Source organism: Anopheles nili, chromosome 3 (genome assembly GCF_943737925.1).
Source record: "Anopheles nili chromosome 3, idAnoNiliSN_F5_01, whole genome shotgun sequence".
In the NCBI taxonomy this organism is placed as follows: domain Eukaryota; kingdom Metazoa; phylum Arthropoda; class Insecta; order Diptera; family Culicidae; genus Anopheles; species Anopheles nili.
The window spans coordinates 37289973-37433045 of NC_071292.1; the positions used below are offsets into that span (position 1 = coordinate 37289973).

A 143073-nucleotide genomic window follows, 5' to 3' on the forward strand; every position below is an offset into this window, starting at 1 on the left:
CATAGCTGAAATGGAATTTTCTTTGAAATGTACGCCGATTTGTTGACAGCTTAAAGATGCACTCTCTACTTTACTGTCCTCGCAATGGGAAAAATCTTGTGAGAATGATATAAACTGCATGTTTAATGATGTGTTGAGAATTTGATCGTTTTCATATTTTGAATCATTTGTGGGATTTGTGGCAACAATACCATTTTGTTCACATAGATACCCACTAAGCACTCACTCAATTTACTGAGTTGTGTTGTAACAAGCTTATTGTTATAATCGAGCATAGAAGTAGGGATCAATAACTACTTATTCTTAATAACGAAAGGCTTTCCAATGTTTGCGATTTTTTAGCTTAGTTAATTTGTTTTTTTTAATGGCCAGTAGAAACTTAACCATGCATATTTAAAACCATCAATCGCACAATGCTTGCGTCTCTGATTTTTGATATGAATCGAACTCAGTTAACTATTAGTTTGTTAGCGGTGGATTGTGCGTTGCGCAACGTTACTATAGTTTACATAAGCAATCACATTTGGATGGAAAGCACACAAATGAAAGTAGTGTGTATGGCATGAGATGTAAAGGTTTGCCAATTCAGGTTTTAGCTTACAAAATTTGCTGATAGTTTCTCGTGCTGTTGCCTCTTCTCAGCTTATTATTTTGCCATGTAAAATGTTGTATCTAAATGAAGAAAAACATCATACAATTTTGTACATAAAAGTATTTGATAACGTATTGTTTTATGTTGTGCAGAGTGTAAGTGTATGTGTATGTGCTTGAAATTGTGCTATTTTCCATGTCAATTGTTCCGAACATGTATTGCTGTCTCGTATCGACAAGGCTCAAACATATCAGAACAAAACAATGCTTGTTTTCCAGTGTAAAAATGCATTTGTTTGAACTTTGTTGGTTTGCATATAGGAGCTATACTTATTTGCTGTTCTAATCTAATTCAAGATGAAAACAACGTTTAACGAATAATGTTGATAAATGAATGATAAATGAAAATGTTTGCTCGATAAGAACCTGGTGATCGCCCGTTTAAGAGAACATCTGCCAGTTACTTCCGTCACCCTTGCTGGCGTTATCATTTGGCCAGCTTGATAAGCATTAGAATTCAAATAAAAACCCGTTGAATGAATGGGGAACCACATTTATCGATCCAAGAATATCAGTGACTATTAGATTGAAAAACATCTGGAGCATACGTCAAAAGACAGTTTTGATTTAGATTACATTCTCGTTGGATGTTCAAAAAGTATTCTCTAATGTTTACATGAGAACAATGGATTTTAATTTCAAAACTTGTAATAGTAAAAGAAGTGTTTTTGTTTTGCCTTAATCTTAACACAACGTGTTGGAACAACATTTAAAATTAAATTGTATGGAATAGATCCCTTATATTTGTCAGCTTTTAGATTTGATACCAAAGCAGGAAGAGTTTATTCCAATTCATGTTACAGGATTCTCATCTTATTTGACTCAATTTTCAATTGCCCGACTTTAAAATTTTTATAATCTAACTCTAGCTACGAATGTATCTTAATTGTTGGCCAATAATACGAAAACGATGTTTCGATATTATCGACTTCACCATAATCACTGATCAGTTTAAGACATGTTCAAAAATACAGAAAGTAAAGCAAACGGATCTTGGGAATTGAATTTGCTGTAGCAATTATGGCATCATAATCATCAGCATCGTTTGCTAATGTTTCAACAATGTGCTGGTTTCTACTCAAAGCTCTAAGTTTATGGCATTCGACCAAGTGTAAAAGCAACAGGTGGATAACAGAATACCCCCACATTGTACTTTTCGTGCCGATAATGTGATATTGGATAGTGGACAGGAAAAGTTGGATTAAATTTAGCTACGTTAGCTGGATAATAATCTTAAACATAAAATAATAAGCCGTTTGTCAGTAAAAGATGAAAGTGATTTCATCGTTTTTGATGATGTAAAAAAGTCATACGCAGCAAAAATCACTAGAACAATAACTAAGTCAATTATGAAACGAGTGACAGCATCATCAATCGACATGAGCACCTACAGGATATGGAATGGGATGAATAAAAAGAATGAAAATCAATGCCTAATCCAATCCATACAGAGTATGCCAACTAAAAAAACTAAATCTACATTTATTAAAGAGAACGAAATGACTGAACTAAACTTGTACATTTACTGTAGTGTTTATTAGTGTAGCAAACATAAGGATGATGAAAGTGTTATTAATTATTTTGTAAGTCGTATTCGCTGTACTGTTTACACTTATTGAAACGTAAATTATATACAATCGTAATATTTTTTCGATGTGAACTTTTTTACGCATATCCTATTTAACTGCGTATCAAAATTCGTAAGACTACATATCTTTTCTTATATATATGTATATATATATATATATATATATATATATATATATATATATATATATATATATATATATATATATATATATATATATATATATATATATATACATATATACATATACATATACACCATACTATAGGAAGGAGAGGAATTTGGTCGATCAAATTGTATATTAAAGTACAATTACAAAAATGTACTAAAATTATATGCATAACAGAAAATGTGAAAAGCACATCCTAGAATCGAAAAAGGCATTTTCGTGGAATGCTTTCTTTATTTATTTTGAATATTCACTTACCCAAACCCTTCATGTACAGTATTGAAAATAGGAAACAGATGATATCGGACTGTGTAAGCAAATGGTTTGTACATACAATGGATAGAACCAAAATAGTCAATAGAATTGAGCTGTTTATTCAATCCTCAATCGACATATAGCTAATGTCCTAAGCGGACAGTGTTAGTGTACAGTCATGATTATCTTATATTTTGAAAAGTAAGCTATTTTGCAAAAGAGCAAAGTAAATTGTAAAATGTAAGTATGAGTGGTTTATAAATCGTAATGAAAAGCTCGATGTCATGATCTTTATATTGATATTTTGAAGATCTTATTATGAATAAAAACTTACAAGCGACTCAAAGCAAAACATATAGAAAATTAATGTTCATTTTTCATTATTTCCAAAGTGGTTCACTGTAAGTTTATTTTTGTTTCTTAAATATTTACATGTATAATGCATGCCTCAACGGGCAATTTTCCGAAATCACCCAAGAAAGCAGTTTAATTGTTTAATAATAATAATAATAATAATCATAGAAAGAATTCTTTAACTTAATAAGCCAAGAAAGGATTATTTCAAAGTAGAATAATTAAGTCATGGTTAAATTTTCTAGTTTGGATGATAATTCTCTGTCAAACTACATAAACTTGCCTATTTAAGTTCTGTGTTGTATATGGTCAAGTGAGAAAAGAACGGGCTTTTCAGAAAACACTACTTTCTTAAGGATTTACACTTCACATACATCTATCTAAAGGATTTTTGGCCCCGTATGTGTGGAAGGACAATGGAGGAGCCGATACAATGACGAGCTCTACGAACTGTACGATAGCCTCACTGTCGTGCAGCGAATTAGACTCGCCAGGCTCCGGTGGGCTGGTCATGTCATTAGAATGGCACCGGACGACCCAGCCCGTAAAGTCCTTTTAGGCTGCCCACATCGACAGAGGAGGCGTGGTAGGCCCAAACTGAGATGGAGTGATGGCGTGGATGCGTCCGCCAAAAAGGCCGGGATCAACGATTGGCAGACGACGGCGCTCGACCGCGAGCGGTTCCGGTTTCTCCTGGAGCAGGCCAAGACCGCCAAGCGGTTGTAGCGCCTGATAAGTAAGTAAGTAAGTACATCTATCTAAAGTGGGGAAAAATGTAGGGAGGAACAATATAGGGAGGAATAGCCTTGCAAAATGAAGTAATTTTACTTATTGCTGATAAAGATGAATGGAGAAAACATGAAAGTGGCAGTTCTGTGTTTGATGTTTAACTAATTATCATTAGGAAAAATGTTAGATGTTTTACAAATTATCAGGAACATTCCCTTGTACAACTTCATTTTCTCTTTTGTCCCGTTCATAGTTGACCACGTCAAGTGCTCAAAAGGCCAGATCACCAAAAGATTTCCAGGTTGTTTCCACTCTGCTATCGCCTGTCCCACCCAATATCCTGCAGGTACTGCTCCACTTAATCCACCCATCGGGCTTGCTGCGTTCTCCTACATCTAGAGCCGAACGGATCGCTGCCGAATACCTCCGTAGTTTTGCAGAACTGAGTCAGCATCCTCATTATATGCATCAACCATTGTACCCTTTCGGCCTTTACAACATTAGCTGTTTTCACTGTTGATCACATTAGATAAAAATAGATAAAATCAGTCAATGAGCCGGATGATAGATATCGCTCCTCCAACCGATGAGGATCATAGCACTGTTTTAAATGAAGCGCTATAATAAACATACGGAGGTGGAGGCCATCAAGGAAGGATTAGCATAAGCAAGTCATCTCGCGTAAACAAAGGTCAGACAGAATCCTAAATCGCTTGCATCAAGAGCATTAAGTGAAAAGACCTTATTTTTGTACGCTAAGAGTGGCAGTTGCCAGAAAGTCGAACCTATTGGCAGCGTTGCCGGTGTTATTATATAAAACCGATTTGTGCGAAGAAATCATGCGCTCAGTAAGAATATGCGGTCCGCTCACTGTTCATTCTTCTCCGCTTAGACAGCAAAAGGTTGTCTGCTAGATCTCACGAGTTTGTTTCATCTCTATTAGCCACAATTTCCTAGAACAGTGCACCCTCAATTATTCCTCCATACGTCATTATCCGACTTCACGATTCGTCACGAAAAACTCGTCGCCGTTTACGTCAATCCAATCCGTAAGGATTTGCGTTTTAGTTGAATATACGCCTTGCACAACGCCGCAAGGTACGTCCTATTTTGTCGATGATATCCACAAGCCCAGGAGTAGACCAAGAGCCGGCGCATGTAATGAAACCCTCTATAACAGTTTTGAACAACAGCTAGTCACAGTCCCCGGAGAGATTCGAACAGTTCCAACAGCATGCTTGTTATTCTCACCTTATCGTGACCCTAAACAGCCGAGCCAAATCGCACTGCAGGCAAACCATACTGGGGCCATAGTTCACCTCGATCCATGGTATCATAGGCGGCCATGAATTCGAAGAAGTCTGTTTTGGAGGATCTGTCTGAGTGGAAAGATCGATCGGTCGGTGTTCTACATCCCTCCTATGTAACCACCTTGATAACTACCGACAAAATCAGTATAAAAGAGCGCAAGTCTGCATAACAGTATTCTGGAAAGGTAGTTGTAAGTGGCATTGAAAACTGTGATGGCATGATACGAGTATGAGCTGTCCAGCATCACAGCTGGAGCTCTCTTTGTATAATAAATTTATTAAGCCTGGCTTCTACTTTTCCGGTAGTTGTTCCTGGTTCCAAATGTTTGCAATCAAGAGGTGGTAATAATGGTCACGTTGAAGAATTTGCCACGTATCCTCATTTTGTACATCCGTTCGTTAATCGGTCACCATCCGATCACTGGTTTCCGCATCTCATCTGTAACTCCATTCCAAGTTCATGTCAGGTTCATCACTCCCCCCTCCCTCCCACACTGGTAGATGCCATCCAGTGTACCTCTTGAAGTCCAACTACCCCAAAACCACGTGTTTCCAAGATTCAGGTCCTTTAAGAAGCAGTTCCATGTTCGACGTTTTCATTTATTTGTTATTTTCCGTTCCATGATTGTATCGGTTCGGTATATTTCCTTGTTGATTCTCTATTATGTTTATATTGGGAGTGGTCAATGATCTTGGTCTAAAATGGCATTGAAAAAAGGCAAACTATTCTCCTTCTCAATTTAGCCAAACTTTTCGTTACCCCTAATTCAAGTTACCGTTCGTACTAAGCGAGTTATTACCGAAAATCTACATTATCCTGCTTGACAGTTAATTATTTTTTCGTTGATTAAGTGCCTACCTGGAGCATCATCATTAATTACCGCTTGCACTACAACACATTTACAGTACAATTTGTATAGTACCTCCTCATTTGGTCCGAGTTCCATATCACACGTCATACAGTTTCTATGCCACCACTAAGATGCTGGCAATATGCTGATGAGTCTTCTCTAATTCATCTCACCCATCCTTCTCTTCCGATCTACAAACTAACTAAACTATACTTTACTTTACATCAGTGCAGAGGAATTAATAAATCGGGTGTATAGGAATAAACACCGTACTGATAGCGAGAGAAGAACCAGAAAAGGTAAAAATTTATAGCTAAAAACATGTTGACGAAAGACGAAAAGAGTAATGTGCAGCAATGTGTTGTGCGAATCGGCGAGGGAAATTACAGATTAGCAAAATTCCAAAAATATGTAAATGCCAATAATGTTCTTTAAATACCCTAAAACGCTTTAAAATTGTGTAAGATATATGAAGAAGTTCATTTGTTTCTAGAGAAAAAATCCAAAAAAGGAAAAATTATTGGTAAGAACTTACTTACTTATCCGCACTATATCGCCATCCGCGCTTATCGCGCTGCAACCGCTTAACCGGTCTCGGCCAGCACAAAGAGAAACAGTTTGGGCCTAGCACGTCTCCTCCGTTCATATGGACAGCCTACAGCTTTACGGGCTGGGTCGGCTGGACCACCATTGTAAAGAATTGGTTGATCGAAAGATGGATATAGTATTTGGGTTGCATGGAAAATACAAGGGAAAAAAGGGTTTGATAACAAAATCTAACGACATAATAGGAAATAACAATTAGGTAGTGGGAGTGATATAGTAGACAGGAAAAGAGATGGATTAGGTAAGGAAGATGGTATCAGACTTTTTGAGATAAACCGTTTTCATGACTATTGAAGGAACTATACATGAATTCGCTATAAATATATATATATATATATATATATATATATATATATATATATATATATATATATATATATATATATATATATATATATATATAACTGTCTGCATTCCAATGGACAGTTTATAAACATTCCAGCAGTCGACTTCCAGTGCAATGTGCGCATGACCGATTGGAAGCAAAATAGAATTGACAGCTGATTCCACAACCAACAGAAAAGTATGAAGATTGATGAAGGTTAGAGATTCATTTTTATCGAAGTAGTTTTGCGGAGGCTGGGCGGTTATTAAACAAAATATGTGTGTGTCAGAATTGCTCTACGACAAACGCGAAACATTGTGTAACTACTAAAGACTGTGGTTTTTACTGTAATGTGGCAGAGCGTTTATAAAACAGTAACCGTTTGTGAATAATGATTGGCAAAAGTTTCTCCGATATTGATCTTTCGAGTGTAGCAAAGATGTGACATGAGAAAAAGTGTAGTTTGGTATCCAGATGAAAATTTAACTTTTTACTTTAGCGCCCTAAAAATGATTCACTTCGAGCTGTACAACGCTTAAATTAAATCAATTTTGTGTGTTTATAAATCTGTGAAGAGTTTGACTAAGAGTCTATTTAGTAGTGGAGATTAGCAAAAATCTATCCTAATGACGGGCAGCTTTAGGATTCAACTAATCAATATGGGTACCAGAGGAGCAGCATGTAAGTGTATTTCAAATTATGCAAAATCATACAGAGAGCGAGTGAGGGCTAGAAAGAGAGTCAGATAATGAGAGCTAAATAATCAGATGGGTAGGATGAGATGGAAAGTAAAAGTGTATATAGGAAAGGAAAAGTATTCTGTGTGCGCGTGTGTATGTTAGAATGAGAAATATAGAGAGAGGTTTTGTTTGTGAGAAAGAGAGAAGGAAACGAAAAAATTACAATATTTGTTGCCATGTTGCTAAATGTTGTTTTTTTTTTAACTTTATTTTGGCTGGTTTATCAATTTATCCATGAAATAGTTCAAGCGAAATTGCGATGCCTGCATGAATACCATGTGCGCTTGCTAAGCAATCAAGTTCCGGCACCTACCGGATCGGACGTAGCTAACACCATCAAATACTTCTCGCAAACATTATTGAGTAAGTAATTTATAGAAAACAATGTGCGCTATATCAAATTGACACAATGGCTATAAGACGTAATGATTTTTATGCCCATATATGCTTTATACCGTGTTTGGTAATGTAGTTTTATTGCATTTATTCATTATGTATAATTTAATTGTAAATATTACCTCACTGCAGCTGTTTTGAAGGATGTTCCCTGTTCGCCGTTGGAAATGATCAAAGATCCATCTCTAGATCAGATACGAATGTCAAGTTACCCCAATTTAGAGTATCAGAATCTATACAACGCATTAACAATGCTGTTGGATGTGGCATCTAACATCCAGTCTGGGTTGTACCTTTTCGGGAAAGCGTTTCTTCAGTGTTTGGGATGTATACTACCGTTTTTGGATCGTGATCTCATAGACAATCTTCCTTATCTTACTGCGTCAAGTATATCAGTTCTGCCACCATCATTGCACCAGGATATCATAAACTATCTCTGCTACTATATTCTTCCTTTTACCATCAGTAAGTAGAAACCCCTTGATAAACCTAATAGTTTGTGAAAGTTATTGTTTGCTGATGGCTCATTACACATTGCTTCGGATTTATTTTCTACACACTACATTGGGAGTATAAGTTCTGCATGTGTTCAAGTATTAGACTATTAATATATCATATTTTTCATGTGTCATATAGATAGGTCGTATTTTTCATATGTCATAATTTATAAATTTTATCAATGTTTGATTTTTTAATATTTATAATTTATCGATTGTATTATAATACTTTAGTTAAGGTACATCTTGGTAACTGAAAAGGCCATTATTAGTTTAAAAACGTATTGATAGGGTGTTTTGCAAGCAAAACAATATTTTGTAAAATTAAGCAAATTATTTTAATTTCTTGAACGATTTTTTAATCAAATTGAAATTTATTTTTTATGAAGCATATTTAAAACATAATTATGTTTATTTATTTTCGTTTGGGTATTGCTATGTTAACATTTTTAGTCTTCGCAAATCATTTGATAGTGTGCATTATAACACTTTCGTATAAACAAATACGCTATCTTATATCATTAGAAAGCTAAACAAGTTGATGAAATGCAATGAAAATCAAATTTGATTTTAATTATTCGTTTGTGGTTGTTCCTATATAATCCACCACACCTTTAAACCAACATATATTCGGACTATAATATAGCGCGACAAAGTGACGACGATCAGGAATGTCACGCGTGCCAGTCGGTATCAGCCGTCATTATGCTGGTGTTTCAATACTCCACTAACCCGGCCCACCATTGCCAATTACTCGAATGTTTAATGCGCTTGAAACACAACGTCGCCAAGGATCTACTCTGCGTTATCGGCTACGGGACAGCGATGTCCCGTGCCTCCGCTGCCAAGCTGCTCTTCTACTACTGGCCTGCATTCGATCCGAACCTTTTCGATCGTAAAGGATTGTTGTGCAAGTTTACCAACGATCTGGTGCCGTTCGTATGCCAGCGAGAATCGTGCCCTAATGCAGGCAATGCAGAAGCTGTCAAAGTCTGCTACGATCACTGCATTAGCATTCTATATGCATCTGACGCACCGCCACCGCTTTATTTGTGCATCGAGTGTGCTAACGAGATCCATCGCGATCACCGGAATCTAACCTTTGGCGATATTTTACACCCAATGCAGCAAGTTTCTATGGTGTGCGAGAACAAAGTAAGTAGTCCATACATGACAAGATACAAGGATTTCTTTTCCTCTGTTGTAGTATATCGTTTATTGTAATTTGATACATTCGCGCCATTATAAAATGTTCATTAATATCAGATAACACTTTTGAAACAAACTATCATCTTGCTCTATAAAAGGCGTAACCAGGGCAATTGAAGCACCAATTCCTACGGGAAAATGATTCCTAAGTATGTTGCACATAAGTCGTTTACGGTGCATTACAAAATTACCTTATTCAGATCGATTGATTATTGATCGATTTTATTCACTTTGTTGAGAAGAATAGATAAATTCATATGGAAAAAATCATATTGCTCTTCATATTCAGTAAATAGTTAATAAAAATCATATCATTACTTCAGATATAGAGTATGAACAAGTTATGCAAAAGCTAAATATATTATCAACTTAAGGAATTTGCAAACTTAATTTATCCGGATATAAATAACCATTCGCTTTATTGTACGAATAACATTCACAATATTTCCAATTTCCTACATCAATGTGTTTACTCACTACCCGTTCTTACTACACACTTCTAATTTGTTTACTCTTGCATATTTTAGAATTGTCGTTCACATGAAAAATCGGCAGTATCCATTTGTTTTTCAAACGAATGTGCCAGTTACAATGGCAACCATCCGATTCGTTACTGTCTACAGTGCCATGGGAATCGTCACAACAGCCGTCGAGGTATTGATCACATCGTTCATCGAAGTTTGCCCCCGATGATGATGATGGATGCCGAAATGCAAACGTATCTAGTAGAATCAGTGATCAGCCTCCTGCGCGAGGCAAAGCCACTAAACGCTGATTTTCGTAAGGATTCGGCAAGCTTAGAGGCTAAGGCTAATGCATCAACAAGCAACGGAGGAGAGCTGGCCGTGGACATATTGACGCTTGAAGAACGGCAACTGCTAGGTCGCTACGGCATATGGTTGCTGGTTGGCCGTTGCTCTCCAACAGTTGACACACCAGTAGAAATTCTCGGCCGCTTACTTTCGATGCTTTTTCACTGGTTCCACGTGACCGCCTACTCATACGATGGACAGACGGAAAGTACACTGGAGAAACTGAAGCAAGATCATATTTGCAGCTGGTTAAAGGAAGTTCGAATTAGTCACTATAAAGAGTTCATCGATTGTCTTCTACCGCATCCTCCCGAGTATTCTCGCGTGGGAGGCCATTGGGACTCGTTAGCGTCGCGTACGTCCCATCTGAAGGAGGGCTTGCAACGCCTAATATGTCTGATACCGTACGAGATTATTACGCAGGAAATCTGGGACACGGTAATGCCCCACTGGATGGAAGCAATTACGAACGATGTACCAGAGAAGGAGTTAAGCGAGCTAAAGATCGTACTGAACAAAATTTTGGACGCAGAAATGTCCCCACTGGGCTTCGACGCTAGAGCCATGTATAACTTCGTTGCAATTCGCTTCGAAAAGACAACGGCAAAAGTACAACAGCAGGCATTGTATTGGTTGCAGAATTTGACAAAATTGGAAATTGTCATACCGTTATCACAACTATTTGCTATGTTCGGAGATGGCGTGCGGATCATGAAACACGGAGTTCAAGCCGAAATCAACAAAATAAAGGACCTTACTCGCGGTAGTTCCGGTGGCGGGAGCGGAATAAAATATTCGAAAGAGAGAGACTTGCAACCCCCCAGACGGAGCTCTATTTGTATGCCTTAGACGTCATTGATTTCATTCGACGTGATACTAGACAGATTTTCGTTTATTCTCTCCTAATACAGCTCCAGTGGTGGAAGACGAATCGGGCAATACATCTGCCATTTCAGACGATGAGGTGCCTATGAGCAAGTGTATGGAATTTTCGACCGATGCCGAACATAACCTAACTTGTTGTGTATTAATGTTGGATATATTACTACGACAGGTAATCGATTTTATATTGAGACTAGTTGACGTTAAACCAATCGCTTAAAAATCGGCCGTTTTTCACACGCTAGATGGAACTGCAGGAAATAGAGACGCATTCAGGCACCTACACCACTGTCGCAGAAAATGTGTGCCGACTGTTGAAATGTATGGTAACTGCCGCTAATGTCGGAATGGGAAATCATAGCTGCAGGCTGATGGTAAGGTTGATGACGAGCTTGAGCGCCGAGAGCAATATAAATTAGAACTATTGTTCCCACAGGATTGTGCATATTGCGAAACGTCCGTTATGTGGCATCAGCTATCGACTAAATTGGTTCAATATCTTGCCCCAATTCATCCCGTCAATCCACCCGATGTGAGTTTTAAATGTTAGCCGTGGTTCTTCCGTGTCAGTTGACACTCTGGGTTATTATTTAATGTAACTTAACAGTAATTGCTGTTGTTTAAGGATTATTTTGAAACTGATTTACAATCCTCGTACGGAACATGATGACCATGTCTTTTTTTTCATTTTTTCATAAATGTTCTATTCACTAGCCCCCGTTGCAAACGGTCATTGACGACGAAAAGTCTCGCAAAAGTCCACCTGAGCTGGAAAAGGAAGTAAAATCAAACGAACGCGACATGTCACTCTCGATGGCACCAATGCACATACCGCTTGGACCATTAGGTAAGAATTTCATAGTAATAATTTATAAATATATATATATATATATATATATATATATATATATATATATATATATATATATATATATATATATATATATATATATATATATATATATATATATATATATATATATATATATATATATATATATATATATATATATATATATATATATATATAATTTTTTTTAAACACTATTTCAGTTCGTTTCATTCTATTTTGTCATTTGATATATGAGATGATACGAGAAAAAGGGTAGACCTTACGAAATTTGGCTGAAAAAGTGGGTTGGCTCACTGCAACGATGCGCATAGATATCACAAAACCTCGCGTTTTATCTTTCGCACTTGAGCAAATATTATGTTATGTTGTAGGAAATCTCTTCTGATAAACCCTTATTATGCTGGAATTTATTAAATAGATTCGTAAATTGCCTTTAACCCGCCCTGGAACAGTGGTAGTGTTTTAGGGTAGTGATTAGCTTTGCAGAGTAGAGTATGTATTATGGTTATGGAAACTTTTTTTTTTTGATGAGCTGAGGCGCTGTTAATCAGTTGTACTTAGACATCAGTCATATTAAGAATATACTTTTGGGCAATGTAATTGATCCTCTGAGTTGTGCGCTGCAAATTTGGAAACGAAATTAAATTAACGTTGTGTTTGTAACGATATGCGTTTCAGTTTTAAGTGTATTTCAACATGTTTTAAAAACTCTGGTACATCAATGTGCGTCAATTCTTTTGAAATAAATGTAAACTTTAACAAAAAAAAGCCAGTGAATAGATATTATGTTGGTTGTGCTTAGATAAAATAACTCGCGATTATCGATCATCCATTCCTAATATACATGTGTATATGTCTCTCTTTCGTTTTTATATATCTACTGGTACACATCAACATACCATACCAATACACTACTAAATTCATCACAAAATATCGTCTTATGAACATGTACACGCTACATTGTTAATAATGATATACATACGAACGAACAATATACAAAAACAAAAAAATATAAGTCATGCCTTCTATTCTTGATGATGCCGGAAAAGTCATTATTATGGCAGGTGAATGTTACTCTATAGCCTTGCAATTTGATATGCGTTTTATCTGTTACTTAAGGCCGTCGCAATTTAATGATTAAATTATTTAATAGGATATTTCATTAGTGCAACCGCATCGACAGAAAAACTTTTGTAGTTGCTTTAGTTACCACTAGCACACGTTTTGAATTGTTTTCTGGTATAGTCAGTTGCGTTTGAAGCTTGAACTTGTCAATGGAGTTGAACCGCAGCGTTGTTAACTTTATCAGTAGTCTCAACACGTACATGTAGTTATATCGTTTGTAGCATTGAATAATGGGATAATATCTCAATCAGCATAGCACATTGGTTCGATCATTAGTTGGTTTGTTCAATTTGATACAGTTTTGAACAGGTCACATAGAGATTAGCTCTTTCTTTCATTGCTGACTAAATACATAATCTCACACGTACCCACACTCAGTTGAGCATATTTTTTTTTAATTTTACGAACCATTCGTACGATACTTAGTGGATGTTGGATAGAATAGATTTGTTAAGTGTAGTGCATGTACAGTTATCGTTGTGAGGTTACGTGATATGATTTCTTGTTGGTTCCGCTGCTGACAGCATTCCGCTTCATGCATTCTATCTGCACTGATAACGAAAATATTATTTGCAGGAAACATAAAGATAATAATTGAATCGGTAATAATATAATTGTTGTTATTTTTCTTCTTCTTCTTTTTCTTCTTATTCATGTTTGAACACATGACATCGAAACATTTTTTCCGTTTAGGTCCAGTTCCGGTAGCAGTTCCACAGCCGGAACCTCACTCGGTTGGTGGTGTATTAGTACATATGCCGCATGTTTGTTCTGTATGTATTAACTGTCTTCTATCTCCTAATGCAAATATTACTGTGTCGAAGAGTCAAAAACACCAGCACATATTTAAATGGTCTATCAACTACAAACCGCTACAATTACCATAGCGTATACTGCTGATGATTGATTTTGCACAATGTTTTTTTTTACATTTTGTTTATAACGTATTCTCGTTTGTGTGTATCAATGTTTTATTCCACGTATATACAATCTTTGAGAATGGTTTTGGACAGAAGAAAATGGGTTAACAATAAAGGCATTTCTGTGGGGTTTTTTTTTGCAATTGAGTTGATAAATAATAACTTGTACGATGATGTTTCTATTAAACTTCTTGAAAAATGATTTTCGTCATGAGCTAAGATCTCCACATGCCACTACTTTTTCGCTTTATTAAATCGTACAAATAAGCAAATCTTCAATTATACTAAAAACATAGCCTGTAATAATAGCAAACTATGGCGACGTGATTGTTTATTCGACTATTCTGTTTTTTTTTAACAAATATTTATAGTCTTACTGGCAAATAATGAAGTGTTTGAAGAAGTGTTCAAACTATGAAACATCGTAGAAAGTCTTGTGCAATCACTGCTCTTTTTTATATTTTGAACTTTTACTAGGATGTACGATTCAGCATAGAATGGTATGTTTCTATTTATACTGTTTCGTATCATGTGTTACAATGCTACGATGTTCTGTTGCACATTGTTAATTTTGTGTAATTTTCTACTACTGAACCGGATACAATACACATTTTTCGTACTCAGTGCTGCTCCTGTAAAGATCCGTTACCAATTTTGTTGTACATTTTGGTTGTTTTATAATACTGTTTGTATAGACTCAATTATCTTTTTACTGCCTTTTTCCTTTTGTACGCCAGCTATTTATTAGATAGCATCTCCATCGCTGTTTCACTAAGGTTAACTGTGTGCCATTTAGTCAACATATCTCTTCTTTGTACAGGTTAACTTAACAAAAGTCAACTGTGTTTCCTTTTAGTTAATTTTTCTTATGTTGTGATTACATGGTACTACCTGGTACTTTAAGATTTAAACGTGCATCGGGAAAAATCCTTTTGAACGAGGTGTAAAACGTCCTGAATTGAATAGTTAAGAGTTTTAATGCATGGTAATGGTGTTGTTCAATCAATATGTACTTCATTTGTTTAGATCATGACCGCTACAGTAGAAACAGTATCTGAGCAATTAGACCTGGCAGCAATAATGCCTTCGGAAAAAGTAGTACCAGCCGTAGCCAGATCGGTCACTCTATCGGAAGCCGATGTAGGTAAGTAAAATGTGCATCTGGGAAATAGTCACGTGCCAATTTTTTGTTATGCGCAATTCCAAATAAACGTTCGTACGAATTTTATGATTTATCGGGGTAGCAACTGCAACAGTGCAGATTGCCAAGCCAACCGTTATTGGTGAGAGTAGCTCCGAAGGAGGCGGTCTGGATTCGGAAAACCTCGACGGTTCTCATCCGTTTGATGGAGACGAAGAGTTTTGGCATACATCGGTGGGAAAATTCAAGTTCACGATCGATACGCTTCCCCAGTCGCTTCAGTTTATCTATCAGCTACTAAAGGAAATTCCAAACATCGACAAGGCGGACATACTATACTATGTGCTGCAATGCTTAAACGTAATGGTACTCCACGGGGATGCATTCGTGAAGGCGGCCCGAGATAATCGTGGGTTCTTCATTTGGTGCCAGGAAAACATGCTTATCAAAAAGTGCGTATTAGGGGTTCGCACAAAAGGCGTAAGGGGTCGAGATTTATAACACAATTTTACCGTGCTCATTACAGCTTATGGGAACTATGCACCGCCGCACAGTCTCACATATGTCAAGTGACGGTGCCAACTTTGCTACACTGCATCACGCTTCCAATGGGGTCAGATGTGTTCTGGAAAGTAGTACAAGAAGCCTTCCATGATGCGGACTGGAGAGTTCGATTCGAAGCAGTGGAAAGAGTAACTGGTACTGTTGAATTGCTAAAAGGTCGCAACAGAGGAAAACAAATACTTTACTGAATTGCCATTTGTTTTTTTCCGTTTTAGTCATAACCCGTTTCATGGACAGTACCCCGCTGAGAGCGGAGGTCAGCCTGCAAACGTCATTAGCTACCGCCTTCTGCCATCTAATAGCGGCATGCGATGATCTCAATGTGCACGTGGCGCAGCGTGCTACTTTGTACCTCGGAACAATCCACGATTACGCGATTCAAGCGCTGCTGTATTGCCTCGAGAGCCAGTTTGATAAATTCATCATCGATCGGCCTGTCGTGTTGCAGTCAATATACCAACTACACAACTCGCTGTCCGATCGCAAAGTGCTCTCATGGGATTTCTTCCTCAATCGCTTTGACACGTTGTTCGTGGAGGCGCAGGTCAATCTGGAGCGTGCCGGAGATATTTCCTACTTACGCGACTTGCGGAACAGTGAGAACGGTAGTGAGATTCTTTCCACGAAGATAAACAAAGCGCGCGAAGCCTTAAGTCAGTCGGATACCACCGGAAGCATGTCGAAAACGTTAAGCGCATCCTTCGGCACCAAGTGGCCGTACAAGCGTACGATGTCCGCCCCCGCAACAATCATACCGCGTCAGGAATCAAAAATGGGTAATGCTATACGGCACACTGCTGTGTGTGTCCGGTGCATTTTAGTGCAGCCAGCAAAAATCCGTCATTTAAATCGTGTTATTGACTTTCCTTTCACGTCCACTTTGGGTCGGTATAATTTCAGAAAAAGAAAAAGTCTACAGCCGCCAAGTGTCCGCGCCAATATTGAAGCGTAAAAGCTCTCGGTTTGGGTTAGGTGAGCGAATGTACCATACGGGAGTAGTGCGGTGCAAAATGAAATAACGATGATTTTTTTTCGTATTTTTGCTTTTTAATATTTTTGCTTTTTTTCTGTATATTTTGTCCCGTTTAATTCATTCACGTGCGACGGCTTTGGTTGTGGTTTCCAGATGGACACGTTCATTCGATCAGCGGACCAAATGATGATTTTCACATGGGTAGTCTGTACCGGGTGATCGATCTCGAAGAAGCGGACAAGGAAACGATCCACCTGCTTGTTTTTCTACTGATGCAGTTCATGTCTCGGCCCGACTTGGTGAGATTGTGTGCCCGGCTTGATCATGCTGAAGCAACTTAGCTCATTTTGATTCTTTTCTTTAACGTTCTCTTTCTTTTCCTGTGTTTTCCTTCGTATGCTCCCGTTTTCGTTTTTCGTGAATGCCCTTACTGGTGTCTTTCCTTTTTCCCTGCCCGTAATCCTCGGGTCCACGAATTTTTTACGATCACGATGCACTTGGCCGTACATATGCGGTCGCGTGTGTTCGCAGGCTTATCCGACGGATGAGAAACCACTGTTCAAAATTCAGTCCATCGTGCTGCGGCACCTGTATCTGCTGTTAGGGTACAATCAGGGGGAAAAGTTCTTCCACGTGACGCCGGCCCGCCTGCGCTGCTCATCCGTATTCAACGCGTTTATGGCCAATCTTCCGCAGGTGCTTGATCAAAACCATCAAATGGGCTGGCTGCTACTGCCGACCGTCATTCAGCTGCTACTGTTCGCACCGAACCAAGCAAACGGTGGCTTCTTCCAATCGGGGACAAGCGGTGGGGCCGATCAAAATCACCACAGCAATGTGGTAACGTACAACTTTTCCATCTGGTACCTGGAGCCCCACGTACGTCGAAACTGGTTGATGTCGCTGCTGGTTATTTTATACAAGTACCAGTACAATCAAGCTGCGATGGCAGATCAGGTGCAGAATTTGATACGGCTTGTCATTAACTCACTAGACGCACAGTTTCACAAGTGTCGCCGTATACCAACCACCATTATTATGGATTATTCGACAACTCGTTTAAGAAACCAAAGTCAACCGTCTCTTGGTGCTACCTCAGAGCTAGCGGATGACAAACGCACGATCATCGATGCCAGTCCACCCTACAGCCCCCTTCAGGTGGCCTCGCTCTCGCAGTACGTTTGTGAAGAGGCTTCGAAGGGGCGTACTCCCAGAGGAAAGGTTACCAGCAAGAATCGCAAACTTCTTGACGGCGATGGAGACGATACCGAATCAGAACTTGTCGTCATCCCAGAAAGCGATGTTAGCGACAGCACAATCCAGGAGAGTAGCGTGCAGGTATTTTGCTATGCCAGTAAACATCCGCTAGCGAACGCTCGTTCCGTAACTTTACATTTTTACTCATTACAGGGATCGCTCGAAGACACAGCAAGCAATGATGACGATTCGAATGCATTAAAACCAGACGCGGGGTGCAAAGTCAAGGAAGGATTAGCTAGTCTTAGTCGAACGAACTTAACCATACTATGTGGCGCCCCTAAATTGACAATGGGTGTACATCAGCAGCATCAGCAGGGAAAATCTAAAAAATCATCGCGATCCACCAGCGAGCCTACGGACTCTGTTGGCAGCATTATTGATAAAAGCAAGTGCGATCCGGAAAAGGTCCTCACTAGCGATAAGACCGAAAAGCCAGAAAAAACTGGTAGTAACATTTTCCGAATACCGGCAGCATTTCAAATGGGATCACAAAAATGTTCGGTACAAGAAGGCGTTCGTATGATGGTTACGTCATCGATGCTTGGTCAGCCGAAAGCACAAGCAGTGCTGAATCCGTTTGCCAATGTTCAGAAAGCCATCGTCGTTACGCAAAACACCAGCAGCGGCTGTAGTGTTTCTAATGAACCCAAAGAAGCAGCACCAAAAGGTAACCAACTATGCGATGGTCGAGGTAAGCATTGAGCAATTTTGGAAAAAGTTAGTTAGTTATTTATTTAAAGAACGGCCTGGCCGTATTTAGAATTTTGTGTGCCACGTATGTGCCAGATACAATGACAATCCTGATAATACACAATCGTATTGTTCGATTTTTATGGATTAATATTCGTGATAGCCTATGGCAGTGATCGGCATAGTCCGGCCCGAGAGAAAATGTTTGTAGGTTTTATGAAGAATATAAAAACTAATTATAACGATATCAGATTTTTTTTTGACCTTCGAATCCAAAATCAACACCAACGTAATCGTATCTATCTACATTTTTTTTCGAAACAATCGTATTTCATCCCACATTTTGGTGAAATAGAAACTAGTCAAAGTGTTAATTTGCAGTTGTGCTGTATTATTAATTCAGCCTCGTCTTATTCACATGTTTAAAGATTTGTTTCATAAGTCCCGCGCAGTTTCTGGCTAATTTTTACTGTCTGGCCGCCACAGTAAAAACTGTGCCGACCTCTGGCCTATGTTATCAGTTTCGAGATTTAAAAATCTACCTTTGTCTATTGGATTGTATCATAAGAGCTTCTTCTTCTTCTTTACTGACCCCCGCTCACAATTGAGCACGTCGTAATGACATGACATGGCCTACCTTGCTATACTTAGTCAAGGCTTTAATGACTTTTAATTACTCGTAGCTGAATAGTCAGTCCTGCGTACGGGGGAGGCTCAGACGAGATTCGATCTCGATACTATATAGTGTGTTTGTGCCGCACGCTAAAGTTTCGGCTATCGAGCTCCCACTAGAGCTTAGAGAAAGTAATTTAAGGAATTAAAAAAAAACCCTGGGAGAAAGTGAACATATTAAAAAAAGGTAGATAAAGAATGATAATGAAACAGAAAGGAAAGAGCCCTGGGTACGGAGGAGGCTTGGCTCAGCCGAGATTTAAACCATGGTATATTTGTACCATATTCTAACGCTTTTGGCTGTAGAACTTCCCGACAACAAACAAATATGTAAAGAAATAGAAAATGAATGATATATGGTATAAAAAAAACGAATAATGCAAAACTTTTGTCACAGGATATTATTTACATTGGATTAACTGATTATACAACCATTATTGAAAAGTTAAATAATATCTTAAAGCCAATATCTTTAAGCTAGTTTTTTTTAACAAACATTTTCTTCTTTGCATTTTTCAAAAAGAGCCGACAGTATTCAAGAAACAAGCAACTATAACTGATTGCAAAAGTTTCACTGAACCACCGAACGACGATTCTGCATGTGGTTCGCAAAGATCAAAACCATACTGCGATCCCTCCAGAGTCCATGATCCCACGAATGTTTCAGTCGCTGCAGATCCTTATGAGCGAAAAGATAAGTTGTTTGAACAGCAAGTCGAATCATTGAAAACATCTAGCCATTGCAAGGCTAACATACCAGCTATGGTAACCAAATCCTATATTCAGCAATTACCAATACCAACGCCAGAGCGTCTATTGCCAATCGGCCAGTTTGGTTCGGAAGGAGTTAGTACTCTTGTGGAACGACTACGCGACGGATTAGCCTTAACAGAGGCAACTAGTTCAAACGTCACAACCGATGATGGATCTGATGTAGGTAGCCATTAAATTGTAAAAATCTGCTTTCAACGTATGGTTAATTAACGGAGTTTACTTCTCCGGATATTGAATTTCGCCAGAGCGCTAACAGTTGCTGCCATCTACGAGATGTATCATCTTCGTCGCCAAGGAAGCTAATGAAACAAAGTGCCCTGGAATCTCCGCCGCAAGCATTGGATAATGGCAACAGTTCCGGTGATCTCGGTGGCGTTGTCGTTAGTAATGTTATTGCGCGACATGATGAAGAAAGTGAGCCGATCAACGGTAGCACCAGCCGTGTCGGCAATCAGTCTGCACAAAAGTATACTAAACGGACGAAACTGTTCAGCGACAGCCAGAAGGATACACGAGTGAAATACGCTGGCTCGTGGGCGCCAGAAACTAGGGATGATGCATCGGAATTCGAAGATCCAGAAAGCTCTTCATGTCCCGAGAAGTCGGTATGCATAATCATCGCAGATATTTTAAAAACCCTCGTTTTACTTTTCAAGCAAATCTTCATTTTTAAATTGGTTTTCTTTCATGAAACGTTAAAGGAAACTGAGTTTCTGTGAGTTGCGAGTTTGTTTTTTTACGCTTTCCATTAGAAAGTGTTCTTAAAATAATTTTTTAAACAATTGCTAAGTCTATAACATTGTTTTAGGATACCACTTACAGGTGTTTGAAAAATTGTAAAAGGAAATCGACATTATTGACCGTATTTTTTTAATATAACCTACAGAGCAGTCTTCGAATAGGTGATGAATGCATTTGTGACCGTTGCTCCGAATGTGGGGCTATCAAGGAGGAGTACACTGATGAAGAAATGGGTATCATGTTGATAGCCCTTGGAACGTTCATTCACCGAGAACCGTCTCTCGGGGCGCCGTTCTTACCAGAGATTTTGACCATCGTTTCAAGGTAGTTCGGAATGTTGTACAATATTTGCAACTTATAATTGAAAATAGTGCTGATAACTATTTACTCCGTTCGTGTATTGCAGAATTTCGTTGCATCCTACTTTTCCGTGGCGCTGCGAAAGCCTCACTCATTTGCCAGGCGGGTCACAATCGGTAGCTCATCAATTTATACGGTGTGTCTTGCACCAACTGGCTCCAAATGGTGTTTTTTATCAAGTATTTCTGTCTCAAAAAGATGGTAAGTGAACATGTGTTGTACACGGTTTAGTAATAATGATACATGGCATGATCATCACGATTGGCATACGGTGTAAAAAGAAACCGAATGTGGGTCAAGTTAGCTAATGTTTTGTTTTCACTACGCTGCAGAAACAACCCGCAAGCGGTTTTACCGCAGTGTGTCAAACAGTTTGAATGATTTTTCCGAGCTGAACCCAACCAGCCCCATCCAAATGCTCGCGGAAACTCTGAACGCCAAGAAAACGCTCCCGATCGATCTACTGCCTGTTATCTTTCGAAACCTAGCCGAGTATCTGCAGTGTGTTCCGATAGACTGCATAGCTGGCAGTGTATGGTCACCAGTAATTCAAGCAGTGGACAGTTTACTACGTCGCGTAATACTGATATTGGGAAGCATAAGCGGTTCGGAGCATTTACTTGATATCATGGTGGCCCTGTTGAAGGTGCCGCAACTATCGAAGGTAAGCCGGTACAGCCTTTGGTAACATCTACTGGTCAATCGACGGACTTGCATGTTTTTTTTTTCCACAGAATATATTGGAACCCTTTTCGAAAATAATCAGCTACGCCATACAAAACCTACATTTGACACAAAAAGTGTTAGTCGAAATATGCAGTTTAAGCGGACGAGCCTTTGCGAAGGAACGCGACAAGCTGTACCTAGGACGTCAGATAGTGTTTGACCTCGTGCAGGCATTGAAATTCAAAACCAACGTACCGGATAGCAACTTGCTACTTCTGGTAGGATTCCTGCTGCAAGACGCTGGAGGTATTTTGCCACCGGGCATCATTGGAGACATCTCCTGCGGGGACTCGCTCGTACACATAAACTGCAACATTTCAGAGTGTATGCGGCAGCCCTACCTGAATGATATACTCGAATTTTTGGCCGATTTTCATACACTAAGTAAAATAAAGGTAGGTAAAAAAAGAAACGGCTAGTGCCTTAACTGTATGATTGTTTTGTAATGACTTTAAATACACCCCAATTGCAGAACTTGAAGGCATCTAGTACCACACCTGGATTATGCGAAGATACTATCGGCGGAGTACTGAAAGGAGCGATCGCGCAGTATCTCGCACTAGAAATGTCTCGTGGGAATTCAAAGGATAGTCGAACAGTTTCAAAGTATTTACCTTGGTTGAACAATGCTCCATCATCACTGCAACAAGGGTGAGTGGTTTCAGATAGAAAGAAAAGCGTATTATTCGTAATAATCGATAACCTCTAATTTATTGGTCTCTTTTCTTCTATCAACCAGGCCAAAGGAATTTACCGAATGCGTTGGCCATATGCGATTACTATCCTGGTTGTTAATGGGTTCGCTCATGCACACGGCACTGGTCGTACGTCGTATAGGCACCGGTACGGCGGCACCGCATCAAACTCATTTACGGAACAGTATCCTCATCATACAACCCGTGCCACAAGAAGCCAGCTGTCACATTGCTGATCATGTACAAGTGATTTTTGCTGGGTTTGCCGAACAGTCAAAGACCTCGGTTCTACACATGTCGTCCTTATTTCACGCATTCACTCTGTGCCAATTATGGACGGTTTATCTGGAACAAGTGGCTAGTTTGGCTGCAATTTCATCCGAAGCGTACAACACGACGCTAAGTGTGCTGTTCGAGTTTTGGGCTAAGGTAACACCGTGCATCTTGCAGCTGATATCCCACTCAAAGGTAATTTTTTTGGCTGAACAGCTTTTTATAACATTAGGCGTAATATATTTTTAACATTTTATAATCTCATTGTTTTTTATCATGTTTGTGAGCGCAGCTTTCCGAGAGTGTAAACTTACACTTTTTGGGTTTACTTGAGTCGCTGAAGGAAACCAGATCTACCATTTTGGCCAAATTATTGCCTCTTTGGACGCCCGTATTGTCCTCGAATACACAACTATCAGGAACGCTTCACGTTCGTCTGCAAAACTGCCGTGATGCTGTGCCAAATGTTGAGGAGCAAGATTTTCATGCGTCAGAAGCACTGTTGAAGTGGTTGCAGCGCCTTCAATTTAAAATGGGACAGATAGAGCTGCAATCTTCTACGGCGACACAATTTTACTCCATTTAAAAACAAACGTTGACGTTACATTTTATATCTGTTATAACGTTGCAACATACACGATATAACAATATTTGTTATCTATAGAGAAGCATCAATGATATAGCAGATGCATATCATCAATGATATAACTTTCCCTGCTGAAAGTTTAGCACGAAGAACAACGTTTTAATGTTAAACAGTGAATTTGCAGCAGTTCGGCGTAATGTGTAGGCTGCGTATAATTAGAAAATAATAACAGATAACAACAATAAACACTCAAATACATATGAGGCATGAAACATTGTGAATTATACCTAATAAATTTAGAATCTTTCAAAGTTATTGGAGTAGGGAGGTTTAAGAGAACATTTAGTAAAAAAATGTTGATGTGTGTATTGATACAGTGTTTAAAATAAAAAAAAAACAAAAATTATTCTAACGACCTGATTTTATCTACTCTTATCCGCATTGTTATAACAATTTACAATGTATTTATTTGGCGAAAAGGGTTACCTTAATTGTCACAATTGATATGGGCAAAAATTACTTCGATTAACCTTATTCTCGATTACTCTTCCATAGTTCAATGAGCTTCTTACCCGTACGATCATCTTTATCGTCTCCCGTTTCACTAATTATAATATCATTCTTTATCATCCCATTCAATACATACTATTACACGTTTTCAATCAAGCCTGCATCTTCTTATTATCTATATTACTCTTCATCTTCCCAAATTATTCAACCAACTTCCTTGATGTTGATCATGCGCATTTTCATAGTATAGACTTTTCAAGCTTTTTTTCCTAGTTTATACCTCAGGAAAAATAAATACTTTGATGAAAAAATATACTTTTGCAAATCATAAATGCTCATATTTTGCTACTATAATTAGTAGCCGCAAAACCAGTAGTACTTTTCAGATCATTCTCTGATTACTTTATCAACCATCCTGGACAACGGTTATCCTCTCATGGAGCGTGCGCACACTGCACTGAGCCAGAACATTGAGAAACTTAAGCAAGCCACTTTGAGCAAGGTAAGAGGAGGTGGCTAAATTTGAGTCGAGGATGGGTTGGTCTGATCAAACAAGCGACCCTCTTGTCCTGGTTTACTATGGGACATTGAACAGGTAAGACGCGTTGGTCTGCCGACGAGACAGGTGACAAAGAGAAGGCTTATCTCTTCGTAACACTGCAACGAAAGGAAACCTATATGGAACAATGGCAGGACCTGGTGATACGTGATTGGGTTCCTGGTGAACAGAGTGATTGGGTAGTAACCATATACCAACTCCTAAGCACGACGTAAAGATTGCCATCGAAGACTTTAACACTCAGGTCGGACATTGAGAAGAGTATAAACCAATATGCAAGTTCAACTTCCACTAGCTGACGAACGACGACGGATAGCGCCTTGCCAACTAAGCTTCCCAAAATCGGATGATCATCCGCTGCGCCTACTTTCAGCATAAACCTCCTTTCAGCTAAACTTGATCGCCACGAAATACCTATACCTAGACACAGACCACGTTCTGTTCCACGAACGACTTTTCTCGGACATGATGGATATCAAAACCTTTAGGAGCGCAAACGTTGACTCGTACCACTTCGCATGCTGCAGCGGGAAACCAGTTTATGATTTTCACCCGATCTGCCAAATAGCCTTGATTTCGCGGATTACATCCACATCTCAGGAAGAACGACTAGGACGGTGTGCGAGGCTTACACCCGACTGAAACTGAAGCCTTGAGAATTGGGCTGATGATCAGTACGATAAAACAATACGATTGTACGATTGCTGAGGGCTCTGCTCTTGATAAAGCTAGACTGAGCAGCTGTTTATCGATCGACGACGACGACGACTTCAAGGTGGTAGAGGAGTTCTGCTATCTCGGTACGATTGTTACTGAAGACAACAACGTTAGTCGGGAAATACGGAGGCGCATTTCAGGGGTTCGTGCCTACTACGGACAAAAATCGATAGGGATCCAATGTACCCCCAGGATTGCAAGAAATCTGGTTGCGGGAAGTAAAAACTTAGCTCGTCAGGATATCCAGAAAGCCACCTGGACGTCCCAGTATGAGGCCACTTGCAACCAGATCGTACACGTGCGAAAATCGGAGCGTGTGACGGACTACAAAAAAAATTACCGGCAAATATCAGGTCAACGATACAATTTCATACCAAAATAACCTGCTGTCGAACTAAGGATGGGAATCCCGTCAGCTACCCCCGAGAGGTGCTCTCATGTTAGGTTCAGTACTACGATAAATTTCTAAACGGTCGGCTCAATGAGCAAGTAGAGGATTCACTTGCACATGATCTTGTCCGACATCCTGGACTGGAGACTTGTGCCCCTTGCCACTGATTTCATCGGGCGCTACCAAGCTGGGATTTTTGGAGAAAGCTTTACCACTAACAAAGAAGACTAATCTAAGACAAATCTACCACATGTTCGTTGACGTTAAGGCGGTTTACGATACCATAGATCGGCAGAAAGTCGGTGAAAATGCGCGAGACTTACACCCGATTCAAACGCGAATGGTAAACGAGTAACATGAAGATACGATTGGTAAACGAGTGGTTAATGAATTAAGCATGGAGCTACGGACAATACTTGGTTAAACACATACAATTATGTACAACGATTTGGCCAAGTGTATTATCCAATAAAAAAAACATTGCTATAATTGTCTGAACTCGGGTATATTTCCAGTTTCGCTTGCACTTTGAAGTCCGTATGAGCCTGTGACGTTCGATTGCATTAATTTATTTTACTTGTATCCTCTTTTAGAGTAACGGTACGGTTAAAAACGAGCTGACCAACGGTACTGTCTGGGTCTACGGAGAAAAAACCCACGCGCTCAAACTGGTACTTGTCGTACACCTTGCTGTTGGCCATATATGTATCAACATATCCACAAACTGATCGGATTGTATCCGTGGCGCAATCGCTTAAAAATCCATTAGGAACATCGTTAGTGTCCTCCGGATTTTTGTGCATAAATAATTTTTCATACAAGCGAACCTCAACTACCAACGGTTTGGCCACCCAATGGATGTAAGCTTTGGGTTTTTCTGTTCCTGAACAAGTTTCAACACGACAGATAAGTTCCTCAATAATGTCCTGTTTTTTCACCACGTTCTCGAGTCGTAGCATAAATCCGGTGTATTTTAGGCCAACCGTTTGTCCCGGAGTCAAACGACGGAACGACTTATCCGCATTTTCCAGAAAATCTGAACGTTCGATATAAACGACCTGATCGAACCAGACCTCGTGTGCACCTTTTTCCGGTTGATTAGGATAATCTGGTACTGACAATTTAATTGGACCATCATGAGGATAACCCACCAATTTGATTTTAAGAGGGTCCAAAACTACCATCGTCCGGGGAGCAGTCAAATTCAGCACATCTCTGACAGAAGCTTCGAGGGCGGCGGGATCGATGGTAGTTTGTGCTCCTGTTAAACCCATCTGTGCACAGAAATTATTTATTGCTTCGGCTGGGTAGCCTTTGCGGCGCAAAGCAGACAAAGTGAACAGCCTTGGATCATCCCAATCGCTAACAATATCTGCAAATAATATGTTCAAATTAGTCCAATACAGTTTCATTCGTTTTATCCAGGCACAACGCTAGACGCATCTTACTTTCCGTGATGAGATTATTGATTTTTCGCTTTGATACGACCGTGTAGTTCACGTTGAGTCGGGCATACTCCCACTGGACAGGACAGTAGATACCGAGCGCATTGCACAGCCAGTAGTACGAAGAACGTCTTGATTGGAATTCCTTCGTACACAGTGAGTGTGTTATATCCTCTAAACTGTCACACAAACAGTGCGTGTAATCATACGTCGGATAGATGCACCATTGAGTCCCAGTACGATGGTGAGGAATGAACTTGATCCTATAGGCCACCGGATCCATCTTTCCTTCTTCGAGGGTGATCTTCATTCGCAACGTGGCAGCGCCTTCGTCGATTTTACCATTTTTCATATCTTCAAACAGTTGAAGACTTTCCTCAACCGGACGGTCACGCCATTTGGACGGTTCCGTAGTGAAACCCTTCATTTGTTCCGCCGTTTGATGGCATACATATGCCATATTGTTCTTGATTAGTTGCACAGCAAATTCAAAGAGTTGTTGGAAATAATCCGATGAGTAGGTGATCTTGTAAGGATTATATCCGAGCCAACTGACAATGTCTCGAATGCCCTGAACAAATTTCTCCTCCTCCTTTTCCGGATTAGTGTCGTCGTATCGCAGGAAACAGACTCCGTCATTTGCTGCCGCGTATGCAAAATTTATATTGATAGCTTTCGCGTGACCAATATGCAAGATACCATTTGGCTCTGGTGGGAATCGAGTTCGAACCTTGCCGCCGGTTCGCTTCAGGTGCTCTTTCAATAAGCGTTCAGTATTTGGCGTGACAAAATAACCGTCAGTTTTATAGTTTTCTCCGGGTCGATGGAAGTCGACGTTTCGCATTAGATCTACCATCGTTCGTGGACCCTCGAATCGATCATTAATCGATTGTAACGTAACAGCTGCCTTTGCAGCACCATTCGGATCGGGTAGTGGTTTAACAGCACGTTTTTTAGAGGTTTGCCCTGCATCAGCTTCTGTTTTAGGGCCCAGTAAATCAAATATTTGCACATCAACTTCACTTTTGAGCGCCTTTCCATCGACCCAAGGTAGAGCAGCCCTTATTTCCGTTAGAAGCTTGCCTACGTTGAATCGGTATCGCTGGAGAACAATATCGTCTCGATATTTACCGATTGCGGTTTCTACCGCTCGTTCGATTTCTTCGGGTGTAACAACTACTCCAACTCCACAAGCCGCATCAAAGGCAGCTTCGTCGAAGGTGGGTTTCGTGACATTGGCCAAAACATATTCAAGCGCAGCGTCCACTCGCAAGCTGGTATCGAGTTTAAGCAGCACAATTTTTCGTACTATCAGCTCTAGAAATTGAGCACTCTGAGGCTTGATCTTTGAACAAGCTTGGAACAATAATGATTTTTGAGTCGCGTTTAGCTCGACATCTAACGGAAGATAGGAAAACGCACGATTCACCGTTGCGGTAAGAGTCGTATTTTTAAGAGTTTCCTTTATCTTTTGTTCGCTTAGTCCAAGAGTTTTTAGATGCTCCATTTTCTGCGGTAGGTCTGCAAAACACGCGAAGGCACTTAGCTACGAAATGAATGTGCCACCTATTGTTAAGGGAACAATGAAGACGAAGTAGAAACGTGTATTATTTTTTCTCTGTTTGACAGCTCTAAGCCGGCTGACAGAGCTGACAACTAACGGTGCATCATTTCCTTAGAGCAAAATCGTCTGAATTGCATGCTGAACGATCATAACAGCCACCGTGTACGAACACACGATACAGTGCATAGGCATTCACATCACACGCACACATGTATCTTTCATATGACAGCTGGGCAATCGAAATGCCGTAGTGGTGATCGTTTCGCTCTATACTTAGTTTCTGTTCCTAACGCCTTTCCTCACGCTAAACAATTTCAATACAGATTTTTAATCTGTTTGATGCAACTGCATGAGTCTAAAAAAATAGGGCACAGCACATTTATAGTACATAAATAGTGTACTAAAAGAACCGGACAAAACTCCAGCGATTCAATTCAGTAAATGGATTAATCAATTAATTTTATAAAAGTATAGTTTTTCAAGTTACGGAACATATCTAATGAACATATCTTTGAACCCAGTACTGTTAAATTAGGTTCGACAAAAAATTGGTTCAGGCTTAGTTCTGCTCATTCATTGGGTTTGCCTACCTCCTATTTGTACATAAACTTCTTTGGCTTGATAATAAAGTTTATTTTTTATATCAATTGTATATGGTTAGGAAATGTTGATGTTAAATCAATGTTTATAAAAATTAATTAAACCTACACGCATCATCAATTCTTAACGCAATATAGTTATCTTGGGTTGTTGGTTATTTCACACGATGTTATGTTGAGTTTACGTTAGCTGTCACACGGTCGGGCAGGGTGAAATAACAACAGTGCGAGAACGAAAGCTTTCTTAAGAAACGTGCAAACCGGCAGCTCTATATTTTAGCTTGAATTCAGCATTATGTTTTCATTAGCTCGATGTTTGGGACCTTTGTGTTCACGGATTCAATGGAGCAATAATGCAGTGAGTTTTTACATAAATGACATGTGGTCTTGATTCGTAAAAAAATACAAATAGTATCTCTTCCCAGTTTCGTTTACTTACTTCCGCTGCTATTAAGACAGAAGATGTTACTAACGTTCAAAAAGCAAAAATAAGCAAAGCAATGAAGGCATATTTAGAACGGGCCAGAGAATATGAAAGTTGTATGGAAACAGCCCGGCTAGAATACATGCTGGGAAAAAGGCATCTAGCAAACATGATAGGGGCCGACGTAGAAAACTTTACTGAACAGGATGTGGATCAAGCTATACAATATTTGTTTCCTTCTGGTTTGTATGATCCGGCTGCAAGACCTGCCATGAGGCCACCAGAAGAATTTATACCTACCAAAAAAGGAGCTGAATTCGATGAAACTGGTCGTCCGTTCCATAGTTTTTTCTACACCGGTCGTCCAAATTTTTTCCAACTGCTTTTTGTAAGACATTTTATAATAATGGTATTCATAATTTACATGCATTTGAGATTATATTGATATTTTTACTGTCACTACAGGATATTGTTGAAAACATAAACAAACTGAACGCGTTGGAAGATTCAACAAAGCTTAAGGGAAGGTCTTTGGAATCAGTGGGAAAACAATTGTAAGTTGAGGATCAGCTATGCTCTTCTTTGTTTATGTTAATCATATAATACTTTTTCATTTTCTTCTTAGATACACAACAGGCTCCGAGTGGTTACCAAAGGAATTATTGGAAAAGAAAATTGTGGAAATGATCACCAACATTGAGTATGATAACTTTGTTAATGCTATGAACCGTCTGTTGGTACACCCGCTGTCTGAACGAGCTAAGGAATTTATCTACGAGTACAGGAAACCACTAATATCCAAGCTCGAAAACGATACTATTCCTACACCACAACACGATGCCGACGGGCGACAGTATGTCACAATTTATGGTATGAATTTCGCAATCTATCTTTCTTTATCAAATTCTACTAACTGTCGTATGTTTTTGGCACTTTATGATAAATTGTGAATATATTTTAGAGTGTCTTCGAAAAACAGCTCGTGGAGATGTAACAGTCAAGTTTCCCGGTACTGGCATTATCGAAGTAAATGGACAGGATTTACGTAACGTAGGTAGTACGCAACAACGAGAACAGGTAAGTGATTTGTGACGAGAGATGAAATAGTTATAAATGTGGCATACATTTTCGTTCAATTTCAAAGTAGTAGACCAAATGTTTCAAACATAGGAAAGCTCTTGTTTATGATAAAAACGTTTTCAATTAAATGAATTCAATTTGATTAGGGATTTAAGTGTGAAACAATTGAACTGATTTCGCTAAGAGAACTGTATTACATATTTCGATATGACAAAAAACAATTTAACATTCTTGTGGCTCGCCACATTTCTCATTTCTACTCTTAAGATTAATTGTTTAAACTGATCAGCTGTTAAATGATGGCAATTAAATCTATAGTAGTAGCTTGCGTCATTTAGTGACAATCCTTACTTGTTTGATCGATTGTTCGGAAAATTAATGAATTGAATGGACTAGTTGAAAGTCATTATCATCTTCAACGCAATGCATTGTATGCACAATTGTTGCTATATGTTTATTAAATCACATTTGATTAATTTGCACAGGTTCAAAATATTCACAGAAGATGAATAAATAAGCTTTAGCTATCATGCTTCGAATGTACCAGCTGTTATTTGTTGGTCTTGAAATGTAGCGCAGTATACATTGCCTAGGCAAGAGAGGAACGTTTCAAATATAGTTTGTTGATGCAATTATGCTAACTTACGTATAAATTCGTAAACAGCGCTAGTCATGTGTATGTAAACGATTATATTTTTGCAGGTTTCTATACATAAAAATAGTCTAAATGGTGTCTGGTATATAATAAGTTTTCCTATCAACTACATAAAGATAACACATCACATCTATGTATGTTTTGTTGTGGACAATGTATGAACGGATCTTCATGTTAGCACCTGTGCACAGACCTCTCAGTATGTGTGAATGGTATGCTTGTAAATAGCACCATGGAGAATCTGTAGCACAGTTCCTACTGGACGGGAGGGGAGATATAAACATAATAACATGGGGCAAGAAAAACCATTCGTCAGTTTGGTTTTGGACTTTTGCCCAGCAATTGAAACAATTGACGCAACATTTGCTGGCTCTGTTCTATGCTGGTTCGTAATTCTGCAATCTCTGTTGCAATGTTTCCAATATATTCGGTATGTTCGTCTAATTTGTTGGTTATGCCGTACAATGTTGGTGTTTCGTAAACGTAACCAAACTTTGAGGAATGATCACTACTAGAGGAGGGAATTGTTCCTCCCGTGGCAGATGCATGATTTTTCGGTACAGCTCCGCTAATGCTAGAACGGTTGCACAAATAGTGGGAACGCAATCCATTTGTCATCCCAGAAGAACTCTTCTGTGCTTCATACGTTGCATTACGACGAATAGTGGAAAAGCTTTTTCGTATGTCATAGTGCTTCTTTTGCTTTGCTACCTCGTACGCTGCCATCATAATGTCGCGCGGGAGTCTTGTTTCGCCTGGGTTCAGAGGTTTCACACTTAAAACCACGCGATATGCTTGAGGCGAAACAAGTGCGGTGTAGTACAATAAATTGCGCAACCAGTTTGGAAGCCAGCCATTAAACAATGCCGATTCGATATAGGAGATGAGTTTTGTTTGTCGTACCAGCTTCGATAGACCGGCTGTTTTTTTCAATCCTTGTATATCGTGCACTGCGATACCGATGAGTAGATTCATGAGGATAACCGTTACAAACAAGAGAAACAGGACGAAAGTAATTTGAGCACTGATCTCGAGCAGAAATGGTGGATCTTTACCATCTGGGTCGTTGATGAGCAACTCAAGATCTTGTTCGCCCGTCATCATCACCAACACGGTGATGAAGCCCATGAAAGGATTAGCAAACGAGGAGGACGAGGGGAAGATCACGCAAAAGCTAATCGTAAAGCCGATCAACATGCAAGAATAAGCCATAAACAGTTTTGCAAACTCGACTTGTACTTTCGTGTACATGGCGACGTATGCACCAAACACGGGTAGCTGACCTATCATAAGCATTAGATTGGTCCAACCTAGAAGTACAGCGAAGGCTCCAACATGGTTCTGCCACGTGTATGTTCGTTTTGTGTAGATGTACGAGATGACGAATACGCTAAGTATTATAAACCATTCGATTGCGTTTTCCGTTTGGGTGACATAATGCCGAAGCGATGTGTATCCAGTAATACCGTAAATCTTCCGACAGATCTCAATCGCTGTTATTGCAACGAGTACCATCCATTGCATTTCAATTACGAACGGGTTGTTGCGTAGCATATCACCAAAGATCGATTGCTTTTGGCAAAGTTCTTGCTCTTGGATAGTTTCTTTCATATCTTTGCTACCATTGTAACAGTTGTGTGCTAACGCCGTCAGCACGTACAGTGTCAGAAACAGTACAAAGGTGAAACAAAAAAGCAAACGCGCAATATAATATTTGCGAATTTTGTTCCATTTGATGTACAGGAAGGCCGAGCATAGAGGATGCTGCAAAAATTCCTTCTGCCCATCATCGACGAACGTGTTTAGATAGCTGATCTCGCGAGGATGGCAATGTTGCAGAATACTGCGAAAGTCGAGTTCCAGCTCCACCTCACGACTCGATGAGTCCTGGGAATGTGTTAGCGTGATAGCGGCATCTAGCTTACATTGTATGACCCCAAGCGATGCGGGAGTTTTGCGACTGATAATGTTGAGGGCACTAGTTCCTTTGCGGGATTTCATTGTCACATCTGCCCCGTGGTAAAGCAGCGTTTCTACGCATGGTCCCAGTGCATCCAGTGCTGCGAGATGCAGCGCTGTAAAGCCGTACACATCCCGTTGGTTGACATTGGCGCCCCAGGCAATTAATGTTTCGATCATCTCAACGGCAGTATCAGATTTACTAATCGCTGCATGCAGCGGTGTTCGTTGATCGAAATCTGCCAAATTGGGATCACAACCACCCAGTTTTAGTAGCGCTTCTACGCAGTCCGCACTACCGCTGCGAGCTGCGAGATGCAACGGCGTAAAGCCACGGTGATTGCGTGCCCGTACATCAGCGCCGCGAGTTATCAGTTGTGTAACGCAGTCCAGATTACCTTCGTCAGCTGCTAGATGCAGTGCTGTCATCTGCTTGTCTCCTTGCTGAATACGCACATTCGGATCGGCTGTTGAGCACTCTAGCAAAGCGGCGAGGCATTGTGCATGGCCGAGATCAGCAGCTAGGTGAATGGGATTTGTTCCATTTCGTTCGAGAGCGTTTACATCGGAACCTTGAGCGATGAAGAATCGAAGGCATTCGATTGCATTCGATCGTACAGCGCAGTGCAGCAGGGATTCTTCGCACTGTTGCTTATTAGTCGGCACGTCAATGGAAGCTCCGTTTTTTATCAACAGTTCGGCAGTACTGAGCGAATTTCCGAACGCGGCACAATGCAGTGGAGTGTACCATTTTGGCTGCATATTAACGTCGAGCCCGTGGTGTATTAGAAATGCGCAACACTCGGTACACCCGCTGAATGAAGCAAGATGTAACGCAGTCAATCCGTTGCTATCGCAAAAGCTCATGTCTGCACCGATCCTAACACATTGCTGAAGAAGATGAAATTTTCGCAGAAATGCCGCCCACAGCAAGCATATATTTTTTTCTATTTGCCCTCCAACGGCGGTACTGTGGCTGGTGAAATTGGTCGTAGTGTTCGTATTACCACTGGTGGTGATGCCTGTTGAGCGTTGTTGAGGTGTTGATGGTGAAGTTGTACGGAAAAGCTTCTCCACCGCTACCGCATCCAGTGTCGCGCCATCTGTCTCGAATTTTTCCAGCAGTGCCACCCGTCCACCAGCCAGTCGCATTTGCTCCGTTAGCGATATGCGAATGATGTCATTACACAGTTGGGCACTAGATTCAGAATACGTTTCATCGTAGCTATCGTAAAGATTTGGCGCACCTTCGGCAGGCGGCGATGGTCCTACTTCCATATATTCGTAACTGTCAAGCTGTGTTTTATGTCCGGCATGTTGATCTGGGCCAGATGATACTGACGTCGGCTTGAGGGTAGCGTTAGTAGCGATCGAGTTAATAGTAACAGCCGTGGATGCACTACGGTCGTCTGTAGCGGAGAGATCAATTTCTGTAGTGGAAACACTACTTACATTGTTCTGAACCGCAGTTTTACTGCTACTTTCATTACGAAGGACATGTTCCATCACAGAGGCATCAAATATTGCTGCTTCTGCATCAATTGCTTTCCCCGTTGTATCCTTAGTAGAATTTGCTTTGAATCTAGAAAAATTCGAGAGGAATAGCAAATATTTACCGTATTTCATAAACATGTTTCATACAACATTGTTGTTCATTGTGGTCTTTTCATATGACTAATGCTTCATTACGTTTAATATGGCTGTCTGCTGGCGGTTGTGTTGTACTACTCACCTAGTGCTCAAACGTGGAAAATTAATGGAACCATTTTCAATGCAGCTTACTGCTCGAAATATTCTTGGTGGTCGTAACGGAGACGTCATCGAAGATGGTGTGTTATCACTATCTTTGAAACCGTAGTTGTCCATTTTGTCCCCGACTGTTTCGATGATAGCGGAACGGGGGAAATGTTGCTTTGTTTTCAAGATTTGTGGATAGATTTATTTGATCAGTTAGTTCAATTTGTCGAACGCTATTGTTTCGAGCACCGCCATTGTTGCTATCTGCTTTGAACAGCGATCGTTCGATGATGTCGGCACTACGAATAGAGTACCTGTGGTAGCTCTCGGATGCGCATTCATTCTTTCCGTTCCATTTGTGACTACGTTCAACTGAAGTGTTGAATGCTACCAGTTATTTTATTTTATCTTTTCAATCCCCTGTGCGTCCCTCCGCCGTTGTGTACCGAGCGTCGTTTATAATGGCGAGAATAGTCATCTATTGATCTGCTTTTTTGCCACCGCTGCGGATACGTTCATCTGCCCGCTGCTAGAAAGATGATGATCAGTATTATACCTATGAAAGGCATTAGGAGAAATGAGCTGCAAATACCCTTTTTAGTAAATTAGGATTTGAAAAAAATAGTTCTGGAGTGGATTCAAACTTTTGTACAAAAAAAACAACAAATGAAAAATGCAAAAGAGGATGGAAAACATTAAGAAGAGAAAATAAGTCGATTGAGTTGGTACAAGAAATAGAGAGAGATCATGAGAGAGGAGGGAGACTGAGAGATAGAGAAAAGGACAGCAGAGAAACGAGAAATCTCGAATCAAAACAAGTTTCTATTCAAACCCGAATCTTCATTTTGATTGGTTCGATTGGTCGTTGAAATCATCGCTGAGCATTTTTTGATGGCAGCGCAAAAATACTAGTTAATTTATCTCTAAATAGTGCAATATACAGTATTTTCAATGATACGAGGAATTTTTTACAACTGATTTTAACTATCACTGTACCCGCTCCATTGTGAGCATAATTGAATCATGCTGTTGAATTAAACAGCATATTAAAATTATACCGGAATGGGGAATGACACATACGAAAATGATTTGCAAAGCAGATCAAATGTACAATATAGTTAGGATTAAGCAACTATCGTTACTAGCTCGGTTCCAAGGTGCAACATCTCTGTTGCTAACTGCTGAAACGATCGTTGAAGCATTTAGTTATTTCAATTCGATGGATTTTTTAAATTCCTTACATTATTCACTTCAATTTGAGTTAATTCTATTCAAAAAGAGAAGATGAATAAAACGAGGTTTACATGATCTCCGTCCCAGACACAAGTTAAAAAATTTTGTTTTCTTCGGTCCAAATTTTTCACTTAATCTCTTGCTTTTAATAGTATTTGAGCAAGTCAGGGCAAATGAGGAGCTTCTTCAATTGCTATTTTTCACATCATCACGTATCTCGTAGGGCTTGCCATAAAACGAAGCGATAAAATTTATGTACGATGAAATTCAACAATGGAAACAATCTATTTCGTTTGAGCGGATCTCAAATATTTTATCGCACAAACCATGGCCAACAAAAGGTAGATGAAGTGTAAAACGAAGTCACGATCAATTTTTCTTATCACACATACACACGCACACACACACATACACATGATCTTATCCACAACTACGACAATGGGGTACAACATTAAAATAATGGCATGATTGCTGTGCACTACAATAATAGCGATGAGGGGTTAGCATAATGTCGCCTAAAGAATAGTTCCCATGGAATCTTTAGTGTTCAGTACCTCCGAAGGTAAAAGCTGCCGGCGTATCGTCCAATAATATGCACACTGTAGCTATATGGCAATAACAACTATTTTGCCAAAAACAGGGATCGCGCGTTGATTCAAACGAAAGAAAATAGCCCAACGTCAAAAAACGAATGATGTGCAATGAAACCGCAATGGCACGGTAGAAGATTCGACTAACGCGAGAATCGTGCTACACGATGGTAACTGACAGACTAGCAGCAGATTCAAAATAGTGTGTTGTGAGACGGCTCCCAGCCACGGTTTCGTCGTTAAGCGAGATCCACGAGTTACAAACACAAGAGCAGAAGCCAGTATACATGATGAACTCTATTGTACTTGTCATGTTGCGGACTCGTAGCATTAGGTTTTGTTCATTTCATCTTTTTTTTTCGATGACAATCCACACGCGGGGATCAAGCTTTTGTCGAAAAAAAACCTAAATCCAAACGTATGGGATAGAAATAAATGATTGGGATGAGAAGTTGAAGAACAGAAGACAGCAAGAAAGTTTAAGCGATCTTCGTTGATCGTGGTGGATGTGGTGTATGGTAGAATGCGCTTAATGGAAATATTTGCATGCTTCAACGCACACATAGGATTTAGAATACTCCTTTCAAGCTCATACTCCGCAACAACTGGTTTGTGGTACAAGCACCACGGGATAACATGCGAATAGGTTGCTAAGTTGGTGGTACTGAACAACAGGTATTCTGGGGTTGGCACGATGGTATATATATATATATATATATATATATATATATATATATATATATATATATATATATATATATATATATAAATATATATATATATATATATATATATATATATATATATATATACACATATATATATATATATATATATATATATATATATATATATATATATATATATATATATATATATATTTATATATATATATATATATATATATATATATATATATATATATATGTATATATATATATATATATATATATATATATATATATATATATATATATATATATATATATATATATACTTACTTAATTACTTATCAGGCGCTACAACCGCTTGGCGGTCTTGGCCTGCTCCAGGAGAAACCGGAACCGCTCGCGGTCGAGCGCCGTCGTCTGCCAATCGTTGATATATATATATATATATATATATATATATATATATATATATATATATATATATATATATATATATATATATATATATATATATATATATATATATATATACATATTTATATATGTTTATATATAAATTAAACAATATACTGCTATTGATTAAAATAGGAATAATGGTTGGCACAGAAAGTATACAGTCACAAGGAATAATAAAGTACAGTGCTTCAAAAATAATTTGTACAGAAAATATTGTGCCTCTAAATCCTGGCTCTCTTGATTTCTAAATTAACAGAGTTTAAAACGTTGCTTATATTGGACTAATAAATAGATTGAATACGATTCGAGGTGCCCGGCACCTACTCTTCCGAACACGTTTGGGCAGATTTCAAGGAATGACATGTCAATTAAACTTCTGCCTATTGTTTATTGCATGCAAAACCGGAACAATCAGTCAGCGTTTTGAACGTTTTTATTTTCGGGCATAACACGTGGTGTTTGTATGTAAGACAATTTATCGAGTTTCGTCGCATCCATCATTGACATTACGGAATAGATCATGCAAAGCTTGCAGAATACCGTTATTTTCTCTTCGGCTCTCCAATACAATCAAAATGAACAAATCCAATATTTTGAAATAGCCCTTACATTTTGGGGCGGATGTGTTGGTACTGAATAAATGAAGAAGAAAAAGAAAAAAGAAAAAGGAACGAATTAAAATATGGACATTCAAGAACATGAGCAACGAATAAAGTCAATGTCAAATTAAAAAATCGAATATTTTTTTCGAATCTGGATCCTTTTAAATCTTTACCATCTTTTCACGCAATAGGCTTGCCAAGGCACAAGGAACATTATTTCCTAAATATAACGCATTAAAAAACGCAGAAAAAAGGCGCTAAACATCTTTTACGTTGGTTTTGTAAACAGTTTTGTTACAGTAAAATTCATGAAAAAAATGACTCATGCAATTAACGACACGGGCGCCATTTCTGTGTCGATCAAAGTTTACAGATAATTTCTCATTTTTATTTTTTCTAATTTATATTTAAATTGATAGAGATGCTGACCATATTCCTGTGACTAAGTCATGTAAACTATGAAGGAATTTTGGCGCTTGTTGTTTTTTTAAATATTTTTTCCATAAACAATTTTGCTCCGAGGACAATATTAGTAAGGAGTCGGACGATTTCACTAAGCCAATCTATTTGTTTAAAACGGGATCTAATGAACGGATGGATCTATTTAAATTTCTATTCTGGAAATTCTCGGATAGAGCCACTTTTTACATAGATGCTGCGTCCGTTACTGTATCTTCCTTCAACCAGACTGCTTACATGCGAAACAGTATCAAACTTTTGAACTCATTGCTTTATTTTTACAACAGATCCTTTTCCCGGTGCTGTTTACAAATATGCAAGGAAAAGTAGATATCTTTGCAAACGTTTCTGGTGGCGGAACGTCTTCACAGGCAGGTGCTGTGCGATGGGGTATTGCGATGGCATTACGTAGTTTTGTGGACATGGACCAAATTGCACGTATGCGTATCGGTAAATATTACGCTTAATCACGTTTTATTATTCTACTAACTAAAAAATGGCAATTTTAATCCTTTCAGCTGGTCTGCTAACTCGGGATTATCGTCGCAGGGAACGTAAAAAACCGGGCCAGGCAGGTGCTCGCAGAAAGTACACGTGGAAGAAGCGTTAAAAGAGTTAGATGACGCTGAATAAGTCGGATGATTGTAACATATGCCACGCGGAGCTTTTGCATAGCTCCAGATAGCAGAGTTAGTAAATAAAAAATATATCGAAACATATTGTTCCACGTTACTATATATTATTATGCAAATGCAAAACTAATTTGAAACATTTTGTATAATTGTTAATGTATTTTTCGCTTAATGAACAATGTTAAAATACCTAGGTACCGTTTAACCATTACATCTAGATCCCCATTACATAAATATTAAATACAAATGGATAAAATAGAATCTCATGTAAATTTGCGCTCTATAACTAATGTCAATTTCTTCAAATGTCCTAACTGCACCAATGTATGTAATATTAGCTTTGATGAAATTGTTTTAAAATCGTGGTTGAAATTTGCTAAGGTTTGGTATCAAGGTACGCGTTCGGAGGGTTTGATATGTTTGGCCTTTTGTTGTATCCCTTAATGAGTCCTGTTTGGTCAGTTTTCCCGCCGGACGAACGTTTTTGACGATTGTATTGTTTCGCTGTTGCTGCTGCTCTGATGATTCCACGATGTCGATCACTTTGCCATTGTTGCGATATTTGTAGTACCAGAACTCAAACAGAAGGGTAATGCATGCCATTCCAATGCCAACAAATATTACGATAAATACGCCACCAATGTTCTGTATCGAGATGCCGTCTGATTGATCGTCAGGCTTCTCGCACTTGTTCTGCACGTCATCGTTTTTCCACCATTGTTCCTTTAGTTTTTCCAGTTCACGGCGGTTAAGCAACATCAAAATGCTGTGTAAAAACATTAACAAAACCATGTCAGTCTGCTGAATATCACAGAGCCATCCCATCTTGTATATAGCATAGTACGTACGCGTTGTTGAACTGGTCCTTTAATGGGGAACCTTGCTGCACGGCAATAGCGTATGGTTTGCGAGAAAATTCTTCTCCAACCATTTGAAGGTCGCAATTGGTGAGCACCTGGTAACGAATATCGGTTGCGTCGCCCAAAAACGCAAATCCGGATGCTGATGTCGAGTTACGTATCCGTTGTACTGCCTCTTCTAGGCTGTTTGGTAAACCTGCCTCGAGCATGGCTTGCCACATTTTGGTGTACTTGTCGCTTACGGGATAATCCCACACAGCGAGCTTTGATCGTTCTACTGCCGTCAGGGAGTCATTGAGTGACATTTCCTTCCATATTCTATGTTGGTGTATGTGAAAAATATAAAAAATAAACACATAATTTATCCATTTTCAGGAACGAAATATGTCCAATTTCTGCAACCAGATACTAACTCATAAAACTTAGCCTCAATGTCAGCCATGCGCTGGAAGTATGTCATCGCGGACGATCCATTCAACGGGGCATAGAGAATTTTGTATTGCTTAGACAAATCATCCAAAGATTCCACGGGAGTGTCCAATCGTGATACAGTTAGAAATGCGGCCAAATTGGCTGTATACGAAGCAATAATGATGAAACTGGAAGCAACGGATACAAAATAAAAGTACTTTAAAAAAATGTTCGATTACAGTTGGCCTGTCGAGTACGTAATTGAATTTATGTATCAGAAAATGGTTAATCCAGGCGCTTGTTCCCTACATACAGGACCAAAGCCGTTAGCTAGTGCACCTACCCAAATAACCACCAGGTTGCGGCTACCAAGCGTCCGGACAAATTTTTTGGCGCTTCTCCACCTCCTTGAGGTGTGAGTGAGGTCATACAAAACCATAAACATTCTTTAATGTTGAATTCCCGCTTTTCGTCATCGTTCTTGTACTTTTCACGATTGTTTTGGTAGCTATACGGACTGTACCGGTCGAAGATCCACATGAGAAAGCTGGTAAAGAAATATGCGGCTAGGATGCATAGCCACACGTTGGTTTCGAGTACAGTTAAAAATTTAAACAACGAACTTGGGGTACTAGGCAGCTGCATCATGATGCTAATTCCAACAAGATCGTAGTACGGCACGGTAAAATCGATCACTGTCTCACGCTCGGCCATAACTGACATTGAACCAAGCCCGATATCAGCTTGTTTGTCGATCAGTTTTCGCACGATGCCATTCCATTCTCCGTTTTCGTTCATGTTTCCAAACTTTCCATCCTCGACTTCACGGATTTCGTAGTCAAACTCAACGATCTCGGCAATTTTGTTTAGCAGATCAATGCAATAGCCCTTAAATCCTTTTGGTGCTGTCAGGTCACGCATAATAAATGGTGCTTGCTACAGTTTTCTCACAGAAAAAAGAATCATTGCCTGTTCATGTACACAAATTTCAAAGGATCATTTCATTGCCGGAGTATGCTCACCACGACTGTATATACACGATATACGACGTCTGCTGTAAGATTTTTTATGTCTGCCTCGTTGGCCACGCTGATCGGGGCGTTAAGACTAGCTTCCCAGGTTCCAAGGCTTCGTGTATTGACTGATGCTCCGCTACGAATCGAAACAGCGTTAATGTCCATGTCAAATTTCATGTAACTATTACCATTGAACGGGATCTTGGCTCCTTTAGGTATTTCGAACGGTCCGAAAGTGGTTGGCTCTGTTACTTCGATGAATGCTGTTTTAAGATCGATTGTGTGATTCGGTGTATTAGTGCCGTCGTAGTCCTCGCAAGTAATGTACTTCATGTTCGATGGCCAAGATCCTGATTGTAGAATGTTTCTGCCGAATATAAACATGTGATTTTTATTGCTCTATTTTACCATTTCTAAATAGCATTGTTATAAGTTTTACATTACTTTATGGCAATTAGGGCACGTAATGTTAGATCGAAGTAAAAGAATCCGGTAATTTGTGGTTCCTGCTTCAGGTTGTACGTTGTACGAATGCTGCCCAGCCGATCTTTGCTCGAACTGTCCGAAATCGGTCGGAGAAACATAATTGTTGCATTCTCAACGTTGCACGTAAGATCTTTTTGTTCTTGCGTAATAACATGCCATGCAAAGTTTCGCTCAAAGTAGTCGTTTTTTGCAGATTCTGTACGTAGAAAGTGAAAGGTGAGCGTAGTGAAAGTTCCATACCGATTTGTTTAAATTTAATTCGTGAATAGTATTTAATTGTACTAAAACCTACCCAACACTTGCTTAATTGATGCCAAAGAGCCAAGAACAAAAAAGTTATTAATGTCTAAGTTGCGAAGCTTTTCAATCTGACTAGCTCGATCGCGTTCATCCGCGATGCTGGTGATAACGTGCCGTGTCGGTATGTTTTGCAATAGAGCCTTATATTTATGATCCATCACGAATGTATGGTCATAAAGGATTGCAGCGTTTGTGATGTTCATGTGGATGATGATCGAACGAATCACTTGAGGAATCATGTCAGCAGGTGGCATGACCTGTTAGCGGATGTAAAAGTAAAACTAATTTATTATCAATCTGTTCAAACAACATTTTGAAATTCAACATTTCTGTACGATTGATTATATTAGGTGTAGAATTAGGCATTGAAATTGTACAAAGTAAATACCGACGGATAGTCTACAGCATGGTCTACAGCATTTTTCATGTTAGTTGTGCCCCATAGCGTACTGTGCGTGTAATAAAACTGAAAAAGCACCTGTAGGAGATATCCACGCTTCGTTGGGGTCAAATCTCTCCATTGGCGAAGATCACCTTCCTGTCCAAAAGAAGCAGAAACGGTCGGTATTCCAAGAGCAAGACTGAATGATTTGACCGTTTCGGACGACACGCCAGTGAGCGTTGTATCGAGCAGTAAATGTGGCGGTCGATTGTCGCTCAAAGATTGACTGTACTTTGAACATACTATCAGAAGGAAAAGTATGCAATAACATATTGTAAAGATACACACATTCACCTTCGTTAACGCTATTTTTGCTATGTATGATTCTTACATGATTGTAGAAGATCCTTCGAGTCGGTGCGGTTTCCTTCAACGTATATCATATCTACCGAGAGTCCTAGTTGAGGATTTTTTTTTACATAGTTTAGTGCGACTTCTACTGCCACGTTAGCCAAATTGTTGTCCACTTCGTTGACCAAAACTGAAGAATGCAAAATAAAAACACAATTCATCATAAGTATTTCACCTAGATCCGATTCAATTTGCTAGCAAAATCTGATTTTTTTTAATGATTAAGGTCACAATGAATACACTCCCAAACCAGCATGGAACAGCATGCTTACGAATATTTATATTTTGAGTCGTTTGGCCTACGATCGGCACTATCGCGAGGCTTATAAGCTGCACCAAAATTACGAATAGACATTTTTTGCGTGCTTTAAAAACCATGCTGCGTGTGCCCGGAAATAAGTATGCACCGATATCTAGCTGCACTTCATGTGAAATGATGAGGCAGAAAAACACACACCACACTGTCACTGAATGACCTTTTTTAAGCCATTCCACTAGAAACAGATCTGTTGTCGTTGAGCGTTACCGAGGAGATCCTAGCATTACAATTCATGTAATGCAATGATTATTTAATTCGTACATAATGGGCATGCGCGAATATATCGATTTGAAGAAGATCGTTGTCACAAGTAATTACTCATATATAATTATGCATTACACCTAATCAAACAGGTTATTTCTGAGGGATGTGTCGTTTTTCATACAACATTTCTTTGTTTTATGAAATGATCCCAACTATCTAACATACACTACCATAAACTAACTGATTCTTTCGAGACTGCAAATGAATGTTATTCTAGAAAACTTACGCTTAATTAATTGTAATAAAAATATTTTTTCAGAATTTATTTTTATTGAATCATATTCAACGATTGAAACGACTTGCAGCAATGTACATGTGTAACAGTTACAATTCGATCTATTTGCGCCAGTATTGCGCTAGTTTGTGAATCTGTTCAACCAAAGCGGGCATTACAGCCGTAATTGAGATATCTAATAGGTTTTGCAAATGTTGTACTGCTTCCTCGTCGGATAAATCCAGGCGAAGATTATCTTCAACCTTCTTCACTGATTTATCTGGTTCTAATGCAATATCAGGAACAGAGGCGTCTACCATCAGTCCGAACAGATTCAGCATTACGTTTGCGTGACGACGCAAATGCAAGAATGCAGTGTAACACAGTTTTCGGAATGTGTTGTAGTATTCCGAATTGATTCCTCCCATGGCTTCCACCATTTCCTTGCTAAGTTTCATCGGTGGTGGCATTGGTTTGGGATCGCGTCCTAAAATATAGCCAAAATCAATGTGGAAAAGCTTTCCGTTCGAAGTTAATAGCAGATTATCCAAATGCCGATCTCCAATACCTGCGAAAGACATATACCATAGCTGTGAACAAACATTCAAACACTACAAATGGGATTGTATTTATTGTATATGCATAATTTGGAACACATACCGAGTAAGTACGTTATCACACAGTATCCGGCACAACTTTTGATGTATGTGTCCATTATCTCAGGGACGATACCGAACGGACCCGTTTCAAAGGGATTGAACTTGCGGAAGTAATTGTGTATGCTGCCCTCCGTATTAAGCACTTCAGCCACCGTTACTGAATCTATATATTGCATGAAACCGTGCTTTGAACTAGTGGCCAACACGCGATACGGTGTTAATTTTAAATCCAGATTTTCCTTTTGAAGCAGCTTATCCATTAGAGTGATCATTTGCAAAATTAGTTGATCTTGCCGGAGATCATCACCATGTTTGAAGATTGCAACATAGTCTACACCGGAAGTGGTGCGAAAGGTAAGCCTAGAAAAAAGGTACATTCATTACAACGTAGCACAGTATAAATTTCACATTTAACTCAAGGTGTACAGTTGAACTATTTGCGTTTTGGTCACAGCTTAACAGGTTGGTTTTGTACAGTAATAATTTTGTATCATAATGTGTTGATAAGTAGAAAAAGTAAAATTTGAAAAGCCTGTACATTGCATAGTTCTGTCTAAAATCCGCTTTCATGTATGGCACGTTAAAAAGAAACGAGCAGTTGCATTAAATATTAAATGTTGCTCAATAGACATTAAAATTCTACTTACTTTGAAGGCATCAGTGCACTCTTGAATAGCGAGACCTTTTCAGCTACAATGCCGTTTATTTGAACACTAGGATCCAACGGAAACACTATCGGTCCAAAATGATTGAAGTTAAATTTCGTGGAATTAGACGAACTGGATTCGGATAAAAATTGCTGGAACTTTTCAGTCTTCCGTTTTCTATTTCCAGACTCTTTTGCTACTATTTTTACCAATGTCACCAATCTGTCTACAAAGTGCTGTTGCTCCTTTAGCTGCGCGTGTGTCGATTTCATCTCTGCAGCGCCTTTAACGTGAGAAGCCAAAAGGAAAGAGAACAATTTTTAACTTGAACACTCAACTTTATGAAATAGCACACCTTACCTTTGTACAAACTATTCAAAAACATACGAAGTACGTTCGAATACATTTCGCCTTGTTTTGAATCTCTTTTACTGTTTTTCTCGTCCTCACATTCGATTGTCAAATACCAGTACAAGTAATTGGCAAGAGTGGGGTTTTTGCACGCTCGTTGAATGAGAAAATTAGCTAAATTATTAACATTATTGGCATGGTGGTATCTATTATTCATTTCATCAACCGTACTTCCAGCGTTTCCTGTAGAATGTACAGATAAGGATTATAGAAAATATAGAATATAAGGTAGAGTGAGTGAAATTCTTGATACCTCCAGAATCCGTTTGTGTTTCGTCATAATGGGCATCAGCCGATTCTTCGAAGGACTGAAAGATTTCTCTCCCTTCTGTAGGAAGACGAGCAGAAAGCATCTGTTGAAAAAGACATTTTGCTTTTATTGTTTTCATGTTGCATTATAACGCTAACTACACTAAATTTACATACTACATTTGACTGGTCGAATTGTTCATACTTCAGGGCTTGCACAAGTTGTAACAGGTAGAGCAAAAGATATTCATCAGATGCTTCGTTCAGACGAGTGATGGCGTACCTGAAAGATATATTGTTTATTTCGGCAACATATACATATATTGAAATAAAATTATTGTTTCAGGAATTACCATCTAACAACGGGGTGACGGAATGTCGAGTTTAGCAGCTCAAGTGCATCTTCAACGTCCATTGGGGACCAATTTTCTAATAGTGCTAGCGCTTGTCGAACTTCTGTCGCTGTTTCCCAATTGACACACTTTAAAAACTTAGTCAATGCCTTCTTATGGCTGCTGAGATAGAAACGATACTTCCATATGATGTCTTGTTCCTCGCTACTCAGAGGGTATGTAGGCGAGTATCGATAGACAATGGAGTTTAACGTGTCTCGAACGCTGCCGAAATAAACAAAGATGAACAAATGATACACATTATAGACAACTATTATAACCGGACGTTAATATAGCGAGAAAAACAAGATGCGTACATAGCGTTTGGCTTAACGTCTCTATCTGACGTGCCTGAACGGGCCGATCGGGAAAGCCTATGATGCTTTCGCTCTACCAAATTTTCCTGGTGATACAAGAAAATGGTCGTTGATAAGCTCTGTTATTAAATGTGCATGCATCAATATCATATTGTTACCTGATAAATTTCATAATCCGGAACAACTACAACCTTTGGCTTTGGGATAAATGTTAGCACAGAATTGGCATTTTTCTCTAGATGTATTACGGAGTACTGTTCCTCGAATATAATACATTGCTTAATCACATGGAAACTCGTTTTGCAAATTTAAGCAAACACACTTACAAGATTTTCATCTAAGTAGACTTGCGGAAACTCCACCATAAGATACAAAAACTTTGAATTTCGCTTTTCCATTTCATTTATCACTTCCAGCTCCCGAAAGGTAAGCCGATCTAACCAATCGATCTACAAGAGATTAGTGTAGCATTTGTTAGATTATAGTTGTCTATCGCAGCAAAAATGATTGATTTCGAAACTTTACCTTTTCCATCTGTCCGTTTCTATGCTGCTTTGCTAGCTTTGAAAGTCGCTGCATCTGGCTGACACCTGCACTCGAACACTTTCCGGGAGTTGAGGAGTCATTTGCTCCATCAGGCTCCATATGTGGCCATACTTTTAAATCATACAATCCCTATACAAGAGAATTATATACATACCATATAGCAATCATATTTATAATTTTATAATCTTCGTAACAGTCAAGCGTCACCTGGCGGAAAAGTCCGTTGGTACTGAAGAACGATATGGATGTTCCGCCTACTACCGTCGATTGTTCTCTTCCTCCAGCGCAATCATAGATGGTTAGCCCAAGCATTGCAGTTCGAGAAATGTCGGTAAATCGGAGCGGCAATGTGACCCATTCATTCCAACTGTATAGATATATTGTTCGATTGCACGAATTCCAACAGACATTAAAAACACGTTGGCATTAAATGCAAAGAAAGTTTGACCATCCGCTTCCGTACATACCTCCAACGAGTGGTAAAGTGCTTGTGTGATGTACATACTGCCAACCCCAACGGCTCTCTGTTGTCGAATATTTGCAACTTTACCTTCAACGGAGGAGTTTTTTCTGTGTACATACCGGAAAATTTTAGTAGTGGGTTCTCAATTAGTTTCTCATACGAATACCCAACATTTTCTCCTTCGAGTGTCCCTCTGAAAACGTGATGTAAAAACCAAATCAATACACTGAATGGCAAAAGACAATGGATGTTCTTACATTTTGATTGAAATTCTTTGATGTAAAGACGAGCTGGCTATGTACCGAAGTGTGTTTTCCATATTAATTCTCTTCAAATCGCCTCCTGAACAACTAGAAATACTGTTGTTTATCTCGAATTCTTCTTCTTCTTCTTCTTCTTTACTAGGTTTTTACCACGGTAAGATACAAGATTCCAGCTTCCTGGGCCCTCCTGTATTAATCCGTGGTTGAGAGGGCTATTCCTCCCTCCTAGTTATACTATGGACCGGCAGCTATAGGCCATACGTCCTTCTTTTACGATCTTTGTTTTCACTTATGTTTTAATGTGCAGGAGTGGAATTTATTTGAGGCTGCTGTCAGTTAACTTTGTTATTTCCTAAGCACGTTTATGCTTTGGTGTTGCTTTCTTTGGAACTGTGCTTTGGTTCTTGCTTTTAGCTGCTGTTGTTACTAACGTTGGTGATTTAAAATTTGATTTTGTTGTCTCTTATAAAATTTGTTAAAGATTTCAGCTTTTTGCTATCCCTCTTTTTCCAAGCGGATTCAAAGGATTTTTCATTTATACAGGTGTTAATTCTCCTTTCCAATCTCAGTTTTTTGCAGTAGAACACTTTGTGTCTTGCAGTATCCGGGACATTGCAGGCATCACAGGTTCCGGAATCAGATAATTTCATTTTATGCAGCCAGTAGTTGCTGAGATCGTGCCCGGAGATTAATCGGTTTAATATTTTCTTGTCTTTAGCATCTATGTTTAAGTTTGTGTGCCACATTTTTTTCATTAGGTGCGGTTGAAGTTTTTGGAACTTTTTGCCTTTGGTGAGACACAGGTCTGTATACCATTTATCCGCCTCTGCATACGCTATGGTTTTAAACTCACAGATAGCATCAGCTAAGCGTATTTTATTGTTAATGCTAGTATCACAGAAAGTACCTTTTTTTGCGAGTTCATCTGCCGACTCATTCCCTTCTACACCTACATGGCTCGGGATCCATTGGATTCGGGCATAAGTTCTATCACAGCTGTTTAGGATAGCACCAATGAGTTCATCAACTACTAGTTCCTTTGTTGCTTTTTTTAAGACTATGCACGCTGATTTGCTGTCCGTGAATACAGTGGGATGCTTCAGTCCTTCTTTATCTGCTATTTCTAGCGCCTCTTTTATCGCATATAGTTCCGTGGTGCATATAGATACTGGTATTTTTAATTTGTATGCTATGTTGTGGGTTATCTTGTTGTTACTTCTTATGTGTATGCCAATTCCACATCCATTTGAGTTCTTGCTCCCATCAGTATAGATATTTGTTACTGATGAGTAACTTTCTATTGCCTGTAATGTTAGTTGTTTTAATTGTGATAGGCTGAGGTCTTCCTTTTTTCTGGCTATACCCGGAATGTAAGTATTGATGTTAGGGTGCAGATTAGAATTTACTTGTTCATTGAAGTCCACTGTGGCGATCGGCTGGAATAGCTCTATATGTTCTCTGAAGATTTTCTCCTGAGCGGTTAGGGTGCCTGTTTGTCTTTGGTTTTGTAATTTCATAAGACAGGCTTTGTTGGGCTTGGAATGGGCTATGGATTTTGCGAGTTGTTTTGCAGTAAGAAATCTGCACCTGATGTGGAATGGGGTTTCAGCCGCTATAGCATACAGGGTGTTGATGGGAGTGCTTCTCGTGCATCCCGTGACCCTTCTTACAGACTGGTTTAGAGTTGTGTGTAGAGCATTAAGTCGTGTTTTGTTTGCGTTCAGACAGAGTCCGCTACCATATTCCAGGCTGCCTCTTACAATAGCTCTGTGGGCTAGGATAGCCTTTTCAGGGTTGATGTGGTTTCTAACACTGCATAAGGTCTTCATGATATTTAGTCTACCTACTGCTTTGGTCTGTAGGTTTTCCGCATGCTTATTGAATTTTAGTCTGCAATCTATCGTTATGCCCAAGAATTTGTGTGCTCTAACTTGCTCTATGGTCTTGTTGCCAATGGAAATGTTTAGTGTGCCGTTTCTTTTGTGGAGGCACATAACTTTTGATTTATCTGTGTTTATGGTCAGGTTCAGTGACTTCAGTGTACTCTCTAGCCAATCAACTGAATTCTGGAGCTCACGTTCGATATCCTCAATTTTTTTTCCCGCCTCTATGATTGCGAAGTCATCCGCGTATTGGAGAATTTTTGTTTTGTTATTATTTATGGCATGACAGCCTGCGGTATATAGATTGAACAGCGTCGGGGATAATACATCTCCTTGGGGAAGGCCATCAGACACTCTTCTTCTTATTACAGAATTGTCGGAACTCAACTCTAGGGATCTATTTGTTAGGAAGCTGCCAATCCATCTGATATCCTCAGGTGATATCATGTATTGGCGCAGAATTTCTATTAGTTGTTTGGTACCTACACTGTTATATGCATTTTTTATGTCAATAAAAACTATAGCAGTGTGTAGAGAGTTCCGTCTGTTTGTGGAAGCGGTGGTTGTAATAAGCTCTATTATGGTCTGGGTTGAGCGGTTCTTGCGAAAGCCAAAACTGGTATCCGGAATGAAATTGAATTTTTGTATCTGATAGTTGATGTTGTGTAGAATTGCCGTATTAGTAATTTTTGTTATTGTGGGTAGCAGAGCAATTGGTCTATAGTTTTCTGCTTGTGTTGGGTCCTTGCCTATTTTTTGGATAGCAACAACTTTGATTCTTTTTAGCTTACCAGGGACTTTACCCATCCTGTACATTTCATTAATTTCATTTATAATAGCCTGTGTGTGCTCATGGTCTAAGAGGCTTAGTGCCTTATAGGAGATGTTGTCTGCGCCTGGTGCTGTATTTTTTTTTGTACTTAGGATGCTGTGCCATTTCTCAGCATTTAGGATTTCCTTATCCGATATAAAGATATCCTTAACTATATGATTACGTTTCTGAGGCGAAGGAAAGTTTGTTTTCAGGAATAGTTTTGCTGTTTGATTATTGTTGTGCACGATGTTATTCTGTGGGACAGAGTAGTTTTTACCATGGCATTTTCTTATGATATTCCATAGTTGAGCTGTAGATGCGTCTGCGTCGATAGTTTCTAGCCAAGCTTCAAACCTTTTTCTTTTTTCTATTTTTTTAATGTATCTGAATTTCGCTAGGTCTTTTAGAAATTCCATGTGGGTGTTAAGTGTGCGGTTTCTGTTGAAGCTGGTCCTGGATTTGTTTTTTTTTTCCCAAGCTTGTTGAAGTTCCACAGTCCACCAGCTTTTGGGGATGTGGGTTGTGACGTGACTATTTTTGCGGTAGATGCTTTGGATTTCTTTTGTAATTGCATCAATGTTTTTGTCGCAGTTTAACGAGGCTAGCTGTTTTTCGGCGCGTATTTTGTTAACTACTACTCTTGAGTTTGCGGTGGATTGCGAATTGATGCTTGTCATTATGACTTTGTGCCCACTATTTCCAATGTGGAGGTCTGTAACTTCTCTAATTGTGTCTAACACTTTGCTACTGGGTATTATGGTTAGGTCTATGGCAGTATTTTTTTTGTTTGTGTCTGCGTTTATGTATGTTATTTCTTTGTTATTTAGAATGATCATGTTCGAGTTGTTGATCAGTTTTAGCAAGGTGTTGCCCCGTGCATCTGCAAAGTGATTTCCCCATGCCTCGTGGTGGGCGTTGAAGTCCCCCGCAATGATCGTGGATTTCTGATGGTTTGTGAGTCTTAATATTTTTTTTACCATATTTTCAAATCTTTTGGTAGGAGTAGTGGGTTTTACGTATAGCGATATAATGTTTACACTTGGCTTGGCAACTTTGATGCCGGTGACTTGTATGTGTTTATTGTTTAGTGCGATATTAAGATGTTCGTATCGGTACTTTTTTTTAATGAAGATGGAACTACCTCCATATCCATCTTCTCTGCATTGTGAAATACTGTTGTAGTTTTTCAATGCTGGGTGTGGAGTGGTGGTAGGTTTTATCCAGGTTTCCTGGAGGCATATTGCATCCACGTCTGTCTGCACAGTTATTCTTTTTAGCTCATCAATATTGTTGTTCAAGCCTTGAATATTGTTTTGGAGAATTTTAAATTTGTTAGTGCTCACTTTATCGCTATTCGATTGCGTGTTGTTATTTTGCTTGTATGTTTTTTTGTTACTGTAATACATGGTAAGTTAGTGTATGCGTGTGGTTTCTCAGGGTGATGCATGATCGATCGTAGGCGATATCAGATGATCGTCGTACGGGATCACTTCTTCGTTATTGAATGACGGGATTTCTAATTCTGATAAAACTGGTCCTTCTATTTGTTTTGTGTTTAGGTTATTTGTTTTTTGGTTCGGCGTTTCTTTGTTTGTTATGGTCTTTTCAATGAGTTGTTCAGTATTTATATTTTTTACGTTTATGATTTTCTCTTGCGGGGCTTTTGGTTTTTTTTCTGTGTTGTTCAATGGGTTTTGTTGTATTTGTGATGTTTTGTTTTGTAAGGTTTCAGCGAACGATTTCTTTATATAGCTTCTAGGGACCATGGGGGCCTGAGCTCTTCTTTTTTCCCGAGCCTCTCTTAAGGTGATTCTTTCGGTGGTTTGGATTTTTTTAATTTCCACCTCATCTAGGTAGACGGGGCAGTTTCTGTCAAGGGTACTGTGAGCTTCCCCACATTCAAGACACTTTGGTTCCGCTTGGCAATTTTCGTGGTAGGGGCTTGAGCAATTTGCACATTTTTTATGACTCTTGCAGAATTTTTTGGTGTGTCCCAATCTGAGACAGTTCATACATCTTATGGGTTTCGGAACATACACTTCAACTTTTAGGTCGTAGTAGTAGCCAAAATTTACGCTTCGAGGGGTATTAATGGTATCGAATGTAAGGATGGCTGTACGAGTATTTACCCAATTTCCATCCTTGTCTTTCCTCTTCATGATATCCACATCTTTTACTTTTTGATCTGCTAGACCTGTTATTATATCTTCTTTAGTGGTGAAGGGGATGGCATCACACCGGATCACACCTTTCGACGTGTTAAGCGTTTCGTGCTTGTATACTTTGGTATCAATCCTGTTTGTAGTCTTCAAATCGATTTTGGTTAGTCTATCGGCTTGCTTTTTGTTACGTACTAGTACAAGCAATTTCCCGTCTTTAAGTAGGGTAACTTTTTTTGGTTGCTCGTTTATAGCGACCTCGATAGCCTTTTGGACTACAAAAGGGTTAGCTGTCCTTAGTGGCCTTTCGGGAGTAGTTCCTTCAACTACCATAAATATTTCTTCCTCTGCGAAAAATTCGCTAAGTGGAATTCTCTCTCCTCTTAACCTCCTTTTTTTTTGCTTACTAGTAGGGCTCTGGCTTAAAGGCTCGTAGTACGAGCCAAAAGCCGACCCACCTCCGGGGTCCTCGACCCCCATCTTACTTTTGGTGCGTTCTTGTCTTGGTTCGGTTGTCTTTGTCAACGGTTTTTGTAACACGTGGATTAGTCAGGTCACTGCCTTTGGCTGAGGTGTGTTAGTGCACTGAGGGGTTTGTCGTGTCAGGTGTCTGTACTCTTCGAGTGATACACTGTGACTGGTTTATCTCGAATCAGTCGCAAAACTTGTAAATTGACAGTTGGTTTGATTACACACAGTCGAGCATACATGCATGATATACTTTCGTTTATAACAGTAGAGCAACAGTTTCCCAGCGACTTAGCTACAAAACCAATACACCCAGCTGAAATATATAAATCATACAATCGTTGCTTCTCGAAGTGGACGGTTGTATCCGGTGTATTTCACTGTAAGGCATATGACTCTAGATAGCCTATAAAGAAGTGGTCCACCTTTGAATATATCAGAAGTGACTCTTTGGAGAATTCAAATATAGAAGGCTACATCCCATTTCGCAAAGAAGAAGAAGAAGAAGAAGAAATATATAAATATACATAATATATAAGACATAACTACTAATCCCTAATATCTGACCCAATCTATTGATATTATATCTGCCACACATACGGCACCAAAGATCCAAAAAGTCTCCATTGAGGCTTATAAGGGTTTCAGTTGGTGAGTCGACTACCAGCGCCCTTGGGCACATTATCAAACTTATGATTCAAGACGAATTACTAAAAAAAGAAGTATTATTGAATCTCTAATGGTGCTCTTTATCATGAGATTTAAGAGAAGATAATTAAGCTTAACCTTTTTTTAAGCACAGACTCTTGATCACAACGCTTTCGTATATTCATTTGAAATCTAAAAAGAGATGAAAGGACTGGGGCTGTTGGTTCGTCATCTTCGCCAAGATCTTTCCGATATTTCTCCTTTCTTGTATTTGAGATAAATAATGGTAACATTTAGGACACGCGATGTTTTCATAACACGATTTTTGTAGAAATTTCCTTGGTAGACATATGCACGGTGATCAGGTAAATGTTGAAGAATGTGCAAGGTTAAGGCACATGCACAGCCTGTATAACTTAAGCACTGATCATATCGGCCTGGCTACGACGAATATATTGGCTACGATGAATCTCATTCCGTGGTCGTTTGAGATGATATAAGAAGCGTAGCTAATTCAACCATACATGAACCAGCAATATTCCGATATTGCTGTAAGGTTTGCTTTATTGTTTCTACATTATGGCTTAATGAGTGCTTGGAAAAAAAGAGCTCTGTTAGTTGAAAAACAATGTGAAAACACCAATGCTGCATGCAAGTAAAAAAGAACAAATGTATCCAATTTTTGGTTATTCATTTTTGTGTGTGATTCTTTGAATATAATTATTAAAAACCCACTTAAATGACCCGTCGGAAAAAAAATATAATTTTAGCTGGTTGAGTCACATTTAGGAGTACATTTTTGGTACAAGTGTACTAATGCACTCGTTCTATTAACTAGGTTTGTGTCGCAGGAGAGTAACCCCTTAAGTTATGCTATCGAAAGTTGATTAAATCTGGAGTTTTACAAGTTGTTATATTCTCAAGCTCGCTCTAGGATGATCAAGGAGTCTTCTCAAAAGCTGTCATATTCGTATATAAGCAGTTCGCTGCAACAACTATTACATTCTATATTTTCGACAATGGAGCTAGGGTAAATATGTGACATAATGACTGACTGGTACTGAATGTATTTATCATAGTATTGTTAAGCCCCCAAGTCATCAATTGTGTGAATACCTCTACCACTTCTCTTAACATTTTTTCTCGTGATGTCAATAATATAATTTTCAATTTTAAGTCCTGCAAAGTTATGTTTCCACATTACAACTACCGTGAAGATTGGCAGTTCGAAAAGGAACGGTCTAGACAGCGTATCTCATTACTACCGCGGAATAGCGATGGACAAACAGAGGTCAAGCGGTTAGTTGTTGGTTTGATGAGAACAAATCCAAATCCTATGGATGCACAAGGGATTAGTTATCGAGTTATCATACGCAATTGTACTTCCCCAGAATCAACTTAAAGTATAAAACTATACAGAAATTTTAAGAACAAAATATTGAAAACATTAGTAAAAACACCTTATTGCATTTTATTTGCTTTTTTTGCGCAACGCCTTAAAAGTGTTACCAAATTTATTTGCGAATTTTATAATATTTTCTAACAAGCAGATATATACAAATTTCATTTTTTTTTTGAAAAGTTGCTTTTTGGACTTATCTTTATTATTTGGCCTTATCATTTTATATCGACATTAATTGTAATACGCTTGTGTCTGCTCATGTAGCTGCCCATTAGAACATTTTAGAAAAAAAATATCACGCGCTAGCATAAACACTAACTACTTTCTCGTTTTGTAGTGCAATGTGAAAGCAATGGCGATTGCATGGTGCGTATAAGTTTGGTTCAAAGCAATAATTACACCATTCTAAATCGGCTTTCCACGTTGGAGCATCTTTTTCTGTATAGAAGACGCAGTGCTCGATTAAATACAGATTAAATAAAATATATATTACATTGTAAAAATCCAGTGTATAATGAGAATTTAAGTAGTTTTACACTTCACTAAGTTAAAAATTTATACTGTTGAATTTAATACTCTGTAGCATTCCGTAACTGTGAAATATGGTTTAAAATTATTATACTTACCTAAACAAGAATAATTTACAAATGGCTAATGCTCGGTTGTGTATGATCACTCAGTACAGGTATGAAATTACAAAATAAAACCAACAGTATTAGTTTTCGAAAACAAATTACCAAAAGTATTTTAAAATTCACTTCCTTTGAGGCAAGACTTTAGTAATTCAATAATTCATCGCAAGCAGACATTACTTTAGCTAATAATGTCAGCTAGCATGTGGAGTTCAGTTAAATAACATGTTCGTGGGATGTTTTCTTGATTTCCGAGATTTTTCGACGTACGGTGTACGCAACGATTGAGGCGTGATCTAGTTTGCCGGGCAGCAATGAAAAAGTTGTACCGTCGACCATGCGCTTTCTCATTACTTTGTGTTGGTGCGCACTATGTGGAACCTCTTTACGAGCTCCATCTGGATCGGTGACAACTTTGAAGTAAAGTTCACGTTGCTCTAGAAGCTTACGTTTGGCAGACGTAATGCAAGATACAAAATCAATCAACAGTTGGCATAACTGTTTAGCGTTCGTGCAGGGTCGGAGCGATCCATTGATGCCGTAAACCAACAGATCAGCTATTCGTAAAAGCGTTAGCACGTGTCTCTGCTGGGCCGTCACTTGAGGGAGAGCCATTGGTGACGATGATTTCGTAACGGCGTTATTTGATCGTTTTATTGCTACGGGTGGCTCAATAAAAGTTTTTGAACGTGTAACGTATTTTGAACTGTAACTCTTATCCTGAGTTTCCGTACTTTTTTCTGTTTTGGGCGGTTTTCTCACTGGAATTGCATTCAAACCCCCCGAATTATCACCATTAACAACGCCTCGATGTTGCTCTACTGATGCGGTGGTTGGTGGTAATGTTAGCATAGGGGCGCTCTTATTTTGCCTCTTCGGAGCCAAACCAGCCCTTGATTTTCTCTCATGATGCTGGTGGTTTGTTAGATGTTTGCTGGGTCCAACGCTGTTGCCACTACCAGCTGCAGCAGCAGTGGTCGTCTTGTGTCCTGCTGCTTCTGCAAATTTACCTACCACTGGATCGAAGTTATCGCTTATCCCATCCGAAGTCAGAAACACAATATCACCTTCATCGACATACGACATAGACAGTGTAAGATTGCTCATTTCCGGTTTGTCACCGTACACGGGGCCTAGCGCTCCAAGGGCATCACGCATATCGCGCATAAGACTAACATCATGTGAACCTAGCGATTATGACACGGAAGTTAAATTATCAAATACGATTACAATTATTTAGTTTCAACCAATTTTCGGTACCAAATTTACCTTTTGTTATCTCACGGACAATGTTGTTTTTAGAAAATATATATCCAAGGGAATCTCCCACATTACAGCAACACACTATGCTTTGCTTTGATTCCTGGACGGGTAAAACGATGGCTACGGTTAACGTGCTTAAAGCACCTCCGATTTGAATAATATAATTGTGAGCCTCCCAGAAGCTGCGAATTAAACTTGGAAATATTTCTCTGGTAGATGTTACTGCAAATAAAATGGCAGAGCAAAAGCAAAATGACACCATTTACGTTAAAGTGGCCAATAAGGTTTAGTTTTTATACGGTATGTGACACCAAACGCAATACATGTAATACATTTTACAACATGATTTTTTAAATAGCTTTCTTATAGGAAACTATAGAGCACATGGTAGATCGGCAAAGTAATTCGCTATTGTTACATTTTAACTTTGAATTGAAACATATATACATAGAATTTACAGACATTTTACCACAAAGTACCCGTTAAAAAACACCACAAACACAATGATAGCATACATGGTTCGAGATCATATAATAAAAAGTGAGTCTGATACATGATTTAGAACGAAACTGTTTAACTTATATTATTGACGTCATTAAACACAATTTAAATGACCTATAATATGGTATTTGTGATTTGTTCGTAAAAATATTAGATTAAATTTGAAAAATGATTAGGAAAATGTATGACAAATACTTAATGCGAAAATATAATATCTTACATGTTACAGTAATAAGTTTTGAATTACTCACCATGATGTATTCCAAACACGGCGGAATTTAAATATTCAATAGCGCCTTGTACCGCTGATCTAGCTGCAATACGAGCACCTTCGCCTGCAAACGTTAAAAAAAATTTCCTCACACGAATTAGCACAACAGACTCAGTTAGTCAAACCGCAGAACAAAACCTACCCCAATTTACACCATCAGCCATGGCCATAATACAAGAATCAACACGAGAGATGATACCAAAACAATCTGCTATAGGATCACCAACGTTCCCAGATGTATGTAAATGCTTTTCATAAAGTGAAACAGATATACCATACGCATCTTCATTTGGACGGTTCCAATCAGTTATGTTGGCAATAGGCTCATCACCAACAAATTTGGTAATTTCTGGACGTTTCGCTTCAGATGGCTTTCCGTTAGAGGTATGAGCAAATGTGCTTGAATTTGAATTTGAGTCCAACGTTAGTCCACCTGGGAGAGTGTTGGACATTTCTTGTAGTGTGCTACAACTTGAAGGATCTTGAAGGACGTCAATGTAGTCAATATCATCTTCAATGCCTGCCGTCAAGTGAGACTTAGCACGCCATACACCCGTTAAACCTTCGAGTGGTCCTGTGTAGGCAGCATCGTCATCCGACTGGTGTGTAACATAATTTCCAATACGGACTTCTGGCAAGTCTTCTGGTAGTTTACCGCTGATAATAGGTGCCTTTGAGTCTGGCGGTTCCCACGCGCTGAGTAATAATGAAAAAATTATTGAAATCGATTACAAACTAAATATACCATATATCAAACGTAAATTTTTGTTTAATATCGCACTTACCCTTCTAAGTATCTGGTCATGAAACTTCCTGATCCTATAGAGGAACATTCCTGAGTCGAATTGCGTTGGTCACGTTCAGAAACGAAACTCAGTTGCCGAAAATACGTAGTAACTTTTTGCCTAAAGGAAGGCATTTCTATTGGGATTAGCTTCACTGTGGAGGGTTGTAGCCAATATTGTAATAAGTGTTGCGGACGAGTATAATAACTTCTACTAAATTTGTGTTGCTCGGTCAATGTACTACATAAATCTAAAGGAATTGCTTGACGTTAAATACGCACATCAAGATAGTAAAAGAAATCCTATGTTTACTGGATTCTTGTAGTTTTAGTTAATTAGGCGGAACTATGTGTCCAAAAACATCTTGCCGTAGGAGCGAAAATAGCCAATAACATTTCTTTAGTGCTTTGGGTTTTACTACTGATACTTCACTTCAAATACGTGTATAAATACAATCGTCTTGCGATTCTTTTGGATGCTTTGTGTATTTTACAATTTTTATTTCCGTTTGTGTAGTACTACAGGTTGGAGCAATTCGAACGTTCTGACATATCAATAAAGGCATTCCAAGGCAGGCTAGTCCAAGGCATTTATAAGTACCGAGTGGTGCGATATCATACAATTAGATACCATTATATACATATATGTATTTTCTGTTCTATGGTTTTCTTTTGAATCTTGACTGTGTAGTTAATTAACTTCGTTGACTTTAGTGATAACGCGATAATTTATTCATATCAAAATAATATTTGTAAGTCTGATTTTGATATTCATAATGAGTTTTTTTTGTATGAATGATGGTTAAATAATGAATCAACTACTGGAAAATGTTACGTGAATTTTGTTATAAAAATATAAAAATTAAGTATTGCATGTGTCAAATTTCATTTAGCTTGTCTGGTTGCCTAACAAGTCTTTGCAGTGGACTGACCTCCTCCATATGACATATAACCAACTAGAATGACAATTACGACTAGAAAAAGAGCCAATGTAAACTAGCCATTGAAAAAATCGACAGCTGATCGAGAGGCAACCAACACCGTAATTTGTTTTTATTCACAATTATTAATATTTCTTAAGCTTACTGAGGGAAGAGTAATTATTTGAAGCATTTATGTGGGTGTGAAGTGAATAAATAAAGAAAAATTTAAGAATATTTTAACAGGACTATTCGTGTATGGTAATTATTAGCTTCGCGTTGCTATTTATTAGCTAATGTGTTGTTACACCTAACATTCCGAGTTCCAAAAATGACAGAGGGTCGCATCAAAATGAAACAAAATTTTACCAGCTATGTGAATCAAGTACGTATGCTTCATATCGTGTTACTGAAGCTCAGAAGGAATTTACAGCGATAAGTATATGTATCATATTATTATTTTTTCTACTGTAGATCGCTGATGAAAATTTTATCAACAATGACTACAAACCAAAGTTGTTGTCAGGTACGTAACATTTCGTTTGTTGAGTTTGTTAAGTAATGATAGCTAATAAGTTCATCAATTGCAGGTGAAATTGAGGCCGCTCGGGCTAACAACGTGTGTATGTACATTTCATCGTTTGTAAAAGATGGAAAAGTATTTGGTGAAAGAATTGGCATCTTATTGATCACTAACTTTAGGTTATCATTTGTGTCATTGGATATGGATGGTGAACAGGTAAGTAATAAGAACAAAAACCAAAATGAAGCTAGTTCCGATTTAATTAAAATGATTCTGTTACCCGCTTTTTTCAATATTAAAGCTGCCGTTCCAGAGCAATCGATTCCTTGGTTCATCTGATGTATCGCTATCCAACATTGATCGAATATACCAGATAATTGATAAAAAGAAAAGAGTTATTAGCCCACAGTTGAAAAATAGCAGCAAAATTGATAAGATTCGTATCGTCTGCAAAGTAAATATTAAAATATTGATATCTTCGAACCTATAAATAATTTTATTATCATTATTTCGGGGGTTTCTTTGCATCTTTTAGAATTTTAAAACCTTCACATTTGGGTTTCAACTATCAGAGAGAGGAAAAGGCAAATATATTGCCGATGCTTTGGTAAAGTTCGCCTTCCCAGCGCGACATAATCTGTTATTTTTATACCAATTCAAGTAAGAATTATTGAGTAAGACAAATTTGCAGCTGTGCTCAAGCGTTGTTTCTCTCTTTCTTGTCTACAGGGACCTGCTCGACGGTAGCACCTCTAACGAGAGTGTTAAAATGTATGATAAAAAAACCGATTGGTTCCAAGAGCTAGAACGTTGCAATGCAGCTGGGAGTTGGCGCGTGTATTCTAAAGATTGCAGGATCTCCCACAGCTCTTTACCAATGCATTTTGTTGTCCCGAAACATCTAAGTGACATCGATTATGATAATATATCAAAAAGTTTTCGCAACAATCGTTCCGCCATTTGGGTATGTTTTTGTTTTTTTTTTTCATTCAATGTGTGAGCGTTTTGTTTGCTTATGCTTTCGTGTATAATGATAACTCAATATGTTCAACACACAATTTCTCATTGTATTGTAGGTATGGGGTCATAAAGATGCTGCGCTGATTCGCTTAGCAGAGCTTAACCCGGATGTTACTAACACTACTGTTGAAAATATTTTGCTAGAAATTGTTCGCAGTTGTCATCCACGAAAAAGGGAACCTAGATTGTTGGAGTTGTATAAAATTTTACCAAGCATACAGGATGTTAATCTAAGTTACATTAAACTACGGGATCTTTGTACTCCCGACAATGACCAACAATTTATGGTAAGTTGATAGTTGTTAATGATTAATGATAGTTCTAGAATCAACTATTTCCACCTTCTACTTTAAGGCTCAAGATGCTCGTTTTTATTCGATGCTAGAGAAAAGTTACTGGCTTTTGTATGTATCGCTCTGTTTAAAACACTCGGATATGGCAGCCAAACTATTGCGTAAAGGACAAACTGTGGTTCTTCAAGAAATCAATGGTCGTGATATGTGCTGTGTTATATCGAGCTTGGTGCAATTGCTGTTGGATAGTAGCTATCGTACAATACGGGGCTTTCAAAATCTCATTCAAAAAGAGTGGATTATTCTCGGACATCCCTTCAGCGACCGCTTGGGCCACGTTACAACAGTCAAGTCAACAGAACGTAGTCCCCTATTTCTGCTATTTCTTGATTGTGTGTGGCAGCTGCTGCAGCAGTTTCCCGAGTCGTTTGAGTTTTCAGATGTATTCCTCACCACTCTGTGGGACTCGTCGTTTCTTCCAATTTTTGACACATTTCAGTTTAACTCTGAAACCGATCGTTATAAAGCACTGCGTGCCGATCACGTTGTATTACGTCCAGTCTGGGACTGGCAACAACAATTAGAAGACAAAGATGTCGCATTGTTTGCAAATCCGACGTATCGAAGAAAGACAACCCAAACGACAACAGTAAACAGTAATGCTAGTCGATGTTCAACTTCGCAAAATACTGTTACAAATATGCTGTTCAATGCACGCAGGACAGATGAAACGAATGGACATTCTGGGATCAATGGAGGCGCGAGTGAAATGCAATTATTGCAGCAGGTAAGTACATTGAAGCTTTAAAAGGATGTTCTATATTTCTACGTTTGAAAACTCCTCTCACTGGTCAGTAAGTTATCATGTTAATTTATATGATTCGTTCTCCATACAGGACATGCTGGAGTTTTTGGAACCGCAATACTGTTTACGAGACATTGAGTTATGGCAGCAGTGCTATTTTCGATGGATGCCGCATCTTGAGATAAAAAACGGTGGAATTGCACAGTGCGATCTACTGAATCGTATTTTGTCGAATAACATCGTCAAACTTTATAAAGATCTTGGCAAAACGACATCACCAGAAAATGGCAATGATAAAATGGACGCACTGGAGCAAATATTGTCGACGACGATGGTCCAGACGCGTGATCCTGATGTAGCGTCAGAAGCATCGTGGGCTATTAGTTCTTTCTTTCCATTTTCTAGCATTTTGCCCAGTGCACAGCCCATATGCTCACCATTGCTTACTGGAAGCAACAATATACATTTTTCACATGATTCTATGTATGACACATGTTCGTTAAACGACTGAGGATACTACAACGAAATGTAGAAAGTGGTTTTAATCTGCGAGCAGTACTCGTTATGTTTAGAAGTATTCGATAAAGGATAGAAATCATCAGGCAATAAGTGTTAGTAACAAAAGTTGTTATTAAATCATTTTTATGTTAGTTATTATGCTTACGTCGAAGCTAACACTATTAGTAAAAATTTTGTATCACAGCAATCAGGTTTGTTTATCATTTTTACGAGGTCAACCGTAATCCAATTGGCTAGATGGCTAGGACCAATGCTAAAGAGATAAGCATAGAATAGGTTCTTTTTAGTACAAGACTTCCAGAAAAGCGAGCACTTCTTTTTTAAGTATTTCTATAGTTGGAAACGGCTAAAGAAAAATATAAGCGAATTTCAAACTACAAACAGTTGTCATTGTGCTTACTGTCCGTCGTTATAAAAAAAGCTGTGAAGTATAACGACAAGGAAGGGATACATCGGTAAGTAATGAAAATGTGCGGAGGATGCGAGAATGCCACGTTCGACGAAAAGCTGGTATGGCGCAGTTCTTGAGAACAGTTAACGATTCCAAGTGGAACTTAGCATCGCTTAAAAAAATTAGTGCTCTGGTACCAAATAGCAAATGAGTAATTAATGAGCGATATAAGCTAAAGAAGTCATTATACATCATGTTATGTTTGAAATTCGTTATCGTCTTAAATGTTTTTTTAGCTGCTCCTCCCAATTATCCGTAATTTAATTAGTCTGGATTGTAATAATCAATGCGACAAAATATGCTCGTCAAATGTTCAGTCAATAATTGTAAACATGTAAAAATATTTATTAGCAACGCGATATATAATTTATTTATTTCATTTATTGAGAGTTGGTATTTTGAGAGATAAATCGATGGTGATACTTTCAATAGTTGCCTTTATCGTTTTCGATCGACAAAAAGTCACGAAACACTTGTGCCTTGGGAACCTGCACGCCTTGTCTGCGCATTCATTTGTTTGGAGTTCATGTCAGAATTCTGTAAAAAAAAATTAAAAATTCGTCAATTTCTACAAAGTTTTTATCAAAACATACGACATTGAGCATCTCATCATAATATTAGTACTATTGAGCCAATATGATGAGCCATCAAACCTATATTTATTTATGTTCCATTGAACCAATATTCATTAGGATAAAACATTGCTGCGCATGAATTAAATGACTTATAAATATAATATATACATTCCATTTGCTGAAATAAAATGATGGTCGCTTATAATAGGAATGAGTTAGAAATACCAATCAACCAAAGTTGTAGTATAAAGTTTAAAATTTATGTATTCTAAATAGGGAAAGAGAATCTTCCCCTTGGCTGCACACGTTGTTACTATATGCGTAATTTATACCATAGCGAAAAATAAGATTTTTTTAATAAACACTATGCAGGCTAGTAGTAACCCTCTAAATGGCAACTGGTTGAGATATTAGTCAAACATTGTACTATATTTTATTGCCATTTTGTTAGTTTTATATAACTATTTATCACATGTGCTTGATAATATTTCGGATACATAAATATGCAAACTTAAATTCTGTTCAAATTAAACAATATACTAACGGCTACAAATGTTGGTTCAATCTGAGCTATTTATGAATAGTTTTTAATACACGTTTAAGCAAAACAAAATACACAAATATGGCAAAAATTGTAAATAAAAAGCATATATTTGTTTATGGTACTTCATGTACAACCTTACAAATACAATCGCTATGATACAAATAACAAACACAAAACGTAACATTTAAACGTAACATTGACATAAACATTTGCTAAAATCAATAATAATAGTTGTCAAACCATTCGTTGAAGCCCAGCAACACGTAGTAATAGGAGAAGGTCAGGAAACACACAACTCGTCAAAATGTGCTAAACTCGAGACGATGATCATATCGAGACGATGATCATCGTTTTATCATCTCTTCATATCCTCTTATACCATATTCCTACAATGGTGTTAAAGTGCATCGCGGCTACAACAATCTGTTGGTAAAGTTTTTACCCTGATAGAACGAATAGAAAAAAGAGCAAGTATCCACAACAGTAGATGAAGAGATGAACAGTACCCTAATTTTGACAGCGCTTTTTAAATAAATTTGCCCACTTTGGTGTAGATCAGACAAAGACAGATCATTACATGCCAGTGTAACTAGCAAATTTCACCCGTGTTACGATCCGTTTTAAATAAATTATACTTTTTGAAACCAAATCAATCAAATCATATGCTAACTTATATTTTGCTCTTTCGTATCAAATGCTTGCTCGTCTAGAACGATCAAGTATATTCAACACATGAGTTTGTTTAAAATAGCGCCCATCACAATTATATTACTATTGGTTTAACTCTTTTACCCTTTACCTGATTCGACCAATCACCGGTTGGAACCGTTGCCTTATAGAATTTTGTGCTGGTTTTATTGAAAATCGGTAATAGCTCGTTAGCTTCGTCTGAAAACGCCTATTTAAGAAAAATAGAAAAAAAGTAGTAAAGTAACGTAAGATCAAGAAGTTTCAACATCTCTTACACCTACCTTTAGATAGATTATTGCATCTGAACCGTAACCTTCACACGAGAAAAGAACTAAATCGCCGTGAAAGTATCGAGCGTATAATCTAGAAATTGGCAACCCGTATCCGTAACCTAATCAAATAAGAAAGATAGAACCATTTAAACATGGGAACAAATGCAACGTAATGGATATTCACTTCATACCTGCTAACGGTACTAAAGGAAGGTCGGTCTTAGATTTCGGTGGCTGCGGTGCCGTACTGTACATGTATTTAAATAGTTGATCTACTTGTGAGCGTGGAATACCACCGCCCTGATCGGACATCTTAACACAGATATCCTCCTTGCCTTTTACGATTGTTACTTTGATTGGCGGGACATCATTTTCAGTACCGTGATGTTCCATGACGGCTCGCATCGAATTTTTAAACAGCTCAAAAAGCATATGGTATAAATGAGAGGGTACGTACACAATTTTTATGGGGTTGCCCTTGTCAATTTCTGCATCATTTTTGATTCAAATAAAAATATCATCATTATCAGCAAATAAACAAAAACAAAAATAGAACGTACCGTTATGTTCTTCAACTTCTAGCTCCGGACTAGCAAGATAATATTGATCGCATAAAAATCGAGCATTTTCGTAAGCATCGCGAACCACCATATGAGGATCGCATAATGGATCTATGCTGCCAATATGTCGTCCTGTTTGAGGTATGTCACCAAACAAAATAGCTGAAACACGAGCAAGATAAGAGAAAAGAATGTAACAATGGCCAATATAACGCAAGCAAAATGCTTTGTTACGTTCCAAGAGCCATTCTATCGTATCTACACACTTACTGTGCTGATTGATGAGCATTCGAATGCTGATACGGGACATATAAAGACGATCAAGAAAATACTGAATTGAAAGCTCTGTCGACGGTTCTACTGCGCCGTTGCGACTTTCTTTTAGCTCCAATATACCTTGGGCCATCGTTTGCACTACGTCAGAGTGGCGATCACGGATTTGTGTAAGCGATTTGCAGAATCTTTTTACCAAGCCATGACATAAAAAAATCAAATCGCACATACATAAATATAAAAGGAACGTCCCAAATAGCTTCCGTGTTTAGTACTTCTCTAAATTGTTGTCCGATGGATCAGTTTTTTCGAAAGCCAGCACTTCTTCAAAGCTTTTCACGTACCACGCGCTGACCAAACCAACGGAAGGCATACGCAGCAGGCTTTCTGGTAACAGTGTGATTTCCTTCATGATGTTCGCCAATCTAACTGGTAGCTCTTTCCGAAGAAAAACATACGATTTTTGCGGGCATGCATTGAGACCTGCAGCGAAATAGTGTAAAAAATGTGTTTTTAAATACGAAAATATAAATGTTCGACGTGAGTTGACATATTTGACGATAGTCGAAACCGGTGAAAAAATAGAAAACGAAGCACCATTCCGCAGACGTGCGTCAATCAGTTCCATCTATCGGTCATTTGTTTTTGCTTCATAAGGTCAAAGCGCAGGAAAAAGGGAGAGGTGGTAGTCACATCTGATGGAATGGACTATTTCAAACGTCTAGGCAACAAAGTGTCGAGTCAATTGAAAAAAAAACAACCATCTTTCTCGTTTCCAATGGGGATAAAAGGGATTTGCGCGGTACAACCACATATCACACTGTGGGAGTACAAGTTTTAACATCAATTATCAACTCATCAGCTGGAACAACATAACAACGAACGCAGTACTGACGCATTCCTCAACAATGACCTATAGTATCGTACACTCTGCATGTATTGTAGGGTTTTAACCAAAATAAACGGTGATGTTAAATAATTTAGTCAGTAACTAATATAATCCAGTCAGTAACTAATATAAGCAACTTGTAACAAACAACTTTTGTTGGCCTCCACATCCACAGTACGGCACGATATATAACATATAATGTAAATGGGTAATTGCACCAAGAAACCATGCTTCGTGTTTTATACTCACCAAAATCAATAAACTGCTTGATGCTCAGAGGTGATGGATTAAATTGCGAATAAAAGTCCAACATCTTGTTGATGTTGGACATTCGAACGGGGAACAGCTTCATTTTTACGACACAAACGTCGATTGCTCACAAGGTCACAGATAGAACACTTCGAGGCACTAGCTCGCCCGGCAAAGAAACGGTGAACTATCTTCAATTTAATCTCTCTCACTAAAGTGCCACCATACCAAACATACAGTAGAGTTTTAATTCGTAGACCGGCAAGTAGTAGCCATTTGACCGGATTTTCACTTTTGGCTTATCCTGATCGCCTCTCTTAATGTTTTGATAGTTGCTGCTACTTCTTGTTCTTCGCAGTATATGTATTTGAGCTACGATAGCGAGGAAATATTCAGAAACGGATAGATATTGACGAATTCTTCAGAGAATTCAGACGAAGTAAAATATCAATCGCATTTTTTTTTTCATTTTTACCCGGTATATTTGATAATTTTTAAGAGTTTTACAAAATATTGTTATTTTATTTGAAAAAAAGCGTTAAAAATATAATTTCATTTTAAAATGTGTACACTTAATGCAAAGCAAAAAAGACAATGAAATTTATTTTAATTTTGGTTTTTAGCAATATCTCTAAAATATGTAAAAAACGAATCCAATCCGAAAATTATAAAATATTAGTATCATGCAAAATATTTATCAAAATTTTCAATTTTACATAGTTTGTCATAACAAATGTCATAGTGACAAACATTCACGCCGACGCACCACGAGATGTTTCGAAAAGTCACCTTATGCCACAAAAAGAATGATATAAATTATTTAAATAACGAAATGAACAGGCTGATCTTTGATAACATGTATACCACAGTAGCTTTCAAGGTAAACAATAACATATTTTAGAGGGCCAATATTCTACGTTCAAAACATCCACTTCGCTTACTCCATTAATTCTACTGATATATTAAGGGTTTAATGTTTGTGATTGTTTACGTTTATAGCAAAAAAATTTTATGGACCGCTATTCTGCGGCGTTAGCTGATTGTACCTTTGGACATATGGCCATTAGTTGCCGGTCCTAGTTACTACTAAAGTTGAGTGCAGTCAGAACACGGATTAATACAGGAGGGCCCAGGTAGCTGGACTTCTGCATCGTACCGTGTTAAAACCTTAGTAAAGAAGAAAAAGAAGAAGAAGCTGATTGTACCTTTAATGAGACAAGGTATCGATGCAGAATCGTTTACTTTAAACACTATTTTCGGACCGTGATGAACTTAAGTGAGTAAAAAACAGAACCTGAGATAGTGTATATGGCTGTATGCACACGTGTCACAACTGACACATCATGGGGTACAGCGATAGAAAGTGCGTGGGCTTTTATTTGGATCCATCGGTCATGCAACAACTGATCACCAAAACCATAATCGACGTAACTGTTTGATGTTTATCCGGTACCCATCAGACACCCGCAGGAAGGAAAGAGTAAAGCAGATGTTACGTTGTTGATTTCGATCCTTGGAAAGTGTGGAAAAACTGTGTGGTTCGATTTTAAAGCATCGATACCGTATGCAATGCACTGAAGAACAAAAGTAGGGAGTATGTTTCGTTATCCATTTAATTGGATACTCATCCTTGAATATTTTGAACCATCTTATTCTTTTTAGCAGACCCACATATTGCCATTTAATTTTGACTTCAATAGTAGAACTTTTCTTGGTTGGTACACTGCCGATACAGTTAAGTCTATTCGATATTGTGAAACGCTATTTCATGTTAGTTATCCGTCTTTTCAGCGTAGTTACAGCGACGGTATGTTTTGTAACTGAATAGTTTTTTGCTATTCAATATGCAAGGTACTGTTTAAAATGTGAAAGGTGGACAGGGTTGGGAAGTATGAAAATTGACATAACTTTTCATAGATCAAATTTATAGAACATATATATCATTGAGAAAAACATCTGATATTCTCCAAAACACTTCTTCTTCTTGTTTGCGAAATGGGATGTAGCCTTCTATATTTTAATTCTCCAAAGAGTCACTTTTAATATATTCAAAGGTTGACGACTTCTTTATAGGTTCGACTACCTAGAGTCATATGCCTTACAGTGAAATACACCGGATACAACCGTCCACTTCGAGAAGCAACGATTGTATACCCTAAAACATGAATACGACCAGCATGGCAACACGGTTTATGTTTATGTAATATTTGACGTTAACAGCATTCACAAAAGCATGAATTGTGCGTGATGACAATAGGAGCATTAAAAAAATGAATCACGTGCATAAAGTGAGATTCTTGTATAAAACAATCCTTCGGTTGCATCGCGGTTAGTTTGATATAAAATAATTATGAATGCTGTTACGAATACAGTAAGGTATATTATTGACAAATACCGTAACACTCTATATCAACAGGCTTGCCAGAGGCTTTGCGAGAGTTGGGGACCAACTACGTTAAAGATGAATTCAAAAGACACAAAACATGTTCTCCAAATGAGAGCCAACAGTTTATGAACGAATGGGCAGTATGTTTTGTGATACTAATTTATAGATTTTCATTTGAAGATATTCCAAACATCCTATTCAACATTGTTAACGTATTATCTTTTATTCACCTGACAGGAATATGCGCTTAATTTGGCAAACCAGTTAGGAGTTCGAGGAAAGCCAGGGCATATTGGAATGATTGGAGAGGATTTGTCCGATGATCAGTTAAATTTCTTCCGAGAAGAACAAATTGCTCAGCTCTACGAACTGTTGCAAGAAGCCAAACGATAATGTTGGAATGCAGTAAGTTGCAAACTTGATGAGCGACGCTGCCGAATTATTAATGTTTGTTTTCGAATATCTTGTACTCATATTGTATTCCGTTTTCCTCTTGTACTTCGTTTGAAATGCCACCATCATTTTCAATAAGCACAAACGATTTTGGCATCTCTGGAAAAAAGGCATCACAATCGAATTTTTCTTTGATTTCCGTCAAATAGACACGGTGACAACGTTCAGAATCCATGGCTTCCATGTATACGCTGTTTCCGCCTACCACCCAAATGTTTTCAATATCTTTGCCAGAATCTGTCGAATCCAGTTTGTGTAGCGCTTCTTGGAGGCTGTTGCAAACAAGGACATCCGATGGAAAGGAATATGCGGAGGCGTTACGAGTCAGAACTATGTTTAATCGTTCCGGCAATGGTCGTTTGCTTTCTGGTACACCGAAATACGTTTTCCTGCCCATAATGATGGCATTTCGTTTGCTAGAATCAGTCACCTTTTTGGTTGTTTTAGAAAAATATTGCAGCTCTTGCCTGTGAAAACAATAAAATGAGATTAGTCAATTAGCAAACAACCAGAAAAGAGAGTTTTATTTACTTTAATTTCCACGGTAAATCACCATTGATGCCTATGCCACGGTTTTCGCAAACTGCTACGATACAACTAAATTTAGACATCGTTGATGAAGACAATTACTATATGATATGATGAACAAAATAATTTGTACGGAGAAAAACCAGATGTATCTTAAAAGAAACGGAAACCAAATCAACACAAATAAATCGTTTGACAGAAGTTGCTCTAGTACGCTAGAATGCTCAAAAATCAGCTTGAAAAAGAAGTAAACACGATAGCACCATGGGCGCGCACTAGCCGAAGAAAAAGGAATTTGTAAAGATTTTTAAGTTTTATAAAAGTAAAATTTTTATAAATTTAAGTTTTTTTCTAAATATTATTATTACTATTATAACAACTACTATTATTAATGATTTTATTATTAAATACAGGAGTTGATGTAACAAAGTTAGCATTTATTGTCAACATTCATGGATATTCTTAAAAAATTGAATCCTAAAAAAAATACTGAAAAACCTTAAAAAATTGGAATGTGGAAAATTATTTTTAATGCAGCTTGACAAAGTAGCGTAGATTTTTAAAATGTTGCCGGAATGACTGGTAGACCACGATGCACGAATGATTCCAAAGTTTTTTGCAGCAAGTTTCAGCGTTGGATAAGTAAATATGTATTGATTCATCTAAATATTTCATTTATTTGATACAATAATTTCATGTATTTTGATAAAATTTGTTCAATTTTAACACTATATTGTTATATGTTTGAAAGTGTAGTTTCATATTATTTATTGGTATTATAAATTTAAATGTTAGAAAATACATAAGAGATTAAGTAGTAATCCGGGTAATAGTCGATTGAAACAGGAAATTAGGCGAAAGAGTGAGTGGTAATTTTTTCAAATCAATATTGAGGCCGGTCGTAAAAGTCGTTGCACTCCTGTAAACGATGCAAATATTGCCTTTTGTTTGATCGCGATGTTTGATGCGCTTTCGATTGATTGGATATGGAGTTTGCGGAAGTCTTCTTACCTCGGAGGTTGAACTTCGGGTGTGAAAAAGAAAGCTGATTTCGAGGATCGCGTTGTTTTTATGTATGAGACAATGCGATGCAAACTGTCACTGTCTCTTAGTGCAACAACGTGACAGTCTACTAGCAAGAACGAGAACACTGTATGTATTCCAGTTAGAATCGATCTTTTGCAGGTATACAATCGTTGCTTCTCGAAGTGGACGGCTGTATCCGGTGTATTTCACTGTTAGGCATATTACTCTAGATAGTCGAGCCTATTAGGAAGTGGTCAACCTTTGAATATATTAAAAGTGACTCTTTGGAGAATTCAAATATAGAAGGCTACATCCCATTTCTCAAAGAAGAAAAAGAAGAAGACCCTTTGCAGGTATGTTTACTGTGAGCGATTACTTGAACACATTTTCTAAAACAATGAAGCATATCCTGAGTTGTAAAATAACACACCGCAAGATAAAAATGCTTCGATCAATTCGGACATAATTTTTCTACACTTTTATAAAGATCATAAGCATTAACATAACTATTCTCTGTTCCTTCCTGAAAACGCCTACGTAACGGCTGTGATAAATAACGATGATAACAAGTTTGCACTACTCCATATACAACAGTCGGTTCTGCTTTTTCTGGTGAGATGAACAGTCCTGATAGAATAAAGCATTTCACATAGGGTGGGCGAAACCTGTGTTACAAATGACATTTGTAACGCTTCCGCGCCTTTACTTTTCGAACCGATTCAAAAGCTCGGGTATCTAAGCTTTTGAACCGAAAAGGATAATCGACTATAAACAGCAAGAGTAGGCGTCCTGGAGGGCTCATTTTCGTCACTCGTCACTGAGAAAAACTAGAAAAACGTCTTTAAATTATTTCAAAAGGCAAACGTTGCATTCGTAGCAAACGGTATTATATGAAATGCTATTATTGATTGCATGCAATTAGACTTATTTTTCCTAATGTTTTAATATTTATAACAAATAATAAGTTTTTTCTTAAAGATAAATATATTTAAAATTCAGGTGGCGTTCTTTTTTTACTCTTCCATAAATAAATCATTTGGTTCACTTTTTTTCTCTTTTCGTGTTCGTGTCGTTTGCTCTCAGCCATACAGTTTGTACGACAACTACTCTATTTCTATCTGTCGCTCGAGATTGGGTTGTCATTCATAGCATAGCGTCTGCACCGAAGCCAAAGAAAAAGAGGATTACTGAATTAGTGTATTGGTTATTCCTGCACCAGTGAGATGATGAAGTTACGATGCAGGTATTGGAATATGTTTTGGGAGGCTTTCTATTACCAGAAACTCGCAATAACTCTACGAGGGATCGGTGGAACACTTAAAAAGAGGAAGATAGTGAACTTTGCGAATTCTGCACTGGCACTGGCGCAGAAGAATATGTACGGCTCAAATGAAAGGAAGAACAAATTTATTGTTCCTAGATACAAAATAATGACAATGAGTGCAGTAAGTTGCTACAAAGCAGCAAGCGTAGTGATCTGAGAATAAGTTAAGAGATGGCAGATCACTAGAGTCTGAGAATCTTATCAGATACAGATGTCGTTCACGAAGCGCTATTTATTGTGACGAAATATTACGCGATCAATACAACGAGCAGCTAGCATATGATATCCTGCTATGATCAACTAGCATTGATGCAAGCTCAAGAGCTATCCATCGGCTCAAGAATAACATGGGCCATGACTGACGAAATATCGGCTTAATTGATCAAGAATAAAGCAATAAAAAATAGCAAATCGTTTCACACATGTTAAAATTTTGGCATCTTACTTACAAGAAGGGAGACAGGCTAGAGTGCAGCAACTAGGGTGGTATTGCAGATCAACGGTTTGATTTCAGCTATAGAATGTTCTCCTTAAATTAAGTTAAGAAGATAGTTGGTAGCTGTTTGAATAGGATTCTGAAACGAGAAATCAGCCCAAATTTTAACATGTAACCAAATTTTCAACATGTGGCAGATCTTGGCGATGATGTCCAGTATATATGTACAGTCTTTACATCTTTTTCATGGATATCTAGTCCATTTTAAAAAGTATGGTACTGGTAGAGCTTTCAGACACAATGGGCTCTTTTGGAATGAAAGCCAATTTTATCAAAGCTTGTTAAAATGTCCATTATCAACGTTACACGCAAGGCAGTGGCTAATAAAAAGCTCCCAAGATCCATTGCTACCACAAAGGTGACTTCACTTCACCCTAGAGCAAGAGAGGCCAATCCGGAACTAAAGAGTGAAACCTTGTATGAGTTTTCTTCAAGTTCACCAATCAATATACATCATTAGCTTGCGACTCTTCTATGGAGCAGAAATATACGACCGATTTTACCAAGTGGTAGAGAATCCAGTGCTGTTGATAAACTAAGCAAACTCATCTTTGGCTAAAAGCCATACAACATTAATAGCCACAATAGTAATAATGTTGAAACAAATACTAGGTTGCAGACAGCTACTGTGGAAGCTATTCTTATTCAAACTACTAGTCAAGATGGCTGAAGCTTGGGCTTTCGGCCAAATGGCGTTGAGTTTCATCTGCAGTAGGGTTGGATCTCTAAGCGGTTGTAAGTGGAGTGCGCACTGTACATAGGCTAGACACACACGTGTGACAAAAAACTGGTTCATAATCGTATTCGAAGTATAAAATGAAACATCCAAAAACGAAAATCGCATATCCTCTAGAGTCCCGAATATGTTTTTCATTGTGTTTATTTTATAATGTTCAGCACAAAGTTATGAGAATTTCTATACTTTGATGTGAAATAAAGCATGATCACTAGCTAGCCCTCTTACATATGCATCAGACGGCTCCTTTGATCTCTGGCTACGACCAGTACCGATGGAACCTAGCAAAGTACAAACAATGTGCAGTTTGGCATTTTGTACTGGTCACCTTTTGTCACTTTTCTTTATCACCATTTTGTACTCATCCTACCGGTACCATGCCAACGGTAAGCCCGCGCTTATACGGAAGGCGTCGATCACTTACGCTCAGATAAAAAATAGTATTAAGCATTGGTATTAAGCTATAGCATAATTTTAGAAGTACTAGTATCTTTTTGCATTTGCTTACGTAGTTATCGGATAGGTTGTAAAAACCTCGCTGTTTGGTACCGAACCCTTGAAATTAGCATACGACATAAGAGCCATAAACGGAGTTAATAAAATAAAATTATTGTTAAAGTTACTAAAAAAACTATGTATAGAGAGATATACAAATACTGAAGTTCCTGAGAAGGTAAGTTCCTTGCATAGCTCGCCCTCTTCTCGATGAGTGACGAAAGGGGCTTTCATGCAACACTGCGTCTGGAATATCTCAAATCTGATTGGATTGTTTTTGAAAAACTCAAACGATTATTAAACGCACAATTATTTGATTATTTCAACCATTCATATGCAGCAGACTAGAACTTGCATACAACTTCTTCGGATATCGAGTATCAAATTGCTTAAGTAATTTAGCAGAAAGGCTTTCTTATTTCCATATTCTTTTAACATTACTATTTTTAACATCCTCAGTCAATCAATTGGGAAATGAACCAAGTGGGAATTAAAATCTTCATGTGTTTGGAGCACTATCGTAGAGCTTGTTAAAGAGAGGAGAAAGAAAAAATGTTGCGAGCTAATGTAGTGCATGTAATAAAGAAGAAAAAGAAAAATGATTTGATAGAAGGATAAATTTATATTGGTTGAACGAGCTTGGATTACAAGGATAGGGGTGAACAGGAAGTAAAGTGACCAGATACAGCATTTTCAAAAGTTAGCGTCATGCATCATAAAACGATTAAAAACATCGGGTTTTTTTCTTTATGGCAATTTAGGAAGATTGAAATGATAGATGAATATAACTATTGAAGTAAAATAGTTAGTAAAAAGTAGTAATAGTTTGGTAAAAAGAGAATATCATGAAACACCAATGGGAATGGGAAAAAAGGTAATGGGAAAAATCGAACAACGAAACGCCTATAGGCATTTTGTTTAAGTCGGAATAGTAAAGGTGAAGCTGCGTACGGGACATCGAATAAGAAACTAAAGTAGTGAACAGTTTGGTAATAGATGCTGACAGGAGAGTATTGACAGGGTGAAAAGGAATGTCATACGTTTATACGTTTTGTTATACGTTTTAGTTGGTTAGAGCTACTCTAAAAATAGGTAGGAAGATATTAAAAACGGATTAAGCGAGCAACCAGAAGAAATTATTAGAAAATAGAGGATTGAACTCGGAGTAAAACTTAACACAAAACGTTTCAATTATCTAGAGAGATTATATGAATAATAAATATAATAGTTAATATGCAATTGAAGTCAGCGACCAGATATGCAACATAAACAAGGTTTATAAGGAGAGATTCGTAGAAGTAGGAATGCAAGAGAGAAGAGAAAGATGGGGTTAGTAAAATATTTAGCCTTTTTGAAGAAAGAATCTGGCAAAAGTGTACAAAAATAAACCAATAGAAAAAGAGTATGACTAAAGTGAGAAAGTTCAAAGAAGTATCAATCTATCAAATTAATGTATTCTTTCCGACAGTAAAGTGTTTGAAAGAATGCTGATAAATGAAGCTCCTAAAGATCGATACTTATATTTATGAATAATCACTGATGAATGAACGCAAAGTAATTCCCAACATCGACATTAACCCGAATGACAACAGATGGTAAATTAACAATTATTACACATTACGTAATTTTTAATAAATAGTTAAGAATAAGGGGAAACAGCTAGTATTTCGAAAAGGCCGCGTATGAGTAAATAACTAAACATAAATGCAGAAAATCGTGGGTGATAAAAATTACCAGAAAACAATTCATATACTTATCATTTTCCCGTGGGCGAAAAATAATTTTTCGTTAAGAGCGTTATAAACTCGTGAGGATCAACGTCATTTAAAGAGCTGTATTGCACGCTTCAGCTTAAAAAACTGCTGGCAAGTGCAATAAAAACGAGTGTTAATTATTGGGATGTTTTATTGCTTACCCATCCTTGTCGATACGTATAGTCTGGGCATTGTCTGACTTTTTATTTTGCCTCTGATAGCTTCCACCCTCACAATTATTTATACCCGTGGTTTTTGTTTTCATCAGCTTGAGAAAGTTTTAACCTTGCTCTAATGTCAATAATGCCTAAAGAAATATTATTGTCATTCAAAAATTCATCTGATGAGCTTAATTTAAACTACAATATAAGCAAAAGTATGTAAAAAACTATATTTGTTTGTTGGTTTTAAACAATTATCAGTTGATTTCGAATGAAATATTAATCGACTTCAAGAAACATTGTTATTTTGATGTTATGTGTTTGTTGATGTTAGAATTATGTTATTTAATACTATATTTAGTAACCAAAAACTAGCCAATATTCTTTTCACTATTTTGATACAAAATACATTATCCTTTGATATGTTTTGCAGGAAGAAATAAAAATTAATAAATACACATGTTTTGTTGGAACCTAGCTTCAACATATTAAACACTAAATAAAATCGTTTCAAATATGTGTAAAATACCTCAAGAAATTTAATTACAAAGCTTGTTTCCGTATTCTATATCCAGTTGCACATTTGAAGCCATCGTAATTTAATAGAAAATTTGTCATCATTACCTACAAAACACCCTTTTAAAACAAAAAGAAATGGTTCAAATATGTGAAATATACTTTATAACATTTAATGCTAAGACTCGTTCATAATTTCATAAATTATCGCGTGTATGTTTTAAATAAGTATATATATATATATATATATATATATATATATATATATATATATATATATATATATATATATATATATATATATATATATATATATATATATATATATATATATATATATATATATATATATATATATATATATATATATATATATATATATATATATATATATATATATATATATATATATATATATATATATATATATATATATTTATATATATATATATATATATATATATATATATATATATATATATATATATATATATATATATATATATATATATATATATATATATATATATATATATATATATATATATATATATATATATATATATATATATATATATATATATATATGTATATATATATATATATATATATATATATATATATATGTTTAAAATATATATATATATATATATATATATATATATATATATATATATATATATATATGTATATATATATATATATATATATATATATATATATATATATATATATATATATATATATATATACATATATATATATATATATATATATATATATATATATATATATATATATATATATATATATATATATATATATATATATATATATATATATATATATATATATATGTATATATATACATATAAATATATATATATATATATATATATATATATATATATATATATATATATATATATATATATATATATATATATATTATATATTGGTTCATCTAAGGAAACTACATGTTAACAGCTTCTCATTGCATTTTTTATGTATACTCTTCGTTAATTTTTGGCTTCGCGTTTCCATAATATTGTGGCTCGTGAAAACAAAACATTCTACCGGAAGCACTTGAAACCTTTTAAAGTACCAAATTCATTTACATGTTAAGTTAGTTCCGTTTTTTTCCGGCCTGAACATGAAAACGAACCGAGTTTCAGTCTTTATGAAGTATTGGTAGGAAATTGGTAGTCTGGAAAATGTTCTCACTGAAATCAGCCAAATCTGAACAGCTGAGGAGTACGTTTAAATTGAAGTGTCATCTTAATGATGCTGCTAAACACGAATACGAATATTATTGCTTGTAACTCCCAATTACACATGCCGAATATCCCGTACAAAAATTGAGATCACTGAAATTGAGTTCAAAAGGTCAGCCTTTGGCTCGGTAGCAATAAATGTGGTTTTAAAAAGGCCCAAATCACCCGCTGGTCTAAGTCTATGTTTTATGACAACACGTTATACCGTGAAGCCATTAACGAAGTATTTGAGGACCAGCACAGCTGGAAGGTACTTTCTGAAGCAAGCTTGAAGATCCAAGCTTCTCCGATTGAAGCCAAGCAAATAGAGTTGGGATGGACAAATGGGATTGAAATGTGTTGCAGGTAGATCCATTGGGTTTCTTTTGAGTATTTTGCCTTTTGCCCCTCCTGTTTTGGGTCAAAACAACCAAACATATATTGGTTTACCTCAACGGCAGGATAGGTAGCATAGTGTTCTATGCATTAGTCACAGAAGTATAGCGAATATGACTCCTAAGGAAAGGACAATTAGCGGGCGGTCTTGGGATGTATACAAGGGTGTACCGTCAACAAATAACAGGCGAGGAATAAAACACAATTTAAGTATACTAATTCGTCACAGCCTGCAGAGGGTTCCCTCAGCAGTGGTAGCCATAATCAAACCAAGCATCAGCTTTCGTAAATATGTGCTAATTTACGACATGCATCGTCACTGTTTCGGAGCTCTGCAGGGATGCATCGCTCCATCTCTTTTTTTCAGACGCTGTAAACAATCTGTAAAGCCATCTGCAGAGTACGGTTGCTCATTTTTGAAGGTTGACCTGAGATGTATTTGAAGTAAAATGCAATCATATCACTCGTGCGAAACAAACGTGGTAGACCAAGTTTATTGAACAGTCTGTAACGATCACAGTGCGGTACGGGTAAATCAGTAGAATCAATTGAATGCATGCACAACTAGCAGTTCTTGTTGAAATAACACATGGGAAATGACCTGATTGAAACGTAACGATCTATGACAGCATTTTATTCATATAACCGGAAGATATGCAAAATACGATGAACTAAGGTTAGGCGACAAATACTACATTTCACATCTAATTAAAAGAAAAGTTATTGATAAATAACGCTTTTGTACGGAAAATTGTATAAACTAACTCAGGTTGTTATTAATATAAAGTGCTTACATAGCCTACTTATGTATGTTACTATCATCATACAGTGAGCTGTTCTCGCTGAGTAATTCAGAACAGGCAATTAATTGACAAGCAGTACCTTTTTCTCGTCTTTACTTAAGAAACATTATAGCCAGGCCGTTTTCGCAGAGCGTGAAACGATTACAATTGCCCAATTCGCATTCTATTGTGTTCTATTCACGATTATCACAAGCTGCTAGCGACGAATGATTGTATGTGAGACTCAAGGTCCTTTCGTGTGCGACTCACAATCAGATAAAGCTTTACGATGTTTGTAACGGTGCGTTTTGCAATTCGGATGCCATAGCAAGGGCAGCACATTTGCGCTCGCAGTTTATTCAGTGTAATTGTGCGGTTGCGGTCAATCAGTCCCTTCAAATCACCAACGTGCACACAATGGGAAATTCGCTCGCCGACTATTCAATGGGCAGTTAAATGTCCAATATAGCAATTATTGAACCACTGAGGACATTTGGAACGATTTGAAATTATTTCACAGATGACCACGGCTGTGCTTTTAATTTGTTTCCGTTACTGGTGGCTTGATAAATCGGTTTTGAAACCCGTTTTGCACAGCATGCATCCGACGGAGGCCAGCCACCCATTTAACATTGTCGCTCCTTTTTTGTTGTACGTATAAATGCATTGGGATTCTTAGCCATTCCCAACCAACAAAATATAACAACTGTCGCCGCTATTTAGAATTAGTCAAATTGCATACTGTAGGCATATGTGGAGATTACTATAGAGGGTCCAGGTACAAGTGAGTAAAGCATGCCCGCTTTGAAATTATATCATTTCTAGCTTCATCTAAACCAATTAATTAACTTTGTATCGTTACAATCTCAAACTAGGGAATAGTGCGCGAAATGTCAATGATTATGGCGTATCCTATTTAAAATGGTTTTGAATGTGGACTGCATTCCTAGTAAGCGATAGACATGTTACGTTTAATTGCTATTCATTAAGGGTGATAAATGGTTTATGGTATGTAAGGGCCAGGCAAAACAATATTGAAAATCAATGTACTGAATCATATTTTGTGTATTTTTCATGGTTTCATTTATCTTTCAAATAATCCCCAACCATAGCATCCGATTCACCCATCGACGTTTGATTGCTGAAAACGAGAAATTTCGGCTCATACGACAACGTACTAGCATGGTAAATGAGTCTGTTTTTTATTCATTGGTTGCCTAAGCTTTGGTACCGTTCTTGGGCGCGTGACATACAATCCGTATTATCCTGTCCTCCGCTGGGAAATCAACTTTATTATGTATTTATATCGTTTTAGCTTCCTTTTTCACTTTCATCCGCTCGAATGAAAAGTCAGGTAGGGTTAAACAATGTTATGATAGGTTTTTAGTGCCTTAACAAGAGCAATGTGTTATATGTGTGATGCAGCTTAGTTTCTGCAATACATGAAGTCGTAGCAAACGACTGATTTTTGTGCAAAAAGTAACTTACAAAAGATGATACCATTGATATACGGAATTAGGAATCTATAAATCATGAAACTTTTCTTTGATATTAGAACTTAACTTGAATAATACTGAGTAAAAACAGCACGATGATGCGATAATTGATACTTAACATTTTCGAATACACTTCTTTATCACAACCTTTTTTTATTACGCATTTTAGGTTAGGTGCTATAGTCAGTTCAAATTAAATATATATAATTTTAGTAGAGTTGTTTAGTAAAGCTGTTTATGTTAAATTATAAAATTTGTTGTAAAGTTTCTATCACAACATTTGAAAGCTTTAACATTTGTTGTAGGACACAACATTTGAAAGCTTCAAAGAATTAGTATAACTGGATTATTAATGCCTTTCGAGCTACTTTTCAGCTCTTGATGTAAAGAAATGTATGAAACATTTTTTTGTTAGTTTTACTGTAATTGGATTATTTAATTTGTAAACTGGTTGATTGATCAATTTTTTTTTGTAGATTGATAGGATCATATTTGGTTAACTTATGAAAACATTATATTTAAAGACTATAGTATTGTTTTTATAAGAATATTGTTTTTAAATGTGAATAAATAGTACTAAAGCAGGGCATAATGTTCTTGAGCATGAAAAAATGACCATCTGTATTTTGCAGGTGAGACGAATTTTTTTACGATACGAAATTATTTCTAAATATTTCTAAACTTGTTTCGGTTTTTTTAAATTTTTAGCTTTTTGATTGTTTAATTTCAATAATCAGATATCAGGAATTAACCATAAATTTAAATATTACTTACCAGAACATCGTGCACCTGGCATGGATGATGAATATCAGTTATAGAAACGAAAAATAATCACTTCACACGCAATAATAAATACATTTTAAGCACAAATAGACCTTTTTGTAATCAAAGTATATTGGTATATGGTCAGTACATTGACAGTGTACAAGTCAAGTGAATCTAAATTGTAAAATAATAAACAAATCCCATTATAAACGGCTGTTTTTATTTATTCACAACCTGTTCCTTCACCCGGTGACAACTAGTACTTCTTTCAACATGAGTGATTGTGAGACCGCTTAGCTAGGTGCTGTGTGTTGTGAATAATATGCTAACCTTCTTGTCGCAGGGCAGCTATTGCAAAAGGCCAGGCGCATCTCACCCTCTTTTATTGTTGTAAGCCTTCGGTGTTAAACGGGCTCAACTACCCTCGGCGATCGAAATGATCTACGCCAATTCCCGTGAGTATTAGCGTTGAGTTTCCCCTTGCTAGCTACCACCTATCAGCACCGCACGCGCACTGAAAACGGAAGGATAGTTGTCCTTTCTAATCTCATCTCGTTCGGTGTACCTATAATTGATTCGTTTCAATGTAGCAGTCATTTATAACTAGTTAAGCCATGAAATTAATTATTTATAAACACGCCGGGTGACCGATACCAACTGCTTTTGAAATATTTGTATTGTATCCTTCTCGTGCTAAATGTATCTGATAGGGGGTTCAGCTACAGTGTGAAAATCGTTGGATCAAAACATGAGCTCAGCATGACCGCTTGGAATGAAAATATGTTTTGATTTTCCCGATTAAGAACATGATTTGGTGCAATTCGCAGGACAGAGGGTCCGTCCTATGTTCAGCCGAACTAATAGCCGCGTGCGCTTATGGGATGCTCAATTTGACAAGGTAATTTACAACCGTAAAAACATACGCCCAAACATTGATATAAACGATGATGATAGCCCAGGGATGTAGACAATAGGTACGTGAAGCTTATGTGATATACTAACGTAAAAAACTTGATTTTAATACTGCTTACATTCGTCAACTGTATGTTGTAAACATATGTTTATCATTCAATTATGAAATCAATTGCATACGCAATTATGAAATTACATCTAAAACTGTTATCGGTCCTGGATAGTTTAAAAAATTAAATGAAAGGGGTCGTTAAAAAAAACCTAAAATTTCACGATAAGAACTGTAATTCTGACATTGTATTGTTCTAACGGTGATCAAATTGTAAGTTGGCAAAAGGGTCCATATAGTATATAGTTATCTATTATATACAGAGTAACATTATACACATAGTGTTACATACACAAACATTATTTTGAACCATTTGTTTATTAATCAAATTTTACGAATTGCTTATATGTGTTAGCATATTAAGGCATCAAAAGTCCTCTTTGATTGATTGATCATTAAGTAACATAATAAAAATGTATCGTAAAACATAAGTGTATATTCAACGTTCATCATCACTTGGTACGGTACGATCTCCAATAGTGTGCTTTTATCTCCAGTATAAGCGCAATTTTGCAAGGTAATATATCTGCATAAAAATCTAAAGAGTAGCTGGAATAGAATCCTTTGTATGTTAACAATTGAACACACTAGATGCTAGATTTTTTGTTCAAATTTTTAGTGCTGTGTTACAAAATTCTAAACAATAGAATCCCGACAACAGAGCAGTACAAAAATTGTTGGTTATATATCGTAGGCTTTCTTGTCGCAGGCGAAACAAACTGCCACAGATTACGTAGAAGATGAACGCCATCATGTGTGTAGGAAAAGGACGAAAACACGGAATCTGTTGTACACCTACAGCTACTAAAGCCGCAAAGGAAACCTACATCAAACGAGATTGGAACACAAAAACAGAAACATCGAAAAAGTGTAATAAATTGTGTGTCTGTAATCGAGTCAATAAATTCATCACATGATGCCTGCTTAATATATTCGTTATTTCTTAAAGTTAGAGAAGAAGGGACAGCAAGGACGTCAAAATGGGAGAGATATCAGCGCAAGATGCAGACGGAAGCCGGTAGGTGATTACCAACTGAGGCCGGTAGACTTATTCCACCCTTCGTATTAACCATTCGTTAGGGGGTAGGAGGAAATAGCATATAAGCGTCCCTATCACATAAGCCCAACAGCGCGTACTCTACTTTCTGGGGGGTAAATAATGGTATCGCTACAGTGTCTTCTATCACTTATATACTAAATGATCATTCCAGCACCGTTGACTAGGCGAATCTGTCTCTTTTCTTTACTCCTAGATACGAAGCTGGTACGTTTGTGACTGGTCTTTTCCTTCAACGTTTATTATCGGTGGGTTATGTTTCTTTCGTTTTCAGCATGTTTCGATGCTAGATGCTTCGTGAGGGCAAAAAAGGTACCATTTTGATTTGACATTCCTATCACCGTTGGAGCTGCTGAAACCATACGTCATCAACATCCCAAGAGAATCGTCGAAACTGGATTGAAAAGTAATTGGTCAAGTAGCACTGTCCATTTGCGGATTGTTTCAAAACTGTTTTTCAACCAAATGAACAAACAAATCTCACTTTTAAAAACCCAGTAGTTGAAAAGTTGTTGCCAAATTTCTATCAGTCTTTAGTTGGAAGGCCGTTTTCATTCGAATAAGCTATAACATTTTTAACAGCAGCTTAGTGTTGTTTGTCGAGCACAAAGGGATGGATGAAACATTTGATACTTCTGTTTAACCTTGAAGTAAATGTTCGTATAGCTAACAATACATGGTATAGCTTGGAAACGTTTCTGCAATGTTGTTAAAATACAAATGTATTTTTTGAATAAATTGCCTATATATTCCATGATACACCAAATGGACTTTTAAGTATTTTGAATATTATGCTATGAAAGTGTTTATCGAATGTGTGTTTTTCAGTTTATCAGAATTATATTTTCAGTTTGGCTTTCTTCGATTTTTTCACTATTTATTTAGGATCATCGAATTGCTTGCATTTGTACTGGTTTATTTATCATTAGAATTTGATATTATTGCTTTAGAGATTTCCTTTGAATTTGGGCAATACAGGCTTTTGTCTACTGCGGCAGTTAAAGCGGCGTAGGATAAGCAATATCAAAAGACTATTGCTAAGCAGAGAGTATTAGAGCAGTATTAAGAGGTGTTTTTTTGAATATAAAATCTAAATTATTCATATAACTGTTAATTTATCATTCATATAACTGTATGTACTCAAATCAGCTATCATCTCTAAGAAAACGACTTGATGCTCGAAGTGATTGCTTGACGATTTTTAAAAAGATACTTGTCAATCCTTGCGTATGTTTATCAGACATTTATCAGTTTAAAAAAAATCAGCGCCCAAATAAATGCTCTTATGATTACATTGAAAAAAAAAATACCCGTAAATATCCGTCTCAAAAATGACTGCCAGCCATGATATTAATTCAAGTACGAAGAAGCATAAACACGCCGGAAGCGGTATGTACTGAGCATGAAGGTTGTATATTTTTCTCTCAATGGTGCTTGGGGATTTCAAAACGTGGTCTTTAGTATATATAAGTGAAAATTATACCTAGCTCGGATCTGAGATAGACATATACGGAAGATGTTTAGAATCACTTATGCTTAGACCAATTGGCAGTTTGATAGGTTTATTTCCCGCGCGCAGCATGTTTGCGACAACCTTTACAAGTTGAAGAATGAAAAATCGTTAGGGAGTCCACACTCTTAACGCCAGCTCCAAAAAGTTCTTAAAATCCATTAGAGTTTTGTTTTATTTTGAGTGGGTGCTAAATATAACCGATGAATACATGGATAAAAAGCGAGGATCAACATAGCCACGATGCAGCCTTATATGTCGAATTGGATCATTATGCGGTTTAAAGAAAGCTCAGAATACATTTTACGAGTTGTACGTAATGAAAAATAACAAGCTGTTTGAGTTCGGTTTATGAACGTCTGTTCAAATATTTTCCATATTATCAGACCCTCATCGTTATTTTTATTTATAAAGTAGCATATAGAAACAAGTTGACATTTTTTATCATAGCCAATCTTCAATAATGAAATATATTCCAAATGCATAAATGTTGATTTGTGTTTTTACTTACCTATAGTGTTTTTTTACTTTTGCTAAGAAATACTACAATATTTTTTTTTAAATCATAAGTGTTTAAATCATATTGCTAACCCTAAGTTGTAAAATGACCATCAGTTTATCATTAAAAACGAATTAAGAAATATTTTCAGAACGAATTCCGGATGGGATATTGAACGTACTTCACATTCCAAATCACCACTCGATATTATAGCTATCGATATTATAGCCACTTGATATTATAACTATTTTAGACTATCGAATGAATTTTAGTGAAAAAATTTTATTTAACCTTTTAAGCAATTATGATTTTATGCTTCAAGTTTGTGATTTAGATCCGGTGCAAACCTTAAGCAAAGTAAACACAAGACAATACTTGAAACTATGGTTAAGCTTAGTAAGAGTAGAGCCATAAGAGTGTAAATTGTTGACTTGTTACACACAGCTGGAGATAACGTTTCCCACAGGGAAAATAACAAGAAATCTGTTACATCCCTTTTTCAAAATGTTAACTCTTCCACGGGGTAACAAGTTGTATTGCGAGCATCCCGGGGGAATAAAGGATGAGCTTCAGGCCACCACCCTGCAAATCCGGAAAATCAAAGCCCCGTTGAATATCGTGGGTACGTTTACATGCCCAATCAACACTCGCATCAATGTAGGGGGTATATTCAATTACACCGTTCATGAGATTAATCGGGCTGACACCCACCAAAAACCTCCTCACACGTTTGTTTGTTCAATGTTAAATTTGCATCTATCTGGCAAACCGAAACATTAATATCTTTTAGCAGATTTTCATACACAAATATTATAAATATTAGGTGTGCTTTGAAATGGAAACTGTGGGGATTGTGTTTAATTTTTTTCGGACGAATGGAGTATGCTCTTAATTAAGCTCTGGTAATTGTTTAAAAAATCGTGATAGTTTTTATTATTTTTAACTTTTTTTCTCTGTCGCAATCATATTTTCCTACATTCGTAATGTATAATATGCTATGAAAACATAGGAAATAGTTTACATTTTACTCAGTATATACAGCTGCTTTTGTACGCATTTTAATGTTAGAATGATAATAAATTAATAAAACAACTGAACAACTGTCTATTCCTATACAAGATTCAACCATGCACGTATTGTACCTACGTTCTACGCACGCATACCGCATTTGATACAAACGCGAGACCCCGTACGCACTTGTTCATTTTTCGCGAGTCGTTGCACTCAGCTCCACCAGAGCTCCAGAGTATTTGTGCGCGAGATGACTATGCTTCGGATTTGTACGGTTTGAATAGTTTTGGTTTTTCCGGCGTCACAGGAAGCATAGTGGTCTGGTGGCTGTTAGGGCTTAGGTGGCTCGATTGGTTGACGGCAACGGTTGCAGCAGCCAGGAGCAGGCTCTTCGTCGACCCGTTTAAAGATTTGACTGGACTAACACTGGAATTGCTAGAGTTCGACGTGGATGCGGAGGTGTCAAACTTAGACCGATCGGAAACGGGGCTGAGCGAGAGTGCCGAGTGCGGTGATGCAACAGGACTGCGGCCTTGGTGATGCAGGCGTTGCGATCCTGTGCAGGTGGTGTGGTCTTGCGGAGGCGTGTGCGACTTTGAGATACCAAGGGTCGCGTATGCCGCCGGTGGCATTGTGCCAGTGGTGCCCAGCATGGAGTTTGCTACTGGATACGTCCCGTGATTTGGGCCAGTTCCGGGCGTTGACAGTCCTGGGGCGGTTCGCTGCGGGATAGGATACGGTGTGTAGCGTGGGTAGCTGTACGCGGTAAAAGGATGAGCGCTTGCAGAAATGCTAGTCGACACCGGCACAACCGGTGGTGGGATGACCGGCATCTGGGTTAGCATAGGTGCCGGAGGATAGCCGTATGGCATGCCGACGGAGTTGGCAGCGGCCTGTAGGATTGAGGCTGCAAAGGCCGGGTCCGAATAGACGGCGGCGTACGGCCAGGCGACCGCAATGCGCTGTCGCTTGTCTTTCATGCGTCGGTTCTGGAACCAAACCTGAGGAGATACGAAAAACAAAGAAACGGTTCATTAGCATAAACGATTGTGATGAATGGCGCATGGTGATTACATGCTTCGAAAAAGCCGCGAAATTGATGTACCGTGAGCGGCGGTCACATCAGTAGTACGAGGAGTACCAGCAAAGCGTCATGAATCATCAACGCTTAAAGCTAGATGGCTCGAAAAGGAATTTAAGCTGAAAGTTGTACCATAGGTACAATTAGCACCTCTTCGCTGTGAAGCTTCTCCTTTATCATCTTGATAACCTTCTCTGATGCAGGGCCCAACAATGAGTTTGGTTATTTATTTTCGGTAGCCACCGATACAACAATAAACCAGTGGCTGTAAAATTACGTTAACCGCGCTCAAGAGCTAACAAACTGATGAGAGGAACGCAGTAAGAATTCTGCCACCGATCAAACCGAAACCAAACAACTATATTTCGTTTCTAATTTCTGTGCCATTGAGAGCGAGATGGGCGATCGAGGTAGGAATGTGTTTGGAAACAAATAAAATCACACCAGTGCAAAGAAAGCCTGAGATAGTTGTGCTGACGTGGATGTGGCGCGTAGCGAGGGAGTGAGAAATATACCATCATAATCATAATGTTGGTGATCATCGGCGAAGCCGTCGGAAAGGATCGGTTGATTTTATTGACTTTTATGTCAAATGGGCCGACAAAGCCGGAATCTAGCGGCGTACCGACGGCGGCATTCGCATTCACAAAGGCAGGTGATAATTATATTAATTTTATTGTCGTTATATGCGATAATTGCTCAAAACAACTAATGTATCGTGGCCGTGTGAGCCATAGCACGGTAGCCATTGGTACCCGCGGACAGAAAGCGGATGAGAGCGGGTTGAGAACAAGGGAATTAAATACTAACCTTAATGGTGGACTCGGGAAGGTTGAGTTGGGCGGCCAACTCGCAACGCCGCGGCCGAGAAACATAGTTTTCTTTGTAGAATTCCTTCTCGAGTCGGGCCAGCTGATCGCGTGTAAAAGCGGTACGGTAGCGTCGAACAGATGGATCCAGGGGCGGTTGTTGGCTGTTTCCACCATGATCAGACGACGGCGGGCTGGTGCAATCTGAAGATGAAAGCAGAGAGAGAGAGAGAGTTGTTTAGCATTTTAGCACATATCGCCTACTGACAAGAGCAATAAGGTTCTAAGAAGAAGATGTCAATTAGATGTCCGACAACGAACACAAAGAAACTTCGGCAGTAGGCGACGCATAATCCTGCTCGTCGATGCTCAAGTGGATCGATGCTTCCAGCACGGGAAGCTGTTTACCGACCGGATAGAGTGACTCTTAGGAAGTTGAGACCGTTTTTACACATGTGTGAGCCGCAAGTGGTACGGCTCACTTCCGCAGTACCAGTAAACATTTGTTTGGCAACTTCCACTTAACTTCCACTTTTCAACGCCACCAGCGCATTCCTGCCGGCTGATGTAAAGCTAATGACTGTGCGACCAACGGATAATGGAAGGAAGCGGCTTGTATGAATCGTTGAAAAGTTGCTGGGCTTGATTCTTACCGCTTAGTGGAGATAATGGAGGCGACGCCTTTGCGCTGTACTGATGTGCCGCCATCAGATCGACAGCAAGCCCAACGTTGGTGTCTCGATGCTGCAATGCATCCATACCGTAGTTACGAAATCCTTGCATTGTCACAAATAATCGCACATACAACTGTTCACACAAGCACGCACTTTTTTCAGATATTTGCTGTTTTACTGTTGCCCGTTTTCTGTTCTACTCACAACAGCACGTTCACTTTTGAAATCACGTTCACGATATGCTCTCAAACGGTAATGGGTTTGGTACACTATTTTTACGCAATGCTCGTATGGCTCGTTTCACTAAACTTAATCCATTCTATAACTGTTTTGCCACTGTTGGTTTTTCCAGTATTAAATCCGCTTCGGCTATGTGTATCACGCGTATTCTATCAAGGATGCGTACTGTGCACGGTTTTGTGTATTTATGAAATCCCGAACACACATACGGTACGAGCATGGGGCAGAAACTGTGGCGAGTATTCGAAAAAGCATTTCGTTTTATATGAACCCTTGGCAAAACACACATGGCAGTTCTCCTACACGGCAATTGGGAGGGCGTTTCCGTTAGCGACTGCAAGGCGTTACTAACCGACCGAGAGATAGAGGGAAACGGCACTATGGCGAGAGAGACTCATACAGCATTCGGCTACCTGTGCCATACCTACACAATTTGACGGGTGGAAAATACATATTCAACAACGATTTCATAAGCCAGCTTCATGGAACTTGGAACTCCAAGGTAAAGTTTGTATTAACAGATATTATTATTTATTATTTTTATTGATAGCGAACTTATTTTTATTGATAGCGTGTTGATCGCACATGAAAACATTTTTTCATATAATTACTCTGTTATTTCATATATTACTCTGTTTTTCATATAATTGTCTGTTGCGTTAGTTTCCATACCACTACAAATTGTCCGCTATAGAACCGACTTTTGGAAACGGCTGATGCAGTGCTGCGACGTCGATTGAGCGGTAAAAAGTGGGCGTGTTAAACATTGCGCGGCTACATGCGAGGGTTCATTTTAGGATTTTTAGACGATTCATCTGACTCCTATTTTTACTTATCGTTCTTTTTCATACAAAAAGCTTAGGATAATGCTGTATGAAATCAATCTCTTAAAAAAAATTGAATTTGAGAAATATATTTTTTGTTCTATGTTGTATTTATTTTTGAAATACCATCAGTATATATTATGTGAGAAAACCACAGGTTGCTACGACTAGGCGGTACTATTTCAGAGTAATTCGTTCTCTTTTTTTCTAGGCAGCAAAGCATATTGGACTAGCCACGGTGGCGGAATTGTGTATAAGAGTGAAAGGAATCTCGATACTGCTCCGTTGTCTCACATTGGAATACATTGGAAGAAGGTACAAAGATGGCGATGTTTAACTGCCTCGGCGGAATGAGAATAAACAAGGGTACGATCCTGAAGAGAGGATTGGAGCGTTTTGTTTGCCACAAGGATTATTATCCTTTTGCGATTATTAGTGTATGATATGATATAACGCTCGACAGCAGTTCCGGTACTACGAGGCTAGGGGTCGTGGCAGTTGGTAGCGCCGAGCAAGATGAAGTTTTACGGTAAAAACGTTAGTAAGATGAAGCGAATCTAGAAACGTAGTGTAAATTTATGAAACAGCGCCGGTATAAGGGAAATAATTCTGTGTATAAGTTAGTATACTAAACGAGTTGATTACTATTGATACTAACATCAACTACTTTTAAAGTAAATCCGAAACACATCAACCGGTGCCGACTTCTTTTGCTCCAGTGTTTAGTTTACCGTTTTCGATCGTACTTAGTAATAACAAAATGTACCTAATAATAAAACCACCTTAATCAACACTGCACAAAGCGTATTCTCCATGCTCCTTCGTTCAATTGCTTTTATAGGGTATAATCGTTTGAATGCTCAAATAATTTGATACGTTTGCAAAATTAACAACCAAGACCCTTGCCGAAAGATAGCCATTTATATATAAATATATATGTATATTTATATACATGGACCTTCGAAAAGGTAGGTGGGACCATACATAAATTTTACTCGTATATACACGTAGGGGCGATAAGGATTTGGGGTTGAGAAGTTAAATACAGATAACGAACGGTAACATTGTGTACATAAGCATTATACCGTCAGTGACGTAGCAGCAAATCAAAGGGCGGCAACGGCAAGGAGCTGAGATTTCCACACCCAGGATTTTGCAGCACCGATTCTTGGGTTTCGCTTTATTGTTCTGTTGTATAACCATCTCCCTCCGGCGGTTATTGGCCAGATTATATTCTGCGAAGCGGCAAAACTTTTAAAGCATTGGAGTGTCTTTATGCAGCTACTGTTGGAAAACCCCTGGTACCGTTATTATCATACACTTTTCTCTTTGGCATTATTGCTGTATTTGTAGAACACGATTTTTTCTCCGAACGCTATGTATTCGCCGCTCTTAAAATATTCGTAAAATTTATGATTTTGGGTAAGTTTTCGAGCATGGTTGATTATGGCGCTTATGCGTTGTATAATCGAACATTATTACGAAATAAAATTGATATGAAATGAGTACGTGCTGTTAAACTAGAACAAAATTTGCTTTTGTTTCGTGGCGAGTGTAACAAACATTATTGTGCTTGTGTTATCGATCTTTAGCATACCTAAACATAAAATACTTCGTTAATATAATCGGTTGGATACAGGCATCGCATATGAATGCTTCTAAACAAACAATGTTAAAGCTCGTTAGCGCTTACTTGAGTCTACCTATTTCAACAACCGACTAGACCTGCAATAGGTGTTAGCTTGGTATGACAACAAAAAAGATAAGATAAACAAATATGGGACGTACAGGATTCCGCCCAATAGCTTGAATACTGGTTGCTTTCGATTATCGGCCTACAATGCCTTAAACAAATATGTCATTTTATTGGTAACAGCCCACTATTTCTTCTTTCTCGCATCGTTCCTTCTTGCTGCAGGTCATTGGAGATCACACAGGTAAACAATAGAGGTAGACAAAGATAGCAGGATATCGTAATTTAGAGTGTTTTAGAAATTGTACCTTCTTGCCATGGAAGCATTCTGTTAGCTTCTCTTTGTCTATAAGAACAGAAATACATCGCAACTCAATAAGGCAGGTAGATCAAAAGCACTATGACAAATTCTATGATTATTCTTGCTGTACGTGAATCTATGTTTGCCGTAACAAAGGATATACTTTATGATTAATCAACTTAAACCGAATTTAGCGGAATTATTTAATCCTTGCCATTTTGATGTATTATATACAATTGCTATGTGGTTTATCGACAAATGTAACGTAAATTTAGAGGCATAACATTATCCAAACGAAGCGGTCTTTTTAATATATACAACTGTATAAATTAGTAAGTTTATCAAAAAACGAGCTACGTAGAATGCATAGCATTTTTTACTACGATTGTTTTTGATGTCCTGAACCTTGACTACAGCGCTCATAGAGGCGCTACATATAAGTATTTATATATATATCCCGAAAAGCAAAATCGAATTATTTCAAAATGAAATACTTATTGATTACGATGTCATTCGTTATGTTAAATGTATGAAACCCTTTGTTCAGGTACCTAGTAGTACTGCAACGCATGCATTTGGAAAAATTAGAAGCCTGTTGAGTACAATATAATGTTGCATTTGTGCAAAAATCTGTTCCTATCACTAAGCTGAAAACAAAATTCGACGAAAATTCGAAGAGTTCATTAAGAAACCACTTTTCCCTGAAAGGCTTAATTTCTGTAAGTTTCTGTGATTCGGTGTATAAAACAATAACAATCTTCGTGAACCTACTACATTCGTACCTTCGAGCATACATAAGAGCAGTGCAATTGAAGGTCTACAAATATCGTGCTGAAATAGCAGCAATTCTTTGTGTTATATAAACGAAATCGAATATTTAGGAAGGAAAGCATTAGGAGAAAGCATAAAGGTAACCTGGAAACACTGAGCAAGGGCATAGACCAGTGAACGACGGAGCCAGCGCCTGTAAAACCCAGGAGTATAGCTAAATTTCATTCGACAACGACCTTGTCGAAATAGATTGGGATAATATTTTTATGTTTATACAGCTTAATTAGTTTCAATCACCGCCTCTACCGCCATCGTTTGAAACCATCCTGACAAAACAGGATCCTTTTTGGCCCATCTTTAAGTTTGGTTTGTTTGGTTCTCGGGATTGTTGGTTGGCTCGCCAGTTCATGGTGTTAATAAGATTTCGTTATGCTCAGTAGGTGCTTAGTCTGTAGAACCCGCATAAAAATTAAGTTATATGGCTACCGAAAGGTTAAGCAATATATGTCAACCCAAAGTGACATACGGAAACACACAATGGTACTGTGTGTGAACACAGAGCCAGCAGCAGTAAAACATATCTATTCGTTTCGCATTGCTTCTCCTACACTGTTGAAGTATTTTTTTTGCGTTGGAAACGAGAAGAATTGAAAACCGTTGCAAAAGATCCTTCACCCCTGGCTGCGGCAGCACAGCACGATAGCATGGCAAGGAGCACAATAAACAACAACAGTGGTGTGTAAACACACAATAACAACCAGCGGAGGGAACAGCATCAGTAGTAGCATTGAAACAGCAGTGGTAAGATGAAATATTTGAAAATAGTTTATTGAACAGAACCTTAATTGAGCTCCTGGGATTCATGTTATGAAGTAAAATATGCTAGCTAGTAAAAACCATGATTTATAAATTTCGTTTTGCGAATAGCAGACTCTTTTTAGTAGAAACATTCAATATTTGTGTTAAAAACATTGTCGCGTTTAAAAATGCTTTCGCTTTTTGGAATAATTTCAGTTTCATGCAATTGCTAAAATTGTCTTGTGGAATAAATGTTATCAGCAACCACGCACGAAACGTTACGTTCCAAATCGATTGATCAACCGATATTATTATGGAATGTCCCAAGTAGTGGCCTAGTAGCAGATTACAAGTGTCCTTAAAAAAGAACGACATGATCTACTAATAAATCGTTCTCCACTTATCATCTATGACAGGAATATCTTACGGTTCTGGAAGTGCTAACAACGTTCAAGTTAAAAAAATGGTGCTTAAAAATAGCATCTCCCTACCATTTCTTCCGTCTATTTGGGAGTTATAGAATATATCTTTGCCATGAAAATACACGAGCGACATTTCTTCAAATTAATATCGATCAAGCCGAAATATTTTGTTCCATGTTTTAGCTACAAAAAAATGATGATGGTTCACATAACTAAAGTCAGAACATCGTACAGTAATTTGGCATTTATGCGGTACATGTATGGATGTTCAGCCATCGTATTTCGTTTTTGATAACTTTATATATATATGTATATATATATATATATATATATATATATATATATATATATATATATATATATATATATATATATATATATATATATATATATATACACATATATATATATATATATATATATATATATATATATATATATATATATATATATATATATATATACATATATATATATACATATATATATATACATATATATATATATATATATATATATATATATATATATATATATATATATATATATATATATATATACATTTTGTATGGTTTCTTCAGCTTTTGTTGCATAGGTTTGAATCTTTATCAGTTATTATCACTTTTCACAAATAATTTTTGTCACAAATACCAATAAAGTTTTATTATATTTTTACGCATGCGCATATGCTTTGATCAAACGCCACAGTAATAATGAAAGCTAATAGTGGTAATAGTTGAATAATCGCACATCGAGTATGGAAAAGCCGTATGATTTCCAATCTTCATATTTCTCCTAAGTATTGCGGCAGAAACTGTTTAGGAGTTTACCTGCTATCTTATAGTTTTACATCCAGAACAGATAGCACCTTGTTTTAACAGTTAGCGAGCCGCAATGAACAAAGCGCAGGGAACTAGGGATTGAACTATAGGTGTCGTTTTATGTATTATTAATTGAAAGATCCTAAACCAATGAGAAGCTGTTTGCAACTCATCATGTCATTTAACCTAAACATCACGTAAGACAAATAAATTTCTCGAAGTAGAACTTATTTCTTCGTTATTCGGCAAAACAAATCAATTTTATAGGTTTCATTGGGAAGGTATCTTGAACAAAGCCGAGTATTGGTGAAAAGTATTACTAGTATTTGAAATCCATATTTTCATGTTACAATTTTTTCAAAACAATGATTCCAAAGATATTTTTTTTCGAAACCATGAATATATCGTCAAAACAAATATATTAATTAATATGGTCATTTAGATTCTACCTCTATTTTAATCTAAGATTGCACATCTTGGAAGAAGGTTTACAAAAATGCAATAGAGATTGTAAAGCAAAATAAATAATTTAATCACTTTCAATTCGTAAAAAGTCCAGTCGTCTAAATGCTCTCTTTTATTGCATCACTTTGTTTTAAATGAACAACGTATCTCACTTTAAGGTTAGCTTCTTATCTTGGTTGACCTTCAGTTTTATGTGTCTTGTTGTGTTGTTCTTTCGTCAATCTTCAAAGCACATAGATCAGTGTGTCCAACTACTGATTTTTCTACATTTCATCAGTACCAAGTACAACATGTGAAGAAATAGGATAAAAGGACGCATTTATTGTACTATAATAAATAAATAAAAATGTGTATATTGCTATAGAAAAAAGGACTGTAATAACAGAAGGGCAGGAAAGTTACTTGGAATAAACTAACAAGATTTGAAAACTTCTGAAAATGAATACGTGCATGTAATGAAATTTGTATTATATTCTTTACTGACCATATGACTAAACTTACGATAAATAATAGCGGTTAGTTAGCTGCTGTAGTCAAAATAATTCACTTTATAGTATATATACTTTTTCTATTTACCAGCAAGTTCCCAAAAAATTTAAAATTTAAATTTTTGTTTTATGAATAGGTTAGCTAGTAAAATTTATTCAAATTTTTGAAACTTATCCCAATGTATCGCAATTGAGTTTCGTTGTGTTTGCTAGCTTTATACTACTTGCATTCTATTTTTAAGATCCTTCTCCACTCTTGTACTATATGTTCGTGTTTTATGAAAATACTTTATTGTTCATTAGGGGAATGATTTATCTTCCAATGAATGAGATCTTGATCAAAAATATAATTTTCACCGTAGCTAATATTAACAAATCTAAAAACAAATATAACACTTACATGGTTTCATTCAAATGATCACAGACTCAACAAATATTGTTTAATTACTTTTATGTAAATTTAGCGATGAGGATGATTTTATTTTGGGTTTCTTGGCCGATGTATCCTCTAATATTGTTGCATAAAGTGTTTTCATGCTCATAATATATGATTTTATATAAAACGCGGTTGATTTCATCATTATCATTGTATATTCAATTGTTGGAGACATTTTGAAAGGAATCAGTAACAGAAAACTATAACGTTTCCGAAAAGAGCTCTCAAGCTCAACTTCGTGTTTTAAAACGAGATAGAAGATCGATAGAGAGAAAGAGACTTCAGAGATTTACCCCATTAGGGGTTTTCGTGTCAAATTCTTAATTTTACTTTGTGACGTCATTGTAGCCGTTAGATCGCACTTGTCAGAGGAAGCATGCATGACATTGTAAGCTTTTATATTTGTCAGGGCAGTAGCTGTAAGCTTTGGTTATTCATTCTTCAGTACTTACTACACACATACAATATGTCTCATGTGGCACTATTTTCATATTCTGAATAGTCTGATTGAATTGGAATTTAGTACATATGCTTTTTCTTACTCTATATTATGAGTTAGAATCAACAACTCAGAAACACAAGCAGGAAATATAGAAGAGCCTATTCGATTCAGAATGCCGTTCAAAAATCAAATTCTCGGCGGGTTTAAATGAAATGAGGCACAAAAACCCTGTCTCTGCTTTAGGACTTTTCGAGCCCAACCGTTTGGCAATCTTTAATTCCATCCTTTTTGGTGGACCCATCAACTTTACACTCGATCTCAGATTGACCCTACCACGCCACAACTGGCGATTGAAAGGACTTTATGGGTTGGATCGTCCGGTGCCATTCTAATTATGTATACAACATATCTGATCTAGACGGATCTTCGTTGCACGGCAGTGAGGCTATTGTACTGTTCATCCAGCTCGTCATTGTATCAGCTCTTCCATTGTACTTCTACACATACACATACATATTCCAAAACTCCTTCCGAGGTTGTCTATGAGAGGGGTCTTGTCTGTCAATTATAAATGTTTTGAATACGACGAATTTGGTAGCCTCAGCAAGTGATTTTGCTTCAACGATTTTGCCGATGCTGAGTTTTGACCTAAGATAGGTTTAGCTTTGGATGAAGCTTCGAAAGTGTGCTCACTTATCTGTATGTTACACTCTTACCTGGATTTGCATTTTCATTTGTACTTCCAAGTGGACCGCAGTTGGTGTTGATGCTGTTGATTCATCATATTGGTTTTCATTTATTCATCATATTGGTTAGCATTTCCAATCGAAGGTTTTCCCGTACCGAAGGTAGTCTGCATAATTGCTACATAGGACAACCGCAAACTAATGATGTCGTTATGACGTTGGCAATGGTCATTTTTACAAGCCTGGTAAGCTTGACCGGGATTCCAAAAGAACCCATTGCTTCTATGGGATACCAGGGCTATACTGCTATATGCTGCTTTGAAGTATATGAAGTGATGGAATGATTGGTGCTGCTGTTCTTCTTTACACCTTGCGTATTGCGTCACTCAAAGTTGGGTGACGGTAAATTTTCCATAATGCCGCGTTACCCATTTTTGGGTGACGGCAAAAACGCTTGATTTTAAAATGCAATTTTTTAGTATTTAGAACAACTATTATTCTTTAACATCAAATTTATGAAATTCTTTTAAAAATGCTTGGTACGTAAGGTGTTAAAGATCTGCCGCATGATGAAAATCTGGGTTTGCGGTTGATTTTCCGCTTCGAAGACCTTGCTTGTTTTCCAATATTTCTTCTGCGAATACGATTAATCTTTCTTGCAAGATAACGGAGAAAATCTTGTATTCAACATCGTAATACCAATATAGTAACGCTAGCTAACAGTAGCATGATGTCATCTGCCTATAGCTGTTTCTTGATCTGATCGTTTATAAATTCCTCAAAGTACTTAAATACCAATCGTGAGATTACCAATGTTAGATAACCGACCAGATTTTCATCCTTACTGCTGTGATCTGCTATCTCTTGGTAAAACTCTTTTACTGGACCGTAGCGCTCTCTTCGCCGAAGCTCCTGCATCCGCTATTGCTTCTTACTTCGGTGAGAACTTTAAGAATTTTTTTCAACATTCACAAAGGTGTTACATTGCTACATTCTGTACTGAGTCTACATATGTTTCTATCTTTACTTAAATGGCTAAATACCTTTGTTTCAGTAAATATTAGAAAACTAGCATTACCGCAATGTACGCACTTTTTTTTTTAAATAATCATCGTAAGTAAATATAAAAAGGACGTGTTGTTGTTTATTGATCAATCGATCATTGCTAGATGGCGCGATTATAATGCACCTTTAGGGGCTGGTCTTTGCCCTACTAGAAGGTATTAAGTTTATATATCAATTATGGTTAGCTTGGGCCCAGAAGCATAGACATATGGCCTGTAGTTGCCGGTCCTACAAATAACTAAGGTTTGGGAACAGTAAAAAATAAGAAGTAATACAAAAGGGGCCCAGGAAGCTAAACTCTTGTATCATACCGTGTCAAAAATTTAGTAGTAGAAGAAGAAGAAGAAGATGGCCCGAAGCAAAGAGGTATTAAAAGTACTTAGGACACAAGCCAATAATAACCATATGACAAGTTTTCATCGGGACGATGATTAATAAAGTATACAGTGTGCATATTACCTACAAATTCACCTATAACACCCCTGCTTCCGCAAAATATCTTCATCTTGCTCCGGCTCGACATTTAGGAGTAGCATAGTTTCACCTTTTCCAATGGGGAGAGAGGTCCTTAGAGGGGTCTTCATGCAATCTACTTTTCCTAGAATATACTAACTTTTTTATTGCAATACTCGGAGACTAGGACATTAACAAAGTTGACGAAACCCTCTTAGTCGCGTTCGAGAGGAAGATGCTCAGAAGCATTTTGGTCCCGTATGTGTAGAAGGACAATGGATGAGCGAATTAAACTGACCAGGTTACAGTAGACTGATCATGTCATTAGAATGGCTAGCCAGCCTGTAAAGTTCTTTTAGATTGTCCACATGGACAGAGGAGGTGTACTAGGTCGAAACTGAGATGTGGCAATTGTGTGGATACGTGCTCAAAAAAGACCGGGATCAACAAACAGCTACAGATTTTCCTAGAGCAGACCATAACCTGTGCTGTTGTATTTATTTTTTTTTAAATTATCCGACCAACTGGCACCCAACTGAATAATGTAACATGCAATATATTGTTATTTATTGCAGTTGATTAGATTATAGGCATTCGAACACACACAAAACACTTCGAACATTGGTTCAATGTTTTTGTAACAATGGAAAATGGACGTCAACCATTCGCCTTCAACCATATTTATGAATTTTTAGTCTACATTAGCAACCAGGCCTAAACCTATTGTTTTGTTAATGTTTCTTTGGACGTTTTATGGAACGGGGCAAACATTACTTTTGTTGCTTTGAAGAGCTTTAGGCATGGAGGCTTAGAATGAATAAGTTGCGTTTATAATTTTGATTAGATTATTTAAATTTAGCATGGATAATAAAATTTGGATATTCAGCCGTTTAATGTAGTTTGAATTTGAATATAACGTGAATGTTCCAAATAAAATACACGCAAAGAACTCACGCGAGGCTCCTGAGGATAGTCGAGATATGAGGACTTCTGTTTAGATGCTTATTCAGCTGGGTTGCGCCATTCAAACTTGTTTAAAATTGTACCCTGGGGAGTATTATCATTGTTATTTTGTGAGAAGCTACACTGAATTAAAACAAATAAACAAAGCTGAAACATCGAGTTTTGCTTTATTAAATACAATGGAAGTAGAAGTTGATAAATGCTTTGCTCATACAAAAAACTGTTGCCTCGTTTGCCCTTTTGGTTTACAGGTATGTTTAAAACGAGAATTGATGCAAAATATTCTTTTTGCTCATTTATCACATGGTGTACCTTTTATAATTTCTTGAGTTTCACCTACCAAAATACGATAGTTATACTGTTGCGCATCCAAGCTAGTAAATATGAACATTGGCAATCGATCAGATAGTACCCACAAAGTTCCTTCATTATCAACCTTCAGATCATTTGGAAAGACGAGAGCATCACTATCTGAGTCGACCAGTCCCTGTGTATCAGTATTCAATGGCATTAGTGTATTCCAGCAACCAACACCGTCCTTGTTGACCTGCGTATAAAAAATAACGCCCGTTTCTGAATCATAAAACTCGGCCGATGATTGCGAGTTGGGTCCACGGTCACCTAGCAGCTTAAAATCATAGTACGCTTGAGGGGTTTGTGCATACGACTCATTTTTTAGGACCGTATTTGATACCATAAATTCTTTGGTGCTTGAAAAAGCATGAAAATAGACTGGTCTGGTTCCATCCGGCAGCCTTTTTCCTACGGCCATTCCAAAGACTCCGTCTGTCCATTGGAAATTTACTCCGCCGATATTATAATCGCCAGCAAGGGGATCAAAGTGGAAGAAATTATGTTTAATCCGCCACGACCGATCTTCCGCTAACGAGTATACGATAACAGCATAGCTGCCTAAGTCCGGAATATAGGCAAAGGCATTATCACAATCGCCACGCTCGGTATCAACAATCTGTGAGAAAATTAGCAATTGTATCAATAATCACCGAGTAAATCAGCTCCATAGCTTCTCAACAGTATCTAAATGTTTGGATTTACTTACCACATTTGCAAAAAAGGAATCCTCCTTTAACAGCGTGCTGTTGAAAAAGTGTCTCCGTATGAGCTTATCGGTAAATAAATCAAAAAGAACTAGAGAAGGAGGAGCGTATTGCACGGCGTCACCGAGAATATCTGCCAGTCCGGTGTCCATTACCCACAAACGATCACATTCATCGGCTCTTACACGAAATGTTGAAATTATCGTTGAATTATTGTTAAAGTAATGCGTGCCTTCATCTGATGTTGGATTACGTTCTATAAAATGGATGAAATTGTACGGAAAATAGTATGCTTAGGAACACATCGATTAATTATTCGCAGCTAGATTTTTACTTGTCGGAAGTGTGTTTTCATCCCAGCTTGGATAAGGTTGTAATTGTGGACTCATTTCATCTGAAACGTTAACATATGTCAAGGATGCGGCCACACCTGACTTCCATCTACAAATAGAGTTGAAAAAACGACAAAAAAAGGAAAATGAAAAGGTTTATAATGATTAAAAACAACAAAGAAACATTTTTTTGCTATTACTTTGAGAGAACAGCTCAAAATGATAAGGAAAATCTCTAAAACAAAAAGTAAAAAGAAAAAGTACATGCTCTAGTGAAAAAAATATTTTAAGGAAGAATATTTAGTACATATAATTACGGACGATCATTTGTAATATTTAACTTTTATTTAAATCATTTAGTTTTGTTTAACAAGTTTATATGCACCTATGCATTTTATTCCTTTCGCTCATCTAGTTCCCCGCCCCTTTCTATGTAACATCTTTGAACCGGATCATTAAAGCTCAAAAAAGAGTGAGGATAAAAAAAAGAAAATTCCATACGGTTGATCTTTTAACTTGTACTCATATCTTGCTGCAAAAACCAGTACTATTCCGGTATTCAAGGATAACGTCTTTTCATTTCAGTAAATACTGAAAAGGTCAAATTACATATAAGACTGTTTTTTATGAAAGTTTACCTTTTCTGGCATTATCATGCACAGAAGTTTTTCAGTATTTTTATCATCGTTTTATATGAACAAGGTTTTATAACGAAGAAGCAGTGTTCTTTATCCCTTTTGTGTAACATGAATCGCATAGTTGGCAAACGCAACACTTTACGTAGGTAATCGGAAAGGTGGACAATTTTAACTCAAAAAATATATTTTAGTTCTATATATGCATGTCACCATCACACAATTACAAATTACAAAATTAATTCAATGCAGTATCTGAAACTAATTACAACTTTTTCTGGTGACTTCAAACTGTAGAAGATTTATTATTATATTACCTTGGCACAGTGATGAACAACTTGTCCCGCCAGCGTTCTAAACCGAGAGGAAGATTGTTATGAACGATGTATTTTCCAGATTCCAATGCTTCTTGCTTCACTTCATCTGATGGCCAAGCGAAAGATACTTCGCGCCACTTGAACTTTTCTTTTAACTTTACACCATCAGCTCCAAGAATTACTAACAAAACGAGGACTATATTCAACTCGCAAACTTTCATACTTGCTGTTATTTGAGATACGATAACCGACTTTGGTGCAGATTGCCACCAGCTACGTTCAATAGATTGCTCTACAAAGAATAGCACGATCGCGATGCGTCCGATCAGGAACGCGAACAATCCAAAATTGATGGTATTAACCGACCGACAACCGAAACGAATGTTTGCATGTGAGAAAACCGTAGCGAATAGGCTTCACAACAACTAGCGACCATCAGCTCTGAAGGTTTCCGTACTGGCGCCCGTAAAACCGGCTTTAATTTACAGATTCCACTTAGTCAGCCCTCTCAACGCCTAGCACCGGTTTTACATTATACTTATCTCTGTTTTTCTCTTCTAGCTGTGTCTCTTTTATCCCAACATTGTATTGTGAAATCCAGCTGCTTGTCCATCACAACCGATCGCACTAGATCGGAAATGATCGGCCTGAGCTATCCACCTAGATCTACACAATATTACCTCACAAAAAGGAAATCAAATAGCGTCGATAATTCGTGTTTGATCGTAGAGACAATAACCAGCAGAGTTAAGAGTTTGTGGGTTTTCTGTTAATCCCGTCACAATTGAGGAATACTCAACCTATTATGCATTGACGAAAGCGCTTAGTTTCCCATAAGTTGCATAAGCTAACTTGTCTTTACGTGACGAACGATCACGACTGCGATCTTCTAAATTATAAACTTGCTTAGCATACCACTGAACTTGTTTTCTTGCTGTTTTGCAGCTCTCTCGTGAAAGATCATATGAAAAAGTTTAACATTCAAATACAATTTTTCGTCTTGTGGCCATAGGCAACAAGTACAAGAAATTTTGCTATAATGATAAAAGAACTCATTTACAACAACCACTCATCATCAGTTATAGCATAAAAAAAACATACCACATTCATTGAAATTTTTGATGCGGTTGTACCGTTCTTTGCCGATCCAAAAGCTACTTTTGTTTTTACTTTGTTTACTTATTTCCATAGTTCAAAATTGAGCTCTTCTCTGAAGAGCATAAAATTGGCTTTTGAGTGTTCCAAGTGAAAGTAAAAAATGCAATTCTTATTCATTAATGTTCGCATTTTGAGAAATTTAATGCACGAGTTAATAAAAGCAGATGGTTTATGTTTAGCTCACCCAATTTTATTTTTTGCTCTTATATAATTTACAAATACGAATTAACAACGGATGTAAAATTTTACGATTGGATGAGCATAAACAAAAAAGAACCTGCTACTTTTACGTACAAAATGTGCTCGGGTTGGCCGTGATGTAATCGTTCAAAATAGATGTATGATTTGAAGCTGAAAGAATGAACACAATGTGAGCCCGCGTATTTTGTTGTTCATTGAAATTGTAGTCAACTCTTTTCTGTTTTTAAAATAATGTAGCCATATGAATTTAACTAAGGCAACGGTAACGTGTTTATTTTATACTGAATGCATAGTTAGCTATATAAACTATGTTACTGATTGTTATATTTAGGTTACCAAATGCATAGACACACACACACACATGTATGTATATATTGTTATATTTATATATATATATATATATATATATATATATATATATATATGTATATATATATATATATATATGTATATATATATGTATATATATATATATATATATATATATATATATATATATATATATATATATGTATATATACATATATATATATATATATATATATATATATATATATATATATATATATATATATATATATATATATATATATATATATATATATATATATATATATGTATATATATACATATATACATATACATATATATATATATATATATATATATATATATATATATATATATATATATATATATATATATATATATATATATATATATATATATATATATATATATATATATATATAAATATATATATATATATATATATATATATATATATATATATATATATAGATATATATATATATATATATATATATATATATATATATATATATATATATATATATATATATATATATATATATATATATATATATAATATATTTATATATATATATATATATATATATATATATATATATATATATATATATATATATATATATATATATATATATATATATATATATATATATATATATATATATATGTTTCTATATATATATATATATATATATATATATATATGTTTCTATATATATATATGTGTATAAATATATATAAATATATATATATATATATATATATATATATATATATATATATATATATATATATATATATATTATATATATATATATATATATATATATATATATATATATATATATATATATATATATATATATATATATATATATATATTTATATATATATATATAAACATGCCCATCTACATATAATTAAATGTAGCAAATGTATGTGTTTGTGTATACCAGATCCCTGATCTCTCATCATTGATATTTTCGCTTGGCTTGGTATATGGCTGCGACGCTTTCCAGTATTTTCGTATTGGGTGTTTGATTTATTTTTCGCATCTTTTATCTAAGCATTTTTATTCGACACCTTTATGCAAATTTTTACATTAATACACAAATGGCAAAATATGGTCAGATTTCAAATATTTTGCATTTGCTAAACAAATTGTACTTCCATTATACTACAACAAGGAAAATTGCAAAAAATGGACAAAACAAACATATAACAGCTGATTTGATTTGAATTGATAAGCACATTTTCATAATTTTTGCATGTTTCAAAAAATTAAAGGTTTACCGCCATCCTATGAAAAGTAATGAAGGTCTAGTTGAAATCATAGTTTTGTCTCATATTACGGCCGTAGGTTATATTGTCGGTTTAAAGTTTATTAAAAACAATAAAATAATTAAAGTTTTAATACAAAGACAATCTAATATGAACGTGATATGTACGGATTTTAAGTCAGTATTTCACAACATGCTTCATAATACATAAGTAAACTCGGGTCGTATAGGTCGAGTTTTTGCGTACATTAGAGAATTGGTTTAAATGTTAGCAATACTATCGTTCAAACTAAATGAAGCTTATCAAAGAGATTTTACTGTTTTTCTGGTGTGCTCCTGTCACCTTTGTTATTCCAATTGTTTATTGTAATCATGTATATAACATTCATACTGCTTCTTTCGTTTTCATTTTCTTAGCACAGATGATCTAAAAGTTTTACTACCTATCTCCTAATAAAACAATTGCCATTACCTCGAAAACATCTTCAACTCGCTTCGCGAAAGATGTTCAGACAATCATAAAAAGCTTTAGCGTAAGTGCTACGCTAAAGGCAGACCCTGACCGTACACCGGTTGTTGTGCCATTTAAGAAGAGATTTAAGAAGTTACAGGTATATAGTTAGTTCATACCAGCTCTTTACAAACATTACAAAATTCCCAAAACGTTAAGTTCCAACTCATATCGCACTACATACGCTATAATTTAACTCAGGTATTATATCGCAAAGTTCCTTCTTCTTCTTTACTGGCTCCCTCACAATTGAGCACGTCGTAATAACATGGCTTACCTTGCTATGCTTAGCCAAGGCTTTCATGACTGTTAAATAATCGTAGCTGGATAGTTAGTCCTGCGTATCGTGTGTTAATTCCTACATGCAAAATTCCTACTTCAATAAATTCAAAATATTTCAAACTTGATAATGTCTGAGTCAAATAAAGAGATGATATGATATGAGATGATGAGTAGCAATTCAGGTGTAAAATAGAGGAGAAGTACAAAAATGTTACGAGGTAGTGCAATTGAATCGTTTTTCAAATGAAGATCAGCAATGATTTTAACATGAAGTTCAGAAAAATAATAATAGTCCTCACTTCAGATACATCGGGATACTGAGTACATGAAACATATGCCATTTGGTTTGAGCAGTCGTAAGTAAATAAAAGATACGCTTGAAAGTATAAAATGAAAATTTTGTCATCTATGTTGCTTCAATTCTTTAAAACAGATAGATATGATGCAGCCGCATACTGCAGTGGGAACTCGTCAGAACGTGGAAAATCATAAATTGTCGAGGACCATCATCAGATCCGATAGTTCAAGAAGTAGAAACGTTTTCTGCAGGGGTCGGAGGAGTAGTAGATACAGCGGATTTTTCAGACTGGAGAAACTCGCAAGTACTACAGGATGCTGAACGCAGTACTTTGAGATGCAGTACGCAGTACTTTGACGAACATATTAACGGTGCGCAGACAGGGGATCTAGATTTGAGAGTGGGATAAAAAATTGAACGGCACATCAGCCTGGAGATCAAGTGCTCTCGCTATAGTTGGAAGAAGTTTCTAGTGTTATCTTATAGCTGAAGTGCAACAAATAAGCAGGGATAATGGCTTAGTTGCGGAGCTTTCCAAGATGGGACGGGAGCTGGAGCACAAGAACGAAAAGGAAGACTGTGAGCAGGAATAATTTTCGGGGCTAATGGAACCTGGGGATCATCCACCCAGTATACACAAAGGGCTACAGGCTAGACTGTGAGAACTACCCAGCCATCACAGTGCTGAAAGCTGTCTACAAGATCCTGTCCCAAATTCTCTTCTGCAGAGTTGTTCCATTTGCCTCAGATTTTTTCCGGGAGTTATTAAGGAAAATGGAAGAGCCGATACAATCACGAACTCTATGTAATGAAGGATAGCCACACTGTCGTGCAGCGAGTAAGACTCGTTAGGCTCCAATGAGCTGGTCAAGTCATTTGAATGGCACTCGACGATCCAGCCCGTAAAGTCCTTTAAGGCTGTCCGCGTGGAGACAGAAGACAAGCATATACTGAGATGGAGTGATGGCGTGTATGCATTCGCCAAAAAGGCCGGGATTAGTGATTATCAAACGGTGGCGCTCGACCTTGAGCGGTTTCGGTGTGTCTTGAAGCAGGTCAAAACCGCTAAGCGGTTTTAGCGCCTGAAAAGTAAGTAAAGAAGCAAGTTATCAAGCTGGTTTTGTTGAAGGAAAATCAACAACGGGCCAAATCTTCATTTTTGGGCAGATGCTATAGAAATGTCGAGAGCACCAATTTCCCACGCACCACCCTATCTTTTCCTTTAATGCAACCACGGCACTACGGCATTGAAAGAATACGCTGGTTGGAGCACGTCCTGAGGAAACATCAATAAAGTGTTTGAAAACAGCGAGGTACTGAGAAATATTTGCAAGAGTGTATATTAGTATAATCATGAAGGATTAAAATGATAATGAATTTTCATGGTATTGGTATTGGATGGATTTCATGGTTTGTTACAATAAAACTCATTCGATCTTATAGTAATATACATACCATTAACTATTACTAGACAGTGTGACCACATTTTTGAGTGTTATTAAAATATACATTTTATTTACGGTATCATTCAGATACATTTCGTAACTCCTACGCATAAGAAAATAAGTTTTAATATTTTGTTTCTCATTCTCAAATATGTATGACATACCGTACGAATTTCCATTTCACTATAAATACGTCTCATTTGCTAAAATTTAGTGTTTAGGTTCGATTGGAAATATAGGCTTCACTCAAATTCAAATGGAGCATTCCATTTCGCTGTTACATTACACAAAACGTTATCTTACGGTCCAAATTGCACTACTCGAACTTTACTTTAGAGCTGAAGCTGTTCCAGAAGGTTGACTAAATTGTACACCACCGACAGTGTTGCCATTTATAGATTCGTTGAATGGTTGAGCAGAATTCTTCGATTCTCGTTCCGTTAGCCGCTGTTTGAGCAATCGTATTTTATCTTCCTTCTACAAAATCAAAATAGTATTAACATTAACATATTTTTCTGTTTAGCTTAGGACTTACTTGAGCGATCAATTTCTGAAGATCGTCATTTTCAGATATCAATTTTTGATATCGTTCTTCATCTTCCTTTGAAATTCCAGTATCATTGCTAAATTTAGATTCAACCTTATCTTTTGGATGTCGTAACACCTCTATCACCTAAGTGCATTATCAATTCAAGATATTTGTAATAACTTTTATAGACGTTCAATAGTGGTTTATGGAATACTGTACACTTACCTTTGGCACAAAAATCAATAACATACTTAAAAAGCAGCAGAATATGACAGCCAATGCTACAAATGCAAATGAAGCATCTTGTTGCGACGCTATTACCATAGCAACGGGAGCAGTGATTAGGCATAAAACTACAACGTTGTAAATGCTCATCCCCACGTAGCGTGAATCATTTATCTGCTTCACTTTGATAGATCTTGTTTCGTATGCCAAGAATAATCCAAAAACTAATATCAATCCTTTAAAGCCATAAATTACGCCTAAAACGTCGATTTCATAGAGAGTTAAATCAGTATGTGTATGAAAACAGATTAAATTTCGCGTGTTGGCTAATGTTTGCAAATATTATGTCATAAGAAAAGCTTACCTAACCACACAGAATTGTTGTGACTTTCACAGTGCTCTAGCTCAGGTCGAATTTTAACGTCATCATTAGATGAAAGAGGGTCCTCCAGAGGAAACGTTTCTAGTCTTCTTTGTAGAGGATCCTGCATTTGCCATGTGAGTAATATTACTAAATCCACCATTAAAAGTCCGGACACCATAGTATACAGCTTCCATGGCTCTACTTTTTTCTGTATTGGAAATTCAAATCAAACATTTCAATTTATTTTCGATCGGTCGAATATCTTTTTTAACTGTGTTGGTTATGAAAGCTCAGCTGTTTGTTAAAGACAAGAAAAGCTCTAGAAAATATACGCTTACATACCTTAGGATCTGTTTTTGTTTTCGTTGTAAACCTATGTACACGCCACACTTTGCTAAACATTGCTCCATATGCCAAAGTAAAACCAGTAGAAAGAATCCATGCCCTCGCTTGACAAACCTAAACATTCAAAATTGCCACGTAGATATAAAATATTGTTCATTAAGCATCCATAAAAATGTTCATATTATTTCACCTTTGGATAATTATCGGCAGTAATAAACTGGCCATCAATACCCAGCAATATGACGGAAACAAGACATATTATTACTCCAAACAGCATTATTGTATTACATACTGGATGAGATGATTGTATAACTCTGAAAAATAAAATAGAATCATGAAAATTGTACAGAAGTTTTCCTCTATTATTAGATCAGTTTAATATGCACCTTCGGTGTCTATGCCATATATTGAATATAATAAGAGCTATTGCGACGAGTATTCCAAAGCTCGATATGGTGCTCATGCAGATAAACAATGGTAAAGAAACAGTCCTTAGAACTCTCCTGACGATAGTTCGATCTTGAGGAACCTAGAATAAAAAATAAAAGTCTATACAAATTGAACCATTGTTTTTCTAGAGTCTGACCTTTTCTCCATCCCATTTTTCTTTGTTAAACCATGTCAAATTATCAGCCTGTGTGTCATAGTATCCTAACTTGTAATATTGACCATCTATCATTTGTTCTATTTGTGTGAGTGCGATACGATCACCCTGCGAGCTAAAAGCAACAACTCCCTATTACCGAGAAAAAAGAAAACAATTAAGTTGAAACTCTGATATTGTTTGATACGCGTTAAAACTTACCGATACTCCTAAAAATTGTGTAGAGTTCATGGCAGCGTAGATTGCATTTGCTATATCCTTATCAGTGTATGTAAAGTCCTTAAGATTTTTCCCCGAATTTTGTTCCGTTAATCGTTGCATTGTTTTGTTAAAAGCCAAAGCAACGCTCCAAACTGCATCATAGGCGAGGGGAGCTTCTTGATAGCCTTCAGGGTACCGATTATGGCTAATATCGTAGCCTTCGTCAATCAATGCGGCATTCAGGCGTTTTCTTATCATAAAATAATCAATCAAAAGAGTATAGACATTCAATTGCATTTACTGACTCAGTATACAATCATATTCGCTGGTTGTTGGGATCATACCGAAAGTCTTCTGATGACATTCCTGATATGGTTTTCTGATTGTTCTGGTTCCACATCAACGCCTCGGTAGTTAAATGACCCTCCGCAGCCATTTTCATTTGCTCTTTTGTGCACGAAATATTTTCATTTTTCAAATTCACCTCATACCAGTTGTCCTCGTACCATCCTATAAAACAAAATATATAGTGATATTGGCTTATGGAATGAATCTTGTGTTAAATCATATTGAAGAGCTTGAAGTGGAACTAACCGATAAAGAACCATACATATGCTCTTCCATATAATTGCTGTTTAAACATTTCGCATAATACGCGACGGGCAGCCACCACATAGAATAGTCCTACGATAATTCGGGCATCTTGCCGTCGTAAGTTGCGCACGGCATCGGTAGGATCAGAAAGAAATGATTGTCTTGTCACTATTTCAATGCCAGCATCTTTACATCGCGTTTCTAAATCTTCTACCGTCTGCAAGATATATGTGAGAATAAAATTACGCTAATGTGATTATTTCAGATATTCATAAATATCATACCGAAATAAAAACTTCTTCAGCTTGCTGAAGAATAGCAACTCTCGACCAGCCAAATTTCTGCATGAGCTTTATTCTCGTTGGGTTGTGCACTGTGGCAGATGGATGTGTTCGAAATAGAGTAGGAAAACGACTGCGATCGGATAGAGCTGGGCTGGAAGCACCATAGCATAGCTGAAAAAAAACCACAGTAGCAGGAACATGTTGTACGTGATGCATTATTTAAAACTTGTTTGATAACTCAGTGCCAAAGCTCTTCGATTACTTACTACAACTAAATTCCACATTTTAGCTGCCTCTGCAACCGTTGTGCAGACGGTGCTGCACCCTGCCAGTAACATTAGCTTTTGAGGTGCATTGTAAAGAAGATTGTACATAACACTGGCACCTAGACCTGGTTCACACTGTAAAAGTACGCAAGGTTAACGAATTGATAGTTTAGTAAAGTAAACAAAACATTGATAATTTAATTCATGAAATTCACCTCACTATCATTACTGTGTAGTGTGAGATTGAACCCCGGCAACAGGTCTGGATTTTCGTTGACATCTAGTAGAGCAAGTTTGGCAGCCGGCATGCAGGCCTGCCCTCCTTGCCAGCCACCCTTCCCAGCTATAGGAAAGATGCCGCCAATGTGTAATTGATTAGTGCCAGAAACACTGCCTGGAAACATTACCGCTATCAACAGGCAGATTATGGTTGGATATATCAAAAGATGATGTGCCTGTGTTCAGATACAAAAAATGTTACTTTATAATTCAGAACAATTATTTTAATATAATTCGCCAGTATATGATGATAATCCAAAATACTTACACTAAGTTCGAATTCATTATGGGTATTCACTTGTTTTAGGGTACTAGCCTTCATTTTGAAAAATTTTAAAAGTTTTTTTTTGTATAAGAAACTTTTTCAACAACTCGAGTTACTGATTGTGTAGACACCAATTTTCAACTGCAAAGTTAATATGATTTGTCGCAAATGTTCTATTTGTGATGTTCCATCTTGACTAATGATGGATATAAGTGAGATTTCTCCACTATGCACACACACACACCCACATCCATATATATATAAAATATATATATATATATATATATATATATATATATATATATATATATATATATATATATATATATAATATATATATATATATATATATATATATATATATATATATATATATATATATATATATATATATATATATATTTATATATATATATATATATATATATATATATATATATATATATATATATATATATATATATATATATATATATACATATATACATATATATATACATATATATATATATATATATATATATATATATATATTTATATATATATATATATATATATATATATATATATATATATATATATATATATAGATATATATATATATATATATATATATATATATATATATATATATATATACATATATATATATTTTTATATATATATATATATATATATATATATATATATATATATATATATATATATATATATATATATATATTTATATACATATATATATATATATATATATATATATATATATATATATATATATATATATATATATATATATATATATATATATATATATATATATATATATATATATATATATATATATATATATATATATATATATATGCAAGTGTGTTCGTGTAGGTCAGAATGCATTCATACAAGCTAATCATAAGCTTACAGTTTTCGTTTCATTTCCATTTTTGTAGGCTGTGATGTAATTATCCATTTGATTGAAACACCTCACTCATATTTTACAAATATTACCAAAATACCAACCATCCACAGATCTTTGCGTAGAAACAAACACAGGCAAATGGTAATTGACATTCAATTGCCTCGGAAATGAACTTTTCTCTGCTGTCATTTTTTTTACCGTATTTAATTGCTATATTGACCTATTAGCTATCTATGCAGCAAACTTTCAGTAACTGTAAATTTGTACGGCGGTATGCATTTCACTTATTACCAATTTTTCCATCACGAGTAGTATTGCATATTTTCATTTCAGTGACACTTTTGCATAACCATTATCTCGAAAAATTTTATGACTGGAATACAGGAAGGCTCAATTTATTTACACAGTACAACGGTACTCCAAATGTTATACACACGAAACGTTGACGGGGTTCAGTACGTTTGCTAGCAATGAAGTAGTGTATTGTAAATAATGATATGATTTTCAGAATTTGAAATATGTGCGAATCACAAGACGAGCGCTTATCATTTGTCACTGATGAAGGAAGCACACGCGTATACTAACACTATCCAAGACGCTGTGCTTTCAGAGAAAGCTCTAATAAAATTCTTTTCCATAGAGTATTTTACATTATAAGCTGGCTAATACTGTTGTATTGACGCGCATGCTCATAAAGTATGGTGTTGTTTTCGATGTCGATGTGTCGAAAATTGTCAAACAACTTGCCACATTTGCCATCTGCTGCGAAATGTGCATATCCAAAAAATGTGCTATTATGAATTTTAATTAATTTTTTGTGTCTATCGAAAGATTAAACAATATCAAAATGTAAGTAAATTTTCAAATCTAAGTTGAATATATATATATATATATATATATATATATATATATATATATATATATATATATATATATATATATACATATCAATATATTTATATATATATATATATATATATATATATATATATATATATATATATATATATATATATATATATATATATATATATATATATATATATTACTTTTAGAGTTTTCAATACAAATATAACTGGCGAATTTGTTAACGAAATAACGGTAGGATAAAATGCCAAGAGGTGTTTTAGGTAGAAGGTAGATGAAGTCAACAACCACAGTTAGAAAGAAAAAAAGAGTCTTCGAAGGCAGACTTTTAAGACAAAGACTTAATCAGTTTCGCTGACAATGAAAAAGAGAAACATAATCAAAAAGACATAGATCCAAAAGAAAAACAAAGAAAGAAGCGATGATATTAAACAAATTACAAAATACAAATATAGCCACACTAAGAACTAGCAACTGAAACAGAAAACAATGAAAGAAAAAATATTGAAAGATAATAAGGAAGAAAAAGAGGTACTTATGAGTTACACAAACAAATAAACATGAGGAATAAAGACAAAGAAAAATAGTGTTATGAACAAAACAGACGGAATACGAAAAGGCTTTCTTTGGAGCTCTACGTACTCCCGTACGCGAGGATTAGAGACAAAATAGGGTGACAGATAAACAGGAACACGAAGGTTAACAGTACGACATTGAACTGTTGTATGAAGATGTTATTCATTCAAAATTATCGATCTTTCAGCTAGATTCCTTGAGAGTAAATCATCAACACACTATCAACTATTACGTAGTTTTCCTATTCAATAAGGGCAGCAATCAACGAGCAGTTTATGATTTGGTTTGGTTCAGGAGCAGTAGTAAACTAAAGTCTATTTAAGAGTTTGAGATATTGCATTTTATCAACGGGCTTCTAATTTTGGACTTTAGTCTACAGGCTACTGGAATAACTTCATTACTAAGGTTACCTATTGTCGATGTAATAATATTAATTTGGTCAGCTACCAGCCAGAGTTGTCTCAGCGGTTCGATGGATTAATAAACCATCAGCTAAAAGCTCCACTAGTAGATGATATGATGCTCAGTGCTTCAATAAATCAATTAACGATCAATGAAAAGCTGTATATGCCATTAGCAGATAATATCGTGCTGGTGCTACTTAGCACCCCTTCCGTCGGATGAAAAATAATAAGAAAATTGGAATAAAGACTGAACTGATCCAGAATGTAAATGCAACACTAGAATAAGATTTTCATCAATTTGTTACTGGAGTATGGGATAGAGAATGAATGACTTGTGATTGGAATTTTGGCATCATCTTTCTGGCACACAATAAGTGACACTAACTAGAATGTTGCAGTAACAGGGGTGTTTCGGTTTCGAATGCCTCATTTAATTCCTTTCGCTAGTTCTTCAAGAAAGACTCGTGGGTAAAAGGTTTAGATGGAAATTATCGAAGAGAAATCTGAAGCGAAAAGAAGAGATTACGAAGCAACAACTCAAGTCCTTCCACCTCTCCATCTATTTCAAACAAGCTGCTAAACCCGATTTCATTCGGGTCGACGTAGTTTAAGGAAAAATAAAGGGACATTTTGACATATGCTTGTGCAATTCAATTTTTGATGTGTTTATTATTTTTTTCTTATTTAGTTGTATTCATTCTATACACGTTATTCCTAGCTTCGTCTTTGAAGGTTTTCTATTTCAATTAATTCATCTTTCTCTGTTGCTCTTGACATATCCCTTCCAATTGGTTGTACCTCGCTTTTTCAAAATATCATTAACTCCTTTCTTAACAAATCGAGCCTTTTAACCATCTTAGCTATCAAGGAAAGGATTTTTTATCAAATCCTTTCTTCTCTTGTTGTTTCACAACTGCTATTTCACTTCATAATCTTCGTTTCGTTTGATCAAGCCGTTCTTACCCACAAATTTTCTGTTTAATCTGTCGCGTTCTTCTTGCACGTTGTCAAATTAGTAAAACCTATTTTTTATGCTTAGTGTTTTGCACTTCAACTCTTTCAAAAATCCTTTTTATCCACTATCATTTGTCTTGGATCCCTCACATAAATATATTTACATAACAATGAGGAAAAGCAGCATGTTGTTCCATCCTGAGCATTTATGACGTTCAAAATGTCTCTACTGTTCTAACTCTTATTCTTGTTTCGTCACTGAAGCTGCCTGGAAACAGTTTTCCATTTTTCTTTATATTTCTTCTATATTGCTGTACTCCTTCAAAACACCATTTCACGTTCGTAATCATTACGCTCTGAAATCGATATTTGAATTTATTACATCAATCACATTTCCAACGCTACTCAACACAATTGAAAATTGAATCATACTGAATAAGGGCATAGCGCTATGTGTTCCAAATTATTTTCCACTTTTAAATTTTAACATGCATTGGAAGAAGATGGGTGGATTTTCTAAGCCCAGTTTAGTGTCTAAATAAATGTTTGAAGAGAGAAAAGTTGCAGGAAACTGAACTGTTTGTTGACGACTTTACATTTTTGTGAATTTCTTTTATTCTGAAAATGGAAATTTCTTTCTCGTCCATAATGTAAAAGTCATTTGTTAAAAAGAACAAACAAAAACCATTTGTATCGCTAAGCGATATTTGAATATACCAATAAATTAGGGTTGCATCCTCCCATTTCCGCATTGCAGAATATGATATTTTGCTACATGTTGCATAGACTGTGTTAAGGCGTACATGAAAAGTTGTTGTTAAATTAGACGATATTTGTTACTTTGGTCATTTTTTATTCCAATATTTCGAATAGGTATTGTATACCCTCCCATCAATTTGTCTCCAACCGGGAGAGCTGCAACGTCCTCATTCTAATTTTCCAGTAAATATGGACATTTTTAAGAATTTGCTCATTTCATTTAAATCAGACATTATTGCTATGCTTGACCATATTTTCCAATACTCTAATAAGAAGAGCTCGTATGGGAGCTCTTGTTTTTAAAGTTTTGTGTAAACAGAATCATCCTCACCTAAAATCATCCGGACCAAGCTTTATTGCTATGACCGTATTATTTTTTTGGTGATACAGACAGGAGGTTCTTTGGAAACCTGCCTTTGTTTCCCACTGGCGTAAATAAATCTTTGTCGCGTTATGAATAGGAAGAAGTATTTGTAGCGTGTTTCAATCGAATTGGAAGCCATATGTATTTTTCAATAATTTTTCTGTGTTTGGTAAAGGGAGAGGGACAACCATTTGGTTATCCGCTTGCAGAACTGAAATTTTGAAAGTCTTTGTATTAAGTGATAAAATTTTAGTTGATTTCGACGACATATGTACTTCAAAGTGATATATTATGATGAAAAAAATACTAAACTGGGAATCTTTTACTTCATCACATATTGTATAGAGAGTTTCTTAACACATAGGCAATATTTAGGTCAAATTATATGTCACTTGTATTTTTAATGATTTTCAATTACTGTGAGAGGGAATATATGGGAGACCACCTACTGTTTTCATCCTCGGTAGGGGCAGGAGGGTTTGGCTTTTTACAAACAGATTTATAAAAACATGTTCAGACAAATTGGTCATCGTTTGAATTTTGTATAGCCATTAACAGACCTACATATTGTTTCATAATAAGAGTAGCGAATGGTATAGAAGATGCCCGTTTTTTCTTAGGAGTAACTGAAGCTTTAGTTTCTGCTCGAAAAAGTTAAAAGAAACATGTTTGTTGAATAAGCGGATATTTCGGTCTTGATTTATATTTTGCCCCCCTTTTTGGTGGTTGAGTTCTTGTGTTGTATTTTTGCCAACTTTTTTGTGGTTGTAAAGAAGCCCCCCTTTTTTCTTGTTCGGGGCTGCCGAAATTTTTAATTCTTTTGCAAAATATAAATAGATGCATTTGTGCTAAATTTCGGCCAGATCTGTGTTTTGTATTTTTTTTAGTAATTATTATAGATTTGTTAGGCGGAGTGGTTATATGAGAACCACCCTTTACATATCGCGGGGGTGGATGAAGCTTTGAATACTTTTGCCAAATGTCAAAAGAAACATGTTTGCCAAATTTCAGCGAAATTGGACATCATTTACAGTTTTAAGCGAAATATTTTCACCTTTTGCCCAGGAGGGGAGGGGGGGTTGTATGGGAGTCTCCCTTTGATCTTCATTGAGGAGGTTGAAATTTCGCCAGTATTAGCTTTAAGTAATGAAACGCCGATGCACCCAATTTCAACGAAATCGGGCATCATATGTAGTTTTAAGCGAATAATAAAAGGACTTTTCGAAGGGGGAGTTTGTATGGAAGCCCCCCTTTGTTCCCCATTGAGAAGGCTGAAATTTTGCGAATATTATTTTCTAGTAATGAAACGTTTGTGCACCAAATTTCAGCTTAATCGTGCATCAGTTGTATTTTAAAGTGAATATTCGTGAATTGGGGTTGTATGGGAGACCACAATTTTTGGGGGGCTCTAAAAAAATAAAAAAATCAAATCCCTTAATCCGAGACCATCATACAATGCCATGAATTATAATGAATTCAAATCAAATGCAACTGTATTAGCCATACCATCAGAAATTAGTGGTATTCGTGTGTATGGAACGTATGCCGAAGCATATCCTGTATGCGAAGCATCGAACGTATGCCGAAGCATGTAAGAATTTTATGATTTAATATATGATTTATGTTTCGTTTATTTTTCAATATTGTTTTTTTTACAAGTTTTGTTCCATTACAGCCAGTTTTTCACTAATCTTTTGAATGTATGGCATTTGCTTACTTACAGACGCTTACTAGTTACTATTTAATCTCGATGCAGTTATAGCAGATGATCGCCGAAAACAATTGGCAATAATGTTGTTCTCTCCAATGCCTCCGACTGGTGTAAACTAAGGGTGCTATGAAAAACAGGTTATGATTACAAAAGCGTCATATACTATAACAATACACTATACAGAAATAGATTAAATTATTATCAAAATAGCAATTAAATTCATCAATTGAAGAATACTCTAAATTTGGTCAATAAATTCAATGATTTTAAACTAGCTGATAAACCCGATTTCATTCGGGTCGACGTAGTTTAAGAACTCATAAAGGAACATTTTTACGTATGCTTGTTTAATTCAATTTTTGATGTGTATATTTTTTTTCATTTAGTTGTATTCATTTTAAATACGTGATTTCTAGCTTCGTCTTTGAATATTTTCTATGTCATTTAATTCACCTTTCGCTGATGCTCTTGACACATCTTATCCAATTGGCTATACCTATATATAAATATCCTGCAATCCTTTTTGAACAAATCTTACCTTTTAGCCATCTTAGCTATCAAGGAAAAAAATGTGTATCAAATCCTTTCTTCTCTTGTTGTTTTACAACTACCATTTCTCTTCATAATCTTTGTTTCGTATGATCAAGCAGTTCTTACCAAAAATTTTCTAACTTATCTGTTGCATCTTTCACGTCATGAAATTAATAAAACCTATTTTGTATGCCGAGAATTTTCCACTTTCTCTTTCGAAAATCATTTTTTATCCACTATCATTTTTTTTTGGATCCGTCATATAAATTTATTTACATAGCAATGAGGAAAAGTAGCATGTTGTTCCATCCTGAGCGTGTATGACGTTCAAAATCTTTCTAGTTTTCTATCTCTTATTCTTATTTCGTCATTAAGCTGCCTGGAAACAATTTTCCATTTTCCTTTAAATTTCATCTATATCGCTGTTCCCTTTCAAAACGTCATTCCGAGTTCGTAATCATTACGGTCTGAAATCCATACTGAAATGTATTACACCAACCACATTTCCAACGCAACTCAACACAATTGAAAATTGAATCTTACTGAATAAGGAATCGTTATTAATATCTATACATGGAAAACAATATTTTGAACTTTTAAATTTTAACACGCATGGGAAGAGAATGAGTTGAGCTTCTAAGCGCAGTTTAGTATCTAAATAAATGGTGGAAGAGAGAAAAGAAGCAGGAAACTGAACTATTTGATGACGTCTTTGCATTTTTGTGAATTTCTTTTATTCTGTAAACGGCAATTCCTTTCCTGCCCATAATGTAAGTTTCACTCTTTTAAAAGAATAAACAAAAAGCACTTGTATCGCTGGGCGATTTTTGAACATGCCAATAAATTAAGGTTACATCCCCCCATTTCCTCATTAGAGAATATGATACTTTGCTACTTCTTGCATAGACTGTGTTACGGCGTTCATGTAAAGTTGTAGTAAGATTAGGCGATATTTGATCGGCCATTTTTTTCCAATATTCCAAATAGGTGTTGCATGCCCTCCCACAAATTTGTTTAAAACCGCACTTTTTTAAATTTTGTCTCATGTCCTTTAAATCAGACATGATTGGTTTGCTTGACTATACTTTCCAATACTCTAATAGGAAAAGCTTGTATGGGAGCTTTTATTTTCAAAATGTTGTGTAAGAAGAATCATCCTCATCTAAATTCATACGGACCGAGCTTTATTGCTATGATCGTATATTTTTTTTGGTGATACAGACAGAAGGTTCTTTGGTCACCCCCATGTGTTTTGCACATGCTCACATGAATCTTTGCCACACTATGAATAATAAGAAGCATTTTTACCATGTTTCAATCGAATTGGTGGCCATACCATATACCAATACCATATACATATACCAAACCGGGAAACTTATACTTCACCACATATTGTATAGAGAGTTTTAAGAAACGCATTCGCAATATTTAGATAAAGGAATATTATAGACCTTTCGACGGGGTGCTGTATGGAAGCCCTCCTTTATTGGACTGGTGTGGCCAAAATATTTGATTCTTCTGCAAAATATAAAAAAGCATGTGTGCTAAATTTCGGCAAGATCTGTGTTATATATTCTTAGATGAATAGTATAGATTTTTAATGGACGGTTGTATGTGAGCTTCCCTTTCTTCCCCACCGGAGTAGCTGACATTTCAGATTCTTTTAAAGAAATGAAAAAGATTCATACATCACAAATTTCAATCAAATCGATGGTTCTTTGTACTTTTTAGTAATTATTAAAGGTTTGTTAGGCGCTCTCCACTCCCTCCTGCATGCGGGATTGTATGGGAGCTCCCCTTTTTACCTCGCGGAGTGGATGAAGCTTTGAATACTTGGACAAAATGTCCAAATGAATATGTTTGCCAAATTTCAAAAAAACTTGATTCCATTTATAATTTTAAGCGATTATCTCTTTGGGGGGGGGGGAGGGCAGGTTGTATGGGAGCCCCCCTTTGTTCTTCATTAAGGAGTCTGAAATTTTACCAGTATTAGTTTTAAGTAATGAAACATCTATGCACCAACTTTCAGCCAAATCGAGCATCATCTATAATTTTATGCGTATAATATTCACGTTGTGGAGGGAGGGTTGTATGGGAGCCCCCCTTTGTCTTCATTGAGATGGCTGAAATTTCGCCAGTATGTGTTTAAAGTAATGAATCATCTATCTATCGATTTAGCAAATTTCAGCTAAATCGGGCATCACTTATAATTTTAAGCGGATAATATTCACTTTTTGGAAGGGGGGGGGGGGGTTGTATGGGAGCCCCCCTTTGTTGTTCATTGAGGAGGTTGAAATTTTACCGTTATGTTGTTGTTGTTATCAGGCGCTACAACCGCTTGGCGGTCTTGGCCTGCTCCAGGAGAAACCGGAACCGCCGTCGTCTGCCAATCGTTGATCCCGGCCTTTTTGGCGGACGCATCCACGCCATCACTCCATCTCAGTTTGGGCCTACCACGCCTCCTCTGTCCATGTGGGCAGCCTAAAAGGACTTTACGGGCTGGGTCGTCCGGTGCCATTCTAATGACATGGCCAGCCCACCGGAGCCTGGCGAGTCGAATTCGCTGTACGACAGTGAGGCTATCGTACAGTTCGTAGAGCTCGTCATTGTATCGGCTCCTCCATTGTCCTTCCACACATACGGGGCCAAAAATCCTTCTGAGCATCTTCCTCTCGAACGCGGCTAAGAGGGTTTCGTCAGTTTTGGACAAGGTCCATGTCTCAGAGGCGTATATGAGTACTGGAACTATGAGTGTTTTATATAGTTCCAGCTTCAGCCGTCGCGACAGGTATTTTGAGTGGAGAAGTTTCCTCAGGCTGTAGTATGACCGGTTGGCTGCCAGCACCCTTGCGCGTAATTCAACTTCTATGCTACTGTTGGTGCTGACTTTTGACCCAAGATAGGTGAAGTTTTGGACGACCTCGAAGGTTCGCTCACCTATCTGTACGTCACCCCTGCGTAGACTCGCATTAGTATTTGTTAGCAGGGCCGCTGATGGTGCCACCATCATTTTGGTTTTTGCCTCGTTAATCTCCAAACCGAGGTTCTCAGCCGCCTACTCAATCCGTTTGTAAGCCTCTGCTACATAGGAGAGCCGCAAACCAATGATGTCTATGTCATCAGCGTATGCCAGAATCTGGATTGACTTGTAGAAGATGGTCCCCGAGGTTTCCACTCCTGAGTCTCGGAAGGCCCTCTCTAGCGCCAGGTTGAAAAGGAGACAGGCAAGCCCATCGCCCTGGCGCAGACCCTTGGTGGTAGCAAAGGGCCTTGAGAGTTTTCCATCCACCATCACCTGGCATGTGACGTTGGTCATGGTCATTTTAACAAGCCTGGTAAGCTTGGCCGGGATTCCAAAAGAGCTCATTGTGTCGTAAAGTTTTACCCTGGCTATGCTGTCGTATGCGGCTTTGAAGTCTATGAAGAGATGGAAAGATTGGAGCTGTTGCTCCGCCTTCTTCTCCAAGATCTGCCGCATGGTGAAGATCTGGTCAGCGGTTGATTTTCCTTTTCGGAATCCCCTCTGATAGTTTCCCACTATCTCTTCTACGAATGGGACAAGTCTCTCTTGCAAGACTAAGGAGAAGTTCTTATAGGCGGTATTCAACACCGTAATACCCCTGTAAATGCTGCACTGTAGCCTGTCTCCTTTCTTGTATATGGGATAGATGATACCAAGATTCCAATCACAAGGTATCGATTCGCTATCCCACACCTCAGTAATTATTTGATGAATTTCGCGTTCAAGTGCTGCACCTCCGTTTTTGATCAGTTCGGCTGATATTCCGTCGGTGCCGGGTGCTTTATTATTCTTCAACCGACGGATTGCTTTTCGGGTTTTGTCGATGCTTATGTGGCAGTAGCATGATATCATCCGCTAGTGGAGCCTCTTTAGTAATTCATCAAAATACTGAGCCCATCGCGAGAGGATCTCTGGCTGGTAGCTGACCAGATTTCCATCCTTATTTCGACAACAGGTCACCTTAGGTATAAAGGTTTTTCGATGACCTGCTATCTCTTGGTAAAACTTTTTTCCTGGGCCGTATCGCACTCAGATTCCGTGGAGCTCCTGCACTCGTTGTTCTTCCCACTGCTGTTTCTTGGTGCGGTGTACTCTTTTTTCTTCTTGTCTGAGCCGTATGTAATTCTCTGCGCATGCCCGCGTTCTATGCCGCTGCTGCATTGCTCGGTATGCGCAGTTCTTACGTTCCGTCACAAGTCTACATTCGTCGTCGAACCAGCCAGATTTGGTGTTGCCCCGACGTGGTGGTAGTGTGGATTTTGCACAGTTCAATATCTTTGTTTTTGGAGCGCTCCACCGTTCGCTCGTAGTGTTGTATGGAGTTGCTGGTAATAGAGACTCACCTAAAGCAGATTCGAATGCCTGTTGGACTTTAGCGTCCTTTAGGGAGTCCGTGTTGAGCCGGGCCTGCATTTTTCCCTCATCCCCTTTGTTACGGGGACGGGCGATTCTGCAACGTATCACTAAGCCAACCAGATAGTGATCGGAATCGATGTTGGCTCCTCTATAGGTTCTGACGTTTAACAGGCTCGACTGTCTTCGGCGGCTTATCAGCACGTGATCGATCTGGTTGGAGGTGGCTCCATCTGGGGACACCCAAGTAACTTTGTGGGTGTCCCGACGCGCAAACTTGATACTTCCCACAACCAGATTACTTGCTGCTGCAAGTTGGACCAATCTATAACCATTGTCATTACTGTGCTCATGTAGACTGTGATCACTAATGTATTGGCGGTACATTGGCTCCCTACCGACTTTTGCATTGAAGTCCCCCAAGATGATTTTGAGGTCATGCTTAGGGCACTTATCAATGATTTTTGCGAGGCGGCCGTAGAAAAGGTCCTTCTCCTCTTCGTCTTTGTCTTCGGTAGGGGCGTGAACGTTTATGAGGCTGATGTTGAAGAATTTGCCTCGCATGCGCAGGGTGCATAGCCTATCGTCTATAGCCTTGAAGTCGATGACCTCGGATTTCAGCCGCGGACCCAAGGCGAAACCCGTTCCGAGCATATGGTGGCGGTCGTGGCAGCTGTAGTACAAGTGGTACCGTTTTTCACCACGTCTGCTTAGCACACCATTCCCTAGCCATCGTAGTTCTTGTAGTGCTACAAGGTCCATGTTCAGTGTGGCTAGGGCGTCATCTAGTTGCTTCAAGGCTCCGGCTCTGTGCAGAGTGCGTACGTTCCATGAGCCCATTATCAATGTCCGGGGGCGTTGCAGGGGTCGGTTACCGTTGAGTCCAGTTCGAAGATTCTCCGTGATGCTTTTCGTAGTCGTATTCTTACTCGAGGCAGGGTGACTGGCCCCGCGCTCGAGCCCCCAGTACCTCTGGAGGACCTCGGGACAGTTTAGTTTAGCGTCTGGCTGTCCCCCGACGTTCAGACAGCCCGGTTACCCGCACTGCCCACCCCCCTCCTGTTTAGCCATGCGCCACCATCCGCCCAAGGGGTTGGAACCAGCCCGTTTACCCAAGCTTAGATATACGATGATACATGTTACCGCTCTGCACGTCGGGGACGTGACGGAATAGGAGTTGGAAAGGAGAGCCTGTGTAGCCTTCTAGAGGCGTCGGATCCTAGCCCATTAACAGAGCAAATTTTAATGAAATTAAATTAATTTTAATGAATGAAATTTTACCAGTATAAGTTTTAAGTAATGAAACGTCTATGCACCAAATTTAAACCAAATCGGGCATCATTTGTATTTTTAAATGAATAGTCGCGAATTGGGGTTGTATGGGAGCCCCTTTTGGGGGGCTTTAAAAAAAATAAAAAAATCAAATACCTAAATCCGAGACCATCATACACCTATGTACCAAGTTTGGTGCAAATCGGTTCAGTGGAAACGACATTGGAGCGCGCGCATAGGCATATATATATATATATATATATATATATATATATATATATATATATATATATATATATATATATATATATATATATATATATATACAAACATTCATTTTTATTTATAAGATTTGAATTAACATGATGGACATTTTGATTTCCGCAACAACCGACAATCCACAACCGGTTCATTCTTATAATCTTGATCTCACCTGTTCACTTGGCAATGGATTTTCAATGTGTCAAATTTGACAAAGCTAGAATTTGGCGCACTTTTGACAGCATTGTATCTCTCTTGTGAAAAAGGAACAAAAAGTTGGTCTCGTACGCTGCAGAGAAATTGTAATCGAATTGTCCACAATGTCGACTTTAAAACCATTGCAATGTTTGAATCTTGGTAAAAAAATCAGTTTTATTAAAGTAGTTTTATTAGTTTTTGCAAAATATTCAAACATGTCTCTTTTCAGACAAATCGCAACAGAAAGCATTTATTGAGTACTACGGGTTGCTGGGAGAGGTATGAAGACTATGCTGAAGTGATGTACAGTTAATTTGTTTAATTGTAGTTAACACCTTATTTTACATAACAGAAACCCGCTACCACCGTAAGAATATTTGACCGGTCAGACTACTACAGCTGCCATGGTGTAGATGCGTCCTTTGTCGCTAAGTTATTGTTCAAGTCTGCGAATGGAGTGAAAATAATGGAAGTAGATGGTCTTGAACTTCCCTATATAACATTAAGCAAAAACAACTGCGAAGGTCTTATACGCGAGTTACTACTTGTGCGAAATTATCGCGTTGAAGTTTATGCAAAATCATCAAAAAAAAAGTTAGATAATAATTGGTCCATCGAGTACAAAGGATCACCAGGAAATGTGGCCCATTTTGAAGATATTTTGTTTAATAACAACAACGAAATGATAAATACAACCGGACTGATTGCATTACATGTTCGACAAGATGCAAAACAACGAACGGTGGGGCTGGGATTTATTGACGTGGACGAAAGACGCATGGCCTTAATCGAATTCGTCGATGATGATTTCTACACGGAATTGGAGGCTCTAATAGTTCAGTTGGGTCCTAAAGAATGTTTACTACCAAACATCTCCCCAGAGGTATGTAAGCATTCTGGTAATACATTTATGATATTTTTATATATTTATTACGGTGTACGTAAATGATATTTTATCAATTGATCATTTTCATACAGTATGAACGAATTGAACAAGTAATGAAACGAAACAATGTTAAAATAGAAATTAGAAAGAAGAAAGAGTTTGCCCTTGATAAAGCTGCTATAATCGATGATTTGAACAAGCTGCTTCGCTTCCGTGAGGGACAGCAGCAAAACGCCAACACAATTCCAGAGGCATCAAATGTGGTGGCTTTGTTGGCTCTCGGTGCAGCTTTAAACTACCTTGAACTGACGCAGCATATAGGCAATCAGGGACAATTCCTATTGAATTCACTCGATTCAAAACGGTATGCTATTGGTTATTAATTTATGAAAAATGAATTCGTATGCACTAATCGGAATTCTTTTTGTTTTGCAGTTACGTGCATTTAGACGGTGCAGCAGTATCAGCACTAAATCTTTTTCCACAGCCGGGCACATCTATCTACTCAAATTCATACCGGTGGCAAAGCGTGTTGGGTGTTTTAGACCGTTGTCGTACGCCACAAGGTCATCGTATGATGGCTCAGTGGATCAAACAGCCACTTCGGGATTATGAGATGATAAAAGATCGCCATGACATTGTTGAATATTTCTACAATGATCCGACGGTACGCTCAGAACTTCATGATAATCATATGAAAAAATTGCCCGACATATTGCTCTTGCTTAAGAGACTGTTGCGTAGAAAGGCGTCTCTGCAGGATATTTTCCGATTGTACCAGGTGATTCTTCGTGTGCCTAAAATATTGTCTATATTGGATACGACGTCGGAAATGAATAGCTTTGCCATACGCGACAATATCTTTAATCCCATCAAAGATTGTATAAGTGATCTTAAGCTGTTCAAATCGATGGTCGAGCAAATTATCGATTTGGATGCAATTGAAAGAGGCGAATATTTAGTAAAAGCTACGTTTGATACCCAGCTTCATGAACGGAAATTGGAGATGGATAAAGTTTATTCTAAAATGGAACGTCATTTGTCAGCAGTTGCGCATGATATTGGATTAGAGGCTGGAACTTCGATAAAACTAGAATTTGTAAGTCATCATGGATATCATTTTCGTATTACCCTGAAGGATGAAACAGTGATACGGAAAAATAATTCCTATCGTATCCTGGATGCTATCAAGGGTGGTGTTCGTTTTACTTCGGATAAATTACACGAGTACAGCGAATCGTTTGCTGCAATCAAGAAAGACTATGAAGAACAACAACAAACTATAGTTTCGGAGGTGATTCGTGTAGCTGTAGGATATGTGGAACCGTGGACACTACTCAACAGTCAGATAGCATATTTAGATTGTTTAGTAAGCTTTGCTGTTAGCGCAGCATCTGCGCCGATTCCATACATAAGACCCACAATCCATCGAGATGGACCCAGTGTTTTGAAGCTGTCTCAGGTACGGCATCCTTGCCTAGAGTTGCAAGAAGATGTAAGCTACATCGCTAACGATGCGATATTCGACGACGGAAAAGCGTCAATGTATATTATTACTGGTCCTAATATGGGAGGAAAGAGTACTTACATAAGATCGGTTGGGGTTGCTGTGCTAATGGCACATGTGGGCGCATTTGTGCCTTGCGCTAGTGCCGAAATATCGATTGTTGATTCCATCCTAGGGCGCGTTGGAGCGGATGATAATTTCTCAAAGGGACTTAGCACTTTTATGGTGGAGATGATCGAAACAGCTGATATTATCCGAAGAGCAACAAATAGGTCTTTGGTAATCATCGATGAACTGGGACGTGGTACATCTACTTACGAGGGTTGTGGTATTGCATGGTCGATTGCAGAGTGGCTGGCGAAAGAAAGCTATTGTTTTTGTCTGTTTGCAACCCACTTTCAAGAGATAACAGACTTAGCTACGTATGTACCTAATGTAGCAAATTTGCACATGGAGGCTATCGTTGATGGTGAGCGTTTAACTTTGTTGTACCAGGTCAAACCGGGAGTAATGGAAAAGAGTTTCGGCATACAAGTTGCAAAATTAGCTAATTTTCCGCCGATTGTCATCGAGGTGAGTGAAATTTTGGATTATGAATAAATTTTGTTTATTGTTGATTATTAATATTTGTATGTGGTTTTTACAGATGGCTGAAAAGTTTTACAACGAATGCGAAGATCATCGAGGAACGTTGAAGGAGAAAGAAGACTCGCATGGATTAGCAGTGCTAAAAACATGTTTTGATGAAATTGATCAGTTTGATGCCAATTGCGATGCTTTTGCTTTATCTTCGGACTCTGTACAACAAGTACAATCCCTGTTTGATTATGTAAAATAAACATTCTTGATTATTATTTCAAAGAGATCAAAAAGAAAAGGGAGAAAATCATAATCAATGGGTACATCTCTCAAATCAAATGTATTTTGTATTCGAATGTATTCGTTAAATGGTAAATGTTAAATATATGTAAATAATTTTTTTTTCATTTAAATATACCTTATTCTCCTTAATTAATCATATTCTCAAATTTTATCATATATCAATAATAAAAAGTAAAACATGGCCAACCCTTCAGAAATTATCACAGTATTCAAAACTTATAACATACTTGCTTCCATGAAATACGTCTGCAATTATATCAAGAAACGCGCTGACCGGCCGATATGATATATATATATATATATATATATATATATATATATATATAATATACATATATAATATATATATATATATATATATATATATATATATATATATATATATATATATATATATATATATATATATATATATATATATATATATATACATATATATATATATATATATATATATATATATATATATATATATATATATACATATATATATATATATATATATATATATATATATATATATATATATATATATATATATATATATATATATATATATATATATATATATATATATATATGTATATAATTATTTTGGGTAATACCACGGAAAGAAATGAAGACACTTCAGCTTGTATCAAGCTTTTTCAATGCTTTTCTTGTTAGATGTCTCCTACCATAAATGCTAACGCTAAGGAGGGTCTCTCGCTTCTTATGATAGAGATAATGTGCGCGAACAGAACGCGGCCGTTTCTCTCACGCAACGAATGGACAAGGAACAAGTTTCTTCTTTAGCTTCGGGAATGTTTCGTACAAACGAGATTCATCTTTCCTGCGGCAAATCAAGCGAAGCTTAGCTTTTCGTCGCAATCGGCATTGGAATGATGATCATCAGCGTAGGCTTCTCTGGAAAACATTTCAGTTGTCCGCCGTCTGTGCAGTCATACACAACATTTCTTTTAGAAAATGATTCCGTTTATGTAGATAATCAAGGTGATTGATACCATAGTGTAGAAGAAAATGTACCTAATAAAATTTGCCAAGTCAAGACACGGAGAAGGTAGTCAAAAGAGTAGTAAAAAGAATCGCAAGAAAAGTAAAAACGAGTCTGTGCCCTAGCATCTCGCGAGATTATGTATATCGGAAGATGTCAATTTGTGCTTCACCATGCACATCCACTTTATGTAGTTTCCAACGAGAGCTGTGAACAATTCTATTGTTGCGGAGTTAAATATTATGGAAACTGTGATATATTTTTTCGGTAGTCGAAGTAATCAACAACCAATACACAAATCTTATGTTCGTGCTTTAAAACAATATCGAATCACAAATGGATCTTGTGTTTGTGTAGTGGGGGGGATGCGTGCGGTGTGTATGCAAAATTTGCATTATTGGGAACAATACGAATGGCAACTCTATGTTGTATTTGCTGTCTTTTTTCATTATGAATTCTTTTTTTGCAGCATGAAATAGAAAGTGTAGGCTATATTAAATAGTTATCAAAACAAAATCAAACACATTGATAAGTGTAGCGACAAAATATCATGTATCTTTGTGTATGATGGCTTGTTGAAAAATGTGTCTGTTTATACATTGCTCATGGTGTGAGAGTATAGTTCAAATAGAAAACTTACATTCGAATATAAAAATAAATAGAACTAGTCCGATCTAAAAATCGAACGTTCATTTGTATGTGTTCGTTGTAAGAGTTTCGTTTTAGTTTCAAATTTTGCTAAGATGTGATTTTATTCAAAATGGTTAATTTTGTACCGTACTGGCTGTTTATATTGAGTACGGTTGTTCACCTGTAGATTCCTGGTTCTAATGTGAAGATTTTAAAATTGATTAGCTTGAGCAGAGCACAAAGTGTTACACACAAGTCACCATACTCTACAACGACTTGCTTCCTGATTGCAAAAAAGGGTTCGTCGCTATTGGAAGTCCCATTTACTACTGCAGTCTTTCGTTGTAGTCGTGTGTAAGTCATTCTCGTCGATTATGCGACCGGTGTTTGGTGATTATCGGCATGGAGTGGAGTTAACGTATGGCTCTAATACGATATCGATATCGCTTATTACAAAATATGTGCCTAGAACACAAAGCAAGAGCAGTGCTTGGCAGTTCGTCTAGTGTGAAGTGTTCATCCTGTAGTATTAGTTATTCTGCATACGATACAATTTATTATATAAGGACTCTGGTTGACAAGCTAATTAATATGAAAATAGGGAAAAATGTGTAAAAATAATATGAAGTGGCATTTATGTACTGTTAAATAAACTTCGATGTCACTTTATCGATATCGCTAATTAACTAGGCAGTATGTTAAATGTGAGGTGTTAATCATATTGTATTAGTTCTTTTGTTTACTACTGTGCAACTTATTACATAAGGACTCGATTTGAGAAACGAATTAAGATGAAAACAGTGGAAAATGTGTAAAATAATATGAAGTGTTATTTCTGCAGTGCTCAAAAACTAATATCAAGAAAGTGTAACTCGCAAAATTTAAGTAACGGAAATTTTTTTATTATAGTTTTACTCTTTTTCTTTCGATAAGGCCATAAAATGTTTTTACAGACAACAGGATAAAATGAGAAACGTTGCAGCGGTTTTTTTTGTTCTGCTAGTTAGCTTCAAAATAAGGTACATTTATTTTTCGATAACAAATCAGATGTGTGTTTAATAGGTGTTAGACATATATTTCAAGAATTTATATGGTTGAAGTATTGCAATTATTAATCTTTAAAAATGGATGAGTTTATGAAATGTTTAAAAAAATCATAAATTCCTATGTGCAGCCCCATCGGTCGTGCGGCAGCCACTCATCCTGCGTACAAGATAATTTGCGATGCTATTTGGTTTGTTTACGTTTTACGGGGACGCGACTTTAGGGGTTTGGCGCTGTGCAGGTGCGTTTTCGGCGAAGGAAAACAATTAGAGCCAGGGTGTGGGTGAATGCATGCATACTTCAATAAGATGGTTAGGATAAAAATCAATAGAAGGATTGGCACATGCGTAAATGACTTCAATGAGAGTCATAGGACAATGCACAGTGGCCAACTGCCGGGATAAAAGTCAAAAAACAAATTTGAGATTTTTGGAAACTTGTTAATTTATTCTAAAACTAGAGTGTTAAACTTAGTTAACACCAAAATATTATGGATCATAGTCCAATATTCTCGGAGTAACAGCCTGTCAAAGTCGAAAAAGTGTGAAAAAATTTCAAAATTTTAAATTTTTTTATGCTAACTTTAATTTTTTTTCTCTTAAACTAAAAATCAAAAACTTAAAAAAAAATCTATTTTGGAAAGGTAGTTTAATTGTCATTGTTATAAAATTAAATTTGTTTTAATTTTTAAAGGATTACATCATCAAATGCGAACGTATGAAAAAACCCATGTAAAATTATGTTTTTTTTATAAAAGATAATTTTTTTTATAAAGCTTCAAATGTTTTCGTGAAGTGACATAGCACAGGTTGTAGTATAAACCTTTTTCTAAAATTTCATATCAAAATTTGCTGCATCAATGAGCGGCAAATATAAGATAATGGTTTTTTTATGAACCGCGTCACAGGGTTCAACGACCAAAACCACCCGTTTTTGAGGTTTTGATATAAGGAATGAAACTTCTGACGGTAATTTAAGCAAAATTTCTTTGAATATGGAACTTTTTGAAAAAGTTTATTGAAAAACAACACTAGTAAGATAACAGTAGAGTGTGTTTTGATAGATCAAGTAAGGATTTTACGCACCATGAAGGTTTTCCATCCCCGATTTTCACCAATTTTTCCATCAAATCTTTTATCAAAGCACCGACTTTTTGAATTTAACTGTAATCGTGTTTGGAAAAGAGGTAACAGAAAGAATTTTGCAATCAGATAGGCAAAAATTGAGGCAGATTTACCTACCTTACTTTAAATGAAAATTTAATTGAATGAAACCAGCATATTTATGTAAAATAGTTATTTTTACATTTTGACTGCTGGTTTATGTTATGAGTTATGATATATTTTCTATGATAAATTGTTGCTTTTTTGTTGCAACACCCAATGATCATGAGAAATGTTTTAATTATATGGACCCTTATTTAAGTTTGTTTTCACGTGATAAGCATTTGAAAGCAAAGAAACAAAATATACATCTTTGTAATATCAGTGTAATTTTTGTATGTAATATAACATTAGCAATAGTTATAGCCCCGGTCAATAAGCAAAATCGGAGATAAATTCCTTGATATTTTCAAATGGATCAAATACTATAATAATTTATAACGATATTTAATCATTTCTAGGAAAATTCAGTATAAGTCTTGAACCATATTATAATATTACCAAACACTTATAGAGCTGCAATGACATAATCGCACCTAGATTTCTATTCGTATCGCAAGCTGATATTATTTTCAGTTTATGTGTTTGAATTTTTCTCAAATGACATGTAACGCTATTGTTTTCTTACTTACTTACTTTACCCGATCAGTTAGTTTAAATATAACGAAACGTTTCGCAATTGCATACATACAGGCGTTAGATTACAATAAAAAACTTTTTTAAGGATTTTTAATATGATAAAGGGCATGATTTACCAAAAACTGATCATATATCGTTTTCAGTAATACCAAAGTGTACGTTTCAATCAAATTTTTTGGTAAATAAAGGCGCTAGACTTTTATCCCGGTATTTGTATGGGAGTGCCCACTGTGCAATGGTTGGGTTGTGAATGAACAGAGAATTGATGGTTAAACGAAGCGGGTGGATAGTGGGATAAACGTTTGCTAACGCCCCACGCTATGTGGTTGAATGAATAAGTATGGTACTGGGGATGAGTATACGCAAATATGTGGTAGTATGGACTAGTAGCTACGCTCGTAGTAATACTGATGATATAAATGGGATGAAAACAAATGTATATAAATGAGAAAAATAATTTGTCATATTCCAAAAAAGTTACGATTTGACATCAAAAATTTACAAAAGCTGAAAAATTCAAAACTGGTAAAATAATTAAAATATTGCTAGTTTCGGAATTTTTAATGACATCGCAAAATACTTGTTCGTTAATTCGTGTAAGTTTGAGAAAATTCTTTAAAAATTTGTCTGAAACGGCAACGGGATGTTTGAAGTATAAGTGTTATCCTACTAACCCTCATAAAGCATCTCTGTCACTCCCCGCTATAATAATTAAAAAATCGCACAAAAATAACACATGTCATCACGATTTAGCTGATATTTGACATTTACCATCGTTCATAGTAAATACAAAGTAATACGAAGTTTGAGTTGCTCGGTGTAGAGCAAATTTGGGCTCAAATGCAACTTCTCTTTAGAATGGAGATAATTCTCAAATAATTATGAATAATGCTCGAATATATTAATGATTAATGATTTGGCGAAAATTTATCACGTACGTTTCTTCTACGTTTATGTAAAGTTTCAGCCCTCTTAATGAAGGTAAAAGTATAGGAAAAGGTAAAAATGCTCCCAATAAACCCACTTGTTAGTAATGGACCAACATAGCTAACATCTCAACGTTGAACTTAGGCACTACATTTAGCAGTCTTGGCCTGCTCCAAAAAAAGCCGGAATCAGTCTCAATCAAACGCTATCGTCTGCCAGTCCTTAATTCCAGCCTTTTTGGCGCATGCATTTACGTTATCTCTCCATGGTATGGCCAGTTCACTGGAGCCTGGCGGGTCCAATTCGCTTGTGGAAAGGAAGGCTATCGTAAAGTTTGTAGTATTATTGTATCGGCTCATCCTTGCACACGTACGGAATCAAAAATCCTTTTGAGCATCTCCTTTCGAACGCGATAAGGAGGGTTACGTTTGTTTTGGACAGTATCAATATCTCAGAATATCTGGAATTGCAAAGGTTTGTCCAACAAAGTAGTATGTCACGTAAGCTGCCACTATCCTAGCGAGTAATTCAACTTTATTGTTGTTGTCGGTGCTGATGATTAGTCTTAGATAAGTAAAGTTTTGGACTTCGACATCGGGCCCCGCTCTTTCGTAGATTCGCATTTTCATTTGTGATCAGGGTCGCTGAAAGTGCAACCATCATTTTGGTTTTTGGCTCGTTTATATATATATATATATATATATATATATATATATATATATATATATATATATATATATATATATATATATATATATATATATATATATATATATATATATATATATATATATATATATGTTTTCTTTCTTTCTTTTTAATTATGAATTCTTTTCAATTTCTTTCTTTTCAATTATGAATTCTTTTCAATTATAGCCTAAAATTTTACTTTTTATTCATTTTTATTTGATTTATTATTTATTTTATTATGTTATTATTTGATTTTTTATTTGCTTTTTATTTGTTCTTCTTTGGTTTGTTTTTATTTTTTTGATGTTGTACTTTAGTTTTATTCGATTTACTTTTTAAATATTTTAAAATGTCGAGAAACATCCATAGCCACGGCGTAAGCGTGCGGAACAAATACATAGTAATGTCACGCAGAACTGACTATCCAGCTACGTGAAAATTCCAAATCTTAGAAATGCCTTAGAAAAGCTTAACAAGGCAGGGACGAGCTCACCTCAGACGTCTCTTTACACGCTAGTACGACGGCTGCTTGTGAACAAACAGGACAGCAATGCAGTTGATATTGTCTGCGGGTTATATTACAATTGCGAGACGACTTACATAACAAGAGGTTCATTTTGGAGATGTTTAAAATCAACATGTTTTCCATTATCGTTTTTGCAGAACTGCAAAATGTTTTGTTTCATCCGTGCTCTGTTCGCGTATTCCGGGATTGACGCAAGCACAGCGTCAAATATGTTCGGAATCATCTGATGCCGTACTATCCCTAGCATCTGGACAAGTCCTAGGAGCCAGTGAATGTCAAAAACAATTTCACGGTAGGAAATACTCCTTGTTGATGTTATACATTTAAACTAATCGTTATTTTCTAATGTTAATTTAAGGTCACCGTTGGAACTGTACACATGTGTGGAATAATGATATGTTCGGTCAAATAGTGGCTATAGGTAAATACCATTCATATTTAAAGAAAAATACCTTATACTTCAGTTCTATGCATATTTCATATGTTATATATATATATATATATATATATATATATATATATATATATATATATATATATATATATATATATATATATATATATATATATATATATATCTGTTCATGTATTAACAGCAATTAATTGCTATTAAACAGTATAACATATACAAAATTATCCTGTTTATTTTATTGTTATCATTATTGTTATCATTGTTTATCATTTACAAGATCCTCAAATGTTTTATCAATTACATGACGGTAAACTGGTGATGGTTTATAATTATAAAAATGTGCATTATGAAAATAAACCCAAATTATACAAGAAGTAATTAATACAATAATAATTCATATGTCACAAAATCATTTTCTTACGTTCAAGATGTATTTTTGTACTTAAATGCTCTGACATATGTTTCAGTAGCAAATTTATTGAAGAAAGATACTATGATGAATTAATGCTGATTATGCTTTTACTATTTAATATGGTTTAATTCCAGGGTCAAAGGAGGCTGCATACACATATGGCATAACCAGTGCAGGTGCCGTATATTCGATAACAGCAGCCTGTGCTAAAGGAAACATTACAACATGCGGTTGCGATACGCAACAAAAATTGTTTTCTTCGAGCGAGTCTGAAGTGAGTCGAATTGTGTAATTTTCAACTAAAGAAAACCGATACATGAACCTTATCGTTTTTAATTCTTTTTTTATTAATCTTTATTAATTTTTTTCAATGCCTTCCGCTCTTTTGTTTTTTATTCTTTCTTTCTTTATTATTCTCATTCTCTATCTACTTCGTTCTCATCGTGTTCAAATCTTTTTTTGTTTTCTTCCTGTTCATTTTCTCGAACAAACATACATTTTAGTAGAACTGGAAATGGGGAGGTTGTTCCGTGGATATTGGCTATGCTATGCGATTTGCGAAAAGGTTTCTTGATGCTCGAGAAATTGAAAACGATAATCGTAGTCTTATGAACTTACACAATAATCGTGCAGGACGAAAGGTAATCAGATGTTATACACACACACACACAGATATATATATATATATATATATATATATATATATATATATATATATATATATATATATATATATATATATATATATATATATATATATATATATATATATATATATATATATATATATATATTTATCTATTTATATATATAGCTTATTAAAATAAGTATTGTTTCTTGATTGCTACGACTCTTTAATAAAAAATAATTTATTATTATCTTTTATAAAGATAGTGAAACATCTATTGCGTACAGAATGCAAATGCCACGGTGTAAGTGGTTCGTGTGCCATGAAAACCTGTTGGAAAAGTTTGCCATCCTTTCATGTCATTGGAAACACCATGATGAAGAAGTATCGAAAAGCTAAGCTAGTACATACGACTAGCCCGAGAAATAGTCCGCTGCGATTAACACTAAAGCGGTATGCCTACAATATTTGCTGTTTATTTTCAAACTGATACACATTCTTGTTCTAAAAACCATAATTCATCAACAGCAAAGGCAACAAAGTGCATGGCAGGGATGGAAAAGTACTGACAGACAGTCAAACTCCAAAGAGAACCGAGTTGGTTTATCTAGAACCATCGCCTAATTACTGCGAGCGTAATATTAGCATCGGTATACTCGGTACAGTTGGTCGTAACTGTAATCGAACTTCGACTTCCGTGGAACGGTGTGATCTGCTATGCTGCGGACGAGGTTACAACACTCACCAAATCGTCCGTACCTGGCAATGCAATTGTAAATTCAAATGGTGCTGTACCGTAACATGCGATATCTGCTCAGAACGCAAGGAGGAATATACTTGTAAATAAGTGATAATTATATTATTGTTTAATGATCGTGATTAAATAAATTTACTTTGACTTAGGACACTCAAATAACCGTTGTTCTTATTTTCAATCGAATATTTTTATAGGTGCGTTTCCAAACATACAATTTGAAAAATGTATGCTTTCGTAAGAAATAAATTATGGAAGAAATTACATTCGGTTTGATCGGTCGCAAATCGTATTGAATATGAGTAATTAAACGGGGAGAAACGCGGTCGGAAAGACAATGTTGGAAGTAGTTTTGTAAAATATATTGTGATATAAATCACGGTCCGTAATCGAAGTTGACGCCAACGCGAAAGTTACCATATTTCCATGGTGGTTTCGGTAATCAAACTGCGAGTGGGTTGGTGAGGTGGAAACACGACAAAATTCGTTTACCATACTACAAGACTGCAATGCAATACAATAAAATACAATACATGCAATACATATAAGTAATGCCAAAGCATAATCCTTATCAATTTTCCCAGTAAATATGTGCTCGTTATAGGAGGCAAGTATGGTGTTAGTCTTAATACATTTTTGCTGATGCGACTAAACTAGATCGAATGTGATAGAAAAAAAAGGAAAGTAGAACTCGTCCATAACAAAACGTATGTCGACTAATGTCGACGATCAGATCACACTCAAAGGTGAGAAAAGACGCGAACCAAAAGTAAAAATGATGTATGCATGAGAGTAATAAAAATATTATTTTTTTGTGAATGGTATGAATTAGGTGAACACTAAATATTTTTAGCAGAGTGCTCGGTAAAAGAGTATGTTTTGTTTCCAATTTTCAAATTGGATTAGTTTATATCAAACATGTGTATTAAATAAGCTAAGGGTGTTGCATACATGAAGGCGTTATGGCTCAGAGCCGAATCGAAAGTCAAAACTCACTCTACTTTTATTCTGCAGCTCTGTGTAATAAAATGATGTATTGTATGTTTGTGTTGAATTAGCACAATTCAAATTGTTTTAAAAATTTCCATTTTAAATAAATCAATTGTTAATGAAATAAGCTTGACAACATGTTCTGCAATGGGTTGGTACTGTTAGTTTTAGACGTTTTTCTTCCTCAATTCCGTATCTATAGTCGTCACCAAACACGTTGAACGGTAGCCTTGTCTGTCATAAGTCTGAGTTAGAGTATAAGAGTAACAGGAACTGCTTGAGAATATGGAAGGTTTGGATAAATTTAGATAGACAATGGAAGTAATAGATGCTTGGAGAAATAATTAATTCGCTTCACTTTGGAATGCATAATATTAAACTGAAACTCGAATAAACGGTATCTTAAAAATCGCCAAAACTGTTGAACTATCCATTAACGGACTAATTTTGAACATTTGCTTTCTTCTTGAAGTGGAAGCTTTGAAGCCAAAAAACTAACACATATGTTTATAGGTCTCTCTCAATCAAAATACCCCCGTGTTGAATCCTCGCCTTCATGCAAACGCCTTGGAAAGTACAGATGTAGTCGATTACACTAGCACTACTCTAATATTGAGCGCATGTATTCTATTCAAGCGCTATGCTTCAAACAGGCTGTTCGAACCTGAAGCTTACCCCGTGTATGCTAGAAGTGAAATTGTGTCAAAAGGCTTCCACACAACCATACAGGAAAGCTACTGGTAAATGAGCATGCGCACTTTAGATTGCAATGAGCAGTGCTTTTTCATTGATTCTTTACTGGCCAGTTTTGTAGCGCGAAGACTAAGATTTTGGGTGGTTGAAAAATTGGGCTTGGGCTAAGACATATCGCGTTGATGTGCTCGGGCATATGCACTCTTCGATTGTTTCAGTTTCATAAGCCGTCGTAGCATAGTAGTTAATTTCAAATGATGTTCAGATGTAACAAAGAATAGTTTTATGGTATCGAAATATGCAAGATAACGCTACTTTTCAGTGATAAGAGCGTACATGTCGAATGTGGTGTTCAATAGTTTAACTGGAATAGAATTCTAGTTCCAAGAAACCTGGTGGTACGAGAAGTGATCCTGGTGCTTGTGTATATGTAAGTGCGACATAGTGTATTTGGCATTGCCACAAAATCAATGGTCTCCGACCACCGAACATGCATGCAGTAATGATCTTATTGGGCAGAAATATCTCAAAAAATGTAAGCCAGATAAGAATACCATTCATTCCAACAATGCTGTACCCTCGATATGGTTCAAAATGCACTTCTCTGGTTAGAGCCGCCATTTAATCACCTTTGCAAATGACAAATATTATCGTGCGTATGTGCTACGAATGCTGAATTAGAAGTAAAAAGTGCAAAATAAGTAAGTGAAACTATTTCTTCTAAAGTGTAGTTTCCCTTGGGAATGAAGTGATACATCGTTGCGGAAAAAATAATTGCAATTTTTTCAACATCTTTCTGCTGTAGCATTCAGACGGATTGTCACATTTGTTCCTGCCGTGCCTCAAGCAAGCTGCTGATTGATCCAATAGAAGAGGCATTTATTAACGCCGATTTCCAGGTGCGCTAAAATTTATATTCATTAGTACAACATTCTGTTCTTAGGATCTCTTACTTCGCAGTTTTAAAATGATCATCAGACATTTCATGAATCACAACATATTTATTCGATATTTTAATTAATTTCTACAGTTTTAATAAACCCAAGAACGAAATAATACTACAGTAAAAAAATAATCTTCTATCATGATTTTAGCGAATATTTCAGTACCAACTGAATAATTTCGCATTAGCTACTAGTAAAGACCCGTGCATATTTTTTTTTACTCGCATACTCAGTATTTAACAAATGGTGCGATTGTTATTTTTAGAATACGAGCCCGATCATATTATTTCTGTCCATAAAGGGTAGGAAAACATAAATCCCCATTCCCCTCACTAACGATTGTTTCATCCACACTCTTTCGCTTTCTCTCTTGAACTGTGCATTTTTCCATCGCTCCAGCACGACTTCTCTTTCTACATTGAATCATTTTGCTCTCGTATTTCTCTCAATATTTCTTATTCTCATTTCATTCTCAGTGTCATTTCATAAATGAGAGCTTTTCTCGTACTGAATGCTTCGCAATAGACCTTTTATCATACTCCAGCAAGGTTTTCTCACTTTGCTTGATTTCTCTCCCTGAATTCCTATGCTTCCTATCTTGTGCAATACTTGTAAAGCTCTCTATTCATGATTCCTCGATGTTCTGTCTTCAATCATTTGACCGCACTTTTCTTGCCATGAGCAAAAGCTTTTAATTTACAATGCGTGTACTAAAAATCGCAAACTGAGTATTTATGCTGCAAATAGAAATAATGTATATAATACAACGAGCTTCAATAGACATACGAGGCTTTGATTCAAAGCTGCATATATTTTCTCAATGGGGTGGCCTGTACGACAAGCGTTATCATGAAGCTGCAACATTCCTTCAATTCATTTTGTGGTAGTTGTTAACATACTACTATCATGTGAACAGAAAAACTTGGTTCATGTGCCCCATTCATGGCAGTTGATGCGGGTTGTGGCGCCTGCGTGCCTGTTTACGCAGATAGTATTTAATGGATATTTTATACCTAGCTAGTTTTTGATGAATGTACGTATGAATTTTACAAATTAAGGCTATGGTGATTGAAACGGTGATGTTAAATTTGCTTGTCTTAAAGGTTGTTTATAAAGAAACTCGTTATTAAATAAATTAATGAATAAATAAATTAATAAATAGTACTAACGACAAGCGTGTTTTATAAATTATACGAGTAGTAAATAGATATCGAATTCATTGGAACAATAATAAGCTAATTGAATGTTTTCCACGAATCAATATGATTCTCTCTGACAAACACAGCTTTGGTATGACCTCAAAACGAATTGCCAATTTTGTAATCGAATCAACGGCTGTCTGTGTGCATGTGTGGAGCTGGATATCAGGAGAACAATCATTGCGCTGAAATGACCTCAAAATAAATTTAAACAATTCCTTAGCACATTTTTACAAACCAAAAGATGAGATAGAACATTTAATACATGTTGTAAATTTATGAACTTGTATGCATTGATGTTATTTTACTTGAGTGTCTATTTTACTTGAGATAAATCATATAATTTTAGCTTTATGTTTTTGTCACTATTGCAGCTATTAAAACAGTATCATATAAAGTGATCCATCGTGATTCGTTTCAACCTGAATCAACATCCTTACGGTGAGTAATTGAAGAAACATTTTTCTTAGCATCACAACAGCAAATTCTCAACTATGCTCCGGTTCCTATAAAATTCCACTCCTGAACATCATCATATTTTTGTATCTAATAACCATATAGATTCATATGTTTCAGCATTTTAATTTGCTTGTATAATTTCACTACCTAAATTTGAGAGCTTCGAACTTTAAAATTCTGCATACATCTTATGTTTGATTGATGGTACCCTTCAGAATAATGAAATCCACTAATGAAAATCTATCTCCATACATACTCACTATCTTTTTGGTATTTCAGTTTCTTCTATAATAGAACAATAGACATTTATACACATATATATTTATACAATTGTGACTTATTTTGTACTAGCCGTGCACTAGCATCACACATCCCATTATAAATCCATTTCTTTGTTACTCATCTGTCTATGTTGCTTTTCTTTATATGCACCGTTTACACATGATGTGACAATGCGCCACCATCAACACCACACCAAATATAAGCCTCGTAAAGAAAATAAAACATAAACAAATTAAGCAAAAGCCTTAGCCAATCCCAAAGCCGCAGAGTAGAAAATTGACCGCGATCCATTC

General features: G+C 36.7%; 16 protein-coding genes across 18 annotated transcripts; 6 read left to right on the forward strand and 10 right to left on the reverse strand.

The window, feature by feature from the left end:
- The first annotated feature begins 7464 nt into the window (after positions 1–7464).
- On the forward strand, positions 7465–24132 carry LOC128726962 (protein unc-79 homolog). Of its 2 annotated transcripts, none has more exons than XM_053820811.1 (28): positions 7465–7519; positions 7822–7941; positions 8107–8439; positions 9118–9626; positions 10208–11330; positions 11404–11546; positions 11620–11748; positions 11811–11906; positions 12089–12221; positions 13244–13291; positions 14046–14125; positions 15299–15416; positions 15517–15865; positions 15940–16112; positions 16193–16753; positions 16878–16949; positions 17104–17249; positions 17482–18288; positions 18361–18901; positions 20096–20505; positions 20592–20951; positions 21233–21411; positions 21494–21648; positions 21780–22111; positions 22182–22568; positions 22646–22824; positions 22913–23336; positions 23434–24132. In XM_053820811.1, the coding sequence occupies exons 1-28, from the start codon at positions 7465–7467 to the stop codon at positions 23725–23727; spliced, it is 8256 nt and encodes a 2751-aa protein (XP_053676786.1). In that variant the 3' UTR covers positions 23728–24132. The 2 variants fall into 2 exon arrangements, with proteins under 2 accessions (XP_053676786.1, XP_053676788.1); XM_053820813.1 differs by having other exon boundaries at positions 18361–18895.
- Positions 24133–26443: 2311 nt separating this feature from the next.
- On the reverse strand, positions 26444–28856 carry LOC128723021 (probable glutamine--tRNA ligase). The gene is made up of 2 exons (XM_053816723.1): positions 27353–28856; positions 26444–27276 (listed from the first exon to the last, which is right to left on the reverse strand). Exons 1-2 carry the CDS (start codon positions 28854–28856, stop codon positions 26468–26470), a joined length of 2313 nt encoding a protein of 770 aa, XP_053672698.1. The 3' UTR covers positions 26444–26467.
- Positions 28857–29865: 1009 nt separating this feature from the next.
- LOC128724183 (28S ribosomal protein S9, mitochondrial) lies at positions 29866–40248 on the forward strand. Its single transcript, XM_053817949.1, has 7 exons — positions 29866–29870; positions 29925–30324; positions 30402–30490; positions 30562–30806; positions 30898–31013; positions 39666–39828; positions 39897–40248. The coding sequence occupies exons 1-7, from the start codon at positions 29866–29868 to the stop codon at positions 39986–39988; spliced, it is 1110 nt and encodes a 369-aa protein (XP_053673924.1). The 3' UTR covers positions 39989–40248.
- Positions 31971–35496, reverse strand: LOC128727397 (transient receptor potential channel pyrexia-like). Its single transcript, XM_053821306.1, has 2 exons — positions 35363–35496; positions 31971–35212 (listed from the first exon to the last, which is right to left on the reverse strand). The coding sequence occupies exons 1-2, from the start codon at positions 35494–35496 to the stop codon at positions 31984–31986; spliced, it is 3363 nt and encodes a 1120-aa protein (XP_053677281.1). The 3' UTR covers positions 31971–31983.
- Positions 40249–40364: 116 nt separating the features above from the next.
- Positions 40365–44254, reverse strand: LOC128723419 (ionotropic receptor 25a). The gene is made up of 10 exons (XM_053817156.1): positions 44149–44254; positions 43857–44006; positions 43562–43767; positions 43076–43340; positions 42742–42979; positions 42304–42664; positions 41625–42217; positions 41284–41469; positions 40859–41188; positions 40365–40776 (listed from the first exon to the last, which is right to left on the reverse strand). The coding sequence occupies exons 1-10, from the start codon at positions 44252–44254 to the stop codon at positions 40365–40367; spliced, it is 2847 nt and encodes a 948-aa protein (XP_053673131.1).
- A 520-nt stretch (positions 44255–44774) lies between these two features.
- LOC128723167 (phosphatidylinositol 3-kinase catalytic subunit type 3) lies at positions 44775–48908 on the reverse strand. Its single transcript, XM_053816882.1, has 14 exons — positions 48615–48908; positions 48362–48550; positions 48102–48261; positions 47874–48023; positions 47675–47797; positions 47507–47602; positions 47349–47434; positions 46993–47256; positions 46820–46922; positions 46644–46743; positions 46340–46573; positions 45980–46262; positions 45334–45692; positions 44775–45241 (listed from the first exon to the last, which is right to left on the reverse strand). The coding sequence occupies exons 1-14, from the start codon at positions 48674–48676 to the stop codon at positions 44796–44798; spliced, it is 2655 nt and encodes an 884-aa protein (XP_053672857.1). The 5' UTR covers positions 48677–48908; the 3' UTR covers positions 44775–44795.
- A 7738-nt stretch (positions 48909–56646) lies between these two features.
- On the reverse strand, positions 56647–59580 carry LOC128723655 (PP2C-like domain-containing protein CG9801). The gene is made up of 5 exons (XM_053817417.1): positions 59447–59580; positions 58804–59357; positions 58642–58725; positions 57896–58111; positions 56647–57813 (listed from the first exon to the last, which is right to left on the reverse strand). The coding sequence occupies exons 1-5, from the start codon at positions 59578–59580 to the stop codon at positions 56843–56845; spliced, it is 1959 nt and encodes a 652-aa protein (XP_053673392.1). The 3' UTR covers positions 56647–56842.
- A 1101-nt stretch (positions 59581–60681) lies between these two features.
- LOC128725853 (myotubularin-related protein 10) lies at positions 60682–63517 on the forward strand. The gene is made up of 9 exons (XM_053819622.1): positions 60682–60750; positions 60840–60891; positions 60956–61104; positions 61190–61342; positions 61424–61548; positions 61618–61852; positions 61965–62195; positions 62263–62988; positions 63098–63517. Exons 1-9 carry the CDS (start codon positions 60697–60699, stop codon positions 63515–63517), a joined length of 2145 nt encoding a protein of 714 aa, XP_053675597.1. The 5' UTR covers positions 60682–60696.
- An 820-nt stretch (positions 63518–64337) lies between these two features.
- Positions 64338–68262, reverse strand: LOC128722775 (pyruvate dehydrogenase (acetyl-transferring) kinase, mitochondrial). 2 transcript variants are annotated; one of them, XM_053816454.1, is made up of 8 exons: positions 68029–68262; positions 67166–67373; positions 66888–67078; positions 66618–66779; positions 66249–66545; positions 66067–66176; positions 65895–65993; positions 64338–64513 (listed from the first exon to the last, which is right to left on the reverse strand). In XM_053816454.1, exons 1-8 carry the CDS (start codon positions 68129–68131, stop codon positions 64439–64441), a joined length of 1245 nt encoding a protein of 414 aa, XP_053672429.1. In that variant the 5' UTR covers positions 68132–68262; the 3' UTR covers positions 64338–64438. The 2 variants fall into 2 exon arrangements, with proteins under 2 accessions (XP_053672429.1, XP_053672430.1); XM_053816455.1 differs by lacking the exon at positions 64338–64513 and adding an exon at positions 65251–65538.
- Positions 68263–70298: 2036 nt separating this feature from the next.
- LOC128722951 (succinate dehydrogenase assembly factor 3, mitochondrial) lies at positions 70299–71082 on the forward strand. Its single transcript, XM_053816645.1, has 4 exons — positions 70299–70356; positions 70445–70554; positions 70652–70819; positions 70947–71082. The coding sequence occupies exons 1-3, from the start codon at positions 70299–70301 to the stop codon at positions 70805–70807; spliced, it is 324 nt and encodes a 107-aa protein (XP_053672620.1). The 3' UTR covers positions 70808–70819; positions 70947–71082.
- On the reverse strand, positions 70800–71478 carry LOC128722950 (dihydrofolate reductase). The gene is made up of 2 exons (XM_053816644.1): positions 71399–71478; positions 70800–71334 (listed from the first exon to the last, which is right to left on the reverse strand). The coding sequence occupies exons 1-2, from the start codon at positions 71476–71478 to the stop codon at positions 70857–70859; spliced, it is 558 nt and encodes a 185-aa protein (XP_053672619.1). The 3' UTR covers positions 70800–70856.
- A 16469-nt stretch (positions 71479–87947) lies between these two features.
- On the reverse strand, positions 87948–90366 carry LOC128723355 (segmentation protein even-skipped). Its single transcript, XM_053817085.1, has 3 exons — positions 90237–90366; positions 89585–89787; positions 87948–88694 (listed from the first exon to the last, which is right to left on the reverse strand). The coding sequence occupies exons 1-3, from the start codon at positions 90364–90366 to the stop codon at positions 87948–87950; spliced, it is 1080 nt and encodes a 359-aa protein (XP_053673060.1).
- Positions 90367–101267: 10901 nt separating this feature from the next.
- Positions 101268–103688, reverse strand: LOC128724184 (protein yellow). Its single transcript, XM_053817950.1, has 4 exons — positions 103468–103688; positions 102518–102624; positions 102186–102439; positions 101268–102095 (listed from the first exon to the last, which is right to left on the reverse strand). The coding sequence occupies exons 1-4, from the start codon at positions 103686–103688 to the stop codon at positions 101418–101420; spliced, it is 1260 nt and encodes a 419-aa protein (XP_053673925.1). The 3' UTR covers positions 101268–101417.
- Positions 103689–109056: 5368 nt separating this feature from the next.
- LOC128724185 (gamma-aminobutyric acid type B receptor subunit 1) lies at positions 109057–112824 on the reverse strand (the record flags this gene model as incomplete). The annotated part of the gene is made up of 14 exons (XM_053817951.1): positions 109057–109452; positions 109511–109648; positions 109730–109986; positions 110094–110301; positions 110436–110552; positions 110629–110752; positions 110825–110967; positions 111025–111174; positions 111244–111493; positions 111588–111753; positions 111838–112054; positions 112122–112292; positions 112388–112522; positions 112603–112824. Coding segments are annotated over 14 exons (2448 nt in total), but the record flags the coding sequence as incomplete, so codon positions are not given.
- Positions 112825–126241: 13417 nt separating this feature from the next.
- Positions 126242–129458, forward strand: LOC128725597 (DNA mismatch repair protein spellchecker 1). Its single transcript, XM_053819355.1, has 6 exons — positions 126242–126278; positions 126349–126398; positions 126472–127002; positions 127098–127369; positions 127441–129085; positions 129159–129458. Exons 1-6 carry the CDS (start codon positions 126242–126244, stop codon positions 129348–129350), a joined length of 2727 nt encoding a protein of 908 aa, XP_053675330.1. The 3' UTR covers positions 129351–129458.
- Positions 129459–131984: 2526 nt separating this feature from the next.
- Positions 131985–138366, forward strand: LOC128723461 (protein Wnt-2). Its single transcript, XM_053817205.1, has 7 exons — positions 131985–132037; positions 136145–136299; positions 136366–136428; positions 136966–137105; positions 137338–137472; positions 137722–137912; positions 137988–138366. The coding sequence occupies exons 1-7, from the start codon at positions 131985–131987 to the stop codon at positions 138304–138306; spliced, it is 1056 nt and encodes a 351-aa protein (XP_053673180.1). The 3' UTR covers positions 138307–138366.
- The last annotated feature ends 4707 nt before the right edge of the window (positions 138367–143073 follow it).

Bases quoted from the DNA above. Each gene is read 5' to 3' on its own strand.
- LOC128723419 (XM_053817156.1), bottom strand. From the start codon at position 44,254: ATGGTTTTTAAAGCACGCAAAAAATGTCTATTCGTAATTTTGGTGCAG. The intron at 43,768-43,856 runs GTAAGAATCATA...TCCTTCTGATAG, and splicing joins GAAGGATCTTCTACAATCAT to TATGTTCAAAGTACAGTCAA. The intron at 42,218-42,303 runs GTGAGCATACTC...AGAAAACTGTAG, and splicing joins ATCGTGTATATACAGTCGTG to CAAGCACCATTTATTATGCG.
- LOC128723167 (XM_053816882.1), bottom strand. From the start codon at position 48,676: ATGGAAAACACACTTCGGTACATAGCCAGCTCGTCTTTACATCAAAGA. The intron at 47,603-47,674 runs GTAAGTGTGTTT...TTCGAGGAACAG, and splicing joins TCTACTTAGATGAAAATCTT to TACTCCGTAATACATCTAGA. The intron at 45,693-45,979 runs GTAAGTAGAATT...CCTTTTTTCTAG, and splicing joins AGTGCACTGATGCCTTCAAA to GCTTACCTTTCGCACCACTT.
- LOC128724184 (XM_053817950.1), bottom strand. From the start codon at position 103,688: ATGAAAGTTTGCGAGTTGAATATAGTCCTCGTTTTGTTAGTAATTCTT. The intron at 102,625-103,467 runs GTAATATAATAA...CTCTATTTGTAG, and splicing joins TTGTTCATCACTGTGCCAAG to ATGGAAGTCAGGTGTGGCCG. The intron at 102,440-102,517 runs GTAAAAATCTAG...TCCATTTTATAG, and splicing joins TGAAAACACACTTCCGACAA to AACGTAATCCAACATCAGAT.
- LOC128725853 (XM_053819622.1), top strand. From the start codon at position 60,697: ATGACAGAGGGTCGCATCAAAATGAAACAAAATTTTACCAGCTATGTG. The intron at 60,751-60,839 runs GTACGTATGCTT...TTTCTACTGTAG, and splicing joins TTACCAGCTATGTGAATCAA to ATCGCTGATGAAAATTTTAT. The intron at 61,853-61,964 runs GTATGTTTTTGT...ATTGTATTGTAG, and splicing joins ACAATCGTTCCGCCATTTGG to GTATGGGGTCATAAAGATGC.
- LOC128723461 (XM_053817205.1), top strand. From the start codon at position 131,985: ATGAGAAACGTTGCAGCGGTTTTTTTTGTTCTGCTAGTTAGCTTCAAA. The intron at 132,038-136,144 runs GTACATTTATTT...TCGTTTTTGCAG, and splicing joins CTAGTTAGCTTCAAAATAAG to AACTGCAAAATGTTTTGTTT. The intron at 137,473-137,721 runs GTAATCAGATGT...TCTTTTATAAAG, and splicing joins ATAATCGTGCAGGACGAAAG to ATAGTGAAACATCTATTGCG.
- LOC128724183 (XM_053817949.1), top strand. The intron at 30,491-30,561 runs GTAAGTTGAGGA...TTTTCTTCTTAG, and splicing joins GAATCAGTGGGAAAACAATT to ATACACAACAGGCTCCGAGT. The intron at 31,014-39,665 runs GTAAGTGATTTG...TTTTTACAACAG, and splicing joins GTACGCAACAACGAGAACAG to ATCCTTTTCCCGGTGCTGTT.
- LOC128722775 (XM_053816454.1), bottom strand. From the start codon at position 68,131: ATGAAGCTGTTCCCCGTTCGAATGTCCAACATCAACAAGATGTTGGAC. The intron at 66,780-66,887 runs GTAAGTGTGTAG...CTCGTGTTTCAG, and splicing joins AATGCTCATCAATCAGCACA to CTATTTTGTTTGGTGACATA. The intron at 66,546-66,617 runs GTACGTTCTATT...AAAATGATGCAG, and splicing joins AGAAGTTGAAGAACATAACG to AAATTGACAAGGGCAACCCC.
- LOC128725597 (XM_053819355.1), top strand. From the start codon at position 126,242: ATGTCGACTTTAAAACCATTGCAATGTTTGAATCTTG. The intron at 127,003-127,097 runs GTATGTAAGCAT...ATTTTCATACAG, and splicing joins TACCAAACATCTCCCCAGAG to TATGAACGAATTGAACAAGT. The intron at 129,086-129,158 runs GTGAGTGAAATT...TGGTTTTTACAG, and splicing joins TTCCGCCGATTGTCATCGAG to ATGGCTGAAAAGTTTTACAA.
- LOC128723655 (XM_053817417.1), bottom strand. From the start codon at position 59,580: ATGCCTTCCTTTAGGCAAAAAGTTACTACGTATTTTCGGCAACTGAGT. The intron at 59,358-59,446 runs GTAAGTGCGATA...ATTATTACTCAG, and splicing joins ATGACCAGATACTTAGAAGG to CGCGTGGGAACCGCCAGACT. The intron at 57,814-57,895 runs GTAAATTTGGTA...CATAATCGCTAG, and splicing joins TGTCCGTGAGATAACAAAAG to GTTCACATGATGTTAGTCTT.
- LOC128723355 (XM_053817085.1), bottom strand. From the start codon at position 90,366: ATGCAAGGATTTCGTAACTACGGTATGGATGCATTGCAGCATCGAGAC. The intron at 89,788-90,236 runs GTAAGAATCAAG...TTTCATCTTCAG, and splicing joins TCCATTATCTCCACTAAGCG to ATTGCACCAGCCCGCCGTCG. The intron at 88,695-89,584 runs GTTAGTATTTAA...GTATCTCCTCAG, and splicing joins TTCCCGAGTCCACCATTAAG to GTTTGGTTCCAGAACCGACG.
- LOC128722951 (XM_053816645.1), top strand. From the start codon at position 70,299: ATGAATCACGTGCATAAAGTGAGATTCTTGTATAAAACAATCCTTCGG. The intron at 70,357-70,444 runs GTTAGTTTGATA...CTATATCAACAG, and splicing joins AATCCTTCGGTTGCATCGCG to GCTTGCCAGAGGCTTTGCGA. The intron at 70,555-70,651 runs GTATGTTTTGTG...TTCACCTGACAG, and splicing joins AGTTTATGAACGAATGGGCA to GAATATGCGCTTAATTTGGC.
- LOC128723021 (XM_053816723.1), bottom strand. From the start codon at position 28,856: ATGGAGCATCTAAAAACTCTTGGACTAAGCGAACAAAAGATAAAGGAA. The intron at 27,277-27,352 runs GTAAGATGCGTC...TATTATTTGCAG, and splicing joins CAATAATCTCATCACGGAAA to ATATTGTTAGCGATTGGGAT.
- LOC128722950 (XM_053816644.1), bottom strand. From the start codon at position 71,478: ATGTCTAAATTTAGTTGTATCGTAGCAGTTTGCGAAAACCGTGGCATA. The intron at 71,335-71,398 runs GTAAATAAAACT...TTGTTTTCACAG, and splicing joins GATTTACCGTGGAAATTAAA to GCAAGAGCTGCAATATTTTT.
- LOC128727397 (XM_053821306.1), bottom strand. From the start codon at position 35,496: ATGGACAACTACGGTTTCAAAGATAGTGATAACACACCATCTTCGATG. The intron at 35,213-35,362 runs GTGAGTAGTACA...GAATTTTTCTAG, and splicing joins TTTCCACGTTTGAGCACTAG to ATTCAAAGCAAATTCTACTA.
- LOC128726962 (XM_053820811.1), top strand. From the start codon at position 7,465: ATGACGGGCAGCTTTAGGATTCAACTAATCAATATGGGTACCAGAGGA. The intron at 15,417-15,516 runs GTAAGTAAAATG...TTATCGGGGTAG, and splicing joins TCTATCGGAAGCCGATGTAG to CAACTGCAACAGTGCAGATT. The intron at 16,113-16,192 runs GTACTGTTGAAT...TTTCCGTTTTAG, and splicing joins AGCAGTGGAAAGAGTAACTG to TCATAACCCGTTTCATGGAC.